General features: G+C 47.7%; 3 protein-coding genes and 1 long non-coding RNA gene across 13 annotated transcripts; 2 read left to right on the top strand and 2 right to left on the bottom strand.

Annotated features, from left to right (window-relative positions):
- The first annotated feature begins 4,722 nt into the window (after positions 1–4,722).
- On the top strand, positions 4,723–25,812 carry TWSG1 (twisted gastrulation BMP signaling modulator 1). Of its 2 annotated transcripts, none has more exons than XM_074352441.1 (5): positions 4,723–4,861; positions 6,278–6,434; positions 20,108–20,207; positions 21,233–21,499; positions 22,808–25,812. In XM_074352441.1, exons 2-5 carry the CDS (start codon positions 6,312–6,314, stop codon positions 22,987–22,989), a joined length of 672 nt encoding a protein of 223 aa, XP_074208542.1. In that variant the 5' UTR covers positions 4,723–4,861; positions 6,278–6,311; the 3' UTR covers positions 22,990–25,812. The 2 variants fall into 2 exon arrangements, with proteins under 2 accessions (XP_074208542.1, XP_010956403.1); XM_010958101.3 differs by lacking the exon at positions 4,723–4,861 and adding an exon at positions 5,057–5,194.
- An 8,872-nt stretch (positions 25,813–34,684) lies between these two features.
- Positions 34,685–73,129, top strand: RALBP1 (ralA binding protein 1). 6 transcript variants are annotated; one of them, XM_074352432.1, is made up of 12 exons: positions 34,689–35,251; positions 46,907–47,158; positions 47,588–47,715; positions 54,887–55,183; positions 56,963–57,391; positions 60,374–60,723; positions 62,317–62,478; positions 63,183–63,314; positions 67,888–67,995; positions 70,065–70,186; positions 70,280–70,400; positions 71,492–73,129. In XM_074352432.1, the coding sequence occupies exons 4-12, from the start codon at positions 54,940–54,942 to the stop codon at positions 71,699–71,701; spliced, it is 1,878 nt and encodes a 625-aa protein (XP_074208533.1). In that variant the 5' UTR covers positions 34,689–35,251; positions 46,907–47,158; positions 47,588–47,715; positions 54,887–54,939; the 3' UTR covers positions 71,702–73,129. The 6 variants fall into 6 exon arrangements, with proteins under 6 accessions (XP_074208537.1, XP_074208533.1, XP_074208535.1 ...); XM_074352434.1 differs by lacking the exon at positions 47,588–47,715; XM_074352437.1 differs by lacking the exons at positions 46,907–47,158; positions 47,588–47,715; positions 71,492–73,129 and adding an exon at positions 70,606–71,073.
- LOC141574939 (uncharacterized) lies at positions 66,328–81,448 on the bottom strand. The gene is made up of 3 exons (XR_012502082.1): positions 73,368–81,448; positions 67,479–67,598; positions 66,328–66,464 (listed from the first exon to the last, which is right to left on the bottom strand). It is a non-coding gene; the product is annotated as an uncharacterized LOC141574939 (long non-coding RNA).
- A 474-nt stretch (positions 81,449–81,922) lies between these two features.
- Positions 81,923–129,775, bottom strand: PPP4R1 (protein phosphatase 4 regulatory subunit 1). 4 transcript variants are annotated; one of them, XM_074352428.1, is made up of 20 exons: positions 129,367–129,775; positions 129,229–129,273; positions 113,193–113,328; positions 112,295–112,401; positions 107,281–107,423; positions 106,703–106,849; positions 106,049–106,156; positions 105,856–105,921; positions 105,031–105,189; positions 104,438–104,565; positions 97,687–98,189; positions 92,540–92,712; positions 91,199–91,294; positions 90,279–90,464; positions 88,448–88,609; positions 86,187–86,287; positions 84,229–84,349; positions 84,014–84,148; positions 83,596–83,737; positions 81,923–82,962 (listed from the first exon to the last, which is right to left on the bottom strand). In XM_074352428.1, the coding sequence occupies exons 1-20, from the start codon at positions 129,371–129,373 to the stop codon at positions 82,799–82,801; spliced, it is 2,829 nt and encodes a 942-aa protein (XP_074208529.1). In that variant the 5' UTR covers positions 129,374–129,775; the 3' UTR covers positions 81,923–82,798. The 4 variants fall into 4 exon arrangements, with proteins under 4 accessions (XP_074208529.1, XP_074208528.1, XP_074208530.1 ...); XM_074352427.1 differs by having other exon boundaries at positions 113,193–113,277; positions 129,367–129,476; XM_074352429.1 differs by lacking the exons at positions 112,295–112,401; positions 113,193–113,328 and having other exon boundaries at positions 129,367–129,452.
- Between the last annotated feature and the right edge of the window lie 401 nt (positions 129,776–130,176).

The following is a 130,176-nucleotide window of genomic DNA, read 5'->3' as shown; positions in this document are numbered from 1 at the left end:
ACACACGCGTGCATGTGAGCCTGCGATGTTAAGTTCCTGGGGTACCAAGAGCACCTCTCCCGTCATCAGGGTGCAGCTCCGCCCTCAGGGACTGGGAGCCGTCCTGCGTGGTGTGCTGTTGGGACCCTCCTCCTCCAGCTGGCCATCCTCTGTCCCTCTGCCTCACCCTGGGTCTCCCTCTCCTCTGCTTCGTCAATCTGACCTCCCCGTCAGCCCAAGCCTCCAGGAACCCTTCCGATTATTTTAGGCCCACTGATTTCTGCTTTTCCTAGTCTCTCGAAGTATCCAGGCTCTACGCAGCCTTATCTTTTTCACGAATTGTTTCACCTCTTCATTACTGCTGTCATTTGGCCAGTTCAGCTTGAGCCCACACATTCTAGTCTTTGAGAGTGTTCCAAGAGCCTCCAAGTCCCTGTACACAGTCAAATGATACATTCATGACACGATTCCTGCCCTGAGGAAGTCTCCGAAATTAGTTGAATATATATACACGAATAGTGAAAGGTTCATGCAAATAAATGCTTTAGGAGCTCAGAGGCTGCCAGGGACATCAGCTGGGCAAGTCATTCATCTAACCAATTCCTTTGATGAGCATTGGTTGGGCACCTACTGTGCGCAAGGCACTGTGTTGTCATGTGAGGTGATACCTGATATTTGAATAGGGTGTAAAGAGAGGACGGGGGGGGTGTGTAGCTCAGTGGTAGAGCACAGGCTTAGCACGCACCAGGTTCTGGGTTCAACCCCCAGTACCTCCAGTAAAGAAGAAATAATAATAGTAAAAATTGGACAGGGTTTAAGAAGCCCAAAATAAATAAATCCTGTCCCAAGCAAAAAGAAAAATGTGCAGAATACAGGAGTGGAAAGTAGGAAGCATGAAAACAGAGCATCTTGGCTTTCTGGGGAGGATTTGTGTAACATGAAAAAGAGACCTGCATCTACTGGTGTGGAGAGGTGTTCTAGACACGCCAGGTGGGAAGAGGGCAAGTTGCAGTAAAGCGTTCTTTGCATAATTTCATTTTTTTCAAACATATGTTAATATATGTGACTAAAAAAGACAAAGAATGTTCATGAAACGAGGGGCAATCTCCAGGGGCTCTCATAAAGTTCTGTAGTTTTTCAGTTCTCTGTGATCAGAAGAAAGGGAAAAGCTGAAATGAAAAGAAAGGACTAAACATTTTAAATAAGTCACGAAGTTTGGACTTAATTTGGTCAGCAGCAGTGAGCTGTGAGTCAATATTGGATTTTGAGAAGCCTTAGAAACCTTTGAGAACGATCTGTAAATACCTCAATAGCCCTGGATTTGTAAATATCTCAGTGCAAACATCTTCTGCTGAAATAGCACTTTCTCCCCGTAGGCGGGGCTGCCCGCCTCCCCAGAGGTCCGCTGGGCTCTGAGCCTCAGAAGAGGCTGCCTGAGTGTTACCTTTGCCTGGTGGATTAACGATCGTTCACTGCGGAGGGAATTACAGAGATCCTGAGAACTCAAAATAAAGCCAAACAAAACAGAAATATCCTCCAGGTCTTCTCCATTTCTTTTTGCTTACAGCAGGAAGAGCTGGAGGCCTGCGGAAGTTATCCTTTCCGCATTCTTTTGATGGTTTGCAGTAATTCCCATGACCCAGCCCGGAGGGAAGAAGGAAGGTGAGAGAGCAGAGAAAGGAGGTTTCTCCTCCGGGGGACCTTCGTCCCCGGTTCTGAATGGGAGACAGCGGTGCCCCACCTGCCAGGCCCGAGCTTCCCGCCTGCCTCCTGCAGGCTGGTCCGGGCTCAGCCCAGGCTCCTGTAAGGGACCAGTGGCTGGGGCTCCGAAGTGGAGAATCCAGACCAAACTGGAGTGACTTGGGCTCCCCTTTTCTCCCTCTCTCCTGGGGTGCATTGGCCTGGGGGGGGGGGCCCGGAGGTGAGGAGTGTATAACTCACCACCTACAGGAGTGAGTCCTCGGGTGTGAGGTGCTCACAAACTACATACAGTTGTCCTTGTTATCCTTCTATGCTGAGCACATAGTGCCTCCTCCCCAAGCTCTCTTACCCACCGCCCAGCCCTCAAAGATGTCCGCACCCTAATCCCTAACATCTGTGGGTGTTGCCGTACGTGGAGAAAGGGCCTTGGAGATGTGATTAAATGAAGGCGCTCGCGATGGGAGGTGATCCTGGATTATCTGGGTGGGCCCCGTGTCACCACAAGGGTCCTTATAAGAGGAGGCAGGAGGGTCAGGGTCAAAGAGCCAGTGTGGGGGGGGGGTGGACGAGGTGCAGAGGAGGAGAGGGGATATGGGTTTGAAGGCTTTGCTGCTGGCCGTGCATCTGAGGACGGGGGACAGGACGAGGAAGGCAGTGGCTTCCGGAAGTGCTTTCTCGCCTAGAACCTCCAGAGGGAATACAGCTCTTCTGACTGACCCTGGTTTTAGGACTTCTGACTTCCAGATAATACACTTGTGTTGCTTTAGGGCAGTAAATTTATAGCAATTTGTTAGCTGCAAAAGAAAATGAGTCACGTCTGTACTGTGCTTCCGTGAGAGTCAATCACTGACATGTCTTTATCTGACTGAGGGTTAGGTGACTCAGTGACATTTGACCTTTTCATCAAGGGGCTTTATTGCATTGATGATAATGGCTTCTGGTAAGATAAAAAGGCCACTACAATAACCCCTGCAGTTCTCAAATTCCCAAATAGCCAGCCACAGATCCAGAACCACTGGACAGCCGTCAGGGCTCAGCCGCCACTGGACCTCCTAAGGCCTATCAAAGAGGTTCTTTGGATTAAAAATAGCTGTATCTTTTTTCTTACTACCAAAGTAATACAGGCAAAGACACCAGAAAATGCAGGCAAGCCGAAAGAAAAAACAAAAGTCATTTGTAATCTCCCCAAGAGATAAGCACTCCTCACACCATGGTTCTCTTTCCAGGCCTTTAAAAATAACTGTACACAGTTTTTAATATTAGCCATTTAAAAATATATACACCACTTTAAATGTTGACATACCATGATTATGTTTCCATGTCAATGGTATTTATCTACAAGACTAGTTCTCAAAATGTGCCCTGGGAAGATGCTGGAGGTCCCAAGATCTTTTCAGGTAGTTCCTGAGCTCAAAACTATTCTTATTTTAATCCCAATACATTATTTGCCTTCTCATTCTCTCACAGTATGGTTTTTTAAGAGTACATAATACATGATATTGCAACAGTTTGAATGCGAAAGCAGATATGAAAATCTAGCTGCTTTCTATTATTTGACATTAAATACACAAATGTAAAACAATGCCACTCTTTTTTTTGTCTTGGAATATATCTTTTTCATAAAATATGTATTCATGTTACTATGTAATGAGGTCTATTTTTATTTTTTGGAGTCTTATTTTTAAATGAAATATTAAGTATTTGTTTAATTTCTCAGTTTTAATTTCAAAAGTTTTGCTAAGTGTAGCACACATAAGCAAAACCTCTTCGGAGCCCTCATTAATTTTCAAGAGGGTAAAGGGGTGTGCCGAGACTACAGTTTGAGAACCTCTGCCCTACGGCATAATTTTTTAATAGTTGATTTAGCCCATGGCACTGGAGTATTATAATTCATTTAACCAGTAAGTAATGCCAAGAATAAGTTCGTTAAATGTGTGTACACTCAATTATTTCTTTAGGATAATTTTCAGGGATGATTTAAAAAATATAGCCTAATTTACTTACACAAAAACGGACTAACATCAATGATGCAGTTTACCCCCGTAGCCAATCAGCCTTTTCCATTCTTCCTCTTTTTTTCCAGTCAACCAAGGGGAATACAGGCATTTAAGGCTCTTTCTAGCTCAAGACTTTAGCACTAGGTCACCATTTCCAAGGCGAAAGTACCTTGTGGATCGTCTCACCCAGCGGGCTCCAACTTCGTCCGTATGGAATCGTCTTAAAAAGCAAATTCCCAGGGTTGTGGGGAAGAACTGCCGTTCTCAACGGACTTTATCTACCTGCTGGCGGTGGAAAGAGCGCATCTTCCTAACACACAGGCTGAAGTGAGTGCTGGCCTCACATGCTCGGGCAGCCCTCTCCAGCCACTAGTCCGGGCGTGCGTCCGTCGGTCCTCTCCCCGGCCCGTGACCGTCTGCGCCAGCCCCACGGCGCCCCCTGCCCTTTTCCGCCGCTGGGGGTAGGGCCGGGCGCCCACCGAGCGCGCAGCGTTCAGTGACCAGCGGGACGGGGGTTTTCCCTTGGAGAGCCTCGTTCAGCGGGTCTGAGGCAGGTCCCAGAAGCCTGCATTTTTATTAAATCCTGCCTCCGACGTCCAAGGACGGGGTTCAGGTGTCAGCTGCGCTGGGTAAGGGCTGGGCTCCCCGAGCACTCGGTGCCTCCGTTTTGCATCCCCATAACCGGGCCAAGAACATCTCCCTCCCGGGGTTGCCGTCAGGAGCCGGGGAGCTCGTGCGCGTCACGGTCCCGGCTCCGGGACCAGCGCAGGATAAGGCCACAGAAAGGTGTGCGGGAGCCAGGGGCAGGCGGGAGAAGGCCTGGGAGACCCGGGAGCGGGAGACTGAGGACAGAAAGCGCGCGCGGGGCCAGGAGGGGGCGGGGCCTTCGTGCGGGGGCGGGGCCACGGCCGAGGGCGGGGTCGGCTGGGGGCGGGCCGGGGTCGCGCGCTGACAGGAGCGCGGGGAGTGAGAGACGCCTCCTGGCGGGAGCTGGCGGCGGCGGGAGCCGAGGAAGGGCGGGGGAAAGCGGGGGCGCGGGGGCGGTGGCGGCGGGCCTGTCTCTGTCTCTTTAAGGCCCAGGCTCACGGGCGGTGCGCGGAGGACGGCGCGGAGGCGCGGCCTGCCTCCCTCGGCCGACGCGCGGGGAACGAGGGCCCGGCGGCCTAGCGGCGCCGCGGCGCACGGTGAGCGGGGGCGGGCGGGCGAGGCGCCGAACTCGGGGTCTGCAGGCCGCGGCCCGCGGCTCTCGCCCGGGGAGCGGGCCCGCGCGGCCCCGGCCGCCTCGGCGGAGGACGCAGTGGGGCGGCGGGCGCGGGCCCCGGAGCGCGGAGACCCGGCGGGCCTGGGAGGCGGCGGCGGCGGCGCCGTCGGGTCGTTCTCAAGCTGCTGGGTCCCCGCCGCGTTTACCTGAGCGCTGGCTCCGGGAAGGTCGGGGGTGGGACGGGACGGCGGCCGGGCGCGGAAATCCCACGCGGGGGTCGCAGGGAGCAGGCTGATCCGGGCGAGTCCGCTCTCAGGTGCCTCCTCGCGGCGGCCCCGGGAGCTCCGACGCGGGCCGCGCGGGGGTGGGGAGCGGGCGGGGTCACTAACGGGCCCCGGAGCGCGGCTCGCGGGCCTCGGCCACGTCCGGGGCCCTCAGGACCGAGCCACGCCCGGCGCGGAGCCCTTCTGCTCTGCTTTACTGTGCTTCCTAGTAGTTAGAATAAAGGTTTACGGTCACCATAGAGGCCCCGTACGCTCGCCTTTTACCCGTCTTGCGTCAGTGCGCTTTTATTTGATTCCATTTTGGGGGTGTGTTTTAAACCCCAAGAAGTCACAGCTTCTTTCAGAAAGCCTAATGGCCATCCTGGTCGTTGAACACCGTCACAGCCTGTGCTGGTCGTTTTCTCCATTTTCTTTTTGGACCGTCGCATCTCCTGAAATAACTTTGAGAAACAGAATTTAAAGACCTTCACGCTTTAATAAATTAGAGTTCTAAATACAGTTAATAATTTAGTGTTCCTTTTATTAGCTAAATTATTTATGGAACAGCTATCCACTCCTTCCCTTGAGCTCCTTCATTCTGGCTAATTATGGTAACAGACAAAATGAGATAGTAATAAATAACCCCTAGTATAATTTGCATTTAAAAAATTTAATTGTAAGAATTAAAATGTTGTTAAATGTTTTTAAAGTTATGGTAAAATATTAATAGTTTTTATACTGGCTTAAAGCTGAATAATGGGCCTGAAGCTAAAGTTGAACAGTAGCAGCGCAGTATTCAGACTAGGTATTTGCTTTGTATCCTTTCAGGTTACTGATGGTTTGTGTATATATATATATACTCGCTTTAACTTTCACAGTCACCATTTCTGGATAGTCTGGGGAATTTCAGAATCCTGTCTTTGAAGATAGCTAACAAGATATTACTGTATAAAACCGTAGCTTTTTTTTTAATTTTGGCGTGTTTAAGTAATCTTTAATTGAGAATAATCTTTAAAAGATCACTCAAGTCTTTTAACACAAATAATGAGTCTTGGTTTATTTATTTGTTCTTTGTATTTATTACCCTAGCATGCTTGCCATTGAATTAAAGTTTTTTTTTCTTTTTGTTTGTTTAGCTTCCTGGGAGTTACTGATTGTCTTTGAAGAAACATGAAGTCACACTGTGTTGTTACGCTTACTCTTCCCCTCCTGGTGTTCCTGACCTGGGTCCCTGTGTCGCTGAGTTGTAATAAGGCGCTCTGTGCCAGCGATGTGAGCAAATGCCTCATTCAGGTAGGACTGCGTCCTCTCTCACGCATGTTAAAGTGCACCTTAGAGCGGGTACGGAGCACAGACGTGCAGGTGGTGTCTGTGTAACACAGTGTGAAGCTGGAGTATTAGGTCAGGGCCTGAGGTGCTGAACAGGGACCCGCTGGTCTGCATTTTTGCCTCTGTAATTCTCTTGCATACAAGCGAGGTCAGACTCAAGAAATTCTGTACCGAAAATAATATCCAGCTTTATAAACATACCATTATAAGGTGATGAGCACTCCTTTCGGATGAAATTAAAGCATTCCTTGTTTAATGTAGTTCACATAGCAAAGAGGCTCATGTGCTATATTTAGAAAAAAAAATTTTAGCTCATCAAATCATAGACAAACTGCCCTAAATATAATGTCCTAGTGGTCTGTTCTGTGTAACCAGTTTCCTCAGAGAGCAGCTTAATGCAGTAAACACTTAATTCCCGCGGTTTCCGAGGGTGAGCATCTGGGAGCAGCTGAGCCGGGTGGTTCTGGGTCATGGCTTCTCAAGGCTGCAGGCACTGAGAGTCTGCTTCCTCAGGATGGCTGACAGTGATCTCTCTGTCAGTCGTCAAGGCCAGCCTACTGATGTAGCTACCACTCTCATTTCGTTGAAGAGAAAAGTGGCGTTAAGTAATTTGGCCAGGTTCGTATAGCTAGTAAGTGGCTATGGAATGTGGTCTGTGTTTGACCCCGAAGCCCATGGCTTTTCCACCATGCAGACTGGTTATTACTCTCCATATAGTTGCGTTAATTAGTGGTGAACTTCACATCTCTTTTCCACCCTGTTAGACCATCAGCAGGCGTATGTCTTTTGTGTCGGTGTTCATTAGCTTCCCTTCTAGCTCTTGGCTGTTGGCTAAGGAATTCAGTAACTACACATATTAGAATTCTGCATGGAGTGTGACTCACCCACCTCTTGGCTGTAATCCTGACATGAGAGCCATTGTGTTGAGGTGATAATGATTTTTATAGATGAGAGGCATTTTATGTTATTAATAGAATTATAGGAAGCCTGGCCTTTGTGTAAGTGTGGACGCTGCCCTGTCATACTGTTTACCTTCACTTTGCCCAAATATTTGCTTCACTGAATCCAAAACATTTAACTAGCGGAGTTTGTTGGTTGGTTTTAATTTTTTTTTCCTATGGATGTTTTTAAGCATGAAAAGAGAAGAGTGTAAGAAGAGCAGTTGCAATCAGCAGTGCCAGCAGTTACTAACTCAGGGCTGCCCTGGTTTCATCTGTATCCCCTGCACTGTCCACCCCAGCTCTGTTTAGTTTCAAGCAAATCCCTGATACTTTGTTGATCATAATTCTAATGTCTGTCTCTTAAAGATAAAACATAGCTATTAGCAGTTTTAAAATCAGCAGTAATCCATTAATGTCATCTGATTTGATACATGGAAGCTTTGGTACCACAAAAGCACCCTTGCTTCAGCATGTGCTGTTGGAACTCTGTAGTATTCCCGTTAAGTCCAGCTGTGCCCTGTGGTCGGAGGGGAACCTGGGCCACTTCCCATGTTGTTTCAATGTAGCTTCATTATTCATTTATAGAAATACAGTGTCATAATAATTGCTGCATTCATGTTTAGGTAGAAATTCACTTATATCTCAAATTATTTTTTGACTCTCCAAGTCTACAATTTCCGTTATGTCAAATAATTAAAAATTGGATTTTATTTAAAATACCTTACTTGGTAAGGAAGTATTAAAAACAAAAATTTTGGTTACTGTTGCTAAACACTCTGAAAAGTTTTTGTTTTGCTTTTTAATGAAAAACTCCGTAGTTCTTAAAAAAATGCTTCAAAAAGAAGAGTAAAAATCTAAGTATAAAAACTGGAAAAAAGGTGAAGCTTCACCTGTTAAATGGTGGTTCTAGTAAGCTCATTGGAAAGAGTTTTTTTTTTTTTTTTTTTACCATGAACTCACTGGTATTTCTGAAGCCATTTCAGACTTCAGAATCATCAAATCTTTCTGGAATAGTAGAGACAGTGCTTCTGGTGCTTAGTTGGAGGGTATTTGAGGTTAAAAATATTGAGGCCTCGAGTATTGAGGATTTTTCTTGTTCATTTATGGGTAAGTGCTTATTGGATGTTGCAGCAACTTGTGATTGGTTCTACCATCTGCCTAGTTTTGTGAACAGCAGCCGGTCATTTATTTCACACTCTGACCTTGGCTCTGCTTGTATGCCTCTCACCGTGGCTGTGTGACAAACCACCTCAAAGGTCAGTGGCTGGAAACGACACCACGCTTATTCTGAACGTGAATATGCATCCTGAGTGGCACTCGGGGACAGTGCACCTTCACCACACAGCGTTACCGTTAGCAGCGTAGCCTGAAGGCTGGTGCCTGAAATTACCTGACGCAGCGCTGTCCGCTAGAACTTTCTGCGATGATAAAAGTGGTCTACATCTGACCTGTCTGGTGCAGTAGTCTACTGAGCATTTGAACTGTGGCTAGTAGGTCGAGAGACAGATTTTAAAATTCAGTGATTTTAATTCATTTAAACAGCTGCGTGTGACTAGTGGCTACTGTATTGAAGAGTCACAAAGCTGAAGGCTCACTCATCTAACATCTGGGCTGGGAAGATTCTTCATCTCCCGCCTCCCTCCCTCTCAGGGCTCTCTGTGTCTGACCTCTCAGCACGCTGGCTGAAGTCTAGCCAGATTTCTTACCTGTTGGCTCAGGGGCTTGCAGGACCACGTGCCTCATGAAACAGAGCTGGGGAAGCTGTTTTGCCTTTCATGGCCTCTCCATCGAGGCTACAGTGCTACTTCCACTGTAGTTGCAGGCCCGCCTGGATTTAGGTGGAGGGAACACCGACCGCACCCTGACGTAGAAGCGTGAGTGTCACACAGTGAGGGGAGCGTGGGGGTAATGGCGTGGCCGTCTTTGGAAAATACAGCCTGCCACAGCTTCACTGTACAGTGACTTAGTCCGCTGGGTGATCTCCAAGGTCTCCCTCTAATTCAAAGTAATTCTAAAGAAAGAAACCAACTATTAGGTGTTAAGTATTTTTACAGTCAGAATAATAAAGCCCTCTTTTAAAAAGTCAGATTGTTAGGATAATCCCTTGGCTAATTCTTCCTCCTCATTTTGTTGCCCAGGGAGAAGCACTTTTAATCTAGTAACTGCTTCTGTTTTTGCTTCAGTTAGTGATTTGCAAGCCATATTGCTAAGTAATACACTACTGCTTCTTCAGTTATCACTTATAGATATTATGTGTCTAAAACTGCCTCTCTGCTCTGTTAGATTAGGAAACTCGCTCAGCATCCTGTCCTCCCCTACCCCAGCCCTGTCATAATCCTTTCATGGTTTTGGTTTCTCTGTCAGTCATCTTCTCAATTTCTGCATTATAGTTAAGCCTTTCTGTTCTGTCCTATGAACTAGAAATACTATCTCTTGATTGCTGATACAAGAGGAGAATATTAGTAGCCCTACTCTTTCCCTTTAAAATTTTATTTGCTTTTTAATTTTTTAAGTAGTAAACAGAGTATAATTAAGTTTTAAGAAGAGCTGTGCGTTTCTTTCGGGATCTGGAAAAGGGAGGGCCCATTGAAACTCAGAACAGTCTTGGAGATCACGTGCCTCTGCCACCGATGGCCATACTTCACATCATAGAGAGCAGAGCGGTCAGTTTCCTTGTACTTGTGAATGCGCCCTCAGAATTTCCTGCCTTCGGAATGCCTTCTGATGGGCTGTATCAGAGTCTGTGGGGATGGGCGTAACCTCTGCTTGTACGCTGTCGAGCTTGACAGCGTGTGTGTTCTGAGTGGTGTCGCAGGGTGATGCTCAAGAACGTGAACTTTGGAACCAGACTGTCTGAATTTGAGTCTACTTCTGCCGTGGACTTGACCTTGGACCGGTTAATCTTTCAGTCCCTCAGTTTCCTTACGTATGAAACGAATGATAACCATGCCTGCTGTGTGCGGTTACCGTGAGGGTTAGGTATGAAGCACTTAGATCAGCTCCTAGCGCATGCGTGCTCTGTCAGCAAGTAACACTAACCTAATTTCTCTGTTGTATAACTGTATTTGAATTTTCCATGTTTTATTTACAGGTATATTCTAAAGTTGACAATAAACAATTTCTGTTGCAATGCTTATGTAAATATTGTTGACTGAATAGTGACATAGGGTACTATGATTACATTTCCTGTCTTGAACAACTGTGTTTTTCTTGAGTTTCTGATTGTCTTTCTTGATCTTGCAGCATCAGTCATTAGCACTTTATGTTGTCTTAAATTCTTAATCTGTTTTCCCCTCAGTAGAGCCTTCAGTCTTGTTTCCAGACCTAACTGACTGCTCGCTGGGTGTGAAGCACGCTGTTACATAGGCGTTTTCCCAGGGTGACTTTCCTCAGTTGGTTCCACTATTTCTTTGATTCCATATCTTGGTCTTTCTTAATTTACTCTCATTTTGTTGTAACATGCCCTGAAGTTTCTTCCCAAAAAGGCTGTGTTGGAAATAAACTCTCTGTATCCTGCATATCTTAAAATTGTATTTATTCGCATCTTACACCTGATTTGGTGGTTTACCTGAGCACAGAATTCTATGTTAAATTCTTTTCACTGGTAACTTGGCAGACGTTTCACAAATGTCTTCGTGCTACTGGATTCCATGATGCTGGTGAGACGTCTCGTGCCTGTGCGTTTCTCGTTGTCTGTAGGTGACGTTGTTAGTTTCTTTCTTCTCTCTGAAAACTGTTGGTTTCATCTCCTTATCCTTGGTGTGGGTCTTTTTGTACAGGCATTGTGATGGGCACCTTGTGAATCTTTTGGGGGCAAAAGGGGGTTTATTTTGAGCTCCAGAATGGAGTATTTCCTTTTATGATTATTTTTATATATAATATCCTCCTCTTTTTTCTGGAACTATAATTAGTAGCCATTCTTATATCATCTTTGGAGAACTGTCTATTCAGAACCAATGCCCATTTTTTAAATTGGCTTATTTGTCTCTTTATTGTTGGGTTATGAGAGTTCTTTATATATTCTGGATACAAGACCCTTGTCAGGTACATGACACACAAGTAATTTCTCGCATTCCATCGGTTGTCTTTTCAGTCTACACATAAACTTCTTTTCTTAAATTTATTCGTAGGTATTTTATTTTTGATGTTGTGATAAATGGAAGTATTTTCTTAATTTTATTTCCAGATTGTCATTGCTTGTATGTAGTGCTGTAGATCTTAAATCTATTTTCACCTTACTCTGAGAAAGTTCCTTGACTTTACCTTTGAACTCTTTCTGCTGAATTTTCAAATTTTAGCAGTAGTTTTTAAGTTTCACCTCTCATTTTCTGCTTGTTAGTTTTTCATATTAACACTTTTACTCGGTTTTAAATCCACTATTTTCTGAGATGTCTCTGAGGATACTTACTGGAAGTTTTATTGATGGAGATGGAGGTGAGTCCCTCCCTCACCACCTCATTCTGTTACCTGGATTTCTCTTCTGAGATTTTTTTCTTTTAATTTCTATCTCTTCCACGTGGGAGGCTTTCCTCAGATGTCTAGTGCTCCTTGTTCGTCCATTATAGTTAAGAATGAGGCAGTAAAGCCATGTTTGTGAGCGGGGCTGGCGGGACTGAGGCACAGACTGGAGGGTGTCACCTGAGGGGCAGGGAAGCCCTTGATGCTTTAAAGTGTTCTCTGCTCTGAGGCTGATCATTTTCCTGAACAGAAGGGCTTGGCTTGGTCATTCTGAATGGCTGGTTTTCTTGCTGTGGTTAAGGTGGGTGGTGGGTTGGTAGCTGCCTCATTCTTGTCTTTGCAGCCTGGCGCTGGGGGATCAGGGGGGTGACTGCTCTGTTAGAAACTTGCACTCTGATGCCCTCTTTTATTCCTGTTCTCTACAGGTGGAGAGCAGATTGGCTGTTGGGTTTCATGTGTCAGGAATTGTTAACTGGGGTCCTTGGACCTCTTAAAGGGGATCCCCAGAATTATATTCAAGTTTGCACATGTACAGTTTTCTGGGAGAGAAGTCCATACCTTTCAGGAGGGTCTCAAAGTGGTCGGTGCCCTTGAAACAGTGAAGAATTGCCAGGCTTTGCTTCCCATCACACATACTGAGTTCTCACAACTCTGCCTCCACATTCAGCAGAATACACGGCACGCTGGCATTTTGGATGACAGTAATAGCTCTTCTCCTTAAACTTACAGGAGAGCATGCACGGAGGTGAAGGTGGGGGACGGGTGCCTGGAGAAGGCAGTGCCGGAGAGGCGTGAAGGGAGTTTGGGTTTCCTTCCTGCTCAGAACATCCATGGTGTAGAAACGATGTACTGTGAGGATAAGTTAGAACATGTTTACGTGGAGCCCTCGGCAACTCATGAAATATCTAAATTTAAAACATTTTCCCTGGAAGCTCGTGGTTGTGTAAATATTTTTTACCAGCGTGGTCGCAAGGCAGCACAGTCATCCCTGCCACTCAGACAAGTTGCTACGTGTAAGGGTGGTCCCTATGTGAATATTTATTTTGTGCTTCTGACAGGAAAGAAACCTAATTTTAAACATCAGGAAAGTAAAATTGTCACCCTGGTGTATTCCTTTGCTCATATAACATGTGGTTTAGCTGTCCTGTTCCAGGGGAAAATGGGAATGTAGGACTTCACTTTTAAGAAGACCTTCACTTGTTTTTTTCTTCTGCTTCTGTGAAAAGAACATTTAAAATTTGGATCAATATTATGCTTACACCCCAGAAATCTCAAGACCCATTTTGTATTAGGAACTGAAAAACCCCTTATTGACTCGTAAGTACTTTTAGCTAATGTTCATGGTCTTGTTCAGGATGATATAAATGTTATGTTTCATGAAAATATTCAAAGTTAGGTTCAGAGATCATTGATGCATTCTTCTAGCACTGCACTGGTTATCTGAATATCTAGTGCTTTTATGTACTAAATCAACAGTCTGCTTTTTTATTCCAGAAGTCAATTTAACTATTAAATAAATCTTAGATTATCTGAGATAAGCTGGGATTTCAAAATAATTTCTCATTAATACTAGTTTTTTTTTAAATTTATTTTGCTTTAAGTTAAAACTATAGTTCAGATAACTTCAGGGCTTTCTTAACCACAGTAAACTAAAAAATTAACTTTTTCTTCCTTTTTCCTTGATCAGTGCTAATTAAATTCCACATTAGTTTCTTGCTGCAGGTAGCATGATTGGTCACTAGCCTAGTGATATTGTGCTGTATAATACACAGTGTTCCCTCTTTCCTCTTACAAACGTTGCCTCATTTTCCGGTAGAGTTTTTCCTCTTCTTTCTACTTCCCTGCTCTTAAAATTGTGGCTCTAACTTACTCTCGTCCTGTTTTGCTTCAGTTAACACCTTATGAAAATCTTTGAGATTAATGTCCAGAAGTAGTGAGTCAGAGCTGATACAGTTTAAGGGAAGAGTAAGTCGTTTCCCTTCAGGTGTCAGCTGTTGAAATAGCTAGAAGAACAGAGGGCTAGAATAGAAGTGTGTAAGTGGGGACTGAAATGTGCTTTCGCTGGCTATTTCACCTGCTGAATTATTATATGAAAACAAAGATGAGGATTTCATTTGGACACTTGGAAGTTTTCAGATACGTGTTTTAATAGGGAGGATAGTAGAATAGCTCCCCATTTGCCCATCGCTCCGTGTCAACAGTGATCAGCGTGTGGCCAGTCCAGTCTCACCCATGCCTACCCTCACTTCACCCCGCGTGGCATATTGTAAAGAAACGCGCTGGTGCGCTTTGACAGGAAGCAGAGTTAAAATCTTGTTCCTAGGTTTCTATGAGAAATGGGTGCCATTTGATGTATTTTAGTAGTACCTGGGTATACGTGAACTTGTATGCTGATTTATGTAGCTAAAAGGATAAATTCTGTTTTCCATGATGTCAGTGTGTTTCACTTAAATTTATTTTGTTTTCAAGGCAAAAGTTTGCCAGTTAGTTAGAATTCATAAAGAATGACATGGTGATAAAATTCAGTTTAGGTATTTCTGTCCCGAGTTTGAAAGTCTGTCTTATGTCCTCCTTAAAGAGCATGAATGTATCAAAACAGATTCGTTGTAACTAACATAATTATAGTTTTGTTTATTCTTTTGAATAAAGGCTGATTGAGGATGTGTTGTTTCATATATTTGTTTTTAAACAGCCATTTGACCTAAGTAAGGGTTGTGAAAGCAGTGTCAGCGCAGTAATGCCTTGCTGGTTGTGGATTCTCACACAGTGTTCATTTCCATAGTTACCTGTATTCTTACATTCCTGGGGTTTTAGGTCAAGATATTATAAATACTTACAGTTTGTTTCATTTAATGTTTAAGGGCCTCAGTTTGTGTTTTTGAGTGTCTTATCTTTTTTCTTGTACAAAGTTAAAGTGGATCTTAAGAAGTCCTTCTACCTAAATATTTAAATATTTATTTGCCATTAAAAATTTTTTTGTATTCAGAGGGAATCCACAAAATACCTAGAAGTAAAAAAAGGAAAGCACATCATTTATAGTCCTATTTTCCAAACACAGACTGCTCGTACTATTTGACACAGTCCTGTCTAGATTTTTATTCTATGTTTAGGTGTTAAAAGTCACCTAAACATAGAATAAAAGTTGTATGTTATTTATTTTTCACTAGCATTGTTTTGTTTCTTTGCTTTAAAAAAAGTATTTTTGTTAGTTTAGAGAAGTTTAGTTTTAGCTTGAAAATAGAAAAGAGAAATATATTTTCATAATTAGAAGAACTATCTCTGCATTACTTTCTTTAATACCAGTTTACATTTATAGAAAGCTTTGTATTTTTCAGTTCAGGTTTGTTGAAATAATAGATTTATGGACCACGGTGTACCGTACTGGTCTTTCAAAGATGAGATAAGGTAGTCCCTGATCTCCCAAAGTGTTTTTGGGGTCAGATTTATTGAGGTATAATTCACATACAATACCTTTCACTCTTTTTAGGTGTACAGTTCGGTGGTTTTTAACAAACACATGCCTGTGTAACTACCACCACGTTCAAGACAGGGAACATTCTCTTCACGCTGGGAAGTGCCTTCCTGCCCCAGGGTAGTCAGGGGCAGCCTTCTCCCCAGCCTGCCTCCTCTCCACCACTGCCTGATCTTTGTCTCTGTAATTTCACCCTTTGCAGAATGTCTTACAGCAGAATCGTACAGGGTCTGGCTGGCTTCTTCCAGTGAGGGTAAGGCTTCTGAGCCTGACCCGCCTGGTGGTGTGTGTCGGGAGTGGCTGAGCAGCGTTCTGTTGTGTGCGTGTGCCACGTTGCTTCCTCTCTTCACCAGCTGATGGACACGGCTTGCTTCCAGATTTTGATGATTATGAATGAAATTATTTACTTTCGTGTGTAGGTCTTTGTGTGGGGGGATGTCTTCATTTCTTCTGAGTGAATAACCAGGAGTGGGATTGCTGGGCCACCAAGCGTCCGAAAAGCTGAGGCCTGGTGTGACGTGCCGCAGTTCATGGGCTTAGACTTGATTCCACATCCTTTAAATCCAAGTCACCTGCTGGCTGCTAGGCTGTATATTGTTTTCAGTGATGGTATTTCCCTGTTTTAACAACAGTGCTGACAAAGATCTCCCAGATTTTGGCAACAGTTAAAGAATGGAAATATTTATCAGTAACTAAAAATCAGAATACAAATACAATTTTTCCTCAAGATGTTAGTTTCTGTCTCTGGCCTGGAAGTTTGAAAGTTTGTAAAATTTATTTTGACTCTTACAATCTAGGCTTAGTCTTAGATGAATAATAGCTCCCCCCCCCGATTTATTTTGTGTAGAGAAGTAAGATCGCACCAGGACCATAGTCATATAAAGAATAAGATTTTTGATTAAAGTTGACTGAAAATTATATAAAATCTATCTTCTGGTGTAAAAAAATTTGAAAATCTGTTATATTCAAGATTTTCACTAATACAAATATAGTAAAATACATTTTAAATGATAAGACTCTTCCCACAAGTTTTCATCCTGCCAGGTTTTCATTTCCTACAAGCTTTCTAAGCAGATTGTCAAGGTATCCCTGAGCACTCGTGCTGGTCAACGCAGGACAGCCCGAGTGTACACGTTTCTGTTTTCCATTTAGTGTGGTTTTAATTTTTCCCGTCATAGATTTGCTGAGCGGTGTGACGACCACGCTGTAAGAACGTCTAGCGTGGTCTTCGCCCGGGAGCAGGTGTCTGGGTCTGTGTTCCTCTGGCTCTAACCCACAGAAGCGGTGGGGGCAGGAACAGCCTTGAGTCAGAAGACCTGACGCTGGAGCCCAGCTGAGTGACCGCTGACGCGTCGCGGACCCGCTCCTTCCAGCCTGTCCTCTGTACCAGGAGCAACTCCCGCACTATTCCCTGAGACTTGCAGACTAGGGAGGCAGATGACACGGCCATTAACTGGCTGAAGCGAAGGAAGAATTAAGGATTAAATTCCGACTCACTGGTTTGGCAGCTCGTAGCCCGTGATACTTACTTTACCTTTGCAAACAGTGGTTAGACTTGGGCCGTAGCACTTGTGGTTATGTTGAGGCGCTGAGAGTGAAAAGACATCATGATGCCTTTGGTGAACAGCCTGAAAGAGTAGCTCTGTTTAAGTATAGTAATAACTATGATTATTGAAATGCTACCCTAATAAGAAATCAGCTTTATATTCCTCATTTCGGTGTTTCAAAAGCAGGAATGTCTATCCAAAACTGGGGTCAAATCTCAAGCACTTACTAACTGAGTGTGTATGAACTTCATAACCTTATATGAAGATGAATATAAACAATGCCTTGATAAAGGCTTTATGAGCTTCAAGATAATGCATATAAAACACTTACCATGGTGCCTGTTAGTATTAAATAAAACCCGCTTAGGACGTCTCGGGGAGGTGGCGGCAGGGAGTCAGCGGAGACCCTGGGTCGATCTTTCTTTTGCGCTCTGCGAGCTTTGTGTTTGGCTGTGACCACACGCTCATCCGACTGAGCAGTCCTCAAGGTGAGTCGTGGGGAGGCTGGTGCAATGAATAGCCCGTCCACACCGGAATCCCATGCCTCAGCACAACCCTTTCAGATAAGAAGGGAGGCTTTGAAGTAATAGTAAAATGGAAGGTGGTGATGGTGACGAAGAATGGAAACACGGACGAGGTGTGAGGGAGTTGAAGAACTGAAAACCTGCTTCTGAATTTTGGCGCACAGGATGTTCTGTTACGCAGCTGTTAAGTTATGTTGGCAGATGTTCACAACGGGGCAATGCTTGCTTTTTAAGTCAGGAGGGCATGCGGTCATTCTGTTAGGAATGCGCAGGAACATACCGAGCGGGCGGGGTTGGGGTGTTTTCTCCTTTTACTCCAGTCGATGTTCTTCAAAGTCTTTTATAATTAAAAGAAAACCTTTAAAAAATCTAAAGCATCCCTTTTATCTTGACTGTAGTGTCTTTAGCAAAGCTATTCTAGTTATAGAAGATTCATTTTATCCTTATAACTAAAACAACTAAAGTAAAGGTTTCTTTTTAAGTGTCTTGAAGAAAAGATTCTACTTAATTTAAATGGAGTGATTTTTTATGTTCTTCTGTGATCCTTGATTCTTCACAATTACATTTTTTTCTGTTGCATTTTCTGTACTTGAGTTCAAATCACCTTGAAATGTTTTTTTATATTTAGAAACAATCATCCCAACCACAGGATGCTTGCTGTCAAAAAAATTAAAGTATACATTTCCGAATGTGTTTATGACCAAACATTATTCAGTAGTGTGATTCTGAAAGACATATAAAGGGAATAGAAAAGAATGGATTGCTTGGTGAGCTACACATGGTTGTTATAATTTATAATTATTTACACATAGAAATTCATTGTTTCCTAGAAACAAAGCAAATCCTTTCCACACAGTTTTGTTCGCTAGATTTGCAATGAAGTTTTTGAGATCCTAAATGCCATCTCTTAACTTTGCCTGTGTATTGTTTTTCTCCTGGAAAGTAAGAAGTTTAACGTGTAATGCTGACGGAAAGGTTGGTTTGAGGATCTCATTTGCATTATTTTCCAGTGTCCTGGAAAGAATGCTAGCATGAATTTTGAAGAATGCAAGTAATTTGATACATTTTGAGACTTAATTACTCTAAAATTTCATAGTTTATGAGATCAAATTTGTTTGATTGAGACAAAAATTCTTCCATCTATTCTGTAGTAGTAAGATGAAAAGAAAATATTAGGTAGCATATTATTCGTTGGCATTCAACCAGTTTTAGCAGTAGTTTTTACCAATAAAGTCTTTGCCCTGGATTTTTGTCTAATAGTATAGTAATAAAGCCCGTCTTTAAGTCGCTTCTCCCTGTCTCTGCTGCCTGCAGCTGCTCGCTTTGTATTCCATCAGTAAATTAAAAATCATTAATTTTTGTTACTGAGTGCACTCTTCTGTCACACTGCCATGTGAAGGTTCAGCTCAGGCATCTGTTAAGAGGGTGTGAAATATATTTAATCTTGAGGGCTGGATGATCCAGGCAACTTCAAGCAACTTTTAATAGCCTTGGTGTTAACCTTCCATTAGTCAGCAGTAACGTGATGTCATCATCCGCCCTTTCATTCCAGTTTAAAGCACTGCACAAAGACCTGACAGTAAAAGGCATAATAAACACTTTAAAGATGGAAGCCATTAAACTGACATGCATTTATTTAGCATAATATACAGTAATTTATTTAACAAGCTACCATTTGAAAGGTGTGTTAGGAAAAAGGAGAGACATATTCTTTGACTAAATGTGTTACTTTCCTAATTTGTTTCTCCTGAGCTACGTGGATAATGTAAATATACACAACCAGGATAGCAAAAGGATATTTTCTGTGGGTAATGTAATTAAAATTTGCTTCTGTGGGTCGGCAGTTTGGGCCTGTATCCTCTGGGTGGGTTTTCTGGGCTCATTCCTGCATCTATTGTCAGCTGCTGGTTGGCTGGAGGCTGGCTGAGCTGGTATGGCTTCAGATGGACCAACTTGTCTCTGTGGCCTTCTCCTAGGCTTCACATGACAGCTGGCCAAAGTTCTAGGAGAAAGAGTGGAAACTAGACCTCTTGAAGCCCAGACTCAGAACTGACACAAAATCACTTCCACCGAATTCTGTTAATCAAAGCAAGTTTCAAGATCACTTCTATTCAAGGGGTCTGGAAATAGACCCTACTCTTGATCAGAGGAGCTGCAAAGTGACATTGCAAAGAGGGTGACATGTGGAGGGGAGTATTTGCCACCTTCTTTATAAATAGGCTGCCACACCAAGACACTGTTCTAATGTACTATAGATCAATAAGAAGAGTTTTTAAAAGGTGCTTTATTCACATTTTACATATTGAGAAACCACAGCTCCCACACTACAAGTTGGTTGGCTGTGAATTGAGATTAATTTGGACAGTGAATATAAAAGCTGGAAAGTAGGTTTTGTTCTTGTGCTGGGTTATTTTTTGAGGTAGTAGAGGGGTCAAGTTATGGGTTATAAAGTAAATGTTTAAAATAAGAGAAAAGAATCCAAAATACATTCCCTGAAAGTGTCCAAAAGAAAATATAAATTTTTTTGACATTGTTGATATTTATGTTTCTGCAAATAGTCAGTGATGAATTGAAAATTGTGCCAAGAGTAAATTACTATGAATGCAAATATTATGGAGGGTTTTACTGCAAAAATGTAACAATTTTGAATACAGTTATTTGGAATTTTAAGTTTGAACTTCTGTCTCATTTCTAGGAGCTCTGCCAGTGCCGACCTGGAGAAGGAAATTGTTCCTGCTGTAAGGAGTGTATGCTGTGTCTTGGGACCCTTTGGGATGAGTGCTGTGATTGCGTCGGTAAGTTGACGTATGATAAAGTTTTCTAATATTTCTTATCACGGAATCCTTGACTTTAAAGAGACTGTAAAGAACATAAATGTGTTTATCTGTGTCTAAGATAGAGTAGGTGTATAGATTACATTTGCTTGTACTGAATACTGTTTACATATGTATATATATTTTTTATTTCTATAGAAAAGTTCTGGGAGGAAATTAAAAGTGCTTATTCTTGGGAAGTAGGAGTGGAGGAACACACAGAGGGCTTTGCTCCTTATATTTAAGGAGTGCTGCTGATTGTTTTCCTTTTCCAGTTTTATTAAGTAGAATCACTAGTGTGCCTGTGCAAATACATTATATCACATGTAAATACGTGTGTACAATACGCTGTGCACAGTTTTTTCAGTTTGCATGTGTGTGCTGATCATTGTTTCTAAGAACAGATTAATGTGGTAATCCAATCATAAGGGACTCATAAAAAAGTTCCTGTTTTATTCACAGGGTGGTAATCCCAGTACTGTCATTTATTTTAGTGTTAAAGTCATCAGTTTGGCCAGTGGGAGCCCCTTCGGGTTGCTCCTGTGTCTTTTCAACATGTCCTCTCGCTCACTGATCACTTCCTTCCTTTCTGGTACAGATAAGTGTTCTGGGGTCATTTTGTGCTTTCCCTGTCCCAGCCCTGGAGTCAGTCTTTTCTCCGAGGAGCTCTGTTCCTCTTAGCCAAGGATAGGCATTTGGAAAACAAAGCCTGGGCACTCGGTGTGCTTGATGCTGCTACAGTGTCACCAACTCCAAGTCCTCTCAGCGAAAAAGCTAGGAAGGTATCTGTGTAATGTTAGAAGGCACCTGGTTTTATATGTGTCTATATATTTTTTATTGAAGTGTAGTCAGTTTACAATGTTGTGTCGATTTCTGGTGTACGTCATGTTTGAGAAGGCACCTGATTTTAATGTGTTGGGGCTTGGGTTGCAGGCCAGCCCCTAACAACATCTCATGACATTTAAGTTGTGAGAAAAACCTTGATTCTCTTTGCCCCTCCCCCGCAGGTATGTGTAATCCTCGAAATTACAGTGACACACCTCCGACTTCAAAGAGCACCGTGGAGGAGCTTCACGAGCCGATCCCTTCTCTCTTCCGGGCGCTCACAGAAGGAGACACTCAGCTGAACTGGAACATCGTCTCCTTCCCTGTTGCAGAAGAACTTTCACATCATGAGAATCTGGTTTCCTTTTTAGAAACTGTGAACCAGCCACACCATCAAAATGTGTCTGTTCCCAGCAATAATGTCCACGCACCTTATTCTAGTGACAAAGGTAACTGCGGCAGCTGACTTCTCCTCCCTTGCCGCCTTGCTTTCTGCATGGCCTGTGAAGCGTGCATTAGCGTTACCTTTTAGAGCAGTGTCTGTGGTCTTAGGGAAGTTCTAGACTTTCATGCCCCCAGCGCCTGAGTAGACGAGGAGTTGTCCCAGTGCCCTCAGACTCTTGGCAACAGAGGCTGTGTTGGAAAATAGATAACCAGGTTCTAATTCTGATATTTATTTGCATTAGGCTTTGATGATTCTTTTCATGAGGTAGCAACAGGGCTGCTCACCTAGCGCAGAGTTGCTTGCCGTCAGGTAACGTTCAGAGTGTCAGAGGAGGTCAGGCTTCTGTGACAGCGTTGCTACCACCAGTGATGCCAGGCCAGCAGGTACTCCTCAGTGGGCACGTTGGGGTTACAGACTCCTGATTTCGGGTAGTAGACTCGCCCCAGCCAGCTCTCTGAAGGTGAGTCCTGTGGTCAGAAGGGAGCCTCCGTGGAGAGTGGCGGGTGCTTCATGCTTCTCCGAGTCGCACTAAGGAACACTTATTAGTGAGGGCAGGTCACACCTTAACTCTGGAATGTGAAAGGCATGTAACTTTTGTAAGGTCTCTGATGTTTCCAAATGAAAGGCCCCGCACAATTTTACTCTGGAAGGATAAGGCAGCTGTGAAAATTGCAGTTACTTCCTAACATATGAGGTGAACTACGCATAAACTGTATAATTTGTACTCTTTTTTATTTGGCTTTTTTGTCGTGCTCCCCATTACAGTCCTGTCTATCTAAAATAGTATGAGCTTTGGCCATAAGTAGTAAAAAGCAAACAGCTTTTGTTAATAAAGAGTAAGAATTCTTAATTCCTCTTAGGCTAAAGTACTTTATAAGACAAATTCTAGATCTTGGAAAACATCAGAAATGTATGGAATGTGTCTTGCTACCATTTTCCCATTATTAACATGTAAATAATCATCATATTAAATAATTGATGAATTTTTCTCAAAGATTATTCATAGTCATGAATTAATAAGCAGGAAGCTAATTCCTGAAAACACCAGCTAGGGCATTTTCTAACAGCTAATGCTGAATTGTGCTAGCATTGTTAACCACATTGTGTCATTTGAATTACTTAAGGTTATTTTATTTTGTTGTATTCTCAGTATAGCTTTAGAACAGTATTTTTCAAACTTCTTTTAGCTGGAGAATTCCTTCCTCATAGGAATCTTATCAGAAATGAACTGTTAATAGTATTCAGCGAGGTATTAAAGCATTTCCTGCTTTTCCTACTTCCTGTGCTGAAGTCTTCATCTTTTATTTTTCAGAACACATGTGTACGGTGGTTTACTTTGACGACTGCATGTCCATACATCAGTGTAAAATATCCTGCGAGTCCATGGGGGCCTCCAAGTACCGCTGGTTCCACAACGCCTGCTGTGAGTGCGTTGGCCCGGAGTGCATCGACTACGGCAGTAAAACCGTCAAGTGTATGAACTGCATGTTTTAACGAAGGAAAGAAATGAGAACCAAAACGATGTCATCAGAGGTATGAAAAGCTGCTCAGTGATGTCTCCTGCTTGCATCCAAATGCCCGCAGGTTGAGAAGATGTAAAGAATCCAGACTGAGTTACTTTTAAAGTATGACGGATGCAGGATTGTGCTACATGACGATCGTGACTGCTCTCACTGATATTTCTGCCTGCTGCTGGCGGTCAGCCCTTTCTTCTAAAAGCACGCACAGCGTTGGTCACGGGACAAGTGAGTGCGCAGAGAGTGCCTTGAGGGTGTGGGGTTTCTAACCCCGAAGCCTGCTGTCCCTTCCTTGTTGCACTCCAGAAGCCTCTGGGTTTGGAGGTTTAGAGCATGTTAACAGAGTTACTGCTTCGGCACGTTGTCCTGCTCCAAGGGCACTGCGTTTTTGCCGTCTTTTGCCATTCTTCACTATGCCTGGTATTGTTTATCTGTAATATGAGTAGGGTAGCTATTCAGGTATATCCCCATGAGAACGCACAAAAAGTCACCACGAAAAGCTTGATGTCAAACCTCTTTATGTTGGTTTTAGAAAGTAAACACTTTCTGTATTTTACAATTTAACTCTTACCTGGTGGAATTCATCCTGTACTACACATACTGACAGCTTTGGGGAGAGTTTCTCCTCGTCCTCCACCCCTGTCCAAAGTGCTGATCAAGGTAGTAATGAAGCGTCTTTACCAAGAATTTCAGGGCACACCTGTGAGACGTGTGAAGTTCGCTAGCCAGGGGCAGATAGGTAGGATGACTTAGGTACCAGCTGGAAGAGCACCAGGAATGGGAAACATTGCCAGACAGGGCTCCACACACAGCACCGGGGAAACAGTGCCCCCATCACGGAAGTGGTGGAGCTGTGCTCGTGGACGGTGAGGGTGAGTCCACTCAGCCTCAGCGCACGGTGGTCGGAGGGGCAGAGCAGCGAGCTACGGGTCTGAACAGGGAGGGCCGAAAATGCCGGGGGTCCTAGCGGAAACAAACTTAGAACTATGTACGTTAATTATTTTGTTATTTTACAGTCTTTATGTTTATAATATCTAGATCAGATACTCTTGTTAAACAAGTATAATCACATAGTAAGAGGTTAAGATTATGAATCCAAAAAAGATTTCTGTTCAAGATCATGTTCACTCTAAATATACTACCGGACATCTCGTCAGCTTTTAATGCTGTTTCAATGGCAGTAAGATAAGATACTGTGTGCCCTTCATAGTAATAAATCCTGATCTTCAAGCATGGACCTAAAACGTAAATGTTTATATGCAGAGACTCTTAACTTTACAAAATTACTGATTTCTCAAATAGTGCATATTTGAATTACAAGTAACTTTTTAGGAACACCTCTTTGTATATGTAAATACTTCAGCATATACAGACAGATAATGCTCTTAGACACTTTGTAATCATTATCTGAACAGTAGTTACAAGATCGTGTGTAATATTATGATTAATTGTCATAAAGTGTAAAGACTTGATACCTTTTCTCTCTCAGATAACTCTAATGAACACTCAAGGTACTTTATTTAGCCTTTTAGAAAGTTGAAATTTAGCTCATGGATATATTTTTTTTTATAGGAAAACATTGGGATATCCTTTTCTTACTTTTACCTAGAAGGCCTCTGTTTATGAGTGCCTGGAAGACAAATTAGCTCCCTTTCTTCATTATTACCTATAAAGCTGAGGATTTTCTAGAACTTAAGAGAAAGTTTTAAAGGAGTCTGCAGCCAGCTGCTTCATTTCCACTTTGCTGTTTTCCAGAGTCATTCATACCTATGAATGGAGGAATGCTTTTATGTTTATTGACAACACGCTTAATGTTTCCATAAATATGTTAACAAACCTTTTTTTAGCTGCATTTATCATCTGTTTTAGGTCTTCATTATTAAATTTGAAAATGTAATATCTCTTGTTGGGAGAATAATTACGTTTTCACTGATTTTTTTTTTTAACCTGTTTCTCCCAATAGAAATTAGCCCTAAATGTACTGGTAAGTTTTGTATTCAAATTTTACTTAATTTTTATGGCTTATGAAGGGGTTAAAAGAAAGAGTTCACCTAAAAGATTCCATTTCCAGTTCTATAATATATTTTAGGTTTTGAATCACAATATTTTTCCAAATTAAAAGTATAACATTTGGGAAACTGATAGCCCCGCTACAGTGTAGTCCTGTTACCATTCTAAGCAAAATCCACTTCTGTATTAAAGCTGTGCTTTAAAAAAAAAATTACGTAAAAAATTAGGTGGTTATCTTTTTTATAACTAGATCAAAAGATACTAAATCTTAAATCAGTATGTATTATAATAAGCCGTATACAAAGGGTTCTTTCCTCTAGTAGGACATGTTCTTGCTTGGTGGTTTTTCGTCCCCCAACCCCATAACATCTAATTATTACTGAAACTGTACTTGGTGGCACCAAATCAATTGATGATTCAGACACAGCAAGTCTTTGTTTACGTAGATGCTATAAAACAGAGACCTTCATTTAGAAATAGGATTTCTAAAGTGTCAGAAAACAAAACAGATAAAATACTAGAATATTTGAACAATTATTTATAAGTCAAAGTAGCATCAAAACAGAGAAAAGAAACTAAGACGTCTGAAAAATGAGGTAAATATAAATAAGCCACATATTTAAAGTTTGTTATTATGAAAGCTTCTTTGAAGAGTTTTAGAATCTCTTATGCATTCCCAAGAGTTTTATGTTTGTTTTATTTTACACGCTCCTACAACATACAAAATTATGTATTTTTTCTTTGGTTGTCCCTATAAACAAAAAAATATTTTAATAAAAAATCAAGATGAGAGCGTCATGTTTTTTGTTAATTTCAAGCATAGGAAAACGAAGTAAGTTTGCCATTTCTGTCTGGTGAAGTTATAGTTGAAGGTGTCAGCCAAGTGTGTCCCCTTCTCTCTGGAAGTCCCTGCACACTCTGTTGAAACACGGAGTCTTTAACAGTCTGCCTTCTCGTGTGCTTTATTCCAATATGGGGAGGCTTTGGGATGAAATACTTACATTCTCCTTGCCCTGTGGTGCCCAACCAGCCTCCCAGGAACCTCCTGATGGTTGGAAGGAGTTACCGACAGATGAAGGTAGGAAGATGGCTGCCAGCTCTCCCGCAGCAAGCTCACAGGCTGCTGTTGGAATTGAGACCCGTAGGCTGTACGCTCTTCGTGAAATCAGTGTTATTTCACAGAATCTGTGTTTTGACTGCTTAGTGGAGAGGGGGGTGGGGAGGAGTCAAGAGGACAGGTCGCAGCCGGAGGGACTTCGGGGATGGTGGACCTGAGGTGCTGAATTGGTTTCAAGAAAGAGAGTACATTTGGTTAGGCGAGCTGTTCTGTGGCTGACGGCGTCTGATGGCAGGCAGTGGTGTGGAGCTGAGAGGCAGTCGTCCGGGGCTGGGAGGGAATACCTCTCAGCTCGAGGAATCAGCAGGGACCGGACGGCGGGCAGGCTGGTGCTGGTGTGCCACCCCCTCCACACGCCGTGCATCTTAGGTTCACGAAGCCCGTGGGTGTTAGTCCTTTGAGGTGTTTCCTAGCCAGTGAAAAATAAATTCACTTTACGTCCTTTTCTTTCGAAGCCTGTGCTGGAAGGATGGAGTCAGCAACAAGTCCAAGGTCTGACTTCTGAGATGAAAATTCTCAGTGCAGAGCAGAGAGGAAGGCGATCTCTGCCCTCCTCCGCGGTCCGCGACTCCCAGAACAAAGCCTGGAAAGTGCACTTGATGGAGGGCGGCCACTGAAGTTAGACACGGGAGCCACTGCGGTATCTCTACGGCAAAGGGATTCTGTTTCCTGCTCTCCTCACTCCTGCTTCACGCTGAAGCCAGAGTAAGCCTCCTAAAATTGCTGCCCGACCTCCGGCCCAGTCCCGGGCAAGTAGCAAGGCCTTTGTGCTCCTTTGTCTCTGAGGGTTGAGTCCCTCAGAAGAAGCAGGAGCCAGGCAGACAGCCTGCTTTGGTTTTCTGGACTTCCTCACCTGCCCCTGGGGGTTCAGCTGGGGGCAGGGGAAAGAAGAGAAGGCCTCTGGGCCTGCAGTTCCTTCCTTCTAGTGGTTTCCACTCATGAGCGTTAACAGCGCAGCCCTCACCCAGGGCCCCCCCACCATCTCTACGGCTCAGTGAGGCCCAGGACGGTGACAGAAACTCTTGGACAGACGATGGATGAGATGGGGCTCAGAGTCAGGCTTGACTTGACTTAAAGAAAGTAAGGAGACAAGACACCTGGGTTTATGGCATCTTTGCTCCCAGCCTCTCACTGGCAGCCTCGCTACTCACAGCCCCTCTCCTCTCCACTCTGGATGCCGGCCGACCCTCACTCCAGGCCTCCCCGCGCCCCGGGGTGACAGGACTTGTTGCCTCTGCTGCTTCTGTTCTTTGTGCCCGTTTGGATTCCTGTTCTCTCTCAGGTCTCAGCTCAAATACCACCCCCACCACCCCTTCTGCAGCAGCAGCCCCTGGCGGGCCCCCGTCCCCTTATTCTGTGTCATTTTTAATAGCCCCCCCCAACCGGCAAAATGTCCGTCTATTACAAAGGATGCTTAGGGGTACAAGTCAACTGCCAGGTAGAGATCACAGGGCAAGGGCCAGAGGTCTGGAGCGCAAGGGCTTCTCCCCAGTAGAGTTTGGGGAGCACCAGGCTCCTGGCACCCAGGTGCCTTCTTGTTCTCAACTTGGAAGCCCTCTGAACCCTGTCCTTTGGGGGTTTAATGGAGTCTTTACCACATAAGCATGGTTGCTTAAATCACTGACCACTGATAATGGAATCCAATCTCTAGCCCCTCTCCTCTCTCTAGAGGTTGTGGGGTGGGGCTGAAAGTTTCAGCACAAGGTTGAAAATCTAATCACAATGTTGGTTCCCCTGGCAAATAGGCCCCATCCTTAGGTGCCCTCCAAAAGTCATCCTATTATCATAAACTGGTTGAAAGGGGCCTTTTTGTTTGTTTTCATATTCTTTTTCACCATAAGTTACTGCAAGACATCAAATATAGTTCCCTGTGCTCTACAATATGAACTTGTTTATCCGTTTTATATTTATCAGTTAGTACCTGCAAATCTCTAACTTCCAATTTATCCTCTCCTACCCACCTCCCCCCTGGTAACCACAAGTTTGTTCTCTATGTCTGAGAGTCTGTTTCTGTTTTGCAAGTAAGTTTGTTTTTCTTTTTCTTTAGATTCCACATATAAGTAATATCATACGGTATTTTTCTTTCTCTTTCTGGCTTATTTCACTTAGAATGACAATCTCCAGGTCCATCCATGTTGCTGCAGATGGCATTATTTTATTTTTTATGGCTGAGTAGTATTCCATTGTATAAATACACCACAAGTTCTTTATCCAGTCATCTGTCCATGGACGTTTAGGTTGTTTCCGTATCTTGGCTAATGTAAATAGTGCTGCTGTGAACGTTGGGGTGCATGTATCTTTTTGAATTGAGGTTCCCTCTGGATATATGCCCAGGAGTGAGATTGCTGGATCATATGGTAAGTTTATCTTAGTTTTTTGAGGCATCTCCATACTGTTTTCCATAATGGCTGCACCAAACTACATTCCCATCAGCAGTTTAGGAGGGTTCCCTTTTCTCCACACCCTCTCCAGCATTTGTCGTTGATAGACTTTTTAATGACGGCCATTCTGGCTGGTGTGAGGTGATACCTCATTGTAGTTTTGATTTGAATTTCTCTGATAATTAGTGATACAGAGCATTTTTTCATATGACTATTGGCCATCAGTATGTCTTCATTGGAGAATTGCTTGTTTAGGTCTTCTGGCCATTTTTGGATTGGGTTTTTTGTTTTTTTCTTATTAAGTTGTATGAGCTGTTTGTATATTCTTGAAATTAAGCCCTTGTCAGTCTCATCTTTTGCAAATATTGTCTCCCATTCCATAGGTTATCTTTTTGTTTTGCTAATGGTTTCCTTTGCTGTGCAAAAGCTGTTAAGCTTAATTAGGTCCCATTTGTTTATTTTTGCTTTTATTTCTGTTGCCTGGGTAGACTGCCCTAGGAGAACATGGCAGAGAATTATGTCAGAGAATGTTTTGCCTCTGTTTTTGTCTAAGAGGTTTATAGTGTCTTATGCTTAAGTCTTTAAGCCATTTTGAGTTTATTTTTGTGTATGGTGTGAGGGAGTGTTCTGTCTTCACTGATTTACATGCAGCTGTCCGGCTTTCCCAGCACTATTTGCTGAAGAGGAAAGAGGCTTGTTATGAAGACACCTTTATCACTCTTATCACTCTGGAAATTCCGAGGATTTTAAGACCAAATATGTATTTCTTACTATAAATCACAACATCACAACCCTGCTTTGTGATGTTGTCGTGCAAACTACATCTTTATACTTGGCATGCCTATCAACACAGATTTATAATTATTCCTTTATGCAGTTGTCTTTTAAATCAGGACATTAGGAAAATGAGTTATAAATGAAAAAATACATTTATGCTGTTTTTTATATTTACCTCTTTGGTTCCCTTTACTAATGTCCTTTATTTCTTCATGTGGATTCAAGTAACTGTCTAGTGTCCTTTCGGTTCAGCCTAAAGGACTCCCTTCATCAGATTAAGTTGCAAGTGGAACTCAATTTAAACTAGCTCAAGCAAAGGAAGAAAAAGGGCGGGCTTGGGGACTCACATACCTGAAAAGGTCGGGGATAGGGCGTCAGGCCTGGGGACCCCTGGTTCCCCCTCAGCAGACTCACTCCTCCTGCTGCTCTTGGCTCCAGGTGCCCCAGAAAAGTCCCAGGTCAGGCTCACACTGGTCCAGGGGAGTCCTCCCAAATCACATGGGCACAGCGGGGGAGTGGAGGGTCTCCAGAGAAATAGAGAGGAACCCACAAAGGGGACCTTGGGTGAAGCGCCAGTCCAAACCAAAGGTCTGCCCTGGGCCGGCTTGAGGACGAGTTCCAGCTTCCTTCAGTTGTTCCCCTGCCAACGTCACTTCTATACAAGGCCAACTCTCAAACTGGAAATCTGCATGTTAGAACATGCAGATACCTGGAGTTTTTCATTCTGTGTCTAGCAATTTCGTTCCTTGCCTGACAGGCTAAAAATTCTTGCTAGTGTAATCTGATAAGCCAGTCAAGAAGTACTCCGCGCGCTGAAGTATGAAAGACCCTCCCTGAAAGCCCACTTGACTCCCAGCTATGGGATGTATTTTCTGAGGTTTAAAAAACGTGCCTTGAGTTGTAATAAAGGGGATTATGAATGCTCATCAGCAGCGACTTGCTCCTCCGCCGCTGCACGTCCTGACTATTATTTCAGGCTTATTCATGACTCACAAAGGGGGAACACAGCAACACTTTGTCACGATGTCTAATTTCCTGTATCCAGATAGACAGCAGATACTAAGTATGAGCGGCCAAAAACTTCAGGAGTTTTGTCAGATCCAGTACTTCAGCTCCGGGAACCCAGGCAAACAGTTTGCTTACTTCTAAGCCCTCAGTGCCGTGCAGGCACCTGGGTTGAATGTTCCTTCCCTCGGGTTAGCCTTGTTGTTTTATCCCCTGCCTTCGGACATAGTCCAGGACCACGTTCTGTGTGTTTCCTAATGACTTTGAATTCGCCTCTTGTTTAAGTGGCTTTTCCCCCTGGATTGTCACTGAGATCTTCTTCCAGATACTGCTAATAAAGTTTAGGGTATAAATTGGGGCATTGGTAATTAAACTTTTACAACTCAGGCCTGTCGGTGTTTGGGGAATAAAGCATGCACAGATAGCTAACCCTCACTGACAGCAGGTGGCAGTGTCTCAGGGGGTTTGCTCTGGGGGGCCTCTCAGCGTGTGCGTGTGCGCGCGCGTGCTGGATGGTCCAGGAAGAGGACCGCGAGCAGGCGGTAGTGACACAAGTGGCCGTAGTAGCTAGAGCATTCCCATGCGTTTAGACGTTTCATGTCTGGTTCGCTCGCGGTGGCCCATTTCCACATGCGTTTTACCCTTTTGGAGGGCGAGCTTGTGGCCATTCCCAGGACACCTCGGTTGCAGACAGAGATTTTCTGGGAAGCTTTTTGTTTGCTTCTGGAGCTGCTCCAGGAGGCTGCCAACCCCAAAACCCTAGAGCTACGTATGGTATTCAACAAGTTGTTTAAAATAGTAAAAATTTATGTTCACCTTGTTTTATACACGTGAGATCTCTGGACGGGATTCACAAGGAACTGAGAACCTCGGCTGTCTCCAGGGTGGGACCCTCTCCTGCCTTGAATTGTGAGCCACCCACATGCATTCCCTTTTCAAGAAATAAATGACTAAAATTCTTCAATTTTAAAAAGATACGGGCTTTTTAAAGAACAAGTAAAGAAAGTATTTAGAGACACTTTTCCTTAAAAAACTCAATTTGGTAGCATCTTCCCCCAAACCCTGGATCCCTCTGGGTGACTAGCCACCCAGTCTCTAAAACATGTAACACGCGACAGGGGCAGAATTCTGTGTTACCAAGAGTCTGATCGTAACTGAAAATCCACAAAATGTTGATCTAGTCACATGTCTGTTGATGGACAGTGGGGTATATTCAGTTCTCACATTCTAATAGGTCCAAACAGGAGCTAAGATTTGAGCAGTTAGATTTTGGGACAGATAGTCCTGTGGTTTGCGCTTCTACCTACCCTGAGATTTACTTCTTTGTCCTTCTAAAGGAGTTTAATAGCATAAAGTCAGGCCACAGAACTCATTTAAACAGCCACTTTTCAACTTCCTTAAACTAATCAGAACCAATAAAAACACCAGCAAGAAAGTCCCGTGTGAGCGATCTTTAAGAAGACTGTATCTGATCAAGTAAACTACAGACTCAGTTTTGTCGCTGGCATCGTTGTCCGTGGAACTGCAGGCTTCACGGCTTTCGTCCGTCCCCAGTTCCTCCCACCCTGATAGCAAGGCCTGTACTACATTCTTGAGTTGGAATTTCCTTGCTCCTGCCAGTTTTATAAAAGCACTCCATGCACTTGGCAGGACCAGGGCCCTGGGAGGGAGGAGGAAGCACCAGAGTGTAACCATTCTAAGGGAATGTTGATTTGTTAAAGCAAACCTTGTCTCTCAGAGTGTTTACAGCTTTCCCTTTTGTGAGTTGTTCTGAATCTAATACCAGATTTCCTCCGAGGACCTTCTGACACAAGTATGACCCCTGGAACAAAGAGCTCGTTGCAGGAGGGCCCCGAGCACAGACTCTTCAGTGACTCCTGAGCTGGGGCCGCTGCCAGGCAGGCTCCTGCTCTGGGCCCCAGAAACAAATCTGACCCCTTGAAAGAACACGTTCTCTTTCTGCTAGGAATCTTGAGTGAATTCAAGAGGGCAGGTGTTCAGCAATTCTGGAGATGAAATTCAAACAGGAGAGCCCCTGCCTCCCGTGTCACTGCCCAGAGGCGTGGGCCGCTGGAAGGAGGGCCTGGCACCCACGCATGGATCACCCAACATCTGTGTCTCCGTGTCAGAGATGCACCTGTTCCTTTTCTCTCTTTGATCTCTAGAAAAATAGAGAAACAAACATCCACTGAAAGTAGGGGAAAGAAGAAAGCTATTATTCATTTAATGCTTGTTTTTTTCTGATAATGATGGATTATAATGGATTCACAATAGATGGGGGGGCATGATTCAGTCATTTCTCAAATTCAGAGATTTCTCCTGAGAAATGGGGGCTCTGAGCACACAGGCCTCAGGCCTAGCAGTCAGGGCCTGGCAGTGGGGGTCTTCTGGATACTTAAAGGGCAGACTCAAGGCAGAGCAAAGCAGTGGTGTAAATGAAACTTACAGTTTAAATGAAAATTACAGTAGTCATACTTGGCCTACATTTAGCCAACTGTCAAAGCAAAACATCTTCCGAACATGAACAAAACCTGGTAAGAAAATTTTTAGTGGGGTTGTTGAAAATAGTTTCTAAATGTTAAGTACGTCTAGGGTCTGGCCTGAGATGGTTGAAGTATTTTGAAGATGGAGATGGTGATTCTAATGGAGATAGTAAGAATCATCTGGATACAGAATTCTATCAGTGAGTCTGTGCTTTGCCCTCTATGTACCTGTCCTTTCTGAGTTATCAGAATATGGTTCTTTTAGCTATGCGCCTTTATTCTACAGTTTTTTTAAATTCCAATTTTATTTCCAAGAAAGAAAATACCAACATTTCACAGTACAAACTTAAAAAGATTAAATATTCTACTGACTTTGTCATGTAATAAGATCAGAAATTATACCATATAATTTTATTTTTAAGCACCTTTATGATGGTATGATTCCTGTGTAGTAAACTATATGTATGTCAGATATACAATTTGATGAATTTTGATAGACGTAGACACCCATGAAACCACCACACAATCAAGATAGCTAACATTTCCTTCACTCCTCAAGAGGTACAAATTTCAAATTCCCAATTTATCCTTTCCCATCCCCTTTCCCCCTGGTGACCATAAGTTTGTTTTCTATGTCTGTGAGTCTGTTTCTGTTTTGTAAATAAATTCGTTCGTGTCTTTTTTTTAAGATTCCACATATAAGTGATATGTGGTATTTTTCTTTCTGGCCTCACTTAGAATGATCTCTAGATCTATCCATGTTGCAGCAAATGACATTCATTTATTATTTTTTATGGCTGAGTAGTATTCCATTGTGTGTGTGTGTGTGTGTACATATATTGTATGTATACAAGTTGTATGTATACCACAACTACTTCTTTATCCAATCATCTGTCAATGGACATTTAGGTTTTTTCCATGTCCTGGCTATTGGAAATAGTGCTGCTATGAACATTGGGGTGCATGCATAGTGATTCAAGTTTGTTTTTTTTTTATTTATTTATGCATTTATTTTACACTATTTTTTTTTAAATTGAAGTATAGTTTATGTACAATATTATGTTACAGGTATACAATATACTAATAATTTTTAAAGGTTATACTCCATTTATGGTAATTACAAAATATTGGCTATATACCCCATGTTGTACATACATCCTTGTAGCTTATGTTATACCTGATAGTTTGTACCTCTTAATCCTCCATCTCATCTTGCCCCTCCCCCTTCCCTCTGTGATTCTAAAAAGTTTTTTACCCCGATATATAGCTATTCAGATTTTCTCCTTTTTTCTTGGGTTAGTTTTGGTAATTAGTTCTAAGAATGCCGCCATTTTCATCTACTTTTAAAATTATTAGAACTGAGAGTATTGGACGAAGGAATGGAAGTGATTGGGAAGGACCGTCTACCCCCAATTTTATCATTCTCCTGATGTAAACTGCCAAACTTTATGAAAGAGCACCTAAAAAAACCCGTGACTTTCAGCCACGCATCAGAACTATTCTTTGAGCCTTTGGGAAGGATTTCTGGAGCAAATGAGGCTATTTCCAGTCTTCCTCTAGATCTCGCTAACGCGAGGCTGGGCAGCTCTGAGTCAGGAGCTCCTCTGGGGACGCTGAGCCAGAGGGCGGTGGAGGCCGGCGGCCCCGCTGAGCCCCAAGAATCCAGGGTGGCCCTTGTCAACGCCCGTTTCAGGAATTCTGAGGCTGGCCCCAACACGGAGTTCTACACAAGCTTCTCCTCCGAGGCCCACGGCGCTTCCCGTGTCCAAACCCCGAGTCAGTCTCCACCCCAGGCCCAAATTTCCCCACCCAGGCCGGCCGGGAGATGCCCCACCCAGCGGCAGGCCGGGCCGGCCTCCGGGCCGGTTTAACTGGTTAGGACTGAACCCGCCGGCGCAGAAGGTCTGTGCCTCGACAGCCAGAGAACAGGCTGCGCAGAGCGTGGAAAGGAGAGCGCTCGCCCCCAAGACGGCGACCTGCGCCGCCACAACCTTCTCCGCGACCTCGCCCGGGATAAGTCCGCGTCCCACCCCGTCGCCCACCACCCGGCACTGCGCAGGCGCCGGCGGAGCCCCAGCGCGGCGCGTCCTCTCGCGCGCTCTCCGACCTTCCGGGCGAGTTCCCGGGCAGGGCAGGCGCGGTGCTTCCTGGGTGTTGTAGTGCGGTTCCCGACGAAGCGCCGCTTGCGGACCGGGCGCTGGGTTACCAGGACTACTTCTTCCAGCGTGCTCCGCGCGGGGTCAGCGCCGAGAGGCGGATCCGAGAAGCCGGCCGCGGCGAGAGGAGAGGGTGCGCTTGCGCGCTGGGCCGGCTGATCCAGTTCCGTCCCAATCATTGTAAACAGGCGGAGGTTGGGGCGGGGTGGGAATGGGGCGCCCGAGGCCGGCCAGGGGTGCAGCGCAGGAGGCAGCTGCGGCGGCGGCGGCGTGAGCGGAGGTGGCGGCGGCTGCGGCGTGGCGGGCGCAGGTCAGTGGCGGGCCGGGGCGGGCGGGGGTCGCAGCGGCGCCGGCTTCCCGGCGTCTGTCAGGTCGGGCGGCGTGCGGGCCGGCGCTGGGGGCGCGGGGCAAACGCGGGTGGGGGCGTGGCCGCCCCTGTGCCGCGGGTCCCGGCGGCCGGGCCTCCCCGCGTGCGGTCGGGCCCCCGGGGGCGGGAGGAGGTCGGGCGCCGGCCCCCAGCGCGGGGCTCCGGGCCTCGGGGCAGCTCGCGGGCGCCCCGTGCTTCACGTCGCCGCGCCCGTGATGTTGCCTGCTCCCCGTGCGCGCCCGGTGGTCTGGGAGGCTCCGCGGAGCCGCGGGGAGAATTCCTTCCACAACTCCTTTTCGAGTACGCTGGTGCCGACATGCTCTAATTGAGGTCAGCTTGGTGTTTTTTTTTGTTTGTTTGTTGATTTATTGTCGTGATAGTGAAACAGGTTTTACAAAATAGTCCACCTCAGCCTTACCTGAAGTTGTTATGCGGTTTCAAGTTTGGGGGATTCTCGACCTCAGAGCCTCCCTCGTGAGCAAGCAGCCTGTTTCCTTTAGAGGCCTAGTAGAGTTCTTGAAGATAATTAAATGTTACCTCGAGATGCTGTGAACGTGCAGGTGAAAGACGTCCAGTCGCTTGAACACACCGGTAGCCTCCCTAGGAGGCTTCCCCGAGCTTTTTTGTCGGGTGGGCATGTGCCAGTGCCGGCACTTTGGGTTGCATTCCCTCATACTTGGCAGTTATTCACGGAATATTCAAATAGTGACAAGGAGCAGGGCCCCTTCTGGTTTGGTGGTCCTGGAAGCAGCACTTCTAAGTGAGTAGATGGGCCTGTGAATGAGAAAGGTTAACTTCACTTTCTGCCTTTTGAATTGTCTGGGTGATGTGATAATTCCTTTCTGAGTGTCTTCCTGAGAATGAGTGATTGCTATACAAACTGTACTGGCAAGTGTAGAGGCGGGAAGAAGTTGGTGCAGGGGTTTCCACTTTTCACAGTGACCCATAGATGTCAGGGAGGTGGGCTGGTTTAACAGTCACCGTCAGGAACTAATTCTTCAAAGTATCTTGGAGCAATGTGACATAATTTACCATCTCTTCAAAACAGTATTTCTCATTTTAGGTCTTTCAGGGACCGTTTCTCCCCTAATTCAGAAAAAATAAAAGTGGTATCAGAAAGTGCATATTCACTTGACTTCGTACACTTGTTTTTGCGTCGTGGTTTGCTTGGCAAGGAGAAACTGGGCCTACAGCATAACCTGGAAGTTATGCTCTTTCAGAAAACGTCCGGGAACTTACGTTAGTATTTGGGGGGGGGAATAAGGAAAAATGAGATCATTTAGTGTAGAGGAATTTCCATGTAGCAGGAACTGTGAAGACAATTTACAGATGGATAAGGCACTGCCCCTGTCTTTGGGGTGGTAAGACTTTCTCTCTTTCTTGAGCTGTCTGCAAGGATGGGCAGTATGTTTTTCAGTTGGCTTTGACTTGAGAAAGGATGGGGGGTGCAATGGATGTACAAAGGAGATAGTGGCCAGTTTCTTAAGGGAGAAGAGGGAGAGACTGAGGAAGGGGGTGGTGGTAAGGAAAAGTGTATACAGGAGAGTATGCAAACACAGAAAGGACCAGCGTCTAGATGGGAGAACAGTGCGAGCAGAAGTTCAGAGGCCGAACTAGCAATGAGTTGTGGGATCTGCAGGTGAAGCTGGCAGAGAGTCTAGGGTGGTGGCAGGTCGTGCATCTGGGAAGGAGGGCAGAAGCTGAATTGTGCATAGTCTTGTAGACAGGGGAAGTAGTTTCCGCTTGATCTGGAAAGTGAGCAGGAGTCATTGAGACAGTGAAGAAGAGAGGCCTAAGTCAGCCTAACCCATTAAAAAAGTTTATTTAACTGAGGTCTAGTTGATTTACAGTGGTGTGTTAATTTCAGGTGTACAGCAAAGTGATTCAGTTATACATATAATACACATATATTCTTTTTCATATTCTTTTTTGTTATTGGTTATTACAAGCTACTGAATATAGTTCCCTGTGCAATACTTGGTTGTAGGACCTTGCTGTTTATGTGTTCTGTCTATAGTAGTTTGTATCTGCTAATCCCAAACTCCCAATTTATATCTGTCTCCCCTCTGCTTCTCTGGCAACCATAAGTTTGTTTTCTATGTCTGTGAGTGTGTTTCTGTTTTGTAAATAAGTACATTTGTGCCATTTTTTAAGATTCCACAGGTAAGTGATACCGTGTGGTGTCTGTCTTTCTGACTTCCTCAACCCGTTTTACCTCCTTGTTTCGTGTGAAGCATTGTATTAGGTCCTTTATATTTCATGTCGTTAAACTTAAAGAAGGCTTAGGCTCAGCTGAGGCAGAAGTCACGGGGAAGGAAATTGAGGCCAAGGGAAAGCTGGGCCTGATGAGAGGGAGCGTGGGAGCCTTGTAAGACTGAAGCCTGTTCCCTGCAGCTGTCCCATGGGGGTCGTGGTGCTGAGTACCAGAGGCGAGGCTGCACAGATTGATCCTCCAGGATCATGCACCGTTCCAAGGATTCTGGAGGTTTTTTCCTACAGGTAATAATAGAGACTATGGGTTTTAATCAGGAAAGAGTCATGATAAGGTTTTCATTTTAGAAAGATCATTCTGGTGTTGTAGAGTGTAGATTTCAGAAGGGATGCAGAGAAGATAAGACTGAATGCAGAAGGACTGTGAGGCACTTTTGTAGTAATTGAGGTGACAGATAAGGGACTAAACTAAGGTGGGGTCAGTGGAGATATAGGACTAGGTTAATAGCACGAATATTTAGAAGGTAGAATTAATAGGATTCAGTGACAGTTGGATTTGGGGAGTGAGAGAGAAATAATAGAATAAGATGACTAGGATTTTAACTTGGGTGATTGAATAGATAACAGTGAAGTATGATGAGACAGGGAATTCAGGAACAGGAGCACATTTGGGGAGGAGCAGTACTGTAGCTTTTGAATACACCGGGCCGTCATTATCCAGAGACATGCGGGTGGAGACGTCTGCTGCACAGTTGGGTGTGTGGGTTTGGAGTGCAAGGGGGAAGTCTTGATCCGACAGTCTTGGGGCTGTACTGTAGGTGGTGCCTAAAGCCTTGGATTTAGGGACGAGGACATAGGGATAGAGTGATGGAAGGTAGTTCTGGAAATAAGCCTGGAGAACAACAGCATTTTAAGCCAGATGGAGGCAGAAGAACTGAAAAGGGAAATTCTGTGTGTTTAGAGACGTCAAGAAATCATATGAAATGGTAGGAACCCAAATGGGATTGTTTCAAAAGGAAGCTGTTCTTCAAAACTGACTCCTCAGAAAAAAGAAAAATGAAGGAAGCTATACTCCAAATACTTTGAGAACTTGAGTAAAACACGTTTTCCTAGGAGACTGTTGAATTTGATAACTCGGTGAGAGCCGTTTTGTAGCATTTAGTCATTGCTGCCATTTGAGGACGGAGCTCAGTTTGATTGACGTGAGTTAATGGGAGGTCGGCGTGGAGAAAGCACAGGTAGATTATTTCAAAAATGAGCGCGTCTTCGCTGTGAAGGAGGAGCAGAGGAGGTGCCAGCAGAGGGGGACAAGCGTTAAGGGATTTTTTTTTTTTAACCTGGCAAAGACTTGAGCCTGCTTTTTTCTTATAACAGCCATATTGAGATATTCATGTATCGTAAGTTGATCCTTTTAGAGTATACAATTCAGTGGTTTTTAGTACATTCAGAGTCATACAACCAGCTCTAGATGAATTTTAGAACATCTTCATTACCTCTTATTCATCATCAGCTACTCCCGTTCCCCCCGCTCCCACCCGCTAGCAACCTCTCAGCCACTTTCCATCTCTGCCGATCTGCCCGTTCTGGACATTTCAGGGACGTGGAGTTGCATATGTGATCACTTGTGAACGACTTCCTGGACTTAGTGTGTTGTTTTGGGGGTCCGTCCACATTGTGGCATGTGTGGGGCTCCATTCCTTTTTATTGCTGAGTACTGTCCCCCTGTCTGGCTACACCACATTTTGTTTATCTGTGCATGGGTTGATGATCATTTAGGTTGTTTCTACTTTGTGGCTATTGTGAATAATGCTGGTGTGAATATTCCTAGGCCAGCCTTTGTGCAGGTACGTGTTTTCATTGTTCCTGGGTATTTACCTAGAGTCATATGGCGACTTTTACGTTGAACAATTTGAGGAGTTGCCCGGCTGTTTCCCAAAGCAGTTGTACTGTTTCACTCTCCAGGGTAAGGATTCTAATTTCTCCAAGTCTTTACCAACACTTGCTGTTTTCTGGTTTTTAAGATGTTAGCTGTGCTGCTGGGTGTGAGGTGGTGTCTCACTGTGGGTTTGATGTGCGTTTCTCTGGGGGCTGGTGATGCTTGTTGGGCAGTTGTGTGCCTTCTTTGGAGAAATATCTGTTCAAGTCCTTTGCCTACTTTAAAATTGGGTTGTTGGTCTCTGCTGAGTTGTAAGAGTTCCTTTGTATATCCTGGGTCCTGGACCCTCACCGGTATATGTGATCTGCAAATGTTTTCTTCCATTCTCTGGGCAGTCTTTTTATGTTCTTGATATAATGCCCTCTGATGTATAGAAGTTTTCAATTTTGATGAACCAGTTTAGCCGGTTTTTTTCTTTTGTTACTCATGATTTTGGTGTCCTGTCTGAAAACCCATTGCCAAATCCGAGGGTGAAGATGTACACTGTGCTTTCTTCTAAGAGTTTTATGGTTTTAGTTCCTATGTTTAGGTGTTGATTCATTTGAGTGAATTTTTGTGTTTGGTCTTAGTGAGATGGGGGTCCGTTTTTGTGTGTGTGGAAACCTAATAGTTCTGTCCTCATCTGTTGGAGAGATCATTCTTTCCCCATTGAGTAGTCTTGATGCCATGGTTGAAAATCAGTTGACCGCGGCTGTTCGGGTTTATTTTCGGCCTCTCCCATCAGTTGCGTAAGTCTGTGTGTTTATCCTATGCCAGCGCCACATCGTTTCAGTTCCCTTCGTTCTGTAGTAGGTTTTGAAAGCAGGGAGTGTGAGTCTTCCAACTTTGTTCTCTTTCTTTCTTTCTTTTTTGTGGCTATTCAGGGCCCGTTGCAATTCCATATTAAACTAAGGGTCAGATTTCCATTTCTGCAAAAAAGGCTGTTAAAATTTTGATAGAGTTTGCCCTGAATCTATAGATCACTGTGAATTACAAGAAAACTTAATAATACTGAGTCTTCCAGTCCATTAGGAAGGTGTGTTTTTTTCCCATTTACTTAGGTTTACTTTAGTTTCTGTCGGCAGTGTTTGTAGTTGTCAGTGTATAAGTCTTTCACCTCCTTGGTTGCATTTTAATATATTTTTATTGAAGTATAGTCAGTTTACAATGCTGTGTCAATTTCCGGTGTACAGCACAATGCTTCAGTCATATATAGACATATATTTGTTTTCATATTCTTTTTCACCGTAAGTTACTAGAAGATACTGAATATAGTTCTCTGTGCTGTACAGTATGCTGTACAGTTGTTTTATCTATTTTATATGTATTAGTTAGTGTATGCAAATCTCTAACTCCCAATTTATCCCTTCCCACCCTCTGCCACCCTGGTAACCGTAGTTTTTCTTCTATGTCTATGAGTCTGTTTCTGTTTTGTAAATAAGTTCATTTGTCTTTTTTTTTTTTTTAAGATTCCACATATAAATGGTCTCATATGGTATTTTTCTTTCTCTTTCTGGCTTACTTCACTTAGTATGACAATCTCCAGGTCCATCCATGTTGCTGCAAATGGTATTATCTTACTATTTTTATGACTGTATAGTATTCCATTGTGTTCATTCCTGTTTTCTTCTTTTGGCTGCTAATGTCCCATCACTAGCTGACCAGTAAGCCAACAGAACAGAGTGTTCAGCTAAAGATGGGACAGAGACTTCCTTAAACACTTGGTGCCAAAAGCATCTTCCAGTGTTTTCAGAGCGTGCTGTGCATCTGTGGGGGGGGGGGGGTACCTTCAGCACACACCCACTTTGAGTCTGTCTTAGCCTTCATGCCTCGCAGAGGTTAAGGGCATCCAGAGGTGAGCGTGGAGGGTGTTCTCAGGCAGGAGAAACACAGTGAGATCCATCTGGGACACATCTTAATCAACTAGGTTAAAGACGAAGAGAGGGTCTTGAAAGTAGCAGGAGAGAAGTGGCTTGTCAAGTACAAGGGGCCTCAGTATAGTGAGAGTTGATTCTCATCAGAAACCATAGACGCCAGAGGCAGTGGGGTGACACCAAATACTGGGGGAAAAAAAAAAAAAACGCCAACCAAGAATTCTTTGTCTGCAAAATTCCCGAGCACGTCATAGCCCTGGGCGCACGCATTTCTCCTAGATTTCCAGCAGCTTGTTGACGTTGTTCTGGTCCTTATCCCCCAAACACCTCACTGCTCAGCCTTTGCTCTCAGGATTTTTGGTCCTTGCCTTTGCCCTAGTGTTGCCTGTGGCTTCAGGCAGCATCGGGAAGACATCTGCCTGCCCCTGGGGGCGTTAGCCAGGGGTTCTGAGATCCCAGCCCTCCGGGAGACAAGGGAGCCTGGAATGATGACTTGAGGTCATCCTGCTGTGAGCGCTGGAACCTGGGCTGTTATTTTCCAGGTGGCCACTGATGCGGGAAGCCCAGGGTGGGACTAGAGTGAGTTAAATACCACAGAGCTCTATGTTCTTAGGAAGATTCAGCTGTTTTTCTTGAGTAAGCGCTCCCTGGATGGCTGCAAGCCGTTGGTTTGTTTCCAGTGTTGTGAGAAAGTTGGTTCTGACCGATTTTAGTTGCTTCTATGGAGGGTGGGCTTCGGGAGTTCCTTCAGCCATCATTTTACCAACATCACTCCCCGTTTGCCACTCCTTTATTTTTAGGCTGCCCCTGTCACTCCAGTTCAGGTGAATTTTTTGTAGACAGCGAATAGTTGGGTTAGTATTTTCTCTTTGTTCTTTGCTTTATCTCGAAAGAATTTTTAGCTGCTTGTAGAGATCAACATAATAAAGAGCTTTTGGCCGTCAGAAGCAGTGCTGTGCTTACTTCTGTGATTTGGGAGATAGGGTTTCTAACAGTGACCTGCTCGGTCAGAATACTAATTACTGATGGGTGCTGCTAATTTGCCCTTTTAACTGTATCGTTTTACACTTTTACCAGTAGTGTATGAAGGTGTCTCTTCAGACCCCCCCCCCCCCAGTGTTGGATTTCATATTTGTTCATCTTTAGGAAATTGGTGGTAGGGGAAGAGCACCTTTTATGTTCCAGTTGGGGGGCGGGGGAGAGCACCTTTTATGTTCCCTATTCTTTGTGTACTTCAAGTTCATGTCTTCTACCATTTTCCTGTTTTCCTTTTTAAAAAATTTTGTAAAATATTTGTCCTGTCCAATGCTAGTATTTTTCCCCAAGTTTCTTCTTGGCCTCTTACATTTGTTTACGGTCTTTTAAAAATGTACCTGTGACGCTTTGAAGGTCTTTCTTTAAAAATGGGAGTCAAAGAAAGAAAAAGCAGTAAAACCGGTCCTTTTTCACACTCCTACTTATGGGGCGGCTAATTTATTAAATCTCAAGTTTTTTGTCCAGGTATTTTTGTAGTGTTGCTTTTTTGCTCTTGTACAGTTAATGGCCCAATTAAATGTTGACTAATAATTATTCTTGCTGTTTACTGAGTACCTCCTGAAGGCCAGGAACACCGTGTGGTTTAATCTGGGCAGCAGCTTGCCAGATGGATGGGAGTGTCCGTTTCACAGGGAAGGAAGCTGGTCTGTGAAGGGTGACGGCACCCAAGCTTCTTCACCTGGCTGCCTCCCCATCGAGGTGGTTCCCAGCTTCTTCACTGGGGGATGGGGCCCCTGGGTGACACGCACGTCGAATGCTTGTGTTTTCCTCAGCCGCTAAAGTTATGCTGAAGAGATCACAGCCAAACATTTTCTTGTATATCTGTCCGGAGATGATTTATACATGTACCAGCAAAGACTGCATAAACACATGTGCGTTCTGTCCTAAACAGTCACACTATAAAAGCATGGTGCACTGACGGTGACCCAGACACTCCACCTGTCTCTGTGTATTTGAGTGAAGTCCTTCCAGCCTATCACCTGGAAAGGCTGCACGAATACTCAGATGGGAAGCTTTTGCCCAAAAGGTCATTGAAAAGAAAAATACCAGTAGAACTCATCGCGAATGGCTTTCTGGGCTGATACCATGACGTCATGAAGCATGACCGTTAATCAATTGCAGGTAAAATTAATCCAAAAGCTCTGCAGATTGAGAGCCAGGTATTGTGACAGGTTGCGACTAAAACTGCATACTATTGCCATGGTTTAAAAATTGGGTGTGTTTGTCAGTTACAAAAACTGTTTCTGTGTGATTGGGACTTCCTCCTTAATCTTTCTACGAATGGAGCTCCTTCACCAACCTGCCAGTGAGAGGTGCCTTTAGATAAATCCATTTGGTTAAGGAACTACTGTGGAGAAAAAGGCTCCCCTCCCCCATCCTGGGAAGAAAGCTTCTTAAGGAAAATTCGTAAGTGGAAGATGTTAGCAGTTCTCAGCAGTTCCTTCTAAAGCAGAAATAGTGAATCTACAACGTTGACTTTGTGCTTAGGAAAATTAGGGGAAAAGAAAGTAGATACAGACTGAATAAAAGCTCACTGAAGTCTGTTTCATCCCACAAGTAAGGTAATGGTTACAAAGCAGCAGGCACTGTACTCCGTTTTCAAGTAAGTTTAACAGTTTAAGAAAACAAGCATATTATGACATTAGATTCCTCAGGCTTTTTTTTTTTTTAATTGAGACTTTGTTTTTTGAGAGCAGTTTTAGGCTCACAACAAAATAGGAAGGAAGGACAGAGGTTTCCATATGCCCCCGGTCCACCACGTGCACAGCCTCCCCTGTTACCCTCATCCCCCACCAGATGGGATGGTCATTACGAGAGGACCTGACAGTGACACATTGTTGTCACCCAAGTCTGTAGTTTACATTACAGTTCACGCTTGGTGCTGTACATTCTGTGTTTTGGACAGATGACATGTGTCCATCACTGTGGTGTCATAATACAGTGTTTTCACTGCCCCCAAATACTCTGTGTTCTGCCTGTTCATCCCTCCCCCTTCCCCTCCCCCGGCCCCTGAACCACCGATCTTCTTTACTCTCCACAGTTTTGCTTTTCCCAGAATGTCATATAGTTGGAGTCGTACAGTCAGTAGCCTTTTCAGGTTGGCTTCTTTTACTTAGTAGCATGCATTTAAGTTTTCTCCATGGCTTTTCGTGGTTTGGTAGCTTATTTCTTTTTAGTGCTGAATAATATTCCACTGTCTGAACTCTAACACAGTTTATTTGTCCATTTACCTACCAGAGGACACCTTGGTTGCTTCTAAGTTTTGGCAACCGTGAATAAATGTAATCCTAAAGGTAGCTGCTGTAAACATCCATGTGTAGGTTTTTGTATGTACCTAAGTTCTCAGCTGATTTGGGCAAATATCAAAAGTGCCACAGATATGATTGCTGGATTGTATGGTAAAAGTACAATTAGTTTCATAAGAAGCTGCCAAACTGTATTCCAAAGCGGCCGCACCACCAGCACTGGGTGAGAGTTCCTGTGGCCCCACATCCTTGCCAGCGTTTGGTGTTGTCAGTGTTGTGGATTTTGGCCATTCTAACAGGCGTACAGTGGTATCTCATTTCTTTTTTAAGGTCACTTTTAAAAAAAATTGAAGTATAATTGACATATAACGTTATATTGGTCAGGTGTGCAGCATGATGATTCTATATTTGCATATATTATGAAGCAATCACAATACATATAGTTAACATATGTCAGCATGCATACGGGATTTTTAAAAAATCCAGATTTATTTTAATCATGGTCACCGTTGTTTTAATTTGCAGTTCCCTGGTGACATGATGCGGTGCATCTTTTCCGGTGCTTGTTTGTGGTTTGTGTGTCTATTTTGGTGAGGCGTCTGTTCTGGTCTTTTGTCCATTTTAAAATTGGTTTGTTTGTTTTCTTACTGTTGAGTTTTGAGAGTTGTTTGTGCATTTTGGATAACAGTCCTGTATCTGATGGGTCTTTTACAAATACTTTCTCCTGGTCTGTGGCTTGTCTTCTCATTCTTGTTCTTACGTCTCTTTAATTTTTTAAAATATGTTTTTAATTTTATTTATTTAATTTTATTTTTTCTTCCACTTTTATTGATATAATTGACATACAGCACTGTATAAGTTTAAGGTGTATGTAGTGATGATTTTTTTCTTTTTTAAAAAATTTTATTTTTTTATTGAGTTATAGTCAGTTTACAATGTTGTGTCAGTTGCCAGTGTAGAGCACAATTTTTCAGTTATACATAAACATACTGATATTCATTGTCGCATTCTTTTTCGCTGGGAGCTGCCACAAGATCTTGTATATATTTCCATGTGCTGTGAAGTATAATCTTGTTTGTCTGTTCTACACATGCCTGTCATTATCTACAAATTTCGAACAGAGACTCAGACATAGAATACAAACTTGTGGTTGCCGGGGGTGGGGGGGAGAGGGGTCGAAAGGGACAGACTAGAAGTCTCTTTAATTTTTATCTTCACCCTCCCACTCTTCTTTGTTCCCCCTTCTTTTTTTGCAAAGCATTAACTAAAGAAACTAAGTTGTATGTCCTGTAGATTTTAAGGCTTACTCAGATTAAGGTTTGATTCGTTTGTTGATTTTTGCAAAGCTGGTGTGATTTTTCTCTCCTGTGTGTGTGATGTTAGCAGCCATTGATCATTATTGCCAGCATCTATTTTTAAATTGCCTATTGAGTGATGATAGTCTTTTGTTTCTTTATTTATTAGCTAGAATATTTTGATAAAAAGAAACTTGGCTTAACACTTTGTATAGGAAATTCAGGGCAAATGCTTTTGCCCTCCTTTATTTACCAGTTACTCCAAATAATGAGATGGTTCTCTAGTGCCCTCCAAAATGACCAATGAATTTTACTTTTGAGTATCATTGTGAACGCACGGATTTAAATATACTTGGTAATTTAGTTCATGGCAGTTAACTAATTTTATTGGCGTTCATATGGTCCCATCTTTGGCCAGTGGGACCTTCTTCTAGTTGACTTCTGAGTCCTTTTGACTTGACTCCAAGCATCTTTCATAACTCCTCTTTTTTCTGTCTGTATATTTTTTTTTTATTGAAGTATGGTCAGTTTACAGTGTTTTGTCAATCTCTGGTGTACACACAGTGCTTCAGTCATAACATGAACATACATATATTTATTTTCATTTTCTTATTCATAAGTTACTACAAGGTATTGAGTATAGTTTCCTGTGCTATACAGTATGAACTTGTTTATCTAAATAACGTCTTTCTTTTGACACAATATTTTGGCATCATCTTGTACACATCCTGCTCTTAGACCTGGCGTCAGCCCAACGGTAATGCTCAGTAGTATGCTGTGTTACATTATTAGGTTCACACAACTTAATACATTTACGTCTTGGCAATTTAGTAGCCATGTGAAAAAATAATACACGTAGGTTGAAAGAGAAAATAATATTTTATTTCACTCTTAAATAACGAAAGTTAATGTTCTGTATGCACCTGCTGGACACTGCACAACTTGACAATACTTTGCAGTCAGATTGGACATCACCACCCTTATTTCTTGTACCATGTTGATTTTTTTCTTTTAAATCACAGCTTCCCGAGAAAACCCAGCCTCACAGAAGTATGTTGTTCAAAGGAAATGTGCACCGTCTGCCGTTGAAGCTGATCCTCTTCCAGCTGGTGGTTTTTTGCATGGTGTCTGACAGATACTGAGGACTGCTCTGTCTCCCCTCAAATTTCTGCTGCCCCGGGAGCCCGGAGGAGCTTTTTCACAGCGCTCCAGGGGCCTCAGCACACTGGGACCCATGGACCACGTACTTCACCCTGTCTCTGTTGTGAGCGGTGGTGTGCATTTTTAAAATTATTAAATAACCTTTGTTGGTCTCGCCCCCGCCCTAGTTCTGGTGTAAGATCTCCCTGAGAACAGAGTATATGAGTATGAAATGCCGTCGGAAAGACACTGTCCTCCCCTCCAGCCAAAGGATATGCCATTACTTTTAAAATGTGCTGTTGTTCTGTTAAGTACCACATACTTACTGTGATTTTTCTTTTTTCGGTCCTCCATGTTAGATTGGCTGCTGATGATAGCACTTTTGATTTTGTTTAAAGGCAGGGTGGGCTCTCCTCCCGTACTTGCTACATGTACACACGCTTTGGGTGGGGCAGCTGGGTGTCGGGCTGAACCGTGCCCTCCCTGGCCTTTCTCCCCGCGGGCGGGAGGCGGGCTGGCTTCTGGCTGCTGCATCCTGTGTGTTTTGGCTGCTCACTTTCCAGCCCCGGACACGCTGACCCCCGGAGTCTGAACGTTCACTCTGAGTGATGGACAGAGCTGCACTCCTCACACTTGTTTCATCCGGCGTTGACTTCACATACTGCATTATATCCGTTTCCTCGAATAACTTGTGAGCTTTTCTGTTTTCTTGTTACTAGTCCTGTAACGGTTGTTGTCAGCATTAAAAAGTCATCCATACACGCATATTCATTATGATGAACTTTGGAATGTCACATCTTTTAAACCAGTTTTACACACATATCTTGTCTTAGGCATACTGTGTTAATCAGTGACACTGATGGAAAACATTAAATCACTGTCATTCAGTACGTTCCTGTGAGTGGCATATCGGACGCTAATTCAGAGTTTGAATAGGCAGCTTCGGGTAGGGGAGAAACTGAAATAAAGCCTAAGTTTGACTGATGAGATTTAAGAAGGAACAGATAACTCAAGAATAAAATCTCTAATGTGCAGATTCATATTACTGTATATAAAATAGTTAAGTTTCTGCTGTACAGCAAGGGAACTATGTTCAATACCTTGCAGAAACCTATAAAGAAAAAGAATATGAAAAGGAATATATGTATGTGTACGTATGACTGAAACGTGATGCTGTGCACCAGAAATAGAAGCAACATTGTCAACTGACTATACTTCAACTAAAAAAAAAAAAAAAAAAAAGTAAAATCTCTGTTAAAGTCCAGGCCTGAACACCTGTTAGAAGACTGGGAAGGACTGATTATGTAACAGCTGAGCGGGCTGGCAGTTGGTCTGGGGGTGTGCGTGAGAGGTTGTCGTCGGTCCCGTACGTGGGAATACTGGTTTGCGTACAGGGCACAGGCCGTAAACCTCGCACACGTGGTGACGTCCGGGATTTCACTGTGGACGATGTGAAACCCTCTAAACCTTACTGGCCTCGTCTGAAGGCCTATTTCTGTCCTATCTCAGTTTATAAACTTAGAAAATTTCTTTCTTGCATAGTGATCGTGTTCTAAGCAAAATCCCTGGACTGGTAAAGTTCCCTGCAGGATGTAAAACTTGCCCTGAGCGGGAGGAGTGGCTCACTGCGCTGGAAGTCTCTGTGCACAGTGTGGTTTGCACCCAGCCCCTGCTTCCTGTCCGGGAGCCTGGGGTTCAGGGCCCCGCTCCACTGAGTGTGCTCCGGTGGCCAGGCTCTGCCAGGACCTGGGGCTCCGAGTCTGAGAGGCTGCCTGGCCCACAGTGTCCCTGCGGCTGCACTGCCAGAGGGCCTTGGGGAGCTTGTGCCTGGTCCCCTCTGGCATTCGCCCCGTGTGCCTTTTGTGTCCTGTGACTGTGATGAGTCTCAGCCATGAGCATGACTGTGCGCTGGTTTAGTGAGTCCTTCTCAAGACTCTGACCCTGGGGCTGGGCTCGGGGACCCCCGCCCAGGACTAAGAGACTTACAGTGCCAAACGCTGCTCCCTGCCCCATGCCTGCACCTGTCTGTCATAGTTTTTTCCTTTTAGCGCTTTGTCTTGGTGTTTCTTTCCTTATTTCTAAGTAATGGACTTGAACTGCTGTTTGTTTAGATGCCAGTGTTTGTCAGTGTCTGGTAACCAGGTGTTGGAGCGGATGAGGGTTTAGGTCTCCCAGGCCCTCCCGGGCCCCTGGCCCCTGGCGTGTGTGCCCGCACAGCGTGTAATGGACTCGGGGGCCTGGGTTTCCTTGTGACAGTTAGACAAATAGCGTGGACTGCTGAGCCGGCCGGAGATCACACTTCATTTTCTCATCTACCTTTCTCTTCTGCTTTGAGTTGACGGTTATCTTGTGTGTTTATCTGCGTTTGTACTCTGCTCCCATGCCGGATTTACCCCATGGCTCTCCCCTGCATCCTACCGTTCCCTCCGTGTGGTCAGGCGCCTGCGACTCGCACTGCCCTTGGAGCCCCTCTTCCTGCCGGCTCGCTGGGCATGTCACCGGCTGGTCACAGACCTGCTGTCCCTGGGCTTGTCTGTGCCCGTGAGGACGCTGGGGAAAACATGTGGAAGTTCCTTCCTGGTCACTGTGCATCTGGAAGCCTTTATTCCCCCCATGCGCTTGAATGGTCATTGGAACTAGTTTTCAGAGTTTTGAAGATAGTCCTTTCGTGTCTTTGAGTGTCCAGTGTTCCTGCTGGCATGTTGACCGTGCTCCCTTGTATGTCTGCCCTGGTCCCCGCCCAGCGGGGGTCTTTCAAGATCATCTTCCTGTCCCCTCGTGCTCTGAACTCCATGTACACCTAGGCCTCTGCATCCATCGTGTGGGCGCTCAGTGTTCCCCTGTGATCTACATGCTCTTGTTCTTTAAGGCTGAGAAAATTTCTTTCCACACCATTTGGAAAACAAGAATGTATTGTGCATGCAAATACTGCTTACAAAATTGGCCATTCCCGAATCCTAGGTTAATACTGGGTAGTGTTCAGTAGGGAACGAATTCATGAGTCAGTATTTGGATTCCCTTGTACAGATTTAGGTTAGAGACTTTTAATTTACAGATTTTTTAAATTTTAATTTTCTTTCTTTTTTTTTTTTTTTTTTGGCAGAGAGAATTAGGTTTACTTATGTGTTTATTCTTAGAGGAGGTGCTGGGGGTTGCACCCAGGACTTCGTGTGTGCTAAACAGAGCATGTGCTCTACCACTGAGCTACACCCTCCCCCCTGATTTACAGGTTATTTTCAAAAAACATAAGAATGAGGGAGAGCTGCTTCTAGTGAATTTTAGCATGGTTTTATTAATAGAGACCATTTACAAAATACTGATTTTGCTTACCTTGTAAGTTAGTGAAGCACACTGTTTGTTTTCTGGAAAAGACCTTTTTCTGTGTAGATATGATCAAGTTTACTAAATCATTGGAGTCATCCTCAAAAGCTCATTTCAGGAGACTTTGGTTTAGTAATCTGTCTGTCTTCCCGGCTTACATTGCTTTGTCCTTTTGCATGGGTGAGTGATTCTCCCTATATGCGCTGACTAATAGGGTACGTGAACAGGAAAGACTATTTTAAGAACAGTGTATATCCTAGTTCTTTGGAGGGGTGAATGTTTTTAAGCCCTTGTTTAGTTAAGTATGAGTCTAGTTTTATGAAGGTTTTTTGTTGTTGCTTTACCTCAGTTTTAGCTGTCATAACTGTTCTTTTTACATGAAATATTGTTTCAAATGTATAATTTTGGGGGTTCTAAAGTAAAATTCTAAATGTATGGTTATTGCTTTATACTTTTAATACTTTTTGTTAGATATTCTGGAAGTAACATTTTTTACCTTCAGTTCTCTCTGGAGAGAAGTTTTGCGCTGGTGCCAGCCGCAGGCTTTCAGTCGGGAGAGACTGGAAGTGGACATTCCCGATGTAGTGATTCTGGGTCTGGGCTGGTGGGATGCTGATGGTAGAGGTGGGAGTAGCAGCACTTGAAAAGGCGGGTTTGCGTTTTTTAAAGGCTCACGATCATCTCCATATAGCATCTGTGGCTTTCCCCCCAGTCTGAGGGGGTTTACTGAGGTATAATTTATGTTCAGTGATAGGCACGGCTTAGTGGGTTTTTTTTTTTTTTTTGACAACATGGGAGGATCTAGAGGGCATTATGCTAAGTGAAGTAAGTCAGAGAAAGACAGATACTATATGATCTCAGTTACATGTAGAATCTAAAAAAAACAAAACAAAATGAAGATTAGACTCATAGATACAGAGAACACATGGGTGGCTGCCAGAAGGGAGGTGGGTGGGTGTGGGTGAAATAGGTGAAGGGGATTAAGAGGCACGGAGCTCCTGTTGTGAAAAAAACCAGCCGCGGGGGTGGAGCTTGCGGTATGAATATGGTCAGTGATAGTGAAGTAACTTCCAGGGCAGATGGTCACTAGGCTTGTCACGGTCATCATTTCACAGTGTATGTGACTGTTCACCTGAAACTAACATAATATTGTATGTTGACTGTATTTCAATTTAAAAAAAAGTTTTAACAAATTTCTACATACATGTGGCCCGCATGCCTGTCAAGATACAGAACAGCGCCATCAACCCGGCCGGTTCTGTCTCGGTCCCTGCCGCTTCCCCACCCCGCAGCCCCAGGTCTGCATTGTTTGGACAGAGATGAGTCTGCCTGTTGGAGAACATCATGTAGACAGCAGCACATATTCTGTAATCCCCTGTGTCTGCTGTGCTGTCTTTTAAGTTCACTGGCTTGGTTGTGTCTGAGTAGTTTGTTCCTTTTACGTGCATGTATGTTTATCCAGTCTCGTTGCTGGAAATGTAGGTGTTCCTAGTTTTTATCTGTTATGAATAAAGTTACTCTAGTCATGGCTTTTTGTGAATATATGTTTCCATTTCTTGGGTGAATACTCAGGAGAGGAATTGCTGGGTCAAATGTTAAGGGTTTGACTGAAAGAACTGCCACATACTTTTCCAAAGTGGTTAAATGTTAGGAATTGTAGTTCTGGTTAAATTTTAGCTGTTCTAGATGGTGTCGCATTGATAGCTCATTGTGGTTTTAATTTCCATTTCTTTGATGTTTTTCTTTGATGTGGAGCTTTTTTCTGGGCTTATTAACCAGTCATATATTTTCCTTTGTAAATTGTTTGCTCAACTCTTTGGCCCATTTTCGTTTTGGCCTGTCTGTTGCTGAGTTGCAGGCGTTCTTCATGCATTCTGGGTGTCTTTGTGAGATACGCACACAGTAAATGTGTTCTCCAAGTCTTTGCCTTCACTGTTCATTTTCTTCACGATGTCTTTTGATGCAGAAGTTTTTACTTTGGATACAAAAGTCCAATTTGTCAGTTTTTAATTTTATAGTTAATTAGTTAATGTTTTCTGGTTCTGTCTGGGAAAATCTTCGCCCAAGGGCTCAAAGATGTTTTGTTTTAGAAGCTTTACGGGTTTTAGCTGTCTTGTGTCTGTGACGTGTCATGAGTTATGTTTTGTGGGTGACGCGAGGGGCTGCCCCGCCCTGTTTCCTGTGTGGTCATCCGTCTCCCCTTGTCGAAGACCTTCCTCCCCCGTGAGTCCCTTTGGAGCCTTTGCTGCCGTTCAGCTGACTGTCCATGGAAGTCTCTTTGAGTTTTCTGTTTTGTCCCTCTGATCTGTCTGTCCCTCTGGCCTGTCTGTCCTGACTCCAGTGCCGGCCTGCCTGGACTGCTCTCCTGTGTGTCTGGCTGGAGTGGACCATTATCATCCAGAAGCTCTCTGTCCTGCAGGGCAGGCCCCCGGCCCGCAGGCTGCAGAGAGCAGGCTTTGTCACCACCTTTGCACCCATCATTGTTTCGGCCTCCTCTGCTCCGAGTGTGCGGTGTAGAGGCAGACAGAAGTCCGGGAACCGTGCTGGCCCTTGGGCCCGAGTCCCTGACCTGTCTGCCTTCAGCCTGTCCATCTGTTGTTGTTGTTGTTTTTTAATCTGAAGAATCCAGGACTTTTCTTTGTGCCTCCTGGGAGGCACAGGGGTGAGTGTTCCCTCCTAAGTGCTTGCAGATTTACATCCGTTGTCCTCTTGCCTCAGAAGCAGGAACTTCTCGTTGTTCATTGTTTTACCTTGGCCTATTTATGCTTAAATTCGCAGTGGACTGTTTGAGGCCTCTCTCTTCTGCCCCTTCATTCGGTGAAGTTCAGGCTTGCTGTGGCTCCCCAGGGCTGGAAGCTCTGTCCCTGGGCAGCACGGGGTTTCCGGGTCCTCATCCTCTGCTGGGGCCTCATCCGTCACGGGCGCCAGGGCAGTCAGGCCAGCAGTGATAATAGTAATAAAAGCAATAAAAACAGGCATGGTGAGGCTCAGACTGCGTGAAGGGGTAAAGTAAGAAATAAAAACATCTTCCTCTCCCTCGTCTTTCACAGCTCCCAAGGGTGAGCTGCGGTCGGCTATTTCAGAAATCGCCCGTGTGACTTCATGTTCCAGTATTTGGATAAGTCATGATTTACCTGATCTTCTTTTGGTAGCCACTTAGGTGGTTTTGGTTTTGCTTTCACAGCGCTAAAATCGGTATTTTCAGGTGTGCAACTTTGAATGCATGTAAAAGTGTATCAGGAGGATAAGGTTCTAAAAAGAGGAATTCCTCGCTCCGAGAGACACACTTGGAACTTCCATAGATATTACCAAAATGGTTTTCAGAAAAGCCTGTGCTTGTGCTGGTCTGTGCTTCTGCTGTTGGCAGGTTTTCTCCAGGCACCTGTTTGCTCACGTCCTCACAGCACTGGGTGCCGTACGCCTTCTTTGTTCTTTGCCAGAATGATGTTGGGAAAATGGTGACTGATTGTTTTAATTTCTGTTTTTAAAATTGTAGGTGTACCTGAACCTTATTTTCATATGGATATTAGTCATTTTTCTATGAACTGCTTCACATTCTTTGTGTAGTTCTCTTGATTTGTTTCTGTTTTCATTGATGTGTGAGAGTACTTTTTAAAGAAATCAGCTGTCACAGTTTACAAACTTTTTTCACATTTGCTTGTCTTTAGACTTTGTTTACGGTCAGATTTATCAGTCTTGTCACTCGTGCTTCTGGATTCTTAAAGCTGCAAACTTAAAAGTGAGTGTAAACAGAAACAAGTGATTCTAATAGTTTTTCTAATGAATATCACAAAGACATGAAAGAGGATGAAGAATAATTCCAAGTGACTTTGGACATAGCTTAGACATACTTAGACCATGTACCATCCGTCTAATGAGGAAAAAAATGCGAACAAATCTTGACCTCTTCTTACATTTGTCCTTTGAGTGTCCAGTCTATTTTGTGTGTATTGTAGGATTGAGCAAATGAGGGGTCCTTTGTTTCCTCCAGCACAGCTCCAGTGCGAGATGAAGTAGCTGTCCTCAGCCATGAGCTGTCCAGCGCAGGGCTCTGCTGCAGCTAGTGTGGCCTGTCGTTGCGTGAGCCAGGACGCTGATCACCTTAACTCTGTTGTAGATTTCAGTTATGATGCTGAACTCTTCATGTGTAGTTGTAGAAATAGCCTTCTTAATTTATTATTCACCATTGTTTGGTCATAACTTTAAAAAAAATTAAGATTTTATGTTGGAAAGCAATCGGAACGAAGCCCCTTTCAATGGTGGGTTCTTGTTAGAGAGGACTCTGTGTTCTACTTTGAGAACTCTAATTTTCATTTGGTTCGTCTTTTTAATACTTGGAGATCCAGCGTTTCCAACTCTCTGAGACCCAAAGCGTGTGATGCCGAACGTAACTGGAGGTGGCGGAATGAAAGAGCCCTTTTATAGGGGGTTGTGAAGAATGTTTCTGATGTGTAAACGTGGGATGGATTGCGTGTCGTGTGTGTCTGGTGCTCTTGTGCGTGGCCCTGTCGGGTGACGTGACGCTCTCTGTCCCCGTGCAGGTGAGATGGACAGGTAACAGACAAGCCCCCGCACGGTCTGTCCCGGTGGCAGCATGACCGAGTGCTTCCTGCCCCCGACCAGCAGCCCCAGCGAACACCGCAGGGCAGAGCACAGCGGAGGGCTCCCCCGCACCCCCAGCTCGGAGGAGATCAGCCCCACCAAGTTCCCCGGCCTCTACCGCACGGGCGAGCCCTCGCCTCCCCACGACGGCCTCCACGAGCCTCCTGACATCGTGTCCGATGACGAGAAGGACCATGGGAAGAAAAAAGGGAAATTTAAGAAAAAGGAAAAAAGGAGTAAGTGTCGTTTTCTCCTTGCTGTGGCTCTGTTTTAGGTAAACCTCTCGTCACAGGTGCCTGCTCTGCTATAGAAACAAATCCAGTCAAAGACTCCTGTGTTATATTTTCTTAATTTTTCTGGGTCTCAGTTTTTGCATTTTAGGGTCTTACTCTCACAAATAGAAATAACGAATTTCTGGAAATGGTAAAGATTTCTGCTGGAAGTTTCGTAAACAGATCATTTAAAATAATGTATGAAAAGTAGACAGCGAGTTTTGTCCTTGTAGAATCTTGCTGTGTTGGCGAGGCTGTGTGGGCCAGCTGGGGCACACTTTATTGGAACTGAGAAAAGTATGTATTCACGTGTCTTAAGCAAATGCCACGATGCGTTCCATTTATGATTCTTGTTCTGTAGGGAGGGTGACCTGCCTAGACATAGCTTTTCAGTTGTTAAAAGCAAATCAGGTGAGTTAAGTATTGCCTTATTTTGAGTTGCATGGTATCTTTCAGTTGATTTCTCCTTGAAGCATAGCGTGCGGATAGAAGGCACAAGTGGTGTGCCGCCTGCCGAGTCAGCACAGAGCGGCCGCGCCGCGGGATTAGCCCGAGGCTGCAGGTGGAGGGCCTTCGCAGCACCCTGAAATCCCGTCACTGCCCCTTCAGAGGGAGTCCACCTGATTTTGGGATTTCGTCCATGGAAGTAGATTTCTGTTTGTGTGTGGTTTCTTTTGCCCACTGTTGTGTTGGCTGGATTCCTCCTGGTTTTCCGTGTGGCAGCGGTTGGTTTGTTTTTCTTGCTGGATTTTGTCTCATCGCACTGACAGACTGGAATTCATTGTTCCCCTCTACCGCTGCTGGTCATCTGGGTTGTTTCCAGTGTCTGACTGTCAGGGACAGTGCTTCCATCACGTCACCGTACATGGTTCTGCATGTCTGTCGTGTGTTCCTGGGAGTGGAATCGCTGGCTCACAGGCCAGGCTCGCTTCAGCCTCAGTAGATGCTGCAGAACATTCCCGGAGCGGCCGTTCCAGTGGACAGCCCACCAGCAGTGTCTGAGGGCCCCAGTTATGCCGTGGTATCAGGCCCTTAGCACCGCTGCCATTCTGGTTGGTGTGGGGCTCATGGTATTTTAATTTAGAGGGACGTTGAAGCAGAATCTTTCATCTTTGTGGTAAAATAGCCTGTGAGGTGGCTGGCTGAAGAAGAGGATAGGTGAGTTACAGGTGTGCAGAAGGGGAAACCTGTGTAGGGTAACTGGCGTGAGCGCCGGGCCATCCCGGCGCTGCCCTCCCCGCCGGCGCCCGCGGGCCCGGCGGCCGGCTCCGGAAGGGGCTGCGCGGCCCGAGCCGGGGCCAAGTGGGAGGGGCGGCTCGGGGCGTGGTTGGACACTGCTCCCAGGGACAGGGAGCAAGCCTGGAAAAATCTAAGCTAAGTAAAGTAAGCTAGGGGGTGTCACTGGGATGATGAAAGAAGACTGTTTTACAGAATTCTCTCCATTAGCCTCTGTGCAGGTAATAAAGTAATAGCTAGATGATTCCTTATGGTAATTTGGTTCGCGGAAGTTCCAGTTACGCGGTGTGAAAGCCAGTCGCAGGGCCAGCCCTGCGCGTCGCTGCCCTGTGTCAGGACCCGTCAGGGCGGCGCCCGCCTTCCCGGGGTCCGGCCGGCGCGGGCGGGCCGGCCGCGGGGTGAGCAGCCCTGTGGCGGCCGGGCGGTGCCCCGTCCTCTTCTCAGGCACTGAGAGGGGACGCCTGGCGCCCGCAGACTTGTCACTCACTCCCTGCGTCTCTTCGGCAGCTGAAGGCTACGCCGCCTTCCAGGAAGACAGCTCTGGAGATGAGGCCGAGAGTCCCTCCAAAATGAAGCGCTCCAAGGGGATCCACGTCTTCAAGAAGCCCAGCTTTTCTAAGAAGAAAGAGAAGGATTTTAAAATCAAAGAGAAACCCAAAGAGGAGAAGCACAAGGAGAAGAAGTCCAAGGACCTGACGGCGGCGGACGTGGTGAAGCAGTGGAAGGAGAAGAAGAAGAAGAAGAAGCCCGTCCCCGAGCCCGAGGCGCCGCCGGCCGACGCGCCGAGCCTGCGGCCTGTGTTCGGGGCGCCGCTGGCGGACGCGGCCGAGCGCACCATGCTGTGCGACGGCGTGCGGCTGCCCGCCGTGTTCCGCGAGTGCGTGGACCAGGTGGAGCGGCGCGGGATGCGGTGCGAGGGCATCTACCGGGTGTCAGGTGCGCGCCCCGATGGGGGCGGGGCGGGGGGGGGCCCGCAGACACGGAGGACCCGGGGCGCAGCCGGGCCGCGCGGGCGGCTCTGACCCCCCTGCGGGAGGGCGAGGTCGCGTTCCTCCTCGCCCGTGTCTGCGGCCCTGCTGCTCACACAGAGCTCACGAGTCAGACCATACACGTTCAGAACAGACGGAGACTAGACTTACTTTTTCAGTTTAATTGCATGTTCATGCACGTTTGTAGAAGGTTTGATATTTACGCTTTTTAAAAAAGGATAGGCATGTTTGATGAGATAAAGGGAGACCTGTAAAGCAACTATACTTCCTGAAAAAGGAGGGGAAGTGAGGGAGACCTTTACAGGAGCCCACGGATAATACGTTCTCACTGAAGACATTCTGGCTAAAATGCTATTTTATAGAAAATAAAGTGAACGAACTAGGAACTGAATATGAATTTGTAAGTCCTTAGTAACATAAAAATAAACACATTTAAATGACTTTGAAATTTCAACTTTTAAGAAAAATTTATGATGACAGGATTTTTAAAGAGCTGAACAGTCCGGGGGGGAGAGTACAGCTCAGTGGTAGAGCGTGTGCCTAGCGTGCGCGAGGTCCTGGGCTCAATCCCCAGCACCTCCATTAAATACATCAATAAGTAAGCAAACCTGATTACCCCCCTCCAAAAAAAGAAAAACAAAGAGCTAAACAGTTCTGAGATAGCTGCTTCTCTCAAGTGCATTTGACAGGCACAGAGAAATTTTAGGTGAAAGTGTCTCCAGAGAGTTCTTCCAGCTTTGCTCAAAGGGTTCTTTTGTCTGTGACCTGTTTTGATGTTTGTGTTCTTAGGGAGTCAGTGTTGTGTACTGCTTGTGTGTGTGTGTGTGTGTGTGTATGTGTGTGTGTGCGCGCGCGCGCGCACTCAAACTGAAGTGCTCTCCTGGGTGGTGGCCCCTGGGAGGCCCAGCTCCTGCCTTGATCAGTTTTGTTATTTTGGGGGCCCTGGCAGTGCGCTGCCTTCAGCACTCTGTGGGTCAGAGTTTATGGCTGTGGTTTCTCTTTCTGAATGCTAATAATACTGTTTTCTGCTGGAGAATTTTGGTTCTCACTTACTCATATATAAGCTCCAGTTTCAAATCTTACTCTGCACATAATATTTCTGTACCTTGGATGCTTTATTTGAAGTGTCCAACTTTTAAAAAGAAAACATTTTGAGAACAATTTCCAAGTAACCAAACAATCAAACATGAATTCTAATTGTTCACTTGTGCAGTTTTCTGGGTAGGCTCTGCTGAGGGAAAATTAGTTCCCTATAAAACATGCATGAGAGAGAGGATCACCTTGTCAAGAGTTTCAGGTAAAGTTATCACTCATCGTATTTTGCTCATGAAAGTAGGAACATAGGGATTATTTCTAACTCTTTTGCCTCAAGATAAGGATGGTGCAGAAGCAAGATTCATGTTGTCACTTTCCTATTTGGAGCTGCTGCTTTCATTTTGTCAGTGCTGGACAGATTCCTGGCTGACTGTGATGCCTCTGACAGGTTTTTACAGAAGATCAGGAACGTCAGACCCCAGGTGTCAGCACTGTTGATTGTAAAATGCTGCTCAGATTAGGTGACATTGTTTGCATTTACCATTAAATCTGTCAGCCTTAATTTGTAGCTTGTTTCCAATAATTGGCCTGAAGTTATTTTATTTCTTTATTTTTTGAGGCACAGTTGATGTACAGTATTATGTAAGTTTCAGGTGTACAACACAGTGGTTCAGTTTTTAGAGGTTATGCTCCATGTACAGTCATTATAAACTGCCCTCTCTTCCCCGCGTTGCACAGTGCGTCCTTGCAGCTCGTGTGTCTTACACAGGCAGCCTGTGCCTCTAGTTCCCGACCCTTGCCGTGCCCCTCCCCCGCCCCACAGGCAACCACACCAGTTTGTTCTCTATATCTGTGGGTCTGTTTTTTTGTTGTATTTACTAGTTTGTTGTATTTTTTAGATTCAGTACATAAGCAATATATACAGTATTTGTCTTTGTCTGACTGACTTCGCTTAGCATAATACCCTCCATCCAGCCATGTTGTTGCAAATGGCAGAATTTCATTATTTTTTATGGCTGAGGAGTAGTCTGCTGTAGATATATATCCCATATCTCGGCCGAAAGTTTTAAGTATTAAAAACCGGAGAAAGCAACTTTATATTCTCAAGAACAATCACTGTCACTGAATTAGTAACTAAGTCTTTAGTCCAGTCTGCACTTATCATGTCTGAAAAACATGTTTGTGTTTCTGTCCAGTAACAAAGGCAAAACAATTTGATGTCAGTAACCTAGATTTCACTTTTGTTCTAGCCCTCTTTCAGATAAAGAAAACATGTAAAGAATTTAAGGTTAAAAATAGAAATTAGAAGGGTATTTAATGGGGAATAATTTTCAAAGTTTGTTCAGATAGTGAACTCACCTGTTGCATTTATGATACAGTTTTTACTTATAAAAAATTAATTATCCATGACTTTCTGGAAGGTGCTTATGTGTAATGAGCTGCATTTTATGTTGTCAGTCTTGTGACTGTTAGAAGAAGCTGTTGGCGGCTCATGGAGAGCAAGTCTTACGCTTGAGTTGTAGTTTAATTTTTACCTACCTAGCTTTAAACTAAAAAAAAGATTTTTTTTTTCCGTGAATCGATTGGCTTATTTGCTTGATGTATCTGTGGTTGCTCTTTTGTTCTGAGTATTGAGTTTTTCCATTATCACTTAGCTTTGGTTAAATTCATCCCGAGAGTAGTTTTTTATATTATCTTCTATATGGAGGAACCATGTGAAGCCTGTGCAGGTGAATGCTTCATGAGCAGAGGTTTGTCACTGTCGGATTGACTCTTCCCAGATCTCCCGCAGGGGCGAGGGCAGTGGGGAAGAAAGCTGTGTTTGATTTTTTTTCTCTTTCATACATTTTCATTTTTTTCATACTTCTTTTCTTCTGAATTGGAATATTGTAAGGAATTAAATCCAAGGTGGATGAGCTGAAGGCAGCCTATGACAGAGAGGAGCCCCCGAACTTGGAGGAGTACGACGCGAACACGGTGGCCAGTTTGCTGAAGCAGTACCTGCGGGACCTGCCGGAGAACCTGCTCACCAGGGAGCTGCTGCCGCGCTTCGAGGAGGCCTGTGCGAGGAGCACCGAGGGCGAGAAGGTGCAGGAGTTCCAGCGCCTGCTGAAGGAGCTGCCCGAGTGTAACCAGCTCCTCATCTCCTGGCTCATCGTGCACATGGACCACGTCATCGCCAAGGAGCTGGAAACCAAGATGAACATCCAGAACATCTCCATAGTGCTCAGCCCGACCGTCCAGGTACCTGGCCCTCCCCGCGCACCCGCTCTCTGGTTGGCCCTGGGGGGCCCGGGGACATTGTCGCTGTCACAGCCAGAGCAGTGAATGGCAGAAAGCAGACGACGGGTCAGCCTGAACGTCGGTCTCTTTCTTTCCTGCTGTGGACAGTGAGTGCCAACTTGCAGGTCAGAGCACGTTAGCCTCGTAGCTGGAGCCGTAGAGTCTGGGCGCTGTCCAGGCGCTGAGTCGCCATTCCTGATGACGTGACCTGCCATTGGTAGAGGAGGGGCGACAGTTCACCTGTAGATTGACTGATTGAGTATTTTAAAAATGTTATGTATTTTGTGGGGGGAGGAAATTAGGTTTGTTTATTTCTAGAGGAGGTACTGGGGACCGAACCCGGGATCTCGTGGCTGCTAAGCCTGCGCCCTACACTGAGCTCTGCTCTCCCCTCTAGAATTTTTTTTGAATTGAATAATCAGTTGACAGTGTTGTGTCAGTTTCTGGTGCACAGCATCACGTTTCAGTCATACATACACATATTCTTTTTCATATTCTTCTTCATTATGTTACTCAGGTTACTGAATATCATCTGTAGAATTTTAAAGATTTCAGTTATTTCATCAAATAGCATTACTGCTTAATTATATCACACAGACATGTGGGGCGCAGGCACAAAGGGCCTCACAGCGCTTGTCTGCTCGGGGGTTAGCCTGGGGGGGGGTGACTTCAGGGATCGGAGGTTACTTCTTGGCCTTCATTTATTGCTGTTCGCTTGGTGCTGGCGGAGAGCATGTGCTTTCCTTTAATTATTCATGTTTCACTCAGGCCAGAAACAAAGGGCGGGAAAGTGAGACAGTGGTTATGTTTTTTACTTTGAGCCCTCTTTTCGGCCCATGTAACGATGACCGATACTAACCTGGTATAACACCGTTACATATACGAGTGTATTTTCTTTTACTGAAGATTCTTTCATGGCTCATCGATTATATTTTGTAAGCAAAATGTTCCTCAAATTTCATATTAGTTAGGTTTTCAGAATTTGGTAAACATTACATTCTTACTTGGTATCATGGTCACAGGGATGATGGTATCACAGAGGTTCAGGTGTGTCGTAAAATTAAGTTTTAGGTAGGAAGTCATTTCTTTTCCTGGCTTTTCAGCTAGCCTGGCGTCCTGGTCTCTTGGCACCTGAGTCGTATTTAAACAAGTGTGTGCCTGGAGGGTGGTGCTTCCTCATTCAGCCGCTCTGACACCTCCCTGTTCCTCAGTAGATCCTTGTGTGTGTTAAAGCGTCTCACAATAATTGGGAAGCAAAGAACACGAGATTTTTGAACCTTATTTAATGTTACATAGCGTTCTAGGGCTAAAACGGGACAAACTGATGACCATCGACCACTGCGTCCTTTTCTTGGCTTTCCCCCCTAGTTCATAGGCTCGAGCTCGTGACTTAACTCACACTTTCCCCTTCTCTTCTGTAAACCGCCCACTGATTAGCAGGCGTGTCTAGTCACTACCAGGGATTAAAGGATATGCCCTTAGTCAGAAGGCGCAGGTTAAGTGAAGGGAAACGATGATGCTAACAGTCTCCTCCCAAATCTCTCTTCTCCTTAGATTAGCAACCGTGTACTGTATGTGTTTTTCACACACGTGCAAGAGCTCTTTGGGAACGTGACGCTGAAGCAGGTGACGAAGCCTCTTCGCTGGTCCAACATGGCCACGATGCCCACGCTGCCCGAAGCCCAGGAGAGCATCAAGGAGGAGATCCGGAGGCAGGTGCGCGGCCACCTGCGCCGGGGGGCCTGTTCCCCAGCCCTTCCTGTGTGTCGGGGGCCGTGCCGGGGCCCTGTACGAAGGCGGTGCCGGGTTCCTGGGAGCAGCCCGGAAGTGTTAGCTTACCTGGACTGGCAGCGTTGTCGGCCCTGTGCTACAGATAAGAATACTGAAATCTGGGGGAGCTACGGAGCTCTGCTGGCTGCTTGCTAAGCCGCAGACCCCGGATTTGACTGTGTCCTGTGCTTCCCACTCTGCCGCTGGAACAGTGCCACGTGGTTGTGTGTGTGTGTGTGTGTGTGTGTGTGTGTGTGTCTGCCGAGCTGAATGAGGAATTCAAGACTAAGAAATTTACTTACATCTGATCATTTTTACACCTTTTGTTTGGGTACCAGTTTCAGATCCCTGCTTGTTTTTCTTTTATCTGTTCTGAGCTCCCATTTCCTATCAGTTGATGATGGGTTGAGGGAAGGGGGTGAATTAACTGCCCCTGAACCAGTGTAAACTGATGGATTAGGACCCCCTGCTCAGGCAGAACAAAAATGATTTTTCAGTCGTGTCCTTAAGAAACAGTTGGTGCTACCACGTCGTTTCTTTAATGATAAGTGCGAGGTAGTTGCTTCTCCGTCTTTAGAAACTGCATGTGGTTTTATTTTAAGATGGTAAGACGTGGAATGCTATTCAGTGTGTGGTGTACGGTTTTCTAGGAGTTTCTTTTGAATTGTTTACATCGAGACCTGCAGGGCGGGATAAAGGACTTGTCTAAAGAGGAGCGCCTGTGGGAAGTGCAGAGGATCCTGACAGCCCTCAAAAGAAAACTGAGAGAGGCTAAGAGACAGGTGAGTAGTTCGCTGCTGCTGCATCGCGCTCATAGCAAAACGGAGAGAGAATGCGCCGGGGTCTTCTGTCTACCGCTGTGAGTTACTTTTTAGAAAGTACATGATATAAATGTCTTTTGAAGGGAAGTTCGCTCAAGTCCCCAGTCCTGGGTTATTGATCAGCTTGCTATCAGGGAGATGCTTCGTTGAATTTAGAAAGCTGTTTGGTTTATTAAAGACTGTTTCACTGAGAGCTGTTTTGCCATTTCCTGCTTGGCTGTACCTGTGAGCAGCTTCCCAAGCATGAGCAGTAGTCAGGCGATGATCCACTGCAGAATCTGAGGCCTCTGAGTGCCCTCTGGAAGCACGCGGAGGCACTGACGACCCGGAGGGACGGTCTTTACCTGGTGATAGGCAGGTGGCACGTGACTGCCGATGTCCTGGGTCCGCGAGCTGGACATTGGTGCCCTGGCCACGGCAAGGCTGAGATCCTGAGTCCCTGGAGCGTCTTACAGCCGCGTGCGGAGTCCACGGCAGGATCCAGAGGGTGCATCCAAGGAGCATGAGTCGGCAGGTGTGAGGGCGGGACGGCGTGATGGCTGGGGGGCGCACGTGTGCTCCTGCTACAGGACAGGCAGCCCACGGGCTTCTGTTGCTTTGAGGGTGACGGTTCACACTTGTGTGGAGATGGAGATGCTTTGTGGGAAGGAGACGCTGCTCAGACCGTTACACGTGTGCTGCAGGACTAGCCGGTGGCCTCTGTGTTTTTCTTTCTTCTTTCCTGCCTACCACGCTATCTTCTGCTTCCAATGTCTGTTTTTAACTAATTAATTTTTCCCTTCATGATCCAGCCTGGGATCAGGTTTAGTGACTAACCAGCTGGGCCTCCTGGTGGTGGTTGTCAGCCATGTGGTGTTGCCCACCAGCCTCTAAATGAAGGGTCTCTGACCCAGGACAGGGCGCAGGCAGGGGAGTTGACGGCAAACCAGAGCCAGTGCAGAAAGGGATGGCTCATCTCGCCTTCACCGGTTCTACTCCTTCACTCGCAAAGTGCTCAAGAGGGTCTATCCAGGTGATTTCAACTTTGAGGAGTAAATGACTTTTAAAGATAGAAGTAATACAGTTCATTATGTTAACAGACTAAACATAAGAAAACCCACAAGATCATTTGGCAGAATTTGACATTTAACTCCTGATAAAAACTTTCAGTCACCACCTTCTTAGCATGATAAAGGGCATTTACCAAAAACAAAAACAAAAACAAAAAACCTATGGTTTACATTGCACTTAATGGTGAAAGTCTGAAGGCTTTCCTCTAGGATTGGGTGTACAAGTGGAGATTTCTGATCTCACCTCTTCTGTTCAGCATGGATGAGGCCGTTCTAGCCAGTGTGATAAAACAAGGGAAAAAAGGCACACGGATTGGAGAGAAATGAGTCTTTATAAAGGTGATATAACTGTCTATATATAAAAGCCTAAGGAATTTATAAAAAATGGGATGTGAGTTTAGCAACATTGTAGTTATACAGGGTCAGATACACACGTCTATTGTATTTGTGTATTAGCAATGAACTATTGATACTGAACCTGAAAAGAAAAAAGACCTAAATAATTTGGTAAATATCTCAATATTGTTAATATGTTAGGTTTTCCCAAACTGATCTGTGGAGTCAGTTCCAATCAAAATCTAAACAGGCAATTTTGGTAGAAATTAACAAGCTCTTCTAAAATCTGTATGGAAACACAAATGTTCTAGAATAGCCTGAACAATTTTGAAAAAGGACAGCTGATATGAGACTTAAAATAAAGCTGAAGGAATCGAGACAGGAGATACAGGGTGAGGAAAGAAAGTGCAGAAACAGGCCAGCACACATGTGAGCAGTTAATTGTCAGTTTCTGTTGTACAGCACAATGCTTCAGTCACTGACACATACATTAAACGTTTTTCAAACTTCACCGTAAGTTACTACAGGATATTGAATACAGTTCCCTGTGCTCTACAGCATAAACTTGTTGATCTGCTTTTTATATTAGTATCTGCAAATCTCGAACTCCCAACTTCTCCCTTCCCCCCACCCCTCGGTGACCACAGGTTTGTTTTCTATGTGAGTCTCTTTCTAAGTAAGTTCGTCTGTCTTTTTTTCTTTTTTAGATTCCTCATGTAAGTGATCTCATGTGGTATTTATTTCTCTTTCTGGCTTGCTTCTCTTAGAATGACAATCTCCAGGTCCATCTGTGTTGCTGCAAATGGCATTTTATTATGGCTGAGTAGTATTCCATTGTATCAGTGTACCACAACTTCTTTATCCAGTCACCTGTCGATGGACGTTCAGGTTGTTTCCATGTCTTGGCTACTGTAAGTAGTGCTGCTGTGAGCGTTGGGGTGCATGTATCGTTTTGAATGAAGGTTCCTTCTGGATATATGCTCAGGAGTGGGATTGCTGGATAAATGGTAAGTCTGTTTTTAGTTTTTTGAGGCATCTCCATACTGTTTTCCACAGCGGCTGCAGCAAACTGCATTCCCCCCAGCAGTGTAGGAGGGCTCCCTTTTCTCCACACCCTCCCCAGGATTTATCATTCATGGATTTTGAATGATGTCTATTCTGACTGGTGTGAGGTGATACCTCATTGTAGTTTTGATTTGCGTTTCTCTGATAATTAGTGATATTGAGCATTTTTTCATGTGCCTCTTGGCCATGCATATGTCATTGGAGAATTGCTTGTTTAGGTCTTCTGGCCATTTTTGGATTGGGTTGTTTGTTTTTTTCCTATTAAGTTGTATGAGCTGCTTATATATTCTGGCAAATAAGCCCCTGTCAGTCTCATCTTTTGCAAATATTTTCTCGCATTCTGTAGGTTGTCTTTGTTTTGGTTGTGGTTTCCTTTGCTGTGCAGAAGCTTGTAAGTTTAATCAGGTCCCATTTGTTTATTTTTGCTTTTATTTCTGTTGCTTGAGTAGATGCCCTAGGAGAATGCTGCTGAGATTTATGTCAGAATGTTTTGCCTGTGTTTTCTTCTGAGAGGTTTACTGTGTCTTACGCTGAAGTCTTTAAGCCACTTTGAGTTTGCCTTTGTGTGTGGCGTGGGCAGGTAATTTTCAACAAAGATGCCAAGACAGTTGAATAGGGAAGGGTCTTCTTTTCAGCAAATGGTGCTGGAACAACTGGATATCTATGTGCAAAAAAAAAAGAGCCTGAGTCCAATAACATATACAAAAATTAGCTCAAAATGAATCATACGCAGAGACCTAAAAAAAACCTCCAGAAGAAAGCGCCAGAGAAGGTTTTACTGACTTTGGCTTAGGCAGTGATTTCTTAATAGGACTCAAAACCCATGAACTATAAAAGGAGAATTTGGAAAATTACATTTCATCACAACATACTTTTCAAACGACACTGTTAAATTAAGACAAACATGCAAACCAGAGGCTGTGACAATATTTGTAAAAACCACACACCTACCTGATAAAGGACTTGGACTGAAATATATTAAAAAACACAACAAGACAAACCAATTTTTTTCTTCCTGTATCTTTAGAGCAGTTTTAAGTTCGCAGCAGAATTCAGGGAAAGGTAGAGATTTCCCACCTACCCTTCCCCCCACGTGCACAGCCTCCCTCATTATCAACAACCCCCAGAGGGTCATTTGTTACAGTAACAACTCAGGGTTAAGGCAGACATTTGAGCGGGCCCTTTACCAAAGGCGACACACAGATGGTGAACAAGCACTGAGAAGGCGCTCAGCAGCGTCAGTCACAACGGAGGTGGCACCAGGACAGCCAAAGTCACACAGCGAGTGTTGACAAGAGCGGAGCAGCCGGACCTTTGGTACCACTCTTGGTACAGACATTTTGGAAAACAGTTTCTTTTCAAGTTAAGCATAAGGTTCCCATGTGACCCAGCAGTCCCACCACCCCAGGTGGTTACCTGACAGAAGAAGACATACACGCACACAAAGCAAGCAGAGCTCACGCCAGGTCTGGTCAGAGTGGCTCAGGGCTCAGGAGGACCAAGTGCCCATCCGCCGATGAATGGGTGCACCACTCGGCACCCATTCATACAAGCAACAAAACTGATGAATTGCAAAGTTAGCAGTGTGCCAGAGAAAAAAAGACTACCGACTGATTAATTCAGTTTATATGGAACAAAAGGCAAAAACCACAGCGGAAAGCAGGTTCGTGCTCACCTGGGCCAACAGCTGGCAGACAAGCCCGGGGCACTTTGTGTGACGATGGAAATGTTCTGAATTGGGGTTGGTGGTGGTTCCTTGACTGCATACTTTTGTCAAAACTAGTTAACCTGTATGCTTAAAATAAAAAAAAAAAAAATCACAGAAGGTGATTTATGTGGAAGGTTCCAGAAATGGTGAGATTAATGAGAAAAGAACATTTTCCTCACAGTGCAGCCAGACTGAGAGCCACAGGCTACTTTCAAAGCCCAGTTAACAGAGGCCCATCTGTCCAGACGGTTCCTCTGCCTGCCCCTCGGTGCACGTCTAGGAAGGGAGGCGGCGGTGGCGTCCGGAGTGGTGAGGGGTGACTTTGCAGGATGTGAGCTACACGAGGCTGACCAGCTCGCTCTCTCTTACCCCACAGGAGTGCGAGAGCAAGATTGCACAAGAGATAGCCAGTCTTTCTAAAGAGGACGTTTCCAAAGAAGAAATGAATGAGAATGAAGAAGTCATAAATATTCTTCTTGCCCAGGTAAGCTAAGATTCTTTTTTAGTTAAAAATTGTGGGGCTTGGGGGTAGAGCTCAGTGGTAGAGTGCGTGCTCGGTGCGCAGGCGTTCCACCCCCAGTGCCTCTGTCAAGGAGGGGAAAAGCACAAATAAAAAACATGCATATAAAATAAAAGTTTATACTTGGGGTGCACGCCCTGACGAGCCGGTTTTCCTGCACAGCGAGATGACCGCTGCGCTCAGGCCAGTCAGCGTCGCGCTCCACGCGGGCGCCTTCCGTGTCTCGGTGCTCCGTGCAGTGCTGCTAACCGGCATGCAGCACAGGTGCGCCCCCTGCCCGCCAGGCCCGGTAACCGCCGTTCTGTTCTCTGCTTCTGTGACTTGACTTTTTTAGACTCCACAAGTGCGGGAGAGCGTGTGGGCACTCGCCTTTCCTGTCTGGCTCAGCTCACTTGGCGTGAGGTCTGCCGGGTCCAGCCGTGCTGCCCTGAACGGCAGGACTGGCTGTCTCGTGGCTGAATGATGATGTCGCAAGGCTCCTAGTGGTCAGCTTACAGTCTGAGCAGCTCCGCGGCAGGGGGCGTGAGTCTTCCAGCCAGCCTTCTCAGACGGCTTGGAGGGTGCAGAGGGACGGCCTTGCGCTTGGCGTTCCCTTCTGTGCTGCTTGGCCGCTTCTGCCCGGACACGGTTCTGGATGCCCCCCTTCTCTCCTTTCCCTCCCCCCAGGGCTGAGTTAGAGGTGTTTTTCCTAAGTTACAATTTAGTTGTGCGTGTTCCATATTAATGAGATTGGACTTACATTTTACAACGTCCTTCCTGACGGCACAAAGTTTGAGGTCCTTGAAATGTGATGATGGAGATTTTAGCTGGTGGTGGTTGCTGGTAACACCTTTCAGGCATTCTGACTTTATTCTTTGCAGATCAGTCAGTTGTCGGACGTGAGTTGCTTTACCGCCCACTCGCGGACTTGGCGCACAGCTCTCGAGGGCCTCCTGTGTTCCTGGCCAGGAGCTGAGGAGGAGCTCCTTTCTTTCTGAATCTCAGTCGGCCTTACTCTGTTCTGGAAATTCCCAGAGTTTAGCCCGAAAGAAATGAAGTTCTAGGCTCTGACAGCATCGTCTGTGCTTCCAGAAACTCATGTACGTGGGTACCTGGAGCCTTACAAGCCTCAGTCCTTTCCTGTCACTCCTGAGAAATACATGATTTTGCTGCCGGGGCCCGAGAACTCCTCTCCTCTGAAGAGAGGCTGGAGGCCCAGACAGGCCTGTGTTTCAGAGTTCTCAGTCACGGAACGTGCGCTTCTGTAGGTACACTGAGGGCGCAGGACAGGCATCTCTGTAGAAGCACGTAGGGAGTACGCCTGCCACGTCCAGGAGGCTCCGAGTAGGTCGCTTCAGAACGCGATCACAGCGGCTTTTGAGTTTCATCACAGGCTCTCCTCTGCATCCCTGTTGCTTGGAAAGAAACGCTCTAGACCTTTGCTGCTTCCAGCTCGTTCCTGTAGCGTCCCCGTCTCACCTCCTAGGTTCCGTCTGCTTCTAGTCTTTCTCTCGGTTGAGGGGCGGCTGGATCCCGGGCAGGTAGGGATTCTTCCCTTTAGGTAATTCCAGTTTAGAAATATGCACACAGTATTTACTGTTTAAGTATTCTCTCTGGGGACAGGAGGTGAGGACGGTGGCTTGTGGCGAGGAGGAAGGACTCTCTTGCAAACGTCTCCCCCTCACTGGGTCTGCTGCTAGATGACGCTGACGCCAGCTGCACCTCTCCTGGGCCCTCACATAGGCCCTCCCTTTCCTGCGCGGTGGGGAGGTGCTCAGAAGGGTCTGGGGCAGAGACAGACGACGACACCTGGACCGTGTGTCCGGTGTGCTTGCCTCGGAGGGAGCCTCTGCAGGATGAGGACGGGGAGCTCCCAAGAGGCATTTTGCGTCTTGAGGAAAATCTCGTCATTCCTCCCAGACAGCTGAGCGCACCTTCTGCTGACGTCAAGTCTCCGGGTGTTTTCGGGTGTGCGGCTCCGCGAGCTTTCCCGGAACTTGGTGTCGGGCGTCCCTAGACTTGGTCTCAGCCGTGCTTACAGGGGTGCTTTTCAGGAGAACGAGATCCTGACCGAGCAGGAGGAGCTCCTCGCCATGGAGCAGTTTCTGCGCCGACAGATCGCCTCGGAGAAGGAGGAGATCGAGCGGCTCCGAGCTGAGATCGCCGAGATACAGAGGTAACGCAGGGCAGCAGGGACCCTTGTCAAGAAGAGGGAGTGGCGCCAGCGGGCCAGGGCGCCTGCTGACCCTGGGGTCGCGTCTCCCCCCAGCCGGCAGCAGGGCCGCAGTGAGACGGAGGAGTGCTCCTCGGAGAGTGAGAGCGAGAGCGAGGACGAGGACGAGCTGCAGGCCATCCTGGAGGAGCTGCAGAGGCAGAACGAGGAGCTGGAGGTGAGGCGGGCCCGGCGTCCTGCTGGGGACGTGACGGAGAAAGGGGCTTTGGGGTGGGGCGTGGAGCAGCGCTCAGGGTGAGGGCCCCGGGCCCCTGTTGGGGGGGGGGGCAGGCGGGGCTTGTCCTGGTTCTCCACCGGAGAGCAGGTGAAGGGGGCCCCAGCCCGATGAAGCCAGTTGAGCAGGACGCCCCTTCTTACTCCAGACAAGATGACGTAGCGCTGGGTGTCGGGGGCCGTGCTCGCCGCAGAAAGGAGCCCACGCCCCGAGCGGCAGAGAAAAGCTGAATTCCACGCACAGGACCCCCCCCCCCCCAACATCCTCCCACAGAACCGAGCAGAGACGTTGGCAAGGCCAGCCCCCCACCTGGGCCAGGGGTTGGGGTGGTGACCTGGGCTCCCCGCGGCTTTCTCCCCTTAGCGAGGTCTCATGGTTGCCCCTTGGCCTCTTTGTGTCTTTCAAGCATGTTTCAGACTCTAAGTAGGAGAGCATCTTCCAGAATCACAGTCCTGGGGATGGAACAAGGTCCAAACAGGAGAGCCCTCCCCCCAGCAGATGCTTGGGCCTGCCGTCCTGTGCCCCGGGTTGGTTCCCCTTGGGGTCCAGGATGGTCCCTCTGGGTCTGGCTCACTCAGTTTGCAGGCAGGGGAAGAGGAGGGTCAGGGCTGAGGTCGGGTGCGCAGGCAGCAGGGCGGCTGGGAGGAGGGAAGCCAGGGCTGGAGGGGTTTTGTGCTGCCTTGACTGCTGGACGGGTGCAGGCATTATAAAGCTGCTGGCGGTCTTCTGTCGTATGAGCTGGTGGCACAGGTCAGGGGTAAGCAGGGCCATGCACAGAAGAGGAAGGACATCACTTCTGAGACAGAGCTCAGGTTTTACACTAATAACACTGTCATTAAAGCCTGTTTTCTGTGGGTGGTTTTGTCTCCCAGGGGCGTTTGCTCCTCTGTGATTTAAGCAGTTGGTACCTTGATCCATTCTGTGCTCGTGTTTTCTCTCACAACCAGCTGGACCAGAACAAAAGCAGGTTCTTGGGTGGGTGGCTGGCCCCTCTCCGCCGTCCTTTCGGTGAGCGCCACCCTCCTTTCCTCCAGATCAAGAACAATCACCTGAACCAGGCGGTTCACGAGGAGCGCGAGGCCATCATTGAGCTGCGGGTGCAGCTCCGCCTGCTCCAGCTGCAGCGGGCCCGGCCCGAGCCCCCCAGCGACCCCGAGCCCGGCGCCGCCAAGGAGCCGCCCCCGGCGGGCAGGGAGCCGGCCCGGCCGTCGCCCAGCAGGGACAGGAAGGAGACGCCCATCTGAGCCGCGCGGGCCGCCGGCCTGTGCACCTGACTGGGCCCCAGCCAGGGCCCCGCCGTACCTGCTGTAAAGGCGTCTTCCTCCTCCCTCAACGGAGGACGCACGCGTCGGGCTCGGGGCCCCCGGGGAGGACGGGCGGGCGCGGGCGGCCGGCGGGGCACAGAGGCTTCCAGATGCTGTCTGCTTCTCTGAAGATTTTCTTTGTTAACTTAAAATAACTATTTTCACCCTTGAGTGGCTTCTTTTTAAACCAAAAATCGTCTTTCTTTGCTTTTTTATTATGGCAGAATGAGGATTTTTCTCTCGTTCAAGGGGGATCCCGGACACGGCGGACAGCGCCCGCCTCTGTGCGGCCCGTGGTCCCCTCCAGGGTCCCCGCTCACCTGTCACTCCTGCTTGTGCCTTTCACACCTCTCTGGTGCAGATTCTATGCTGGGAGCTGCCTCCCCTTTCCTGAGGGGCCAGAATGGCTCTCACTGGGGTTCCCTCCCTGCCCCCCCAACACCCCCCTTGGGACAGGCCCCCGTCACAGTCCCTGAGCCCGAGTCACCACCACGGCCTCGTTAGTCAGAGCCGTCCTGGGGCAGCGGCCACCTCTCTCCGGCTCCTGCGGCCACTGGTCAGCAGACGCTCTCCACGGGCTCGGTGGGAGGTGGCCGCCCGGACCAGAGGCTCTAGCTCTCAGACCTCCCCTCAGAACAGGACGTCATCGTAGGCTGCTCGCCTGGGCTAGAATGTAAGTGTCTCTCTGCCTGAATAAGCCATATCGATAGACACGCTCTGACCTGAGTCCACACCGTCTCACCGAGCCGCTGCCAGACTCCCAGCTGACCAGACTGAGCAATAGGAAACGGCTTTGCTCGGGGGGCAGCCGTGTCCCGACCCCCACCACCCCGCTGCCCGGGGGCCCTGGGGCGTCTGGGGGGGGCCGCTCTGTCCATGTGCACGGCTGTGAAGACGGCCCCTCACCCAGGGTGATGGAGACCCCCCCCCCCCGGGGCTCTGTTCTCTCCTCCTGGTTTGTATTTATTTTCAGCACCTCTTCTATGCGGTTTTTACCCTCTACCTATTGCACTGTTGTGACTTGTTGGCCATTATTTGATTTTTGTACGAAAAAAGCTTTGTTATAGAAATCAGCATACTATTTTTTTAAATCTGGAGAGAAGATATTATGGTGACTGAAAATATGGTCAGGTGTCAAATGTAAGTGTATAAAGCCTTCCAGCTGTCCTGTCGGTCCTGTTACATTCATTTCACATTTGCTGGCAATGTTGAAGGTTTCTTTTTTGTGTAAACTCTTAATTTCTATCAAGGTGTCATGAATTTTTTAAATTAGTATTTCATTACAGCTGTCTCAGCGTTGATTAACTAATTTTTGCCAGGACCCATTGTTGATCAAGCAAATAAATTCAACAGCCATTTGAGGAAAAAGGGACTGCTCGCTTTTTTGTACATGTCCTTTGAAATGGTGGCACCCTGTGCCTGGCAAGGACTTGGTTTCACTGCTAGGCCCGGGAGCGACAGCGCCGAGTCCCTCCCTGGGCCCCCTCCTGCCCTGGCCACCATGTCCGCTGCCCTCCCTGTGTGAGCCAGTGGGCCTGCTGTGGCAGAAAGGTTTGTTGTGGTCACTTCCCTAGAGGGGACGGCAGGGGTCTTGGGGGTCACCTACCTGGTGCTGGTCAGGCCAGTCCCGAGTCCCGGTTTAAGATTCCATTCCTGAGGGAGCCGGTGCCGTCCTCAAGTCTGAGTTTGGTGACGTGGGGGCTTCGCAGAAGCGACTCTGTGTGGGACTCACTGTCATGGTTTTTAACGAGTCTTCCCTTTAGAGCAGACACTCAGCCTGAGAGACATGCCCGGGATTTTAAGGCATCGGAGCTGCTCCCACCACTGTCTGGGAGTTGGCCCTGAGTCCGTGCTGTGTTCACGGGTCACTGCGGTCACAGTTTTTACGTCGCTCGTTCTTGGTCCTTCTCTGAGGCTCCAGCCTCAAAGAGGTCGCTTGATGGCTGGTTAGCAGCTGCAAATGTGCTTTTAAAGCTTCTGCAAGGACACCGTGCCCAGCAAGACGACCTCTTCCTACCAGCAGGGTCACCCCCAGGGTCTGTAGTCCCCAAGACCCAAACCAGAGTCAGACAGGTCAAAGAAAGGCTCTGATGAAGGAGTCACTTTCTTTAGCCAAGTGGCTTGTTCAGTGACCTCAGGAGCTGAGTTCCCACTTTTCCAGGAGGTGGGCCAATCCTAGCAGACCCTGTCTGCTCACCTGCAAGGCAGCCATGGGCTGTCCTCTGATCAGAACAACTTTGGCCACAGAGCCTGGGCTGGTGGCTGCAGCAGATTCTGCAGTGTCTTCACGAGCTGAGAGGTTCCTGGTCACGGCCGCGTGGCACATCCTCCTGGCCCGGAGAAGAGTCGCTGAGAATTGAGACTTCTGGTGATTCGTTTTGAGTGTGGCTCAGGTGACTCGTTTTGAGTGTGGCATCCTCGTTTTAAGTATGGCCACGGAGGCCAATAAAACTGCAGGGTCTGTAGACGGGACGGTGGTTTTGTTCTGGTCACCTGTCTGCGTCCCTTTCTTTGCACAGAACCTGGATGCGGTCGCCCCTGGGTTTGGGGTTGTTGACCAGAGATGGACCCCCAGGGCCCTGGACATCGGGGAGAAGGTGGGATGGACAGAGGAGCCACAGGACCATCAGCTTCATGGCAAGTCCAGCAGTCATGGGGGTTAGATGACCCACCTGCATGATGGCCTGAGACAATGGCGCTGTCCTTCCAGGCCCGAGCAAGACAAAAGGTGGACAGGAGAATCCAGAAGGCCTTCACGGGGAACGAGGGAAAGGATGGCCGGAGTGGGAGGGAGTGGAAAGAAACATCCTCGGTCCTCCTGGTCTGACGTCTTGGGAGGACGCAGTCCCGGTCCCCAGCGTCTGCACAGGACCAGGCGTCCGGTGGGGCCTCCAGCTCTGAAATACACATGTGAGGGTCAACACCTTGTCCCCTGGCAGCGGGGTCAGTGGCCGAGACCCTGGTAGGGTCCTTCCCATGAATCTCACTTACGCAGAAGCACCAGAAAAATAGTAACTGTCTGTAAATGATGAACGACTTGAAAAGGCCCGTGGTCACAGAGCTGGTGAGAGTTCATTTGGGAAGGAAGGAAACAGTTATTTCTGTGGCATGCAATACTTCAGGATGATAACTGAACAGCAAGAGTGCTGGTAAATTTCTAGAAACTTAAGGCAATGTCTGGAATACCTGTATTAGAAATATATGATTCATACATACATAACCTAAGAATGTTTATCATTTCTTATTCAACAGTTTCCCCCACATATTTTAACGTACCAAATAAACATAATCGAACATCTCTCTTTTACAAGATGACAGGCAAATGCTTTGGGATTTTCCAGGAGCCCCGTGGGAAACCTCAAAGTTACTCTGAGGTTAAAAAGACTATTTAATTTTATTTTGAGACAACGTCAAGAAGGTTGAACATTTGAATGGAATAATACTTAATTGTCTCACCAAAGTGACAGCAGCAGATACTAAAGGCACATACAGAAGGGAAGCAGAAGTCAGTGTTCTTAACATTGAGAAGACCGGATGTCCTTGAGTCATCAAAGGCTGATAGAGCGTGAAGCAGTTATTGTGGTAACACACAAAGTTTTGCTGTCCAGATTTGAAAAGTAAAACAAAAACTACAACGCCTTATTAAGAGCAGACCAATAACCTAAGAGAACTTTGTCTGTTTAACAGAACAGTTAACAGTTTTAATCACACGGAGATTAGAACCCTTAATCCCCGGTTAACACCAGCATTCTGTGGGCTGGAGAGTCTATAAACACATTTTGATTTCTGGAAGCATATTTATCCTGATTAAGCTTTCCAGTGGCACAAAACGTATTTACTAACAGACTCCAGTATCTCTGGTTTCTCTATACAAGGAAGCCGAAGGTGGAGAAACGTGTGGTGATGAAGGTCTCAGCACCCGTCTTACTTGGAAATGATCTGGATATTCAGTGAATACCTGTCACTTAACTTATCTCAGTGTAACTTACAGGCTTCACGTTACCAAAAAAGTTTTGGAAACGGTTTTTAAGTGGACATACCATAAAGTATCATTGTTGAAAAGTTAAAGTAAACTTTTATCTTACGTCTATTTAATTCACTGTTCTTAACAATCATGTTTAGTCATGAAAATTTCACAAGACAAACAACTAATAATCTGAAGTTACCTTTCTTGCTGACAAATCCTGTGAGAGAGAACGTGAGCGCATCTGACTTTCAGTAAACCTAGGCAGAAGAAAAGCATTGTACTTTACAATGATAACTTTAAAGACATGCCTCTTGTAACTGAACTACAGACTTAAGCTAGCGTTTACTTACTGAAGCTCGGCCTAGAGCACCCGAACCGGGAAGGCACTTGGGTTAGTTTGCGTATTTCTGAGAGTGAACTTGTTTCTCTATTTCATTGGCTTAAATTGAACTCTTTACAAAATAACTTCAGCAATACCATTTTGAGGTAGGAAAAAAAGTCACATCTATAACATATACATAAATATACACACAGGTATTTTATAGCGTCTGTTTTAAAATTTTAGGGTGAGACGTACAATTGTGCAAAAGTCATTACTTTGTAAACGAACAGTTGGATCCAAATTGTGTTTCTGGCACATGGAGTAAGTTTCCTGGCTCAGAAGGCTACAAGTTTTCACTGATGCCTGGCGAAGACTTTAGAGACACTTCAGAGCCCGAGTTTTCGGCAGCCTCTCCTTTGTCTCGGGCGAGCACCGCCTGGAGAGGTGCGGGGAGGGCGCCTCCACAGCAGAAGGCACCGCGACCTCTGTCCCCTAAGCCCAGACCTCGTATGGCACCAGCAAGGCTTCTGAGACGAGCAGAGGCGGTCTGGAGGGGGGTGTGAAAAGCACAGCTGGGGGCTGGGCTGTTTCCAGGGCCGCGTGACTGTTCTGTGAGACGAGACAGTCGCCTCAATCCCTCAGAGACCCGGGTGGCAGCCGCCCAGCTGCCCACCACACTACCTTCCGTCGGCTCCTCTGTATCAGCGGGAAGGTTTCCAACTAAGATGGACGTCAGGAGTCCCGTGTTCCAGACAGAGCTGTGTGTCTCTGGAACGTTTTAGTAAGTCCTCCTGCGAAGCCTTCACAGTGTTTCTCTTTCTGTCTGGGAACGTAGTTTCACCTAAGCTTTGGAGAGAAGGCCTCATGAAAGTCCCCATCGGGCTCTGAGTATCAGCCTCTAACTCGGCCAACTTCTGACCACAGAGCGTCTTTGAAACCAACAAAGCCTCCAAGCATCGTGTCAGGTTTCAGCCAGGACACTCGGTGCACGCGCCGGGGGCACTCAGCACCCCGGCGGTGCAGGCGGCGCCTCCGAGAGCCGCCGCCGCCGTCCGCAGGGCCCCAGCGTGTCCTGGGGGCCTCCAACCCGACGGCTGCCAAGCTCTCAGATGCAGAACGAGACCAGCACTGCGGCAGGAGCCGTCCCTGGGAGAGACAGGTCGACAGCCCGCGGGGACCGGAAGTGGGGCCACGCGTCACACTGCAAGGACCTGTGGTCTGATCTCCCCTTCCTCCCCATCGCAGTGGGGGCCCGGCAGAGCTGACTCCGGCGAGAACACTCACCCTCGGCGGCCTTTCCGTTTTCTCAGGAGCCTGCCGGCAGGCTCTGCAGTGACACCCTGGGGTGTCCGGGGGGTGTCTTCCTGTTCCCCAGAAACTGCTGAGGAGGAAAAACCAGTGTCCCTCTACCCTTCACGTGAGTGCCTGGCTGAGGCCCTTTCTCCCTAGGACACCACATAAGCGGATCAGCTTATCCAGGTTAGGAGCTCTCCTCTGTAGCCACTGTAATTAGGATTATCTTCGGTGAGTAACCTGCTTGTTTAACCTAAACATTTTATTTGCCTGAGGTCGCAAGGACCCAGACCAGCTGAAGTCAGACCTGGTTCGATGGCAGACCCAGTCAGGCAGACCCAGTCTGACTCCAGCCAATTGCCAGACCCCGTCCAGAAAAAGAAAAGTTCCGATAAAGTCTGAAAGCTCATGAGGTGAAGGGCGCGGAGCCAGAACCCAGAGAGGAGGTGCCAAGCCCGGGGGGCCTGGCTGCTCACCGCCCCTGGGGCTGTCGAGGTTCGAACACCAGGACTGTTCAAAGAGAAACTAGGGACTGTTAAGTCTTTTCAGTGTATTTGAGCAAAACTGGATTTGAACCGGGCAGCGTCTAACCCAGCAGATAAAAGGAGTTCCAAGGAGCTGCGCAAAATGAAAGACTTTCACAGGAGCATGGAGGGACCACAGCAGTTACCCTTGGCAAACGAGTGAGTGAGCTACTACGGTCACAGGCAGACCTTGGAGACACCGGCTTCAGCTCCACTGCAGTGAAGCGAGTATTACAGTAAAACAAGGCACGCAGATTTTCTGGTTCCCCAGTGCGTAGAAAAGTTATGTTTTACACTGTACTGTAGTCCATTAAGTGTGCGACAGAACTGTGTTAAAAAATACATACCTTAATAATTGCTGTTGGAAAAATGGCACCAGTAGACTTGCTTTACTCCAGTTGCCACAAACCTTCAATTTGTCTTAAAAAAAAAAAAAAAAAAAAAAAGCCTCTACGAAGCACAGCAGAACGAGGGATGTCTGTACCTGCCTTTGGGGAGGCAGGGACCTTTCAGTCAGGCGGCCTTACGAGTGTTCATCAGGCGACTCCTGGCTGGTTCAGGGCCTGAGTCCTGGCTTGGTGACGTGGGGCTTAGCGCAAAGGGCTCCGTCTGCAGGACAGACAGGAGACGGGGTCAGACCCCTACACTGGCACCGCGCACCCCGGGACAGGAGGGAAGGACGTGGCATCTGCAGGCAACCTGGGCCCCCAAGTTCCGATGGGGTCCAAGTACATGGACCAGGGAGGAGAAACAAGCATGGTTCTCGTCTGACCGAGCACCCCAAGTCCAACAACAGGCAAGAAGCTGCTGAAAATTCCAGCTACAAGGGGGGGACACAAGAGCCGCCTCTTGGTGGGGAGGTGCCTGCAGCCTCCTGAAGGTCTTCACATGGGGATAAGAAGTGCACCCAGGGCCCCCTGCGGAGTGGTGTGGCTTAGGCTGGCCTTCCTGGGAGGCTGCCACGTAGGACAGACGCCCTGCACACCTGAGCTTCAGATCAGTGACTGACTTGCATATAAGGTGTCCACGCAATCCATACTTAATTCGGTGTCCTGGTGGGTTGTTTTGGTGGTGGCTGTTTTTAGCCCTTTTGCCTAAAGCAGTGACCTCGATAACACCGTTTCCTGGCTTTTCTCTCCTTTTCTGTATTTTCATTTTCAGTCTGCCCACCCTTACCTTAGCATCTCAATGAGCGAACAGCTGGTTATGCACAGTGCAGTCGGTTCCAGTGGTCCTAAGCCACGCTGTGCAGACTGGCCACTGGTACTTCTGGGAGACGGGAGGGCCTGTTGTAGTGACTGAACGCACAACACGGGCCATACAGCGTCCTCTGCACCCGTATCTTCCTTCCCAAACGTGGGCCTCCTCCAGGTGCCAGGCTGGCAGGGGCATCGAGTGAAGGGGGCCCCCACCACTCTTGGTGGGAAACCTCATGGGGGTCAGCGCGACACGGCCCCCCAGCCTGCACGGCCGCCCAGCTGGGGAACCTCCAGGAGCTCCTCCCAGCCTTCTCGTGAATCGTTTGAAAGTATGACCCAGGAGGTGTTTGTATCCAGTTGACAGCAACCATCGGCATCATGAACACAGCGCAGCCGATCGGAGTAAAACTCATATGGTAAAATTATGTGCTAGAAACTCCAAGTGTCAAACCTTGCCAAATTTAAATCAGCAAAACCCAAGTTTAAATCGGTATAATGTGACCTCGACAAGACTTGGCAGAGATCAGCCTCTAACAGCTGTAAAACGCCACACGGATGGAAACCTACCACTGCATGGAAGGCTTGGCAAGCTTTCGAGGGAAAGAATTTTTAAGGAAAATAATTTCTGTATAATAAAATTGAAACAGTCTATTAGTTCTCTATGGAAAACGATGCAGGAATTCAGCTGATTTAGTGGAGTTCCTAACCAAAATGTATCGCCTTTGGAATTCTGCGTTTACAAATAAAATAGAATTTTCTCCAGGTCAGACCTCCATGGGATGAAACAGTCACGTTCCCAGGATCACGCAACCCCCCAGTTCTGGAGCACCCGGGGGAGGACCGGGGAGCCAGCGTCCCGCCCCAGCGTCCTCTGAAACACCATCGGGCTTCTGGAGGGGAGGAGATGCCAGCTGGGGGGGGGGGGCCTGACCCGCGTAGGCCACTGGGGAACGTCCCTCTGTGCGCACCCTCCCAGGCCCCGCTCTCCGCGTGCTCACAGGACGGAGGCCGGGGACAGCCGTCTCCGCTCACCTCCAGCCCTGGTCTGAGTGGTAGCGTCACCTCAGGGCTGCTGTGGGCTTCCTTCTCCTCCTCCTTGGCTCATGGCAGACGCTCCCACCCACGAAAGCAGCACGTGCATCCGGAGCCCAGGACGCCGTTCTTCTCCTGTGGGTCAGGGTCACCTCCTCCGAGCTTCCAGGACACACCGAGCCTGGCTACCGACGTCCAGGCACCCGCCCCCTGGAGACCGGGGCAGTGGGACCCGCACCAGGCAGGCGTGCAGACCCGCAGGGACGGTGGCTTCTAGGGATCAGCTATCACCAACCTGGAGGGTTCTAGAAAACCTGCACGGGCCCAGCGTCACAGGATTGTCTCCAAGGCTGATGGACACAGCTCACAGGCAGAAGGTGACCCCCAAGCCCCTGAGAGTCCAGGAGTGCGGCTGGAGGCCTGGGGCTGGCATGGTTCAGAGAGGGAGGGATGGCGGGGACGGTGTGGGTTCCAGGGGGAGGAGGAGGGAGAGGCAGGCAGGCAAGGAGGGGGCTGCGGGGGACACAACAGCTGAGCAGGAAGCTCCAATTTTTGAAAAATACAGCCTCCTCTTCATCTTGGTCACTCCCAAGTCCCCAGACCCGTGAGATCAGAGCACAGTGTTACATACCCTGAGGACACAGCACAGTGCATCTTCTGCTGTGGAACTGACAGAGCGGGTACTGACTGTCAGCAGTGTCTCTGCCTCCGGTGGGTGGAAGGACCTGGTTTTCTCTGTATGAGGAGGCTGCACCTTAGACGGGCTCCGACCCCCTCACCATCCTCAGGACTTGGCGGCCGCTGCTCTGCCCACACCCAAGGGAGGGCACGCAGCCCGGCAGCCTCCTGCGGGGCGACCTCGGGTATGCAGTCGCCACTCAGTGAAGAGCCGAGATCAGGAGGTGATGGTCCACCTTGTGTTTGTTTGAATGCCACTCGGGAGTACTCAGACTGGGACCACCTCGGCCACTGACCAAGCAGGTGCCTTCCCGTGTCCACTGCTGGGAGAGAACCAGCCTCCAGATCCACGTCCACGGTGGCTCCTCTGGAGACACCTGCGCGGGGATGGCCAGTGCATCTAAGCTCACAGGTGCGCCTGCACACCTGACATTCCAGTTCTTCACCCCAAAACGTACCGTTGCCGCCACTGCTTTTAAAAAAAATGCAGCTACTAGTACATAATTCTAATTAACTTACAGAACTGAAACTCCGGGGGTCGAAGAGTCACAACCTAACAGCAGAGACTGCGCCTCAAAAATTGGACTGAATGCAATAAAAAAGGTCACGCCCTCCTTCAAGCTTGGCTCTGAGGCTGCTTCACAGCCAGCCTCCCCCAGCCCCCCTGCCCCCACAGCCCCGCCCATTACCTGCGTGTGGCCTGATTCGCTTGTCCTGGTGGGATGGTGCACACAGAAGCACACAGAAATCCAGGCTGTGGAGAAGGATGAGGAACCAGAGGGTTCTCTGTCATAATTTACACACGAAGCAGCATGTGCGTTCCCAAACCCACCCAAGGTCCAAGGGGTCCTGCTCCCTTACAAACCTGGGACGTCCCCACTAGCCGGGGAGACAAACCAACGCCACAGAAGCACCAGGGCGGGCGCCTTCCAAGCTGGGCTCAGAGGAGCAGCCGGCATCGCCCACAGCTCCTCCCGAAAGCACGTTCCCGCGGCCCCACCAGCTCCCCTGTCACAGCCAGACAGAGGGCGGGGCCCAGGCTCGGAAGCATCTCCCATAAGAAGACCTCAGGGCAAGGCCTGGGCTTGCCAAGGGCAGAACCCGCCCAGGGGCAGACGCAGATTTCAAAGAAATGACTAAACTAGGTAAAAGACAAATATTTTAATCTAGTTCTCCCACTTTATACTAAAATCATTAATACAGGTCACGAATTGCATTTATTCGCAGGTATCTAGAAAACAGTCAAAGGGGCAGCGCTCTCTGTGTAGACCTTAGGAATAAATTTTCTCTGGACAGGAGAACTTGTGCACAACAGCATGATTGGAGCGCGCCCTCCCCGGAGGGTCGCAGGCGTGTGCAGCACGCAGAGAGACACACACAGTGCACCCAGGGCCGGGCGTGGTCCAGCTCAGGACGCCCGACACCCTGCACACCTGCTCACAAGTTTCCTTCAGGTCATGGCCCAGCATGAGAGACAACAGGATACAGGCGCTCGGCCACGCTCCGTCACCGTGCGCAGCCGGGTGCTGCGTAGGAGTTAAGGTCAGACTCTAGTGCCAGCATCAAGCCCCAGGAGAAACCCAGACAGACGCTCCTGCCCCGTTCACACACGCTGGAAACTATTCACATGCCGGCTGGCCGGGCGCACCCCCGCAGCTCCTCGCCTGCACTGAGGGCGCTCACGGCGGTCCTTCAGTAAAGCCAGCAGAAAGCCACGTGGGCCCCGGGACTCCCGTCCCCTCCACGAGGGACACGCCTGACCAATTCAAGGTCTACTCAGTCAGGAAGACGGAAGGGTTTAAGGCTTCGGTGACGATTATAATCCTCTGAGAAATTACTTTCCCTTCAAGTCAAGACAAGATCATAGTGTTTACTGTACTTTCTCTCGACTCTGAAAATCCCTGGTGCGGCGCAGGCGACTTGCACCTGCCGTTCAGTCCGCGGGCGGAGCCCGGGCCGGCCGGGCGCGTGGGGCGCGGCGGGACCCTGGCCCTCGGCACGCGGGACCCGCGGCCGCGGCGACTAGTAGGTGGAGGAGGCCGTGCTCAAGGCGTCTTCGGAGATCCTGGTGCCGGCGGGGTGGGTGCTGGCGAAGTACTTGACGTCACTGTCGCGGTCCATCTGCAGGGCCACAATGGTCTGCTCCACCGCCTCCTGGTGGCAGCTGGCCGAGGCCGAGAAGTACTCTGGGGACGGGAAGCGCAGATCACGTGAACCCGGTGCAGCGCCTCCCGTCCGCCAGGAACACGGTCAACACGGGCGCTTCCCGCTGACGTGCGCTCTGACAGCATTACAAGACTGTCCTTGTTTATAACAGACTAAGCCTCACGGCGCTCACCGCGGTGACACTAACATATGGCACCGCACTTGTTACAGCCGCTCGGCAGCGCGGTGCAAGGAACAAGCTTCCGGATACAAACCACACACACAGAAAACCAGTCTTCTCCAGCCCTTCATTCTAACTGCTACTAAAAAATTTTAAATGAACTCCGAAGGAGAAAAAAGCAGCAATATTCATTTACCTACATTGAAATCTACAAATTTCTTTTTCTGCTTCATTCATGAATTCAAGTGATATTAACCGGCATTCTGGGGTGATTACAGTAAGTAAAACAACCCGAAATTTGAGGAGCTTATAATTTGCAGCCAAGCAAACAGAATAAAGACAAATCCATCTGGAACAGAAGGGTGATGATTACAGCCCCTCCTTCGGCAGGAATGACTGTAACAACTCATTAGACCCCATCTGCGAGCGCCTGTCCACCTGCGGGTCTGTGAGCTCCCGGCCTGACACCTCTCCCCAGCCAACTGCTACCTACCTTTTTCTAGTAGAGTCTGTCTTAGCGTCTTGGCGAGCAGCACTCGAACGTTGGGGACTCTGTCGTTGGCCAAGGTCAGCAGGTGCGGCATGAGGTGCAGCGCAAACTGGTCCATGGGGAGGCAGTCGTCCTCGATGACCGTCTGGGGACAGAGGAGACCACCTCAGACCGGCTGGTCTGCCCAGCGGTTTAACCAAGTCTCCCAGAAACAAGTTAAGGGCTTCTGATTTTAGTTACTGCTTTTTAAGCCAACACTCCAGGCACTTGGGACCTCAACACAGGACGCCAAGTCCCCACAGAGCTGCTCATGGTCACCCGCCCCTCGGAGGCCGGGATCACGCTCTGCCGCCTCGGGGACTTGGGGACAGAAGGGACGAAGGCCAGCACAGGGAACACGCGGTCCTGGCTGGGCGCTCACCTGGCAGACGAAGACGAAGGCCTGGCGCCCGGACCAGCGTGGGCAGCGGCCGAAGTTCTCCACCAGCTCGTGGATCAGGTCCACCCCGAAGGAGGGCGGCGCCGCGCGGTGCAGCTTCCGCACCATTTCGCTGACCTGCGAGGACATGCTCGGTGGGCATTGCTGGCTGCTGCCCGTTGCCTGCCCCGCCCACTGCCCAGAGCCGGCAGCCATACCAGCTTGTAGGAGATCCAGCGGACGGAGGAGACCTTGTCTGCGCACAGGCTCAGGGCGATGGGGCGCAGGTAGTCGTAGACGTCCCTGGGGCTGTACAGCTCCAGGAGCAAGATCAGCTGCCTGCAGATGAACCAGAGAGGGAGGGGAAGCACCCTGTAACCATGGACACGTGTGACGAGCAGGCTGCTCCTCTCAGCAGCAGCGCCTGGTCCTCGCTGTCTGTAACACACACAGAGCCGACTGCTCCCTGCACGTCCGCCAGCTTGGGAACCCCAGGCACGGTCAGAAGTCCCTCTTCCTCTCAGGACGCGGGCAAGACAAATGCTGCCGAATTCTGCGTCCATGGGATGGAGACGGCGGAGCATCTCCTGCTGTGCTCAGTGGGGCCGCAGACACGGGCTCCCACGGGGACCGGGATGTGCCGAGACACTTCGTCTGCACATCGGTTGTCTATGGAATAAAGTGCTGGCAGCATCAGGCAGCCCGGCATGTGTCAGAGCTCCGGGACCAGCAGCAGCGCCTGGGGGTCTGAGCAGAGGCGGCCGCGCCCGTGAGGGAGGACCCTGGATACGGAAGACTTTCACCTCCCAGCTCTGTGTCTGAGGTCACCGACACCTGCGGGCAGCAGGCAGTGCCCGGTGGGGCAATGCAGGGCTAAGCAATGGCCGGGGGCACCGCAGACCCCACCAGCCCTGTGCCGGTGCCTGGGGTCAGGAAACGGGCAGGGGCCTTCCTCTCACCCTCGACAGGCCAGGGCAGTGCACAGCGGGGGCCGAGGGGAGGACACTGCCTGAGACCAAGCACGGGCCCAAGGCAGTGAGGGGGCTGGAGGGGTCCCAAAGACTGAGGCCAAATGGAAGGAGCAGAGAGCCCCCTCCCTGGTGGGCCTCCACGTGGAGGCTGAGATCTAGGGCTGGGAGGGACCTGGAGACGACAGCGGGCCCCAGGCCCCCAGCCACCCACCTCCCCCCAACTGGCCGGAAGACGTGTGTTCAGGCGGCACCGAAGTCCCACGCGAGCACGGAACCCAGCCCTGCGGGCGAGGGGCAGGCAGGACGGACCCGAGGGGTGACCTCCTCGAGGCTCTGAAGGAAGCGCTGTCAGCCCCAATCCCCTAGCCGGCACGCCGCTCCTGAAAATGCTGGGGAGGTCCAGAACATTCTGTGAAGCACTCTTACAATTCAACAGCCCAATTTAAGACACACAACCCAGTTACAAAACAGGCAAGAACTTGAAGACGTTTCTCCAGAGAAGCATCTGAACCGTCAACAGCACCAAGGGGCTGAGCCTCCCTGCTCGCTCCCTGCTCACTCAGGAAACGCAATCAGACCGAGACGGGGTGCTGCTCTGCACCCATGGTGAGAGGGGCGCGGGGGCCGGGAGCCCCAGCCACGCTGGCAGGGGGGGTCCCTCTACACGGCCTCACAAATCCACCTCAGAGACGCTGAAACAGGAACTAGTGTGTGAGTGTTCATGGCAGTGCCGCCCACGTCAGCCAAGAGGGAGAAGCAACCCACGCGAGTGGACCAGGACGCTGCACGACCGCGCGGGGCGGCACCGCCCAGCCGCGGGCACGACAGGTGCGCCGGCAGCGCACGCAGGGACTGGAGAGGGGGCCCCACAAAAGCCTGCGTGGGACGTGACTCCACTTATGCGCAGGGCCCAGAACAGCAACGGACACAGAGCAGATCGACCGCGGAGGGAGGGGGAGCGACCACCTAAAGGGCGAGGGTCTCCCTTTGGGGTGATAGGATGTTCCAGAACCCCCGCGGTGCTGCTGCGTGGCCGAATGCCCTGAGTGTGAGCAGGGGCAGGGGCGGCTGTGTGCACGTGAGGCTGCAGCACAGCGAGTGTCAGAGGGACAGGACCCGCATGGGCCTGGAGCCACACCGAGCGAGGACAGAGCCGGGAAGGCCAAATGCAGGGGCCGCCCCCCGCCCCCCGCAGCAGCACTCACTCAGCCAGCTCCGCCCGGAAGCGCCAGTTCCTGCTGTTGTCCGTCACCAGAAACTCCTGCAGCTGGTACAGGTACTCTCGTCTCTTGTCAACATGAAGGAGCTGAAGGGACAACACGAGAGCTGTCACTGGGCAAGGCACAGATGCTTCTCTCCCAGGCTGCTCAGAAGTGACGGCAAACCACACGGCTCTTCTGCAGGACAATGGCTGCAGTAGGTACATGTGCTTGTTTTAAAAACTGGTATTAAGTTCGCTTTCCCCCGATAGTCCCGGCATTATCCGCTTTGACGCATTTGCTTCCTGGGCCGCTGTGTGTCCCCTGGACTCTACTGTCCCCAGCCCTTGGGCACAGCTTGGCCAGAACCCGCGTCCTCTTCGCTCCCGCAGCGTACGAGCCATCAGACTCTGGACACGGCGGCCGTGCTCTTGCTCGGACACGCGAGCCCAGCAGACGGCACCGCGAAGGCACACAGTAGGTGCTCAGCGGTTACTGACTGAAGAAAACAGAAAGGAATTTACCCCTCTAATTCGCTGTTCTACAAACACTTAAAAGTAGGTTTAAGTCGACGGGGAGGGGGCCCCAAACGCTGATATACACAGGATCCATCAAACAGGTAAGATCACACAGGAAAAAGTCTAAGTCCGAACTCGCTGTTCTGAGCACACGTCTTCATGGAACACGTTCTAACGGCAGGAAGTGCAGGAGGGAACCTGGAGCATTCGTGCTCTCATGTCAGAGTCGTTCCTGGTGGAGGAGTTCGGAACCTGTTCCACGTGTGCTGCGTAAGAGCTGAGCAAATGACCACATGAGCTAATGCTGTTAAAAACAGAGTTTTTACCACAAGAGAAAAAAGGAGAGGAAATGGTACTGGATCAGAAGTGGAAATATCAATATGAACTCAATAATTAAAAAAAAAATCAGTAATTAAAAAAAAAAAAAAGATCCAAACCCCAAATCCCCTCCTCCTGTCCGTCTCTGGAAAAGCACAGGAGGAGTGGCACCTGGGGGGCTGCCCGGTGCCTGGATCCTGGCTTCCCCGAAGGTCTCGGGCCTCCGGCTGGGGCGGAGCAGGAGGGGCGTGCTAGAAACCAGGGGCAGAGCGAAGGGACGCAGGAGCTGGCTTTCAGGGGCTCCTACTCACCAAATTTGATGTGCAAAACAAACGACACAAATGGATTAAAAAAGTAAATCTAAAGTCCACACTGATACTAAAAACACTTCTAAAAAGGTAGAGGGAGAGAGGGGAAAGGTTATCTTTACATGAGACACCAACTAATAGATACAGGAGTTACGAACCCAGAAAATCAGTATTTTACAACCTACAAGGTAACAACCGACTCAGGAAAGAAACAGGTACAAACACAAAAGCACTGGGCGAAGGACTCAGGGGGGAGCCGTTCACACGGTCTGAAAGCATCGCCCACCGAGGGGTTGTGAGCCTGGACGGAGACAGTGGGCGAGGCCACTGCCACGGGGCCGCTCCGCGTCGCCCACCGCCAGGAGTGGACATCGTCACCCTAACGCCACCCATCCAGGAAACAGCTGCCACCTGTTTCCGGAAGCAGTGTTCCGGAGAAGAACTCCTGCTTCACCTGAACTCTGCGCGTAACAGAGCAGGTGATTTCAAATGGGGGTGGGGAGCACTCCGCAGAACTGGCCAGACCTCCTCAAAACGCCCATGACGTTAAAGACGGGAGCCAGGGGCCTGCTCCAGGTGCAGGAGGATCACAGAGACGTGACTGGTTTCACATTCAACGTGCAGCTCTGAGTCCAGGGGACACTCCTCGGGCAGTGAGAGAAAGCAGATCTTTGCAAAGTGTAACCACATGGTAAGTACAGCGGTGTTCCAGGATTAAACAGTCTGCAAAATCAGAGCTGTCCGCCTCAGACCCCACGCCACAGGGGCGAGGGCGACTCAGCAGCATAAGCACAGCAAACTGTGAAGCGTCAGGCCCGTAAAACCTCTCACGTGCATTCAGTTCAGTGACTGTGGGGAAACACGCAAATATTGGTGCTCACGATCTAACGTCATTTAGAAATGAAATTCAGGGTGACTGTTTTTAAATTGAACATTAAAGTGACACCACTGAAACAAAAAAAACAACCAGTCCCCTTCCAGTCAAAGTGAATCTCAACCAAACTCACAGCTACATTTCCCTACACAGACCACACAGAAACCTATCTTGATGGTGACACAAAGCCAAATTTTTAGATCTACAGTGGAATTTTAGTGTTTATCATGCAAAGAACTTAAGGGTTACCTTTAGAAAATCATGCAGGTGTTTGAGGACACCTATCCTGACTTCATCGAGGTCTTTCAAGAATCCATTGAAAATTGGAACCAGATCTGCTGCCGTCAGCTGATCCCCCAGGATGACAGCGAGCTCATGGATGGAGAAGGCCAGGGTTCTCCGAACTTTCCACTGCGGGAGAGAGACAGCAGGGAGTAAGCGGACACAGTCTGGGTGCCTTCGCTTTTACACGGTACACATGGCTAATTTACATCTCAATGTTACTAATCTCAAGTCAAATCAGAATAAAAGTAGTAACAAAGGCCAAGTTCTAAATGCCTACTTTGTATCAAAAACTGGCAGAAAAAATTAAAATCCCTGCACAGAATGTCTGCCTTCCTTTCTGGAAGGAGGACAGCCAGGGGATCATGTGGAGAGGTCTGCGAAGCTCTCAGCACTGGGCGCCAAGCTCCTCGCTGCCCTGGCTCCTCCCACTGCCCCCTCCCCACCCCAGCACAGACCACCCTGGGTTAAAAACAACAACAAAGCTTGTTTTCAAGGAACTGGAAATCAAAGAAATACAAGAACAGGATAGTTTCTTGCAGACCACCCTGGAAAAGAACCCCTGAACAGAAATGCATTGCGTTCACAGGAAACTTGATGTCAAAACCATCTTTTTCTTCTCATGCCCTGAATTCTTAATATTTTACTCTGTTAGTTAGCTTAAAACTTTACTGGTGGAGAAGCTGTTTAGGACAAAGGCTTTCTCTTTCTTCCTGCCCCCAAGCACGAGAACCTGTTCTTGAAACAAAATGCTCTCCCACGTCCAGGGCAAAGCCCTGCTGGCCACTCGGAGTCCCAGGAACCTGAGTAGGGACGGAAAACGCTAACGGAACCTGGAGCCCAGATGGACGTCAGGCCAGTGGGTCCCACGCCCCATCCCACCCGGGGGGCCGAGCCGGCGTAAAGTCCTCCGAGCTCAGAGGAGGGGTGAGACTGTGGGCCCGGGGTTACCCTCCACTTTTCACTTGCTCAGTCAACTAATACATTTAGGGGGTGATCCGTCAAGGCTCCGTATAGATTAGTCTAAGCGGCCCGCTTTCCAGTAACCGAGAGGTGAAGGTCACCGAGGTGAGAGGGACAGCATTCTGGAGCGTGGTGACCAGATCTAAGGGCAGGGACGGGAAGCTGGCCACGACAAGGAGGAGCCGCAAAAAGGCCACGGCCCGAACGACCCAGGGTCAACGTTTCACACTTCTTGTCTCTCAGAGGTGGTGGCAGTGGGGACACACGTGTGCGCACACACATGCACACCCTGTGACACCAGAGCGTGGCAGGCTCACACGACTGCAGTTGCACTAAAGTTTGAAAGTGTCACTGAAGAAGCATTTCCGACACTGTTTCGGGGGGAAACTAAATCCCACACTCTCAAGAATGAATCTATACTTAAACTCCAAACAGCAGCACATCCATGAGTTAGGAACGCAGGCCTGCCAACATGATGGTCATTTCCAGACAAAAAAAAAGAAGGCAGGATGCTGGGGTGGGGAAGGGACAGGAGAACTGTGGGCCGTGGCCTTGCAGGGAGAATTCCCTGCTGTCAGCTCGGAGCCCAGGCTGGAGCTGGACCATGAGCAGAAACGCTGCCAGGTTCGGGGAGGCAGACGTGCGCCTACCCCGTGGCCCTGGGGCCCGGCCGTCCCTTCACCTGCATGTCCGAGGCCAGCGTCTTGTAGGTCCCCCGGGCCTGCCCCCCCACCTGCATGTCCGAGGCCAGCGTCTCGTAGGTCCCCCGGGCCTGCCCCCCCACCTGCATGTCCGAGGCCAGGGTCTCGTAGGTCCCCCGGGCCTGCCCCCCCACCTGCATGTCCGAGGCCAGCGTCTCGTAGGTCTCCCGCAGGCAGTGCCAGTTCTGCCGGCCCAGGGTCAGGGCCACGCCCGGCAGGCTGTAGGCGCAGTGCTTGGCGATCTCCGTGTCGACTGTCTGGGCCCGGGAAGGGTCGGTCATGGACAGGTACTGGTCCAGCAGAGCCTGAGGCACCACATCCTAGGGGAGGGGCGGTGGGGACACAAGTTAGGGTCACTCATCTTCAGCACAGAGTTAACACAGCATCTCAAACAGCAGAGAAAAACCAATCTCAGTCTCAGGAATCCAGTCACTGAAAGAAACCAGGCGGACGGAAATACCCCCGTCAGCAAACAGAAGCACCTCCAGGAGAAGGACGGCAAGTAGCACCTGGAACGGAAGCGCTCCGAGGACGGTCAGCAGGGCTGACGCAAGCCCGCACCTACAGCCGGGGCGGAGGGCGGAGCCGACGAGCCCCAGCGGCAGCGGGACAACGCGCGATCACCTCTGCGTGATCACCAGCAAGGATTCTAAAACCACCGCCGCCACCGCCTTGAGAGGGAGACTGAGCAGTTCTCTACGGAACGTGAAGTGCACGTGCATCTAACCATCTGCACGAACCTGAGGACACACACGGTCTCACTCACGCAGGCGGAACACAGCAAGGAAGGAGCTGCACTCACGGCACAGCTGGGGAAAGGGCAAGTGGGAGGAGAAACTGAGCAGGAAGCTGAATCCTGGGCTCTGTAAACGCATTATTTAAAAAATAAATAAAGCAGAGCTTCATTAAAGGGTTGAGACTATACGTATTGGCTTGAAGATACGTTTACAAGTAAGTGGTGAAAACCTATTTGAAGCAGGGCCAAACCTGGTAAGAAACGGGTTTAAACATGGAAACGACCAGCCACACAGGACACGGCGTCCCGGCTGCTCACCTGGACTCTGGGTCTCCTCTCCTCGTCGGGGCTGAAACCGCCGTCGCTGCCCAAGTCCGGATCGTGGCGCATGTAGCAGAGGGCGGAGTCCACGTCCTGTCGGGACACACAGGCACTAAAGGACCATCCTGTCGGCTTCCTGCCTCCAAACTACCCCACTCAGTCACTCACCTTTCAAGACAGCCAGGAGATACAAATACGTACAAATTCTTTGTGCTTTTAAACATTTGAAACACACCTAAGACCTCATAAAAACGTCCCCTTCCTTCAAACACGCACAATAAGTTGCTAAATACATGAAAATAAATTCCAAAATGAATGTAATTCAAAACTAAACTCAGAAGTAATTTTGAAAAGGCCTCAAAATCTAAAATTGTTCATTAACAAAACAGCATTTAGCCAGAGACAGTCAACCGCTCTAACAGCCGCACAGCACCTGCAGTTCCTATTCTGTTCTTTTCTACCCCGGCTACCACCAATCGCACAAATACATTTTATTAACAGCCCCTGCACCCCCCAAAAAACCTCAAATGAACACAAAACACCTTCTAAAACACAGAGGCATTGCACTCATATTTGCAACGACGCTCAGTGGCCAGGGTTTCCTCTGCAGCCCTGTTATCACACGAGCCCTCTAACTGCACCACATGTCATCTGACAGAAAACAAGCTCCAAATCCACCAACGCCCGGGGCCCTCGTGTGCCCCCACGCACACGTGGACACTGTCCCCTGAGCTGACTGCTCAAGCTGCCCTGACCTGCAGCCACCCGACTCTGGCAGCCAGCAGTGTGTTCCGTCTCCATTTACATCAACAAGGGATGAGAAGGGCCGAGACCCAGCGGTGCTGGCCTGGCGGGCGTGGGAGGAAGCTGGGGGACAGCCGTGCACAGGGAGGGGACGCTGGTAACAGTACCCACCCTCACACTCCAGAGTCCAGATAATCCCGCAACATGGCCTCAAGTCCCGATCTTCCGCTCAGAACACTGTTGCTCGCGGCAGTGAAATGGTCCACTCAGAAACAAAGCACCTCTCCAAAAAGAAAAGGGAAGAGTTAATGATTCTTGATAAAGGGCTTTGTTTCCAGGAAGACTATTTCACTGCAGTGAGCTACGTTAACACAGACCCGCTGACGTGGTCACGGAGACGGGCCCGGGATTTCTAGGACACCGGGGTCACAAAGGCGGGAGGTGGGGACGGTTACTTTTACTTTGTGTGAAGGGGGAACTGAGACAACTGCTGACAGACAGAGGACGTGCTAACTGGGAAGTGAGCCACTGCCGTTCCCCCCCAGAGCCTCCAACTCCAACCGTCTCACTGATGACCCCTGTGCCCCTCGTTACCTCAACAGCATCGCTGATCAAAGGCACGGAGGCTTCGTGGCTGAGTCCGCAGCCAGGGAGCTCGCCGGCGGCTGGCTCGTCCTGCACGGGGCTCCTCCTGGCCGCCTCGCCGGGCTCATCACAGGCATCCAGGCTGGAGGCGCGCAGGGCGGCGGCCAGCACGTCCACCTGCGCTGTGGGTGGGACGAGAGGGCCAGTGAGCGCCAGCCGGGGCGCTCGGTCCCCTCCCTCTGCAGGGTTATGGGATCAGTGGGATGCGATGCTTTGACACTGCCATCAAAAAGCTGGGGGAAAACTCTACTGCAGTGCAGCATTAGTTCCCCGAGAGAAAAAGTAGAGACTAATACGCTTTCGTGAGATTAAATGTGTTTATCCACTACTGTACATTATTCTGCGTTAGTAGGAAGAGAAACGCTATCTAGTGCTGGAGTCAATCTCGGTGAGTTAACTATGTCAGGTAGTGCGTGAACGGGCTGACAGGGCTACTTACTAAGCTATTTTAGCAGAAGAGCAGCCACCTGCCAACATAAAACAATGGTAATTACAAAGATTTCTGTGGCAGTTACATTTAAACATCTTATCCCAATTTGTTGTGTTTTCCTCTAATTCTTCTTGAAAATGAAACTGGTGACCTGTCCCAAACACAGGGGACTGCCTTGCTCGAAGCAAACCAGAATGTCATCACCAAGCAGTTCTCAAGTCTGGCAAATGGTGCTGTCAGTGTTTTGAATGACACCTTCTTCATAACAGTGATTCAAGGCTAAAGTAAAACATTCTTCCTTCCCCCACAAAGAAAGGAGAAATTTAGCAAAAAATATTGTTTAGTGTTACTTGAAGTAACAATCCACCTGGATGCTCAAAATAAAGAATTTATAAATTTTAACTTCAAATGTATTTAGTACAAAGATTAGAAATAGAAAGTGTGCCCCCCCATACTTAAAGATTATTTTAGAAGCAATCAGAGTGAGTATTTTATTAGGATAACCTATTATGGTGCTGTAGCATTTTTAAAATTCTAATTCAGCACATGAGGTACCTGGAAGTAAAGACAAGAAACACAGGATGAGGTTCTTTCTATTCAATCAGGTCATTCTTTGTTAAATAAACTGAAGGTGTCAATCGTGAAAAGTTACCATGGAATGCGTCCTCATTCTTCAGAGAATTTAGCAGCAATCTGTACTAATCCTTTAATCATGCCAGCTCTCCCCTGTAGACTCCTTCACATTTCCACGGTGAAGGTGCAACAGCACCCGAGGAGACCGACCGCCCCAACGTGTGCAGGTTTGAGTGTCCTGTCCCACGTAAGTCACGGGGCGGTGGGGGGGGGGGCTGAAGCATCTCCACCCTTTCCCAGGAGAGACTAACGGGTCAGAGCCTGCAGTCACTCATCTGAGCAGACGACAGACTCTCCTCCTCCACATTAATCTTTGTCTTGAGGTCTGTACGTTCATAAAAGTTTAAAACGAGTACCTCTGGGAAGTCACCTCTTTCAAGAAAACGGGTACAGGATCATGGAGGTGGGCCTGAGCCGATTCCCAGGGGGCCTGGCTACGGCTGGGACTCCCACAGACCTACCACTGGGACCACGGGGGGAGCCACGGGCTCCATCCCTTCCGCACGCAGCACACTTACAACGCGGACACAAACCCTGGGTCAGAGCGCGTTTACCACAGGTCTGTGAGGACACGGCCCCTGCTGACCGCTGCTCAGAACAGGGTTGGCCGGGAACCCGGACTGCACTCCCCCCGACGAAGCTACACCTTCTATCTGCCCCACACTCTGCTCGTGGTTAGTCGCAACTCCGCAATGGTTTACTGCTTTCAATCAATGAACAATGTGACTTTTCTGGCCACAGCTGCTGAAAGGACCCAATTCTTCTGCTGGGCCCAAGCCCCCTGGGGAGAAGTCTGTCCTCCGTGGGCCCTGTCATCTCAGAACCGGTGCCGTGAACGCTACTCGGCCGCTCTCAGGTTCAATCCTGAATCAGCCCGGCCCCCGGACCTGCCAGCGATTTTCAGTGTCAGGACACACGCCCCACACTCCCTTGTACGGGGTCTGGAGGAGGGGCCTCCTACACCGGCTCCCTGTCTCACTCCCTCCATGTCGTAGGACCTTTTCCAGTTCTACAGCCGAGAACGGGCTTCCTTTTTCTGACAGGACCGTCTCACTCTAGTTCCCGGAAACACTTAACTTTCCTGACCAGAAACCCGCACCCAGCCATCAATCCGTCAGTGCTTGGAGGAGGGAGGAGGTCAGAGTTAGACTTCCCAGGACACCTCCCACCGAACGGCACAGAAAGGGACAGGGACAAGGCTCCGGAGGCCAAAATCCACCCGCCGAGGGGCCAGCTATGTCGCCCTGGGCGCCTCCCCGCGTCCTCAGGCCCAAGCGCCAGGAAAACACTTAGCCACACAACACGGCCACGTTAGTCCTGTCAGAACTCCGTTTCCAATTCTGGGTCAAAGTTCTGCCTTTCAAAAAGGCAGACATTCTCTGCCAGTTTGAAGGAGATGGCTGCCCACAGTGGCAGGATTAGAAAAGAAAAATGCATCCCAAGTTAAGGGACACCCTTAAAAACTCAAAACACCTAATGGTCTGAAAAGCCTGGCAGTTACTAAAATTCACACGGGGTTCAACACGCCCTCGGATTTCAGCAAAATCAAGGCTCCAGAATCCTGCAGCCACACACCCAGCACCGATCCCATGTTTGGCGGCAGGACATCAGAACACAGACAGTTTGTGAAGTGAGTCTCACCCGCCATGCTCGCTGAGGCTGGGATTTTTGTCTGGTTTGTTCCTGGCGTGTATTTAGTGCCCAGGAGAGTGTCTGGCACTTAACAGCTGCCCGCTAAGTAATGCTGGATGAATCCACCAGTGGATGGATATGTTATCAAAGTATCATCATTATGGGCAGAAAGAACACGATGAATTTAAATCACAGCAGGTTTAAGAGCTGAATCAGAAAGAGAACTGATTGAATCATAGTTCGGTGTTACTACTAAAACCTCTCGTTTGCAGTCTGTAAACTTTCAGTACAATTTTAAGTCAAACCGTGTTAATTTCTCCAAAACACAAAGTCATATCTGAAACTCATACATCCATATGAGTCTTTTCAAAAAAGCAAACTATGCATATTACTTTTTAGCTCATTTGTTAAAAAAGAATTTAAAGTAGCATATTCAAGATTTCAATGAGTATTTATTAAGTGTGTACACCATGTGTCAGAGAACTGACCAGCCAGTGTGACCAGCGAGGGCTCCCAGAAACGCCAGCCAGCCATCTTTTCCCATGAAAATCAGGATTGTAAGAAAAATCACGAGAGCTACTTCAGTTTGATCAACTGAATAAAACTTAAGCTGATAAACGATGGCAGCACTTAAACAGGAAGCAGAGGGCTGGGAAGGTGAGCACTGCTCGAGGGCTGACGGCCCTCAGACATGGACATCCTGGTCTGGGTGTGACTCCTCTCAGCTCTCCTAGTCTGGGCTGGGAGGACGGGATGGAGGGGCCACAAAGACTGGGTTCTGATCAAGATTCTCGTTTGTCAAGTGAAACCAAACCTCAGTATCTGCTAGATCATCAGATCATTATGAAGCGCAGAGTCCTGGGTTTCAGGGGTAAAAACCAACAGCCAGAGACACAACTGAGGAAAAAGCCAAGAAAGTCAAGCTGTAAGGTTTTCGTAGAAAAGAATCCACCGTGAGGAATAAAAACAGGATCTACTGAGAACACTCGTAAGGAGGAGAAGTGAACTCCTGGGACCCAGAACAGTGGGATAACCTCAAACACAGACTCAGGGCGCCCCCGCGCCTGACCCCACGGGCGCTTCTCTGGAGAAGGCGAACCACAGGGTCACGGAGCGGACTGCTGGCTGCTGGGGACGGAAGCTGGGGGCACCGCAAGGGACCCGACCCTTGCCAGTTAAAGAAAGATAACTTTCAACCATCAAGGGTATGAGTCTGCCTTTAATCAAGTCATTTAGTTTTCCTCTAAGTGCAGAATGACCACAGGAAATCTTTAAAAGTCTTGGTAAGTCAAAGCCAGATACAGGTGACGGCTGCCCTCACAACCACTGGTGAACCTGCCACAGTTCAAACATAACAAGGATTTTCGTGTTTTAGGAAGATCCTGAAGGTGTCACTTTGTCTACTTTAAAAATGGGCATTCCTAACACTGAGCTGACAGTTCAGTAATTTTAGCTTTTGCAAATAACAAGGCAAAAAAAAAAAAAAACAAACAAAACAAAAAAACCCACAGTGATAAAAGAGCTGAAGACTTACAGTCTGGGGATTTTTCTAAATTCTCTTCTTTTAGGTAACAGTTCAGGTTTCACTGACTGGTCACAAGTGCACAGGCTCCCACCCAACGGACCTGGAATCCCTGGCCCCCGCACAGACCCAGGGCTCAGAACCTCACTTCCCACACTGACTGATCAGAGCATGAATTCCACTCAATGAGAGCAACTGCTTATTTTCACCCAAAACCACCTTTACAGCCATTATTCATAATGACAGAATCTGGGTGGGACATGAGTAACCCAACGGAACAAGTCAAAACTGGAGAACAAAGACGCCACAGTGACTCCTGCAGACGTCCCCAGCAATGAGAGCACCCACTGCACAGCAAGACACACCCTCTGTCCAGCACCCCCGTAACAACTCTGCAGCTGCCGGTTCATAAAAAGGCCAACGAGACTGAGAGCCGGACAGTGAAAGCAGGGCTCCAGACGGGAAACTGTGAATGTGAAACACTGGATGACTGACAGCGTCAGCGCGTGTGAACCCGCACACCTGTAAACGCTACACTTAGGAGCGCGGGGACAAGCTTATCTCAAACTGATTTCCTGAATCAGACTGGGCATCTCTATGAAGACGATGGTCAAAAACTCTTCCCCTCTGAGGATGCCTGAGATTCCACCTTTTCTTGGTGGCGGTTGCTGTTTAGGCGGATGGGGGTAGTTTAGGTTTAGTTATTTAACAGAGGTGCTGGGGATGGAACCCAGGGCCTCGTGCATGCTAAGCATGCGCTCTACCACTGAGCTCTACCCTCCCCCAAAATAAGTTTTGAAAAGACAATTTTTCTGAGGGACAAAGTCAGGCCATAATGTGTCCTGCCAGCTTCAGAGGAAGTGCGTGCCGGCCCCCTACCTCTGACGTCCGGGTCGTCGACGTGCGGCTCCAGGTTCTCGATCAGCTCCTCCAGCTCCTTCCTGGTGGCCATGGTGAGGCTTGCAGAGCCGGGCACGGAGACTTGGGGTGCTGCTCCCGGGCCCTCTGGGCCAAGGGGGCTCCCAGAGCCCTGCCCCAGCTCCATGTCAAGATCTATTTCGGGAAGAGGAGTCCTCCAGAAATGGAAGGAGTTGTACTCCTGGTCCAGGAGGCCTGGCTCCTCCAACCGCGACGCAGACCGGCCGTGCCCAGGCTTTCTGTCCTTCTCGTCGCCGGCCGCCTCCTGGGGGGGCTCTGAGGACCAAGCACAGAGCACAGAGCTGCCCACCAGAGCGGCTGCTTCGCCAGGAGGTCTCCGAGGGTTTTCAGTGCCGTCTTTCAGCGTGCCTTCCAGTTCAACACGGGGAGGACCAGCAGCTGGCTCCGCGGGGGCGTCCTCCGGCCTGATCTGGACATCCTCGGGGGCTTCCTGGTCTCTGGTCCTTTCATTGTTTTGTTTGGGAAAAAGAAAGTGAAAATTATAAAAAGAATTACTGAAAAAAATCAATGAAGGACACTGCATAAAGCATTTAGACAAGATGAATATTAAAAATTACAAATTATTCATACAAACTGAGTAGTTTACATCTATTACTGATAATGCTTTTTTCCCAAAAATCAGGTGTTCTGTGTTCAGAGGTGTAGACACCTGTTAAGTCTAGACACCAAAGCCTTACGCATTAGCTGAAGAAGGCAACATTTAAGAACGTCAGGATTCGACAAAACGATGCTAATTTTAGTAGTACAAAGATTACAAAGAAATAGCAGGAAGACAGATTCGTACAATGCATTTAAAGCCAAACACATCTTAAAAATCATCCGCTTTTTAGGATTATAGTATTGCCCCTGTGCTCCAATGACATATCAAAAAGCTGAGAATTAAAACCTACCTGCTTACACAGAGAGAAACACTCCTCTACACAGCATTAGAAAAGACCTTTCCTGACTATCTCACAGGATACATTAAAATCCAAGTGTAAGTGATTTTCACTTCTTCCCCACTTTCCAGCTCCAGGGCCAGAAGTTTTCCCCAGAGCCATGACCTCACTGATTAGGACAGGGCAGCTCCCAAATTCAAGTCCACGGATCACTGCAGCCATCACCTGAGCCAAAGCACTGCAGTAAGTTTTAATGTTTATTCCCTGTATCTCATTTGACTCAACTAAATGTAACAAACGTGTGTTGAGCACCTGCTGGGGCCAGGAAACAACCCCGGCAGGTACTGAGGATTCACATGTGAACAAGGGGCCGATCCTGCTCCTGAGGTTACACTGGAGGCAGAGAGGACGAAGACGAGAGCGGCCAGCTGGCAGCACAGTCTCAGTCCAGGTGTGTCCACGCGGGACTCGGCGGGCAGAGGTGGGAGGTGAACTTGAAGGCTTTAGAGGAAACAGTGTGAGCTGTGTTTGAAAGAATAAATAAACGTTTCTGAGGCTATGGGGAAGAAAACACACCCAAAGCAGCAGAGACGGCATGTGTGAAGGCAGGAGGGGTGGTCGAGGCCCAGCCACTGAGAAAACAGCCGCACTGGAGACGTCTGCAGGGATCACAGCATCCTGTACCACACAGCCCTGGAACAGCCCCTTGGGCCACAAGAAATAAGGGACAACTGAGAGCTGCTTTTCTGGATGTGGTATTTTTGGAAGAGAATTCTGGAAGCAGGAGAGAAAGTGGCTGGAGCTGAGGCAGGGCAAGGGCCTCAGGAGGGCAGGTGAGAGAGGTGCCCTGGATGACGGCGGTGCCAGGCCGGAGAAGGAACACGTGCCCGTCACGACAAAGCCCACAGTCTGCTCACTCACTGCGTGCTGGGGACAAGACCCCAAGGGAGGAAGCTGCGAGGACCTCGGCATGTCCGGCCAGGCCCTGAGCCGAGGCTGCAGCCCATGGAAAGTGGGAAATGCCAGCGCGGCCACTGATCTGCGCAGAGCCCCGGGTGTGCCTGCCCAGGCCTGGCCGCAGGTGGCCCAGAGAGGCGGCGGGGCCCAGACAGACAGCGGGGAGGGAGGCCATGTCCTTGCACGAAGGGAGGCTCAGGAGCAGCATTTCTTAGGCTTAGAGGGAAAGGCCGGAAGAGAGGAAGGAACTGGAGCCACACGAAACGGACGGGGGAACTCCAGACCGATCTCCTTCTGAGGAAACAGGCTCGAGAACCCTGGGGCCACACGAAGTGGGGACAGGCACCTCGGCCTCAGAGTGCCGGGGACATGTGGGTGGACACCGCAGGTCAGTCTGTGAGGCGAGCACGGGAAATCTGGACCGCAGGCCTCATACAGGAGCTCACAAGGCCTGCGTCCTGGAAGGACACACACTGCCTGTGTGACATCCCAGTCACAGGCCCCACACAGCTCTCCTGAGGTGACCAACATCCCCGCTGTGGCTTCACCTCACAGTAATCTTCACATTGTCTTCAGAAACACGATTACTTCAAAAAAATTTTTTAAATACAGATAAAAATATCTAATAAGTCATCCAAAATCATCCCACACAGTGACAGCACAAAAATTCTGGTGTTTCTCTTCCATCTTTATAACCATAAAGTGCACACAGACTAATAAACTCCTGTTACAGCCGTGCAAGAACTCAGATGCCAGCCCCGCTGACTCCACACTTACTCTTTGCTCATAAAAATGCGGGACTTGCCTCGACGGCTGGTAAGATCCTTTCCCTCTCCGACTCCCCACCTGCCCCGCCGCCAAAACAGTCCTTGAAGCTGGTGCTATTATGCAAAAGAAATGTCTTCTGTATCTGTATGAATTACATATTTTTCAATCAAGTCTAAAGATTTTTTTTCCTTTGTTTTGGGTTAACTGGTGAAATCTGAATGACATCTCCAGATGACATATTGCGTGTTAATTTTTTAATTGTGGTAATTAGACTGTGGCTACGTATTACTGTCGTGTTCTGAGAAATGCACAGTGAAATATTTTAGGTAAAAAGAGTAAGTATTAATAAGCTTAAAACTTACCTCAAAGAATTCAGAGAGAAAATAAAATTAAAGCAAGTATGGTAAAGTGCAGGGAAATACATACAAGGTCTTGTGGCAGCTCACTTCGAAAAAAATGTGACAATGAATGTATGTATGTTCGTGTATAACTGAAAAATTGTGCTCCACACTGGAATTTGACACACTGTAAAATGACTATAACTCAATAAAAAAAAGTTAAAAAAAATAAAGTATAAGATTTTTAACATTTGAAGAATCTGGATGAAGGGCCTATGGGATTCTGTGTGCTATTTCTACAGTTTTTCTGGTATCATGCAAATTAAATTTTAAAAATTAAAGTAACAGGATATTGTTCGGTGAGGGTGGGGAGCAAATGGTTAAATCCTACTTAAGACTTTATCTATCATCTGATGAATTTTAGAAACCTGCATTTAAAATACACAGAAAGAACCCAGTTAAAGGGCCATCTGGCATATAAAACTACTCCAAGGGCCCGACGTGCCTGGATCGCTGCCTTACTTCAGCATCAAATTAACTTTTGCTTTTCTTAGCAGGAAAAACAAAGAATAACTGGCCTACTCATTCTATTTGCCTAATGAAAAATTACCAGTTTGTCCCAACTTAAATCTCCTGGTATGGCTTCAAAGAGACAAAAAAAAAAAAATCTTCTCTAGTATTAAATTCTTGGAAGTATCAAATTCTGTATGAGTAACAGCCACTTCAAACTGTTGAAAATATAAATTCTCTAATACTGATTTTTCCTAGAGCCAGATAATCGTCAGTGCTCGGTCAAGCTGCTAAACATGCCAAAATTCTGGTATCCCTGACCACCAGTCTTCCAAGTGCTGTTACACCAGCAGACGCTGTTCTGAGAACCAGGGAGACTTAAGGTTCTCCTAGCCAAGAGAACCCCCCGGCTCCTAAGCGCTGCAGGTGACGCGCACCAGCGTGAACCAGAAGCGTCCCTGTGAAAGAACCTGGCATTTCCTCTAGTGTCCACATAAGCTTACAGTTAGCATCCTTGAGCTCTGGTGACCAGAGACCACGGGCCCAGAAAAGGAGCACGTGTATTTCAAGGAGAAATGGACCCACAGGACTTCTGGTTACAGAAATGCTGTGTCCTGAGACGGAGGCGCTCAAGCCCCGAGACTAAGCCAGACGAGCTTTCAGTATCAGTGCAACTTCCAGGCTGGAACCAGCAACAATGTTACTTTCACACAGTTGCCATTCAGCTCAGCTGCCAAAGGCCAGCACTAGCCGTTCAGTTCCTTGCAGCTTTGGAGATGAAATCCATTACTTCTTACCGATTCATTCCTGGAGTGCTGTGTACCAAGCATGTGCCAGGCCTGGTGACACTGTCAGAACACTGACACAAAACCAGGCTGCTGCACGGATGGGCCTGTCTGCTGGAGGAAAAACGACGACTAACAATCAGCGTTCCTGTTCCCGTGACGGCCAGGACGCAGAAGCCCAGGACTTCTTCCCAGATGCTCGAGCCAGTTTGTCCCGAGACAGAAACGCACTGACACTCTCTGTTAAATGAGGTACGGATGGAACAGGGGCCTCCCAAACAGAAAGAGGGAGAAGCAAAAGAAGCCAGCGTACTCAGAGAACAAGACGGCAGCTGGTGTAACTCCACGGACAAGTTACTTTGTGCAACTTAAAAGTGCATATTTGAACGTTTAACTCTGCTCCTGGAAGCAGCTTTTATTAACACCTTCAAAGAACCATGACCAGTTTGATCCAGGGAGAGTGAAAGTTAAGTCTGGTGTTTTATAAAGTCAGAGCTTAATGATCAACAAATGCTTCGAAGAGTTAAGTGATATTAAGTGTTTCCCGGATCAGAGGAAACACTATATGTAAGAAATAAATATTAGGAGAAACATATTGCCAAACATTCGCTTGCTTTGTGAGGTATTTGTTTGAGAAGTCTGAATTCTAGGAAACCAAGAGGACCTTGAGAACAGGAACCAAGGTCTCTGTGTCTGTCTACAGTAGCTGGTCCACAGTAGGTGCTCAGTTAACTCCCGCATAATTAATCAACCACCCCAACAACCGTAAATAACAGAACAAGTTTTAAGACAGCTTAGAACAAAAACCAGGGCAGTATTTAAGACAAGGCCAGCCCGCGAATGGTTCTGAGATTAATAATACACAAGGCTACTCTTTTTGATGCTAGGAAGTAAAACTACACACTTTCACAATATTTAACAGAAGTCCTTCCTTAGCCAGGAACTATCTCCTCCCTCCCCTACACCATTAATACAATTCAGTAAAGGCTAAAAATAAAGTGAAAATCTAATGCTACAAATAGTACCGACTTGGCCTTAAGACATACCTCACTATAGTGGAAGAGGAACTGAGGTTCGCAGCTACAAGAAAACTCACTGACTTTACACAGCTCCCCCAGCGACGGCCCACGCTGGCAGTTGGCAAACTAGGGGCCACACCAACTAGTGCCGTCTGTCCAGTTTTACCGGAGCACAGCCAAGCCCAAGCCCTGCACCGTCTCCGGCTGCATTGGCTGCGCAGGTGGGGCCGGGGGCTCTCAGAGACCAAGAGCTCTCAGCAAAGCCTGCAGACCCGTCCTAGACACGCCTCTGTGCACTTTCACTCACTAGTCTCCCTCCAGACATGCCGGCGTCTCTCTACCGCCAGCGGGTGAAAGGTGCACTGGCTGCAGACACGGAGAGAGCAGGTACCACCCGTCCTCGCTGCGGCACTCAAGGCAGTGGCTGTTCTCCCAAGAGCTCACAGCCTCTGGTCGCTAGGAACACAGGTTTAGCCTGAGTCTTCTTCCTTCACTAAACACAGTACCACAGGTGTGTGTGGCTATTCGGCAGGACACGAGGAGAACTGGCAAAAGGGGACGACAAGGCAGCAGAGAAAGGAGGACTGCCAAATCAACACACCGAGCACCGGGTCCCACAGTGCCAAGACCCACAGGAGCACCACCCCCGTCAGCATCACAGCAGGGGGGTCGGGCACTGAGCAGGGACCGTTTCAGGACAGGCACCGAGCGAGCTCCCCACGCACTAAGTTAGGTCTGAACCCTTTTCCCCTGAGGATGTACAACAGCACATTTAAAGACTAAAACTCAAAATACTTTAATGAACAAAAAATTAGAAGTATAAATCAGAATTGTCCTCTTTAAGCTTTATTTTATAATTTGGCTGCTTTAGTCATAAATACACTTAAAAACTTATATTCCAGTTAATAAGTACACTAACTTGGTGCTAATCATTAAAACACTTTCCCCTCGATTGAGAGATTACCATCATTATTCTGAAGACAGAGAACCCAAGATCCACAACTGCATTCATTAACTGAAAAGGAAAACAACCGCACGATAGACTATGTTGTGACACAGTCCCGAGTTAGGCTTTACTCCCTAAGGAAACAAACCCTTTAAACTGTACAACCATTAGGCTGTATATTCTAAATGTTAACCGTTTACTAGGTAAATAATCTATTAAATAAACTTATAAAAAATTATCATCGAATCTAGCATTAGTTTTCTGTGTGCCCAGCACCAAGCTGCATTACCTGCATCTTCTTCTCAGTTAAACGTGTAACTAACCAGAGATGTTTAACAAACGTACTTAAAATAAAACTACAAAAATATCTACCAATTTTTCTAATCAAAAGAAAAAGAAAATGCTCCAAAAAGAACATTATAAAAATAGTGAAAATGAAAAAAATATTCACAAGCAGGGAAACTGGAAAGCAAAGTTTAAAAAATTATACCTATTTTTGTCTTCCACTGATGCATCTTCTGAACTTTTGCTTTCTTCTTTAAAGTACTGGCCTGAGCTAGATGGATTAGCAAAAGTAGATATGAAAGGTCCCAGAGACTGAAAAGCTGCCTGGCGAACCTAGGAAGAAAAAAAGGACAGGTATAAAACATAAGTCCGTCTTCAGCTAGGATTCATCATTCCTCATCAATTATTTCCTCCTTTTAAATTTTTCATCCTGCTTGAACAGTTACAACACGAGAACACGAGTATGAGACCCTATAAAACATCCAAGTGGAACAGAAATTACGTGCAGGTTAAGTGGGGGGAGGGTGTAGCTCAGTGGTAGAGCGTGTGCCTAGCATGCACAAGGTCATGGGTTTAATCCCCAGTACTGCCATAGAAATAAATTAAAAAATAACCTAATACCCACCCCCACAAAAAAAATTAAAAGAAAGAAAACAGTTACTATAGTAGTCTACTGTCTACTAAAAGCATTAGCAATAACATGCCTTAAATGATCAATTATTCTTAAATTATGAAATCAAATCATGTTTTCTATAAACTGTATTATTTTATAAAAATGATAATTAAGCGAAACCCTACCCAACGTGAAGGATCACTGATCAAATTAATAAACAGTGCAGATAATTTAGTCCGTCGGATTTCTTGACACGTTGCACAGGAAACCGCCATGAAGCACTCGGCACAGGCCTTCCGGACGCCCCACACGTTATCAGAGCAAAGCTGGAAAAACCTAGGCAGCTAGCGACAGGGATGGGGCCCGTCAGGCAACAGACACCAGCCTCCAGGGCTTACTTTCATTTCATTTTCTGCTTTCACAGCATTTCAAACATTAGATTTCTCTTAATAAAATTCAGAAGGCCTATTTACTATTAGAAGTTAGCAGTTCTAAGTAAGCTCACGCCTGATTCAGACCAGTACTGACTACGGAGAAGGAAGAACACCCCAACATGCAAAGCTGGAGCGCCACCCAGGAGCTTGTCCTTCCTCATTGCGGCGATGGGCGGACTCAGGCTCTTCAAGCATGCTAACTTCTACATCAAGCGTTTGTATCCCGTAAACTCACCATTTAAAAATCACCTGCTATAAATCTGCCACTAGAATACTTGAGGGTTGCAATAAAAGTAAAAATTCGTTTGAATAAATAAGAATTGATTTTATAGAAATGTGAGAGTTAAACAGGGATTGATGGTTCTTACACATACCTGCATTTTTAACAAACTGTCCTTAACAAAACACAGTTCAGCCTACAGAAATTTAAACTCCCAAACTCAAAGTGGTACTATCTTCCTGGTTTAGCTCCATGGGACTGCGTTATAAAATCTGGGGGTAACCGTCAGTGTTTCAAACTTAACGTGCTACTTTGTAACACGTTGCTCCTCCATAATTCCTTTCTGTAATACTTACCAACATCTCCTCAGTAGCCTGCTGGCCAACTACACTGCAAATGTCTCCAAAGTTGGCAGCACACACCTGACGAGAAAAGCATCGGTGGCATTTCACAATATTGCAGAGTTCTTTAAAAATAACCTTTTGAGTTTCACAGAGCAATACAGTGACCACCAGAACCACCTTTTCTTAAACAACAGCAGCAAAATACCTTTCGAACGTGAAACATTCTGCAGTCACAGCACATCTCACAGAACCGGGGGAGGATAAGGCGCTCGGTGATGTCCTTCCCAACCATGGGGGCCATTCTGCACATTATCTGAAACAAGAACGAACAAAAACACACTGAAAACATCTTCAAACTAAGACTTTTCCAGCTTGCTGATTTATTAACAGCCTAAAGTTTAAGGAAACGTAAAACACTTCCTCAGTCCACACGGGGCTTGGGTTTCCCAGCTGCACTGGCAATTTTTCCAGTCTTTTCTCCCAAGACAGTAAACTGAGGCTGTATGAAGTGGCAGGACGCTCTCCAGGGGAGAGTGCCATCTCTTCTTCCCACCTTATCTTCCCATCTGCTATAATGAATTTACAGTTACTTCATTACTTTCTTGCTGTACTTCTTGCTTTCTCAGAGCCCAGTGACGCAGCCATCGAACTCACAGGTGCTCTGCACAGCACGGGGCACAGAAAGCACCTTTTCCCCAGATGGCTATGTCCCTTCCGGGCCCAGCATCGTATCTCAAATGCAATGACCTGTGGCTACTCGGACACCCTACAGTATGGATGCAGTGAAACATGTAACGAGCACCTCCTGCCTGTCAACACAGGACACTTTTTCCCTAAACAGAGAAGCAGTTCCACTTACGGCCACCGCTTCCGTCTTCACGTCGTCGGTGCTGTCGGGGGCGGTCAGCCCCACGAGGACGGGGCACACTTTGGTCTCCACGTCGAACCGTTCAATCAGCTCCTGCTCCAGCAGAGCCAGCAGGGCCGCCTGGCTGGTCTTCCTCACCTGGGAGAGAATGGGCCCGAGCACCTGGGACTCACTCACGGTAACCACAGGCTAACACCCGAATCTCACACGTCTGAAGACCTCTCATCCCAACTTAAAGGGGCTCACAACCGGCAGAACCTTGCAAATAAAAGTCAGTGGCTATTTTCTTCAACTAAGGCTAAAACAGAACTCTGCAGGTGGTGCTGTAACAGACAAGGGGGAGCAGAAGCGCTGTTCTTGTACACTAGCTCTCAAAGTGACAGACTTCCTGAGGGATACCAGCAGGGCACCAGGTAAGGATGCAGCCCGACTGGCATGAAAGACACCTCCAGGGACACGCGGGTGTTTTGAAAAACAGAGAAACCAAGTCGCAGAGGAAGGAACACCCCAATGAGACCACCTGGGGGCCAGTGAACACCCAAGAGACCATGCGGAGAGGGCACACTCACCTGGTTATTCTGATCTGCCAGGTACCTCACCACGATAGGCAGCAGGTATTTGGAGAAAGCATAGGGGATGGCGGGCCGGTTTTCTTGACAGAACAAGGCGATGTGGGGCACCTGCTCCATCAGCTCTGCTCTCACCGTTGGTTCTGGTGAAATGGGAGCGCGTGAACGACGTCCTCCCACAGGAGCACCACCGGGTCTGGTGGGAGGCCAGTGAGGAAGTGCCAGACCCCTTCTCCACCCAGAGCGCCTGTGACTCTTCTCTTGGCCCGAGGGGGGCTGACCCCGTGGGCGAGGGCCCTGCCCCGTCCCAGCGTCTGTCTCACTGTGTGCACGGGGACTGCACCTGCTCACCACCCGCCCTGCGCCAAACATCCCACCCACCAACTACAAGAAGCTGCCATCTGTCCGCTCTGCTACCAGCACCTCCCAGCACAAGCCAGAAGGACTGGCGCCTAGCGCAAAGGCAGCCAGCTAGCAGAGGGCACACAGTCGGACTCAAGTAAGATGAGGGGCGAGTGAGTATAAAGGAGACCAGTGGACGTAAAAAAACCAAAACAAAGCCCGACAAGACCCAAGCAGACGTGGCAGGTTTACGTGTGGCAGACACAGCGTCGCAAACCTCCGGGTTTCCAAAAGAGGAACCGTCCAGCAAGCACTGGTCGGAAAGTCAGCAGGTCACGTGAGAAACAAGGCAGGATTCCTAGGCTGCTCACCACACACAAACTTGACGTGAACCACAGGGCCAATTTTTCTTTTTAAAGATCAAAAGCCCTTTCAAGGCAAAATGAGAAACTAAGATGAGCTAATTTCACTTTATAAAGAAAAACTTCATTATACACCACAGATGCCACACTCAGTAAAAGACAGAACTTTTGGGAGGAAATACATGTATAATGAAGTGTTAATAAATAAATGCATAAAGAACCCCTTGTTCACATGAACAGAAGAGAGAAACTAAGGCTACGAATGGGCAGTTCACAGAAGAAACGAAGTGGCTGAGCCTTGGCAGACGTGCGGAGTCCCCAGCACAGCCCGCTGCACCAGCCCTCCTCAGTGCCCTGGCACCGATCAACGACTCTGTTCCCACAGCTACGTTACTGTACAAATGCGTCCAGAGGAAATTTAACTTTCAACAAACAGAAATTAATGAAACTATCAGGAGAGTATGTCCTAGCACTGCACAAAGCTAAAAATTTTATCAACAACCTGACATTTGTAATTTCCACTGCACGGCGGTGCCATGTGAAGTCAGACGGTACTTGAACAGAATAGTGCACTTCTGTTTTGAGAAATAAAAACTAATTTTTAAAAAAGGTACTTTTCCTGACTGAATTTGCGAACGCTGGCGTAATACACCTATTTTTCAAGCAAAAGAAGGACACAAGTTCCAGTCTTAGTTAAGAATGAAATCAGTAACTTTTCTTTCCTCAAAGCCCTGCTTAGGCAAACAGACCAACAGAACAAAACAGAGTCCAGGCGCGGACTAGACAGAGAGACAACTGGTAACTGAGGTCTAGCAGGGAAGACAGTCTCTTAAATACACGTGCTGTGTCCACACATTTACAAAGAAACAGAACGGGATGCAGCCCCTGCTGCACACTGTACGCAGGAGCCAAGTCCAGCCGGGATGTAACCTGAGTCAGGGGTACGATCAGTGCGGCTTCCAGGTCAGATAACGTGGGCAACAGCCACGACTCTGGGCTGAGGAAAGGGGTCACAGGCGGCCCTGCCCGTGAGAGGGAGAACTGCCCTCCCAGAGCGGGCGCCGTTCCAAGGGTGGACAGAGAGGAAAATACACCTCAAAGTACAAACTCCACTGGGTGACACAGGGCTCGTACCCGGAATACGGAATCCTGCCAATCTATAAGAAAAAAGACTGCCAACTTTAAAAAGGGGAAGGGACTTGAACAGGTATTTCCAAAAAGAAGATTCCCAGACAGCCAGTAAGCATGTGACCAGGTGCCCAGCCTTTCTGGTCGGTAGGAAATGTCAATGAAAACGACAGTGAGATGCAAAGGCAAACCACTACCCCTCTGGCAAAATTTTAAATAAACAAAAAAGAGCTGGTGAAGACGGGAAGCAACAGGGACTCTCAGACACCGCTGCTGCTGCTGCTGCTACAAACTGTGTGTCACTTTGGAAACCTCAACGGAGCGTCAAAAACGAGCACAGGCATAACCTCTGACCTCGGGGCTCCCCTCCCGAGCAGCCGCCCGGGGACGTGCACACATGTGGCTGACGGTCCACGGACAGAACGGTGGGTGAACAGGCTGCAGAATATTCAGACTGAAATCCCTGGGTGGTAATTTTTAAAAAACTTTAAATAGCTACATGCACAGGCATGAGCTTCAGCAGTTCAGAGAGGAGCACAAAAGAATACATCCAGGATGACAGCCAGGGTGACGCTACGTAAGGTTCAAACTGATCTGTGTGTTCAGGGGTCGCTCACTACCCGTGAGCGAGGAGGATGCGCAGAGAACAAAAGCACCAAGGCCCCTGAGAAGGAACACCAGTGTCAGCGGCATCAAACACTCAAGTCGGTGCAGGTTAGGACCTGGCAGCGAGCGCTCTGCCAGGGGACAAAGGACTGGACAGTGAGAACCTGGAAAATATGCTGCTCGAGCAGGACTTCTGTCTTCTGAACCACGTACAAAAGTTTAGAAGACTTCTAGGTGGAGGAGAGGTAAAATTCAAAAAGTTAAAGGCTGAGAAGTTCCCGTATCTGATGCAGAGACAGGAATCCTCGTCATGGAAGGCACCGTCCTGAGAGGAATAAATGAAAGTAAACCTGCACCTGAGCAGGGGGCAGTGACACTGCACAGGTCAAGGAGCAGCAGTCTTGGAGCAGTCAGGAGCACCCAGGTCTCCTCAACGATGGCGTCGGGCCAGCTGACTTCACAGCAAGAGCAGAGTGGGTAAGCACAACAGTGCCAGCTAGATCGTCCCACTCGGCTACGTGCTCACTTGACAGTAACGGTGCGGGGCAGGGCACAGCTCAGGGCTGGAGCACGTCCTCAGCATGCACGGAGTCCTGGGTTCCGTCCCCAGTCCCTCCTCCAAAAATAAACACGTAAACCTAACTACCTCTCCCCGCAAAAAAAGTAATGGGGAAACTGAAACATCTGCAGACAAAGGAAAGGGCGCGCCACTCCCAGACCCCCAGCAATCCGTGTTCCTGTGGCGGGGGGGGGGCGGGGCGGGGGGGGCAGAAGGGCTAGGCAAGAGGCCCACCAACGCGGGGCACGGGGACAGACTCAGCGGCGAGTCTGCACAAGCGCTCGCTGTACAGCCACCTCCAAAAGACGAACAAATTCAGGGGAACAAAGGAACACAGGTGAAAGCTGAAACAGAAAAGGCAGCGTGCAGGGTTCTAAGCGCCTTGCTGGTTTGGGAGGGGGTTCCACACATTATAAGTTCAAGCCGCGGCGGTTTCAGCGGCGTTCCCGACCACCGCGGCCGGCCGGCCCTCTTCGCTGGCTCCCTCCGAGCACACGGCAGCCATGGCGTCGCCCCAGCTGGCCCTCCGTCACCCCCGCTGCTGCTCTGCTCTCACTCACAGAAGTGCGAGCTCCCGGGCGCGGGGGCCGTGGGAACCTCCGCAGCCGCCCCACTGCAGTCTCCTCTCTCCCGGCAGGCACAGTTAACCCACTGCGGACCCACCTCTGGCCTGTCCTCCCCTCTGCGAGTACCCCGGCCCTCCACCCCCACGGTCCCCACCAAACCAACTCCAACTCCCTGACTCTGAAGCCAGCCAATCCTCCCGTGACAACTTAACGTTAGTGTGTCGGCTGCATTCGTTACTTAATTTGATGACAAGAGTTCTTCCTCGTCTTAGTAATAGTTCTAGCATGTAACCCAGAACCTTGCGTCAAGTATGCACTGTTTTATGTTTACTGAACAAAGTGCAAGTGTAAATGTCGATAGAGATACTTATCAGAAACTCAACTTAGGAACATATTTAAAACCACACACAGAATATACAGATAGAAGGAACAGCACTATAGTTGGTAAACAGGTAGAAGAAAACAAATACAAATTCCTCCTTAAAGAATAAGTCTCTCCTAACAAAGGGGTAAGCGCAATGGGCTCAACAGTGCCGGAAGTGGAAGGTGACGTGTCTGCCTCTGCCAGACCGAAACAGACGGTGGGTAAGGTCACCATCCAAACCGCTCTGGAAGCAGCACAGACGCGAGCAGCTATGAACACAGACCATCACAGCGAGACAGAACATCAGTACGCTTACAGACGGTGTCTTCTACAAGGTGATAAAAATATTTAAAGCTTATGTAAATAGTAAACACAGTCCCAGAAAAGGGAGTTACCAAAAGATGAACTCATCTAAAACTTAAGATGAGAACTGCTGATATGCCAAAAAGTTTGATGGAAACTGAAAAACATTTTAATAAAGAGATCATGAATTAAAAAAATTATTTTTGATTGTTTCTAAAGTCAAATACAAAAATATGCTTAATAAAGTATTAGGTTAAAATGGTAAATTTTATGTGTGTTTTACCACAATAAAAATATTCTTTAAAAAAAACTTAATAAACTGTATTCTAAGCATCAAATCAAGTTCACCTCTTCCTTAAGCAGACTCTCCACTTACCTCCACTTCACACACAAGGCAGCTTTGGTGTTACAAGGGGTGGTTAACTTTTTTTTAATACAAGTAATGCATCTGACATTCACCTAAGAACCTTACAGCCCACTCCATCCTTTTTAATTTATTCAAAATTATTTTCAAGGTTTTTATCAATCCTAAAATACTATTAATGTACATGATGCAAAACAACGTTCTTAGACTTTTCTGATGAGAAATTTCCAGACTTAAGCTGAGTGGGCCTGCTGCAGAATGCGCAGGCCTTAGTAACAGGTTCTTATTTTCTTCTTACTGATAGGTTTGATGATTCTCTTAGGAAATCTTTTAAAGAGATCTCATGTCACACTAGGTTTTTCAGTAGGTTTTAGAAACATGAATTCAGTAAAAGAAACCTTTCTCCACATAAATATATACCTGAGTCATCAGCTAATCTGCTAATTCTTTCCAAAACGGCAATACAATCTCTTTCATCATCGCAGACTTCCCTCAGTGTATCCAGCAAACTCCGGGCCACCATTTGTCTACACAGGAAAAGAAAATGACATGGTGTTCAGTGACTTCGACAGCTAACATTTGGCATTTGAAAGGGCAGAATCCATATTAGTTTACAAGAAATGTGTTATTATAAAATACATTAAGGAAAAATTAAGTCACTAATTTCCTACATGACAAATGCCAGTGTGGACTTTATTTTAACAAGATGAGAGTGAATATTTACCAAAATATTCTTCAACTATCTGACAAATATCTAAGGTCATTGAAAATGTGTTTCAAATAGCTACCTTTAATTGTCATAATGGAAAAATATCTCTATTCTTCATTATATAAAACATTATCTTGACATATTTTAGTCACTGAGTTTTATACATGTCTACGCAAAACATTTAAGCAAAGACCAAGGTTTCCCAGGAAAGTGTCATATGGGGTCTGGGGACACAGCTGGGTAAACAGCGCATTAGGAAGAGCCTGGGCCCAGTTGCCGCTGGGGCCCTGGCGGCCGCCCGCGCACAGTAGGCAGACAGCACCATCTGCTGGAAGAATCAGACTCCTCGGCAGGCACCTTATGTGACTGTCAGGATCATGCCTAACAACAAAAAGACAGTGTTTCTTGGGTTTGTTTTGCGGAAAAGCCGAGAAGCAGCGCAGCTGGCTCACCAGGACCGGGGCACAGACAGCGGGACCGGCAGCCGTGCTCAGGGACAGCTGGCGGCCCGGGGGCACCCGTAACCTGGGTCCTTTTATCTTCCCTCCTGTAACTCTGGTCATAAACCCTCCCTCTGCTTCCCCTTTAACGACGGGGACGTGCACGTACCTGTTAAACACGTTGTCGCTCGCAGCATACTTGTCCAACCTCCCCAGCGGCGTCAACATTTCATCTTGTGAGACAAAGTCCAGGGCTGAAGGTACAACAACCACATCAGACTCTGAGCTGCAGGCATCCACACCAACTATCAGAGACATTAGAAACACTCCTCGTAACACTGGGAGACCAAGCGCTGCCCCGTGCCTGCCGCAGCAGAAGCCAACGGCCCTCTGATGCGTCTCGAGTGGTACCAGCATGCACAGGAGACTCAGAACCAGCCCAGAGGCCACGGGTGCCTGAGGACGTGCCCTCTCCTTCTCCTACAGACATGTTCCAACTGCCCCCGGAAGCACCGGGGGCAGAAATTCAGTCACGGGGCTCAGAGAACGGAGGCATCAGAACAGAGGGGTGGCAGGGACCTGAATGCTCACATATCCAACAGAACACCAACACCTTGTCAACAAGTCAAGTGCCAAACGCTGACAGTAAATTCTGCAACGCAGAGAACAATTCTCTTTATATACAGACAGAGGGACCAAGACAAGAATTACACAGACTTCTCACCAGAAGGAACACAAGCTAGAGACAAGAGAGCAGCATCTTTAAAGGACTGAAAGGAAAGAGGTCAACCCACACCTCTACATCCAGTGAACAGAAAGCGCTCAAGTATCTTTGAAATTCATGTCTTTCAAACACAAAGGTGAAATAAAGACTCTCTCTGACATACAAAAGCTGGCAACCATCACCAGCAGCAGACCTGCACTACAAGAAATACGAAAGGAAGTCTTTCAAGCAAAACGAAAGTGATACCAGACGGAAGTCAGGATCTGCACAAAGGGACGAAGACCGTCAGAAACGGAGACGTCTGCGGAAACACAAAAGCCTCTTCCTATTTAACAGACATCTCTAAGAGATAATTGACTATTTAAAGAAAATGATGTACTGTAAAATAAAGAGGCGAAGAATGCCCTGTGCGGTTTATAACACGTGAGAGGGTAAAACGTGTAACTACAATAGCACAAGGGCAGAGAAAGAGCGGAGCATATCGTCCTCAAGTTCTCGCACACACAGACGGCAACAATCAGAGGGGCACGCTAACTGTAAACTCCACAGCAACGGCTACACGTCTAAAACCCGCCAACACACAGCAAGCCAAAAAGGCCGAAAATGGAATCATAAAAAATATTCAATCCAAAAGGGGGCAGGAGAAGATAAAAGGAAGAAGAGCTGGGGCAGGTGGGAAGCAGCTCGCAGAGGAAGGAAAACCAAACCACACCAGTAACCACACCAAGTGCAAAGGGGCTAAAGACCCCAATTAAAGGGCAGAGACTGTTAAACTGGATTAAAAGTAACACCTAACACGAAAAAATTCACTTACACAGTACCGAAAAGCTTTCACGTGTTACTCTGATCCACAATTCATAGCAAAGTACCTTACATATTATGAGCCAAAGAGTTGTAAAAACCACTCAGACACTCTCATCTGGCCTGTTTCCTCCTTTGTAACCTAAGACTGTGACCTCAAAGGCACCTGTATGCAGGCTCTAGAATTCTATGACTATGACCAAACTGTTTCATCAGCCTCACACTTGTTCATCTTAAAGATAAACATTAATAGCATTGAGTCCGGTCCACAGAAAGTCAGGGGCCGCAGGGAAGAGCCTGAGAGCAATGAGAGCCAGATACTGCTGCGTTTGAGACAAGCCTGGAGCACTTACCCTAAAACGCAGGCCCCAGATCTCCTATTCAGACCCTGGTCGTGCAGGTTTGGAGTGAGGTCCAGGAGTGATGATTTTTGGTAAACAGCCCCAAGTAGCTCAGTGCAGGCTGTTGAACCACAGTATCTGAGACACACACGCTGAGAGGGTGACAAACTGTATTTTGCTTCCACTTACGGCACCAGTCTATCAATCACGGTTGCCAATGATGCCTACACAGAAGGACAGAGGCACTGGGGACAAGGGAGCACTTCTGTTTCCCAGACCTGCAGCCTCCTGCCATACCTGTGGAATCATTCTGGCCTGAATCATCCTCTTCGAATTCAAGCTTTCCTCATCAATTCTTGATTGGACCAATGGGTTTGGATTTCATCTTTATGGAAGTGGCAAGGATATGATTATCATGGCTACAGATGGCACACTTAGTCTTACCCAGTCATCCAAATGCACCCCCCCACATTATAAGAAGGAAAAACACAAAAATAATCAATAGAAAAAGTATTACCACTAAGGGAAAAAAAACCCTGCAACATGAGTGATGGTCCAGTCAGTAACATCCTTAGATAAGGTAGACAGAACAGAGGGAGTAAACGCAGCTGCACTGCTCTAAGGATCCTGTAGCTCATGCAAAGTAGTACATTAACTTTAAATAGGTCATGGTAAATTAAAGGTGCAAATTACAGTCCTCAGGAGTAATCTTAAACATGTCAGAAAGGACAGCTAGAAAACCAACAGAGAATTAAAATGGAATACTAAAAAAATATTCAGTTAACCCCAAAGAAAGCCAGGAAAGGAGCAACAGAGGGGGAAAAAAAGAGACAAGAAGAAACAAGCAACCAGATCAATAATTATATTATGTATAAATGGACTAAACATTTAAGTAAAAAGGTAGAGATTCCCAAACTAATAACAAGGTAACATTCAACTGCAGTCTGCCTACCAGAAACATACCTTTAAAGTCAAATTTTCAATCAACAGATTGAAAAGCATAAAAAACAAACAAACAAACAAACAAACATGAAACAGCAAGCATAAGGAAGCTGGAGCGGCTACTTTATTATCAGACAGAACAGACGACGACAAGGCTATTACTAGAAATGGGACAGACCGCCCACCACCCTCCCTGCACCCAACCTGTGCCTTCCTTTCTAAATCGCTCCCTGAACTCTGGATTCTTGGGATTATGGCAGCAACAGCCCCTAACAGTGTTCACAGCTTTAAAACTCACTGATGAAGTGAAAAAAATCAAGTCAGCTTTTAACATTATGTGAAATTTCAAAATGACCAAAGGCAGTGATTAATTACTCTGAAATGTTTTCTCAAATTGTACCTGTGTTCCCTTGTTTCAATGTTCCCTCTTCTCCTGTAAATCTACTGTCCCAGGTGGCTGAAGGGGGAGCAGGATGGAAAAGCAAAAGGAAGATGATCTGAAAGGTCAACACGAGGCAGAATTCCCATCCTGACGTAGGCGACCTTCATTCTCCAAGACCTGGTACTTAATTATAAAGCAAAAACTTCCGGGAAGAGCTAAATGATGTATCTTTTAACAAAAAGTATGGTTTATAGTGACTCCTAACTGAACAGAGTTCCTGATTGGAACAGAAACCTAGGATACAAACTGAAGCCCTGTCTTTACGGGTCAGTCAATCCATCCAGTCTCAAGGGCCCTGAACATAAATCAGACTCCGGCCCTTCTAGTTTCAAATCATGACAAAAGAGTCGAAAGCGTCACACGCAAACACAGAGGACATCAAGGAAAAGAGGACAAGAGAAAGAAACAATAAAACAAAGACATTTACCTCCGTTACTTATAAACTGCGTACTTCCCTCTGCACCAGCTGAGACACACGGAGCACCAGTCACCCCTGCAGTCTGCTCCCCCTGCACCTGCACCTGCACCAGCAGAAACCACCTCCCCCCAGTTTTCAGCTGTTTTAAATTTAATGAAAACTGTATAAAACGGAAAAGTTTAGAAGTTGGACTAATCTGAAAACTTGAGGATGGTTGATTTAATCACCAGCGTCAGCAAAAGTGCTGGGAAGAGGGCAGAGGTTCTTTCAAGTCACACAGATCTGGGTTCACCGTCGTGCTCTGCTCCACGTGCACCATCTATGTGGACTTAAGGCACGTATGTAGTTAACGTGGCTTCATTTCCTCATCTGTGAGATACTTGTTTGTTGTCAAAACTTGAAGACACACATGCGAAGGTAAGACATCTAACACGGTGTCAAGCAAGTGCATCAATGTTCCCTTACCCCACAACTCACTGGTTTCTGATACAGAATCTCAGTGTGGTTTTCCTGTGTTTTTAAATGTTTTCATTCACTTCATTCAACTGGTACGTAGCACAGCACACACGATGTGAGTGCCAGGCAGACAAGAAGTGTGCACACGTCACTGTACACGTACACATGTGTGCACACATGCATGGACATGAACACCCCCCTAAGAAAAGGCACGTGCAGTAAGAGCACACACACAAGACGTGATTAGCAGTGAGCTTCCAGCTTGGCCCTGGTGAGAGCAGCCTTCAAAGTCAAGCTGATTCTGGGGAGACACACTGAGGTTTGCCGGGCAGGACGGCGGGCAGGAGAGGGCACTGCAAGCGGCCAATCCCAACGACAGGGAGTCGAGGAACCCCAGCCATGTGGAGAAGAAGACAAGTGACTCAGTACGTGTGGGGCACACGGCTCATACGGAAGGGGTGGGGGACCAGTCACAGTCAACTCAGCCCTCTAACTTTTAGAGTACCATTACTACATTTGCAGACTCCTCTCCCCTGGCAGTTCAAGTCGCACTGCCGCCCTGTAACTGGGGATGGCATTTCAGATTTTCTAAGCAGCGACAAATTCAACAGTTATCTCCTTTGAACAACGGACAATTCCAGGCAGTGAACATACTTATACAACTATGTTATAATGAAATGTGATTTAAATGATCATTAACTAAAAACCATCAATTGTATTTTCAATTAAGAGAGAAGCAAAGATGGTGATGTCTTTTCCAAGCCGAACCACCTCTTGGTCTCCAGGTAGCATCCCCAGGGCAACAGCCTGGCCTCACCTCATTCCACTTCCCATCACACTGCTGTCCCAGCGGGCGGTGGGGGCGGGGAAGAGGCAGAAGCTGGCCCCTCGGGAGTAAACATTCGAATCCAGCTACCTGCATCCGCACCACAGCCTCTCCTCCCCCGCTGACGATGCCCAGACTACAGATTCATGCTAGTTTCTTGCTCACTCAGCAGGACTTTTGAATTTACTATTCTTAAAACTTACAATTGTCTCAGACACTCCAAATCTCTATTCCAAGTCCTTTGAACTACCCTCAAAAAGTAACCTTCCTCTCGTCCTTACTACCACACATGCATTTGATGCCAAGTCAGGGAAAGGAAAGTGCCCACAGCCACGAGGACAACAGCAGGATCTGGGCGGAGCACGTGACTGCCCGCTGCCCCACAACCACAGCCCTGCTCGAGCAGAGTGCCTGCCCACCCCGTCTACAGACCTGCCACCGTGGCCCAACGTCCACCCCATCCAGGACGCCAGTGCACAGATGAGGTGCTGACGGTGGAGGGAAGACACAGCTCTGAGACTCAAATGTACTCCACACCTGATGAGCGACACAGGACACACGGGGCCGTCCTGACCACACAGGCTGTTCCCAACACCGAGTCCGGGACTTCAGCTTGTTAGTCTCTGTAATGGCTTTTCATCAGACTCCTTAAAGCTGAAGTCCACCTCCTCGTTGAGACAGATAGTCTGTCCTGTTTCTCTTCCACTCTGGTGACACTTTGCAAAGATTAGGGATACTCTGCCAAAGCTAGAGGCCCTTCCAGATCTACTGTCTTACTCCTCCACAGCCTCTGACGGGGCTGACTTCATCCCCCCATCCCAACCTCCTCCTCTGAAATTCTCTTTCCATGGGTTCTCTGGAAGTACACACTCAGTCCTGGGTATTTTCTATCTCAGACTATTCTTGCCTGCTTCCTTCTGTCCCTTCTGTGCAGGGAGTTCCCCTCCACTGCCGTCCTCACATACACACTACACACACACCTCTCCCCCCGTCAACGATCCGCGGCCTCCAGCACCCCTTACACCGCAAACGACCCCCACGCTCTCCTGCTCGAATCCCCACGTATCCGGGTCTGCAGGTGCTTCCTAGAGCCTCCACCTCCGGGTCACATGTGATCTGAAAATTAAAGTGTCCAAGCTAATCTTATAGAAACTCAGCTCCTCCCATGACTTTCTAACTACCATCATTTCCCCGTGACCTTGAGCTCTCTGACATGAGGTCCTCAGTCACTTTTTAAAGTACCTTTCTTGTCCCATTTCTAACCAGTTGCTAAGAACTGTAAATTCTACCTCCTTGAAGTAGCCCACACCACCACCCCTCAGTGTCCAACTCCCCAGCTCAGAGGCTCTGGTGTCTCCTGCTCAGAGAAAACCGGGGTGCTTGAACCCCACCAGGTACAAGAGACTTTCCAATAAAGCAGGCGTGTAACTTTGAGGGATGTCCTGGACCAACTCCCAGGAACTCCCCACCACAAAGTGGGCCTGAGGGTTGGCTAAGGCTCTGCCTTTCACAACGGCCCGCCTCCCACTAACTCAAGGCTGCGCTGCCCCCAGGCGGAAAACGCCCCATGCTAAGCAAAGGGACCCTTGAAATACTGATGGAAATGTTGCGATCAACTCTCTAAAGACTGCAGTACTCAGGTATTCACTCAATTCTTTGCTTAAAAAAAAAAAAAAAAAACGGAAAGACTGATAAACTCATTAAAAATAATTAAAAAATTTTTGACACGTAAGTTGGAAGTTCAACGAAATCAGTGGCACTGCTGGTCAAATCCTTGCCATCCACTTATGACGTCAACAAAACCCCTCTGCGCTCAGAGCTCTCCTGATTCTACCACCCCACTTCTGCCTGCCTTGCCTCTCCTCCGTTTCAGTTCACCTGCTTACGAACGCCACCCAGGGCGCATTTCCGACTGTAATCCAGGTCTCTCCCTCCCATGAACCCCCCTCCAGCCTGGGGCCTGGGCGCAGACCAGACAAGGCAGTGTTTGAGTTACCTTTTCTTCTTTTTCTCACTTTATCTCCCTCTCCCCACCCCAAACACATGAATTCCCTGAAGACAAAGTCTGTCTTGATAATCCTTTTACTACCTAAAAAAGCAAACAAACAAAAACAGGGTCTTATGCTTCTCCTGAAGGATGCGAACTCATTAAAACCTGTTCAGGAAAAGGCAGCCCAGAAAGCTGCCTGAGGGCACAGGGGTCTTAAGGGTACTTTCTCCTTCCTCAGACTCTCCCAAGGTCCATCAGCACATTAATATCCTTGAGAGCTGATTACTTTGTACAACTGACTTTTGCTGGGCTTGACTTAACATCCTACCATTCTCCATGCCGCCTCTAGTAAAATCCTCTAAAACAGGAAAAAGCTAATGGTCCTTCTACAGTGTTTCCCTCATTAGTGCTAAGGTCACACTAAATGTGCCCAAGTCTTCACATCCTAGAAAACCAAAGATAACAAGACAGATCATAGACATTTAATCATTTTTATGAGTTACCTTAACATTTGGGGCTTTAAGATGATATTTTAACAAATAAAACCAACAAACAGAAGGGTGAGCTGGTCCTTAGAGCAGAAAGCCAGGAAGGAAATGGAACCGATTCAGGTAAGAATCATCAACTCACTGATACGCAGGGGTGAATGTCTGGGAATGGGGTATTTCCCAGTGTCAAATTATTTCCCTTGCTAACAACAAAAGTGAATTGAAAAAGAGTCTTTAAGTGGAGACATCACACCTTAACCAAGTGGTTAAAATTAAATTAACCACCACCAGTAATGGAGGCCTGACATCAGGGGCCCTGTGAGATGAAGCACTGAGAAAATCACAGCATTCCTCACACAGCACTCCTGCCCCCACCCGAAAAGCATAACCTGAATTGAGTGAGGGAAAAGATAAGGCCAAATTTTCTCTTCAAAAATAGCAGTATCATGAAAGATAAAGGCTGTGAAGTTGTTCCAAACTGAAGAGACATGACAACTAAATGCAGCCTGGATTGGCAAGACGGTTGCTATAAAGGACATTAGTGGACAACTGATGAAATGTGAACACAAACTACGTATTATATACCTGATTCGTATCAATGTTACATTTTCTGGATTAGATGCTGACTGAGAGCAGCCTGGCTCTCAGGAGATACAGGCTGCGGTCATGATCTATACAACTTCTTACAAAGGTGCAACAAAGACGACTAAGAGTAATGTATACATTACATCCTGTGCGTGTCTGTAACTGTAACTGTTCGGAGAAAAACAGAGCAAATCGGCAGAACGTTCAATGTTGAATGCAGGTAAAGACTTAGGAGAATGAACTATGACACTGTGAGACTTATGGTTAGTCTGAAAGTTTTCAAGTATCATGTTTAATTCAAACAAATTATTTCATTATTTGACTCCAAATAGGCTTATGGCCTTATTTAGGTTGGCCTGAAAAGCAAGATTCATCTCAGCACGCGGTCACTGAAGGCCCACCGTGTGCCGAGCTCTCTGCTCCAGGTGAAGAACACCCACGTCTCAGCCCTGGACTTGGGGCCCCGCACAGGCCACCGGCCGCGTGTGGCCGGCAGGTAAAGCGCCCCCCCCCACCCCCGCTCCGCTGTGTCCTGGTAACCGGTGTTACTGCACACATTTGGCCTGAGCATCAGCTGTGTCGCTCGCCCCTCCGGCTGCTTCACCAGCACGGCAGAGGTGAGGAGCGGCAAGGGGGCCCACGGGGCCCACAGCTTGTGGCATGCTCACTGTCAGCCCTGCACGGGGACTTGCAGCCCCGGCTCTAGTGACCAGCAGGAACACAAGTCACTGCCTGGGGGAAAACTAACAGGCAGAGACAAGGAACAGACCTGCAGGCGCGGCTCAAGCGACTGGTAGGCCGGGTTTCAGTCTGTTCCTGTGACAAACTAAGAACGCTTATCAGAACTCTTTTCTTCAAACATAAGTATTAAGTTTAAATTCTTAGAAATGGTCTTTACTAATAAGTGTAAAACCGTCCTACAGTATATTTAATTTCACAACTGAACTTAAGCAGGAATAATTTGCTAAAGTTCACTCTATGAATAGTTCAAAAACCATTTCCCCAAAGTATATACGCACATAAAAGGGGCAGTTGTGTGTTTACCTACTTTCAAATTAGTCACCAAGATCATGTTTTCTACCCGGCACTGGACAGGCAGAGATGCAGCGTATCAGGGCACCTGCAGGCGTGGACTCCCATACATTATATATGTGCTGTTTGTCCCTCCAGAGAGCAAACACCTTCCTTACAGTCTTATTTACCCGATTACTTTGATTAGTAACTCTTTTTTCTACAGGTAACCCAAATATTGAATTTGAGCTAATCCAGGTCCAAATTAACACAAATCCCCTAGAAGTGAAGTACTGAATTTATCTGAAGTCTAAGTTATTTCTACCAAAAACTAAGTTGTGAAAGCGATTTATATCAAATCTGACTTTGAATATAAACTCAATGCAGTATATAAATTTAAGTATAAATTCAGCAGTAAGCTCTTGGACTCTGCACTCAGTAATTAGGTAGCGACAGGAACAAAAACACCAGATTAAATTAACGTTCTCAGCCACTTTCAGTCCAGTGACTGGCTTCCCGATACATCAGTGTTTTAAAACACAAAGCAAAAGCATCTGTTTTGCTTCTAATGTTCCCACGACAGGAGCTACCCTAGACGGAATTACTTTACCCACCAGATGCTTGGAACGTGCTGTTACCCTCATATCCTCCAGAACCTTGAGGAGGGTAAACAACCGAAATAGGACGTAAATTAAAGGAGGCTGACCCTGGAAGGCAGTGAGAGCACAGTAACACAGAGCAATAGACTAATCAAGCCTGTGTGGGACAACTCTAAGTTTAACCTAACACTTGCAAGAGGGGTAACTGCGTGAGTAACTGTTTAGATTAAGCCTCATCCGGTTGGCCGTAAATTTGTGGGACTGCCAACCTCACAGGGGACTAGTATGAGTCAACTTACAGCACACTGCCTGACACACAGTATGACAACAAGTGGTGATTTTAAAAATGAACAAAATCTAGAAATTCATCCCACTTCCCTTCTGCCCTTCTGCAGTGAGTTAAAGAGCTATGTCAGATGATATCTTGAAAAAGAACATTAAAATCTAACCAGTCTGAATTGTACTCCAGCCTCTGCCTCCAAGCCATCTTTATCCGTAGGTCCTTGGGCCCAAACAGTTTCATGCTTCATGAAAAGGATGACTATATCATGTCCTCTGGCTCCTGATTCCTGTAATTCTGGAATCGATGGCTCCCCAGAGGCACAGTACAACTCACATTTTTAAAGTTCACGTGACCCTCTAGATGACACAGCAAACCAATTTAATATATAAAACCCAACTTCTATTTACCAACGGTCTTGTGTTACATTGAGGCTGAGCTGAAAGGGTGAAACGTGCTTAGCGTGGTAACGAGCTAGATGCTGCTTCTCTTAATCTGAATTAAGCAACATTAAGAGAAAAGTGAATTTAGTAATTACACACACGGACTTTATTATAGTAGCACAAGCAAGGAAAAGGTCTCAAGAATTTAATCACTTAAACTTTCATAAATGGCCAGACTTTGCAAGAATCTTAGATGGCCTTCCATTCACAGATTAGAACATCACACTTCAGTTATATGCCTTGGGAAATATTTATCGTTAAAATAAGTGACCCCTGAGATGTCTCTAAAGTACTCTGATTGTGTTCTCCTGCCCCACAGAAGTTCAGGTGTTAGAGCGGATAAATGGAAGTTGACACTAAGTGGTGTGTGTATGGTGGCTCATTTGCTTTTGTGTATTTCTGAAATTTCCCATTAAAAAAAAGTACTGACTTAAAAAAAAATCAATGTAATTTATTGAATTAAAAAACTGAAAAAGAAAAAAAATCATAAACGCAGAAAAAGCATTTGACACAAAATCCAACACTCATTCCTAACTTCAAGAAAGGTCTCAGTCAACTCAGGGAGCTTTCTCAACCTGAGAAAAGGGCATCTGCAGAAAAAAATGAACAGAACATCAAAATTCAGAACTTCCGCTCTTCGAAACACACTACTAGGACAATGAAAAGAAAGTCAAAGAATGGAAAATAATATTTGCAAATCACCTATCTGAGAAAGGATCAGTTATCTGGAATATATAAAGAACTCTCTAAACTTAGCAAGAAAACAAATAACACAATTTAAAAACGGGCAAAAGGTCTGAACAGACACTTGACCAAAGAAGACATACAGATGATAAATGAGCACAGAAAAAGATGAGCATTATCCATCTTTAAGGAAATGTAAATTCAAACCTCAAAGAAAAACACACATACTAGATGAGCTAAAATGAAGCCCGCCCACACCAAGTGTTGGCAAAGGTTGGAGGACCTGGACTCTGACCCACTGCTGGCAGGACCATGAAACCTCCAGCCACTCTGGAAAGTCTGGTGCTTTTTAAAAAGCTACACAGCCACACCACTCTCAGGTCTACACCCAAGAGAAAGAACATACACAAGCACACAGATCTGTTCTGCAACAGCCGAACACTGACAACAACCCCAAGCCCACCAATGTTTTAAAGACAGAACCTCTCAGAAAAGTAAAGTAACTTGCGCAGGGTCACACGGTGAACCCTGGTCCAGAGGGTGGTGGGGCAGAGCTCTTTTCCCAATGCAAACCCACACTGGGATGTACCCCAGAACTGTAGCACGACAGGCGACCCAACACCGACCCAACTGGCATCAACTGGGCCAGGCCAGAAAACGCATCTGCTCCAAAAGCCACAGAGAAGAGGACTAAGGAGACTGACTTAGGAGAGTCAGGGGATGGACAAGGAGGGGGGACCCCAGGAAGTCTGTGCAGAAGCCCCCGAAAAGGTCCAGGGAGCACGGCCTTTTCAACCAATGCCCGAATCCCACAGGGGCCACCCTCCCTTCTTCCCAAAATGTTATGTTAGTTTTATTTTCAGAGCCAAGTTAAAAGCAAAACCACGCCCTAACTCAAGTGCAGGAACTGCCCACCCTGTCATGAAGCGGATGGCAAAAATTATTTGTCATCAAGAGAGGAAAATCCGAAATTCCAGAATATAAGGCAAATACAGGGGTGAAGTAACAATAGCCCAATCAACAATTATACATTCTCTGTTTTGATGAGAGGAGGAACTCTCACAAAAGGATCAGAAATGAAACCATGATCAACAAACTAGTGACCTTTCCCCAGCCAGGGCCAGCTCTCCTCCACAGGCAGGCAGGACAAAGCAACCTGAGGCACTGAGGTGTCTGCTGTTCCCCCGAGTCACGCAGCTACAAGCCCACGCAGCGGACATGCATACTTACAGAGGACTCTCCCTTTTTCTTAAAGAAATTCAGTACGGGGAGTTGTGACCCAAGGCATCATTAACTGATTCTGTATGCATGCGGGCACCACCAGGGCCATTGTGAAGCACTCTTTTCTAGGACACCAACTATGCTGCCTGCAAAGAAAGATTCCGCCTGTCCAGTCTTGCTGGTAGCAATCCGAACATGCTACAAGTCCCATGACTCACTCTCCCAAGTCCCTATTTAACAACATGTCTAACTATGAAGACTTCCAAGGGCAACTTCCTGGGGTTCTGACTGATTCCTTGGCCACCACGGGGTACAGCCCCAATGTTGCAGGTCTCACCTCCCCAGGTGGCTCTAAGAAGCTTATCAAACCCAGTTTTCAAAAGTCGTGGAGGGCCCAGAGACTCTCTGAAAGGAGCACAATCCGGGCAGTTACACCCAATTTCTTCCAGATACATCGTTAATTCACTATTTCAGCAGTGCCCTCAAACCTGAAGAACAGTACAGCATGAAAGGATTCCAAAACTGTAACAAGAAAAAGCCTGTGCTACGGATGTTCCGCAACACAGCTCCTGAAGCCCTTCCACGTCCCGCAGGTGACAGCTCCACAAGGAGCTAACGCACAGCTAAGTCAACTCCTCTGCACCCGAGCCTCGTTCGAATCCCCTCTCCGAGTCAAGCTAAGCCTTGTGGAACTTGGAGGTTAACCTACGCACAGGTACAAGTAAGTCACCTACACGAGCCTGGATGTTGTAAGTTGTACGTAAAATACGACATTCAGAATCAGGAGGCCTTAAAATTCTGGCTGGTACTTAGGAGTTTTGTCCCTGAGAGAATAACTCAGTCCCTCTTTATTAACGTCTGAACACTGGCGCCTACACGTCACATGACTGCTGGGTGTGAGAGCTACTGTAAACCCGTGTTATGCTATCTTCCTTTCAAAACAATTTTCTTCAACGTATTACTGTGACAAATTAAAATTTTAATCAAACTCCCCCCAGTGAAATTATTTTTACAAGTGTCAATTCATCAATCTTACTGTATCTCAACTCCCATCTCACCTCTTCCAGAAATCCAGCAACTTCAAGAATTGCTGTCTTTGAAGAAGTGACAACAGAAATTTAAAATCTCCTTCTCTGAAAGCCTTTCTGTAATTCTGTGCGGCCTCCCACCATTCAAAGAAAAGGAAGGGTGCACCCGACTGTGAAGTCACTCTGCTGACACGCCTGTGCACACAGCACGTCACCTGTCTGCTTTCACTTTGAAAGTCAAAGTGCGTTTCATCAGACGGTATTGGAAGTGTCGCCTTGAAGCACAAATTTACACTTTTCCAATGCACTGTTCTCCTAAACTTAACTCTCATGGTACCTTATGATGATTGTATTTACTTACTTTTCTGAGAATTACACACAAGGCACCATTTTGACACATTAGGATTTTGTCTCTTTTTCTCCATGAGCACCAGTCAGGTCGGTCTCTGAGCAATCCTCTTCCCCAACCTACCCGCTTTCTACTGACTCTACACAGAGACCTAAGGGCTTAACACAAGTTAAACGCATGAGCTGAGACCCTTAGGCAGGTCTGGTAAAGCCCCCCTTTCAGCATCCAGACCCCGCCCGGGTCCTCCCACAGGACCCCTGGCTGCTCACAATGTGTACAATGGTATTTACTCTCTCTTCTGTCTCAGTTTAGCTCCGCATTTTGGAAAGGCAACCACAATCCTAGAGCTTGAGCAGATCCTGATTTCCCCCTCCTCTCCAGGGCTGACTTGGGCCTGGCGTGACCAAGAGGCAGGACTAGGGCAGGAGGATTCCGGAGCAGCCGGCACCAGTGCTGCCAACAGAAGATGGGCTCAGAGGACACAGTCTGGCTGCGAGGGCAGCCCAAGCTCCAGTCTCCACCATCTCTAGTCCTGTCCCTTCCCAGCTTCTCCAGGATGTGACAAGCTTCTCCACTCCCTCACCACATCCTGCCCTGGCCTGACGCCCCCCTCATCTCTCCTCCCTCCACGGCAGACACCAAGTGGTCCTTCTACTGGCCACAGGTTCCAAGCTCTCTCATTCCAAATATTCTGGGTAAAGATCCCACCTGTAAAAACTGTAGCCACTAAGAAAAATAAGCCATCATTCTAACAAAGCCTTCAAATTATGAATATGCAAATAGACTATTTACACCTTCAAATGGCTCGTTTAATCCTAAATTAAAATGCACTGGCAACTAACGGGACCTTTAAAAAGCTAACTGCAAGCATTAGCAGCATTTGTAAATATACAAAGCCAGTGGTGTAAGGTTCAAGACCCAGGCTCCCTTCCGTGCACTTTCCTCCAATATTCCCTCATTCCTTACTCGTGACAACAAACGCGTAACAGTCACTACTTACCAGTACATAGTCTAGGTGCTGCACATGCGTTAACTTTTGTTAACAACTAAACAACTCTGTAAGATGGGTAATGTTCATCGTGCCTATTTACAAGTGACAAAACTCAGTCATCAAGAGGCTAAGTGAGCCTTGTGAGTCTGTCCACAGTGACGATGCCAAGACGGGAACAAAGCAGCCTGGCTCCTGCATCCTGTCTATTAACCACTGTTCTATGGTGCCTCTGACATCTGCATTATCACACCTGCGTGAAAACTGCTTGTAAACCACTAGAGGGCATGGATCGTGGCCATCCTTCTCAATGCTACATCCTGCGTGCCCAGTAGAAGTCTTGAGGGTCATGAATAAATCATTGCTGAGTTCTTCCCAGGTGTGCCTTCCCTTCTACACTGTGCTCCTTAAGGGTCAAGGACACTACAGCTCATCCTTTAACCTTTAAGAGTGCAGGGCACCTAAGTGACCATAAATGAAGACACAGAAGGTCTTGCTCAGGACACTCAACACCTGCGGAAGGCATGTATCTTCTACCCACAAAGCCTTGGACGTAAGTATAAGCATGAGAAGCACCCGAGCCACCTCTCCAGCCCTAACTTAGCAGGGAATCAAAAGATGCCTAACATTTCAAACTTACCAGTAGGCAGATGAGGGTCCTAGGGTAAAACTCTAAATGAACTGGAAAAGCCAGGCTTCAACACGCAAGCACTCCTCCCTTAAGAGGGCTCTTTACTTAAAAAAACGAAAACAAAGCCAGGCCTCGCTAGAGGCAAGTTTACGTATGGTCCGTCGCCTTTAAGAATACTTACTCTTCTTAGAGAATCCTTCTGAAGAGGAAATTCCCCTCACTTCACTCAAAACGCCCAGTAATTTAAAAACTGGGCCTAATTCGAGCAAGGGAGACCACAGGAGAGATGCTGAGGATTCACCACACAGATCTAAAGGCGCGACCCGGGGCTGCAGCCATCTGTGAACCGTCCGCCCAGACATGAGCCACAGCAAATCTCAGCATCGGGCAGCCGTGCCCCCAGATACACCGCGGAGTGCACCTCGGTTATCACTTCGGCTCCAGAACAATTTCCCAGTTACCTGCCCGAGTTAGCACACACAGAACCAGCGATACCCTTCCGACACTATTCTGGAAACAATGTTCAACTTTGTGGGGTTTTTTGACCTCGAGCAAACGAATCAACTCAGAACTTCACCATCTCCGGGAGAGCTGGGGCCGAGACCTGGGAGAGGCCTGGCGGATCCCGAGCCTCCGCGCGGACGAAACGCGGAGGGCCGGGCCGGCCCCGCTGGGTCACACCGCCCACCTTCCCAGTCCGGTCGGCTCCCGGGGAGCGCGGGGCGGGCGCGTGGGGTCCCCGCTCGGCCGCGGCCGCCCGGACCGGACACGCCTTCCCCGGGACCCGCCCGGTCCGCTCCCAGCTTCTGCCCGCCTTGCTGCGTCCCCAGGCCGCGGGCCGCTCCCGAGACGGCAGAGGGGGCCCCGCGACCCCCGCGCAGCCCCCGCCGCCCCTCCCTAAGCGCGGCCTCCGCACCCGCCCGCCCGGCCGCCCCGCGGGCCAGGCCCCGCCACTCACATCCGTCCGCGTCCTCCTGCAGGTCCTCCTGGAGCAGCGACAGGTCTGGCCGAGGGGAGAGAAGACAGGCAGTCAGCCCGCCGCCCGCCGCCCGGCCCGCCCCGCGCCCCCGCCCGCCGCCCGCCGCGGGGCCCGTACCCGCCATCTTGGGCGCCCCCTCCTCCTGCGCGCCCGGGCTCCGGCTCCAGGGGCGGCGCGAGCGGCGGCCGGTGGACGCGCGCGGGAGGGGCGGGCCGCGGGCGGGGGGCGGGCCGGGGGCGGCTCCGGACGCCGGGCGGACCCGGGCGGCCGCGCCCCGCCCCTCTGCGCGCCGCTCCGCCTCCCGCCTGGCTCGCTCAGGCCCGCCCGCCGGCGCGCTGGCTGCTCGGCCCCGGGGCTGCGCCGAGTGCGGACTGGGCGCCCGCTGCCGCCGCCGGAAGCCGCGGAGTGTGCCGGCCGGGCCGGGCGGGGCCGCGCCGCCCGCGCGCTTTATTGGGTCACCGGCGCCAGCTCGGCGCGGGGCTCGGGCCCACCTCCGGGCGGGGAAGCGCCGCCTCCGCCGGGAACAAAGCCGCTGCGCGCCGGGCCCCGCCGGCCCCGGGTACAGATCCGCGCCGCGGGGGGGCGCGCCCCCCAGTGGTAGCGGGGAGGGGGATGCCGCCCCTCGGGGTCAGCGAACGTGGGGGACCGAGACCGGCTCCTGGACATCCCCGCGGTGCTGGAGGAACGGTGCCTGACGTTAGCTTTCTTCCCCTTGCAATTATTAGCAGCACTTGAGGTGCTCCACGGAAATGTGTATCACAGATTATGTGTATTATTCCCGGTTTTTACCCTCTGTTAAGTAATTAAGGCAAAGTCCCAAGTGTAAAGTGGGGACTGAACCCAGGTTTTCTGACTCCATTTCACACCGTCCTGGCTCCTTGACTCCAGTCCACCTCCATGTCTACCCCAGGCCTCCAAAGTGGTAAC

Source organism: Camelus bactrianus, chromosome 24 (assembly GCF_048773025.1).
Source record: "Camelus bactrianus isolate YW-2024 breed Bactrian camel chromosome 24, ASM4877302v1, whole genome shotgun sequence".
NCBI lineage: Eukaryota > Metazoa > Chordata > Mammalia > Artiodactyla > Camelidae > Camelus > Camelus bactrianus.
This window is presented reverse-complemented; position numbering and strand designations above follow the sequence as displayed.

What these genes read in the sequence shown, in the direction of transcription:
- PPP4R1 (XM_074352428.1), bottom strand. An exon ending in CGCTGGCCTCGGACATGCAG is followed by an intron (nt 88,610 to 90,278) that starts GTGGGGGGGCAG and finishes TCTCTCCCGCAG; the next exon opens with TGGAAAGTTCGGAGAACCCT. An exon ending in ACAGACTCTACTAGAAAAAG is followed by an intron (nt 82,963 to 83,595) that starts GTAGGTAGCAGT and finishes TCCCGTCCCCAG; the next exon opens with AGTACTTCTCGGCCTCGGCC.
- TWSG1 (XM_074352441.1), top strand. Translation starts at nt 6,312, where the DNA reads ATGAAGTCACACTGTGTTGTTACGCTTACTCTTCCCCTCCTGGTGTTC. An exon ending in TGAGCAAATGCCTCATTCAG is followed by an intron (nt 6,435 to 20,107) that starts GTAGGACTGCGT and finishes TCTCATTTCTAG; the next exon opens with GAGCTCTGCCAGTGCCGACC. An exon ending in ACCTTATTCTAGTGACAAAG is followed by an intron (nt 21,500 to 22,807) that starts GTAACTGCGGCA and finishes TTTATTTTTCAG; the next exon opens with AACACATGTGTACGGTGGTT.
- RALBP1 (XM_074352434.1), top strand. Translation starts at nt 54,940, where the DNA reads ATGACCGAGTGCTTCCTGCCCCCGACCAGCAGCCCCAGCGAACACCGC. An exon ending in AGGAGGAGATCCGGAGGCAG is followed by an intron (nt 62,479 to 63,182) that starts GTGCGCGGCCAC and finishes ACGGTTTTCTAG; the next exon opens with GAGTTTCTTTTGAATTGTTT. An exon ending in TAAATATTCTTCTTGCCCAG is followed by an intron (nt 67,996 to 70,064) that starts GTAAGCTAAGAT and finishes GGTGCTTTTCAG; the next exon opens with GAGAACGAGATCCTGACCGA.